Source organism: Erinaceus europaeus, chromosome 17, assembly GCF_950295315.1.
Source record: "Erinaceus europaeus chromosome 17, mEriEur2.1, whole genome shotgun sequence".
Lineage (NCBI taxonomy): Eukaryota > Metazoa > Chordata > Mammalia > Eulipotyphla > Erinaceidae > Erinaceus > Erinaceus europaeus.
Window position 1 is genome coordinate 4,875,521 of NC_080178.1, and position 136,644 is coordinate 5,012,164.

Sequence of the window (136,644 nt, forward strand, 5' to 3'; positions counted from 1 at the left end):
GTGTTTGTACAGTCAGACCTCAGGCCTGTCTGAGTCCTAATTTACTGCTCAGGAAAGAAGTGGCAAGAGGTCACCACACCCCAGGATGACAAGGCTAAAAAATGCCCTCTATGGTGGCCCAGGAGGTGACACAGGGGACTAAGGGTTAGACTTTCAAGCATGAGGTCCTGAGTTTCACCCCTGGCATTGCATGTGATGAGTGATTCTCTGGGTCTCTGTCTCCCCTCACTCTTCTCATTAATAAATAAAGCTTTATTTTATTTTTTATCTATAACATAGAGAAACAGCATAGCAGTAGCCATACGGGGTTGCACACAGGCAGTCCTGGGTCCCATCCCCAGCAGAAGCCAGAATTGAGCCATACACTGTTTGAAAAAAAAAAAAAATCCCAGGGGGTTGAGTGTTAGCACAGAGGGTTAAATGCAAAGCGCAAGGACCAGCGTAAGGATCCGGGTTTGAGCCCCCAGCTCGGCTCCCCATCTGCAGGGGGGTGGCTTCACAAGCGGTGAAGCAGGTCTGCAGGTGTCTATCTTTCTCTCCCCCTCTCTGTCTTCCCCTCCTCTCTCCATTTCTCTGTTACAACAACAACACCATCACTAACAACAACAATAATAACCACGACAACAATAAACAACCAGGGCAAGAAAAGGGAACAAAATAGCCTCCAGGAGCAGTGGATTTGTGGTCCAGGCACTGAGCCCCAGCAATAATCCTGGAAACAAATAAACAAACAAAAAGACTGATGCCTGAGGCACCAAAAGGCCCAGGTTCAATCCCCAGCACCACCAGATGCCAGAGTTGAGCAGAGTTCTGGTCTTTCTCTCTGTGTCTCTCCTATTAAATAAATTTAAAAATATGTATATTTAAGCCTTAAAGACAGGCTTTAGGGGGTCAAGTGGTGGGATTTCTGGCTGAGTGCTCACGGAAGGACCTGAATTCGAAGCCCCTTGCAGTGGGGAAGCTTCACAAGTGGTGAAACAGGTCTGCAGTTATCTTTCTATCACCCCCTCCTCCCCTCTATATTTCTCTTTGTCTTAGAAAGGAAGGAAGGAAGGAAGGTAGAAAGAAAGGAAGAGAGGAAGCGAGGAAGGAAGGAAGGAAGGAAGGAAGGAAGGAAGGAAGGAAGGAAGGGGAAGGAGTAGAATAAAAAAGGAAATAAGCTGTCCTGATTTCTGCACCCGGGCACGTCTCTGCGACCCCCTTTCCCCAGCTTTTTCCAGCCGCGCCTCCCCCCCACCGCCCCCTCGGGCCGGGGCTCAGAAGTGGCCGCACTGGCGGGTCCTGCGGGTCCCAGATGGACCCGGCCCCAGAGGGGTGCGGGGGGGCGCGGTCCGGGGGGTGCGGGGGTGGCGAGAAGAGCCGGTCAGGGCGAGACCCCGAGGTGCTCGGGGGTGCACGGGAGTGGGGGACCCCCGCCCCGCCGCGCGGACTACAAGTTCCAGGGTGCCGAGCGGCGCCGGGCGGGGGGGGGGGCGGTGTGTCCGCGCCTCCCCGCGGCTCGGGAGCAGGTCGCCGCCGGCTGGCACGCAGCGCCCCGAGTCGCCGAGCGGCGCCCTCCGAGCACCGCGGACAGAGTCCAAGTGGGCGGGGAGCCGCCGCGCCGCCTGCCCATGTCCCCGCAAGGCCGAGTCGCCGGCCGCCTGGCGCCCCTGCTCCGCGCCCCGCGCCCCCGGCCCGGCCCCCCGGCGCCCGCCCGGCCCCCCCGCGCCCCTCTGTGCGGCCCCCGCGCGCGGCCCCCGGCGGCGGCGGGGGCTTGGGGGGCGGCGGCGAAGGGGCGCGCGGACGGGGTGCGCACCTGGGCCCCCCTGGCCATGGCGGCGAAGGTGGACCTGAGCACTTGCACCGACTGGAAGGAGGCCAAATGTAAGTGTGAGCCGAGCGGGGGCGCCAGGGGCCCCGGCGGGGCTCCCCCCGGACCGACAGCACCGGGCCGGCAGCCACTGCCGCCGGAGCCCCTCGCAGCTACGCCCCCCGCCCCCCAGAAACGAATCCTCGCCCCGGACCAGGTCCAGTAGGGGGCCCGAGCGAGCAGGGTGGCCGCAGAGCACCCCGGAGGCCCCCCACCCCCACCCCAGGACTGACACCTGACGCTTGGGCAGGGGGGAAACTGAGGCCGGCCGAGCCCTGCGCGCAAGGTCACCGAGTGTGCGCTCGGGCTGCCTTCTTTCTGCAGGACGTGGCTTGTCGGTGGTGGCATGGGCAGAGGGGACAGTCCTGGGGCCGGCGGCCCACCTGAGGGGCTCAGAGTGTGTCCACTCCCCCCACCCAAACAGGACAGGCTGAGCCCCCCCCCGGGGCCGGCCTCCGGGTCACATGACCGCTGGCCTCTTGCCCTCAGCGCTGGCCTCTGGCCACTGTGTTTCTGTCCCGCGCTTGGGGACACTGGGCAGGGGGGCGGAGGAGAGATGGGGCGCGGTGTCCAGTAATGGCAGTGAGCCCCGCCCCGAGCCCAGGGCTCAGGAGCATGAGCTGGGTACGCGGGCGGCCAGGCCTGGGCCGCAAAGGAAAGGGACCCGGCCAGCTGCCCCTGCCCTTCGGGGCGGCTCGGGGATGCATTGTGACGCTGCGGCCGGGCCGGCTCCGCTTTCAAAAGCGCAGCGAAGGCGGCTCATTGGCTGGGCCGGAAGGGGGCGCCGGGCGGGCGGCCAATAGGGCGGCGCGCCGGGCCTGGGGGCGGGGCCTCTAGGGCGGGGGCGGGGCTTCCCAGGATCCGCACTTGGCGGGGTGAGCACGTGGTGACCCTGTTGCGCCCTGGGCAGGGAGTGGGAGCTGCGGGACGCCGTCCCTGCCTCTCCTCCACAGCACGGTGGTTCTGCATGAGACGTTCACACCGGAGGCTCAGGGAGGGTCCCAGGTTCAGTCACTAGCACCACCAACAGCTGAACGAACAACAAAATACAAATAAATAAAGCCAGTAACCCCAAGGTGATTGGAAGGAGTGCGGGGGCCACTCACTGGTGGGTGCCAGCCCCACCCCCTGACCCCCTTCCATGTTAAGGCTGTTGTCTGCTTGGAACTGGGGGTTCCCTGCATTCACCCAATGAAATATTATAAACGTCCATTTAATATGAGACGGATGATCAAAGATCAGAGCGTTGAGCCGATATTTGGTATCTGCGGCGCCAGGGAGTGAACCCGGGGCCTCATGCCTGGGTGTCATACAGTTATGGGGGCTGGAGGGGGGGCAGGAAGGCCGACGCTTGCTTCCCCCATTCCCAAAGTTCGTCACGCATTTTTCCCAACAAAGAATTGAAAAGAGGGCATTATTATTCAGGTAAATTAAACTTTTACTGAAAACAAAACATGTTAGGGAAAGACAGAGAGAGAGAGAGGGCAAAGGAGAAAGAAAAGGGGGCTTACATACTGATGGTCACATGGTAGTCCAGGGAAAAAGCCAAACCGCCCTCAATTTCTGCGTTTTAAACTGAAAACTCACCTTACACCTTCCAAGCCACACCTATAACCAACCACTCCCATCCCTGGGTGGTGCCTCTTCTCCCAGGATTCCAGCCACACTTGCAACCACTCCCACTTCTGGGTGGTGCCCCTCGGGGTGACTTCTCCCTCAGTACACTCCCCACAGGGCTACCTGCCCAGGCTGGTTGGCTGGAAGGGGGTGGGTGCCGCACTGGATTCAAGCACAGGCATGAAGTATCTTAGCACTGCATCTGCCAGAATCAGGCTCTGTTTTTCTGTCTCTCTCCACTGTCATTACTAAATACATTTTAAAAAAAAATCAATGGAAGAGATTATTTGTGAGGCCAGGGCCCCTTGCATGCAAGTCCTGTGTTCAACCCACTGAGCCACCTTTCCAGTCCTGCTAGTCAGTGTTTTTGTGTGTGTGTGTGTGTGTGTGTGTGTGTGTGTGTGTGTGTTTAGATTTTATTTCTTTATTTGTGAGAAAGGAGAGAGAGAAAGAACCAGACATCACTCTGGTACATGTTCTGCCAGGAATTGAACTCAGGACCTCAAGCAAAAGAGTCCAGTGCTTTATTTACTGCACCGCCTCTCAGACCACTGTTTTTTCTCTTTTTTCCTTTCTGTCACCTCCAGGGCTTGACCTCTCCAGGCTGACTTTTTTTTTTTTTTATGAGAGAGATACAGGAAAAATGATAGAGAGAGAGAGAGAGAAAGAGAGACCAGAGCACTGTTGAGATCTGGCTTATAGTGGTGTGGAAGTTTGAACGTGGAACTTCAGAGCTCCCTTGAAAGTCTATTTTATTTTATTTTATTTTATTTTATTTTTTTATCATTGAATAGAGGCAGAGAGAAATTGAGAGAAGAGGGGATGATTAAGAGGGAGAGAGACAGAGAGACACCTGCAGTCCTGCTTCACCACTCATGAAGCTTTCCCCCTGCAGGTGGGGTCCAGGGGCTTGAACTTGGGTCTTTGAGCCCTGTAATGTGAGCGCTTAAGCAGGTGCGCCACCACCTGGCCCCTTCCAGGCTGACCTTTAATTTAGTTGTTTAATTTTTGAGAGAGAGAGAAACTGAAAGGGAAGGAAAGATAGAAAGGGAGAGAGAAAGAAATGCCTGCAGCCTTGCTTCACTGCTTGTGAAGCTTCCTCCCTGTAGCTGGGGGCCGGAGGCTTGACCCTGGGTCCTTGCACGTAGTAATGCGTGTGCTCTGCCAGGTATGCTGCCATCTGCCCCCCAGGCTGGCTTTTAAAAAATGTTTGTTAAATTATGAGAGAGAGAAAACCAGAGCATCACCCTGGCATATGTGATACCAGAGATTGAACTCAGGACCTCGTGCTGGAGAGTTCAATGCTTTATCCACCATGCCATCTCCTGAGCCAGAGTATTTATTTATTTATTTAACCAGAGCACTGCTCAGCTCTGGCTTATGGTAATGCTAGGGATTGAACCTGGGACTTTGGAGCTTCAGGCATGAAAGTCATTTTGCATAGCCACTGTGTTTTTCAAAGACAAAAGAGGCGGAGACAGAGGCTGGGCTGTGGCGCACTGGGTTAAGTGCACATAGTACGAAGCACAAGGATCCAGGTTTGAGCCCCCAGCTTCCCACCTACAGGAGAGTCATCTCACAAGTGATAAAGCAGGTCTGCAGGTGTCTGTCTTTCTCTCTCCCTCTTTTTTTTTTTTTTTTTTTAAACCAGAGCAATGCTTAGCTCTGGCTTATGGTGGTGCGGTGATTGAACCTGGGACTTCAGAGCCTCAGGCATGTGAGTCTCTTTTGCATAACCATTGCGCTATCTATCCCCTCTCTCTCCCCCTCTTCTCATCTTCCTCATTCCTTTCAATTTCTCTCTATACTGTTCAAAATAAAAATAAAATAATAATAATAATAATAATAATAATAATAATGGCCTCCAGGAGTGGATTCATAGTGCAGGCACCAAACCCCAGCAATAACTCTGGGGGCAGAAATAAAAATAAAGGCAGAGAGAGAGAGGGAGAGAGAGAGAGAATAGTACCCCGAAGCTCCTTCCAATGCGGTAGGGGCTGGACTTGAACCTGGGTTGTGGTTTGTCAGGGTGGGTACTGACAGAAGGCCTCTGGGTTGTGATAGCTACGTTGGGTATCAAAATACCCCCACACCTAGTGACCTCAAACAGCAGGTGTTGGCTTGGGAGATAGCACAGTGTCACACAACACACGTGTGTGCCCGAGGCTCTGACGGCACAGGTCCCTGGCACAGCCAGGAGCCGGGTTAATTGCTCGGCCACCCCAATGCCCTTTATCAGAAGTTACTGGAGAAAGTTCTGCTGTCAGGCCAGATGGGCATGAGGGGACTTCAGGTCGGGGTCTTAGGTGTACCCAGGAGTTGTGTCAGCCCACGCACTGGTGCTATCAGACACGAGCACCTTGGCCCTCGGTTTCCTCACCTGGTGAATGGTCCGAGAGTAGTAGACTCGAAGGCTGTGCAGGCTCACATCAGAAGCCATTCAGACCTACGAGGGCAGGTTCACCCCCCTGCACCAGCTTTAGTCAGAGTTGAGCAGTCCTTTACACCCTCTCTTTTAATATTTTTATTTTATCTTTTTTTTATTATTGGATAGAGACAGAGAGAAATTGAGAGGGGAGAGGGAGATAGAGAGAAGGAAAGAGATAAAGAGACACCTGCAGACTTGCTCCACCCCTCGCGAAGTTCCTCCCCTCCAAAGGTGGGGACTGGGGGACTTGACCTGGGTCCTTGCTTATGATCTAACATGTGAGCTCTAGAGGGCGCTCCACTGCCTCCCCCCCACCCCCCAATTTCCTTTAATCACGCACCTGGGGATGAACTGAGGATCTCTACTTGAAGACAGAGAGGGGGAGAGACCCTGCAGCCCTGCTCCACCATCCATGGAGCGAGCGCCCTTGGTGTTGTCTGTGGTGCTGCCCAGGTTGCTGGTGATCAAGCCCGAGGCTTTACGACAACACCGGGCCCCTAGAATCTTGTGTCCCCTGTGGTTTCGAGAGTCCAGACCCTGGGTGCTCCTGCAGCCTGGCCTTGGCTGGCTCTGGCTGGCCGCCTGGGGGTCTCGTGCAAAGTGGGGGGTTTCTGAGATTTGACTTTGAACCCAGATGGTGGCCTTGCTCTTCCGGTCTGTCCTTTGGGGAACCCACCTCGGCCGGTCCCAGTGTCCCTGGGTGGGCACAGGGATCCCTCAGCTTGGGCAACAGGCCCTGGGGGCAGTGGGCACAGGTGATCAATGTGCCCAGAGCCTGAACTTCCTTGGAAGAGTGCCTTCTCCTGCCATAAAGACACTTCCTAAAACACATCATTGGGTTTCCAGCCGCCTGCACTTTATGGTTCTGGCGCGGGAGCTGCCGAGAGCCACGTCCCAGGTCAGGCCCCGCCATCAAAATTGACTGCCAACACCACTTTCCAACACCCATCTCTTGAGCCAGAACCCTCGCCACCCCATGGAGACTGGCGGAGGAGTTTGAGGGGTGTATCTTTCCTGTGGAGAATGAAACTCAATTGTACTTTAAGTCTGCATCTGGGGAGTCGGGCGGTAGCGCAGCGGGATAAGCTAAGCGCAGGTGGCGCAAAGCGCAAGGACCGGCGTAAGGATCCCGGTTCGTGCCCCCGGCTCCCCACCTGCAGGGGAGTCGCTTCACAGGCGGTGAAGCGGGTCTGCAGGTGTCTGTCTTTCTCTGCTCCTCTCTGTCTTCCCCTCCTCTCTCCATTTCTCTCTGTCCTATCCAACAACAAAGACAGACAACAATAAAGCAACAAGGGCAACAAAAAGGAAAAAATAATAAGTTAAAAAAATCTGCATCTGGCCTTTCTGCAGAAAGAGGTGTGGCAGGTATGCAGTGCCAGGGGCTTCTGGAAGATTCTCTGGCTTAGGGAGGCAGTGAGGACTGCACCCTAGTGACGTGTGAGGCTGAGAGTGACCGATGGCTCTCGTTCCCAAAGTGCTGTTGCTTGGTCCTTAAGAAGCCAGGACCCAGCAGGAGGTGGCCATCAAGGCCAGCCAGGCCAGCAGCCTTGCTCTGTGGGTACAGACACCACGTTCCTCATGCCGACCTCGCCAGGAGACCCGCTTGGAGACCCGGGACTGTCTTTGGGGCTTTGCTGGCTTGGGGTGTGTGGGCAGGTCTCTGAGGCCAGGACAGCTAGGTGGACTCATCTGCAGATGGTTTTCTGTGAGGGTCCTTGGACTCACTCCATATTACCCTGGCCAGAAGCACGCAGGGTCCCGACCTGTGTCCTGGTGGGGACATTCAGGCTCAGGTCCAGAGGGGGCAACAGTGTTTGGTTATGCTAAGGCCTTCCAGGGGGAGTGACATCTGGCTCAAAGTTAACAGATGACAAAGATGGGGGCCTAACTTCTGGTTATTGCCAGGCTACGTGTCTTTACCTTCTTTTTTTTTCTCCTCCAGGGTTATTGCTGGGCTCGGTGCCTGCACCATGAATCCACCGCTCCTGGAGGCCATTTTTTCCCCCTTTTTGTTGCCCTAGTTGTTGCAGCCTCGTTGCGGTTATTATTGCCATTGTTGACGTTGCTTTGTTGTTGGATAGAACAGAGAGAAATGGAGAGAGGAGGGGAAGACAGAGAGGGGGGGAGAGAAAGATAGACACCTGCAGACTTGCTTCACCGCCCGTGAAGCGACTCCCCTGCAGGTGGGGAGCCAGGGGCTCGAACTGGGATCTTTACGCCGGTCCCTGCGCTTTGCGCCACGTGCGCTTAACCCACTGCGCCACCGCCCGACCCCCTTTTCTAAAATATTTATTTTATTTATTTATTCCCTTTTGTTGCCCTTGTTGTTTTATTGTTGTAGTTATTATTGTTGTTGTCGTTGTTGGATAGGACAGAGAGAAATGGAGAGAGGAGGGGAAGACAGAGAGGGGGAGAGAAAGACAGACACCTGCAGACCTGCTTCACCGCCTGTGAAGCGACTCCCCTGCAGGTGGGGAGCCGGGGTTCGAACCGGGATCCTTATGCCGGTCCTTGTGCTTTGCGCCACCTGCGCTTAACCCGCTGCACTACAGCCCAACTCCCACTACATGCCTTTAATCCCAGACAGAGACAGGGACGGAGAGATACAGAGAGAGGAGACAGAGAGACAGAGAGAGGAGACAGAGAGACAGAGAGAGGAGACAGAGAGACAGAGAGAGGAGACAGAGACAGAGAGAGGAGACAGAGAGACAGCAGCATCACCTCGCCGTGTGTGGTGCTCCCAGGTGGTGCGCAGGGTTCAAATCCAGGGCCTCTCACTTGTGTCTCTGACTGCAAGGCCTATTCTTGTTTGTTTATGGTCTTAAGTGGCGGCTTCATTGATCCTGAATAGCTTTTCTTGGGGCCTGGTAGTAGCACACCTGGTTAAATGCACATGTTACATTGTGCAAGACCCCGGGTTCAAGCCCCCAGTCTCCACCTGCAGGGAAAGATTTGTAAGTGGTTGAAGCAGGTCTGTCTCTCTGCCTCTCTCCCTCTCTATCTCCCCATTCCTCTCGATTTCTGGCTGTCTCTATCCTATAAATAAATAAAGATGAAAAACTCTACACTTAAAAAAAAAAGCTGGGAGCTGGGCAGTGGCGCAGCGGGTTAAGCGCATGTGGCGCAAAGCGCAAGGACCTGTGTTAAGGACCCTGGTTCGAGCTCCCAGATCCCCACCTGTGGGGGGGGGTCGCTTCCCAGGCGGTGAAGCAGGTCTGCAGGTGTCTGTCTGTCTCCATTTCTCTCTGTTCTATCTAACAATGAGGACAACATCAATAATAACAACAATAACTACAACAACAATAAAAAACAAGGGTAAGAAAAGGGACAATAAATAAATTAATTAAAAAAAAGCTTTTCGAGCTAGAGAGACAGAGAGGGACAGTACAGCACCCAAGCTTCCCCAGTGCAGTGGGGGCAGGACTCGAACCCAGGTCACAAGCATGACAGAGCAGGCATACTATCCAGGAGAGCTAGCTTGTTGGTTATTTATTTATTCATTGCTTCAGGTTATTGCTGGGGTTTGGTGCCTGCACTATGAACCCAGTTTCTGGAGGCCATTTTCCCCATTTTTGTTGCCCTTGTTGTTGTCGTTACTGTTATTGTTGTCATTGCTGTTGTTACTGTTGGATAGGACAGAAAGAAGTGGAGAGAGGAGGGGGAGATGGGGGAGGGGAGAGAAAGATAGACACCTGCAGACCTGCTTCACTGCCTGTGAAGTGACCCCTCTGCAGGTGGGGAGCCGGGGCCTCGAACCGGGATCCTTGTGCCAGTCCTTGCACTTCACACCATGTGCACTTAATCCAGTGTGCTACCGTCCAGCTCCCCAGTCTTTCACTTATTTATTTAAAAAATCTTTTTGTGGGAGTCGGGTGGTAAGGCAACGGGTTAAGTGCAGGTGGCACAAAGTGCAAGGACTGGCGCAAGGATCCTGATTTGAACCCCCGGCTCCCCACCTGCAGGGGGGTCGCTTCACAGGTGGTGAAGCAGGTCTGCAGATGTCTATCTTTCTCTCCCCCTCTCTGTCTTCCCCTCCTCTCTCCATTTCTCTCTGTCCTATCCAACAACGACGACATCAATAACAACAACAGTAATAACTACAACAATATAACAAGGGCAACAAAAGGGAATAAATAAATAAATATTTTAAAAAAAAACCTTTTTGATTATTTTCTAAGAGGCAAAGACTAGAGCATTGCTCAGCTCTGGAAACTGGGAGCTCAGGCACGAAGTCCTGGGCTCTTAAAGTGAGCTGCATCCCCCCTCCCCCGCCCCCACCCCTCCCTGTCAGGCAGAACCAGTGCTTAACAAGCCTTGTGCCCCCACCCCTGAGTCCCGGGGCCCTCCTCTCCCTTCTCCCTCACATGGTCACATGGCCCCACTATGCGAGGCCTGGCAGCCTGGGTCTCTCCCGCTGCGCCTCCGGCTTTGTCTGCTTGTTGGGGTGCTATACCCCAGCACCACGTGGAGGCTGGCTTGAGCTGTGGTTGAAGCAGTTGTGTGTGGGGGTTGGTGCAGCGACTACACGGGACTGAACCGGCTTGCTCGGGCCAAGTACTCCTGGGGGGCATGGGGGGAGGGCTTTATTGCCCCAGAGTTCCTGCCTCTGGAGGAGCTATTTCCCTCCTCCCGAGGCTGGTGGGGGCACCCCTCCACTTGGGGGTGGGGGGTGGAGTAAGGAATGGGCTGGGCACCCAGGGAGCCTCGGGCCAGCAGGGGGAGCCCTCGAGCTGTGAGCCTGCACCGTCCTCCAGGAGAGCCCTGGGTGGTGGTGGTGGTGGGTGCCCCATGCCCCTCTGCCTGGTGCCACCCAGTCAAGGGCCAAGGCCAGAGGGGGACTTGGCTACTCACACACCGGCTTGTGACCACATGTGGCCTCCAGCGTCTCTGACCCCTCCCCCCACCCCACTTCTTCATCTGAAAACGGGGATGATGCCAGCCCTGCCCTTCACTGGGCACCCCGGCTGGGCATATGGCCTTGCTGCCTCCAGACCAATGACCTCAAGGCCAGAGGTGACCAAGGAGGTGACTGGGTTATGGCGTGACCTGAGCGTGGGGGAGTGGGCCGGACATTTTTCCGGAAGGAGAGAGACCAGGGTGTGAGGCATGGTCTCAGAGTGGCCGAGCTGGGCTGGGGGTGCCTCAGTTTACTTTCCAAGACAGCCATCCTGGGGCCTCCCTTGGGTGGTGTCCAGCCCTGTGGCCCTGCAGGGCTGCTCTGTGTCCGTGGAGAAGGGTGGGGAGGAGCAGGGAGAGGGGTGGGGAGGCGTGGGGAGGCTCTGGATGCTGACCTGGCGTCCCCCCCCAAAACCCCCAGCCTTCCTGAAGGGCCTGAGTGACAAGCAGCGGGAGGACCACTACTTCTGCCGGGACTTCGTCAGGCTCAAGAAGATCCCCACGTGGAAGGAGGCCGCTAAAGGTAGGCGTTGGGGGCTCTGGGGTGGCCACGGGCAGGGGGAGGGAGGGTGATGCTGCCAGCTGCCGGCCTTGGCCACACGCTACCTCCTTACAGAGGCAGGGGGCTCCCCGGCCACAGCACACAGTAGGTGCTTAGCCCCTGTGGGTGGACCACAGTTAGTGAGGGGATGGGACTACCGCACACACCAGGCCTAGTGATGGTGTTGGTGTCTTTTCCGTGGGATGTGCACAGCAGGTGTTTCACTGGTGACATCTGGGGAGCTCACACACAGACATGATGGGCAGTTGCTCAATCAACAGCTTCCCCACCGCACACGTAGGGGCTTAGCTAGTGAGAGGCACCACGCCAGCAGACGCTTAGTCAGTGTGGACTGGGGACCCCCCCCGCACATGCACAGTGGGTGTTTAAGTAGCGGGGAAGGGGTCCGATGCACACAGTAGGGGCTTAATGTAGGCTGGAGCTACAGATTCAGCAGGTGCTTCATCTGTACATGCCGGGGGTGCCGTAGCACACAGTAGGTGCTGTATCTGCATGGACTGAGGTTCTGCAGCACACAGTAGGGGCTCAACCAATGGGAGAGTCATGCACACAACAGGTGCTTCATTCACATGGGCTGGGGGGGTGAGCACACAGTAGGGGCTCCTATCGTGTGGGCCTTCGTTACCAGGCACCCCTCCCTGCCAGGGTTGGGGAAGGCGGATGGCGGGAATGCCCTGTGACCGTACCCCGGCCCCCCACTTCCAGGGGTGACCAAGGTGGAGGAGCCCAAGTACAAGAAGGACAAGCAGCTCAATGAGAAGCTATCCCTGTTCCGGGGAGACATCACCAGGCTGGAGGTGGACGCCATCGTCAACGCGGGTGAGTGAGGCAGACAGCCGTGCCGGGAGCCAGGGGACACTGGGGGGGCCAGATGGAGCCCCCCCACACATGGTGATTGTCCCACTAAGGTCTGGCCAGTCACTGGCTGGTGGGTGGGTGGGGGTGCCGCTGGCACCTTTCTTGCCGAGGGGCTGAATGGCCCAGTTTTGGGGAGCCCTTGGGCAGAGGCATCTGCTGCTGGTGTTGTCTCTGTCGCCACCTGCCATGCTGAGGGCCACAGCTTCTGCCCCCTCCCTCCCTGCCTCCCTGCCTCAGTTTACCTCTTGACCTGCATTTCTGGGGTCTCCTTTCCTTCCTAGACTGAGTCTCACCCCATCTCACCGGGGCCCCCATCCCAGGACCCCCAGGTCTTCGCCTTGGGGGACGACCTCAAGCCTGGCCGTCCCGGCTTGTGGTGGGGGTCCCGTTCCAGGGGATGCTCAGGCTGGGTCCTTAGGGCCTGGGCCCTGCACGCCGCCCACCAGGGGGCAGCAGAGATCGTGGCTGCAGGTGCCCCAGTGCCTAAATCAGTGTGTTTATTAGCGGAATAAAAGCTGAGGCGCCCGGGGCAGTTCGGGGTGGTATAAATCTGCTCTCGAGACCCGTATGTGTTTGATTCCCGTGCAGAAGAGAACCCGGCCCCATCCAACTCCATTTGACTTGTTGACGATCGTTAGTCGTGAAGAATTGCTTCTGGGGGTGGAGGGACAGGGGAGCCGCCATTGCAGGGGATGAAGGAGCTGTGGTCTGGGAGTGCCGGAGCCAGGGGCCTGTTTGGGCAGGGTGGGGGGGCTGAGGCTGGAGTGTCTGGGTGTTGGGGGGGTTTCTCTGTGTCTCTCATTAGATGTGGGTGGGATGGGTAGGCGCTGTCACTGCCAAGGGCCTGGCCCCTGAGGCAGGAAGAGAAGGTGGGGAGCACGCAGGGGAATGGGGGTCCCCAGAGGGTGCCCCCAGGTCCTCATGACCTGTAGATTTGGGGGGTCTCCAGTCTACCCATCATGCCCCTCTGCCTCTCCTGGGGCTGGTGGGGCCCCCTGAAGGGGGCAGGTGCCCCCCCTGCCTCCTACACCCCTCTCTTCTCCTCACTCGCTCAGGTTTGTGGAGACTCTGGCACCTGGCAGGGCTGGCTTTCACTGCCACCGCCTCTCTGGGGTGTGCTGTGCTTTCTGTGGTGTCTGGAGTGGAGGGAGCATGTCTGCCCGGTGGGGGGCAGGGTTTAAGATCACAGGGTGCCCCCACTCTGCCTGCAGAGGCCCCCCGCCATTCGTGCTGGCTTTGGGGGTGCAGAGTATCAATCTTAATGAACAGCCAACACCCTCCTCCCCCGCAGGCCCTGAGCTGAAGTGGGAGATTCTCAGGGGCCTGATCAGGGCCCCAGAAAGCTTGGGTCTCTTTGCAGCTGGGATGTGACCCTGATGAGGTCAAGTTCACGCCCCGGAGGCTTCCAGCCGCCCCAGAGAACCCTCCGTTCTAGCTCTCTGTGGGGTCACCGCTGACACCCCCACCCCCAGGGGTGGGGATACTGAGCCCTAGGCCCCCTCACACGTCCCCGTGAGCCCCCAGGCCCCAGGCACTAGAGCCAGGGCATCTGGTGGATGAAGAATGTGACAATGCGCCCCCCGGAAGCCAGGCCTCAGTGGTGCCAGGCCTCTCGCCGCTGGGACCAATTACTTCTGCCAGGAGGTGGCGGCCCGGGCGGGAGCAGAACCGTGTTTCCCGGCCCCCAGCCGTCCTCCCGGAGCTGTTTAAGCCGCTTATTTATTTAAAGTTGGCTGTGGAGGAGCACTGTACTCTCCTGAGCCTGGCTTTGATTTGTGGATCCTCCCTCTGCCCGTCCCCCAGCCGCCGCCTGGGCCCCTCCCTTGTGGGGCTCAGAGATGTAATTTAGAGAGTCCGTGATGGACTCGCAGGCAGGGGGGCCCAGGGATGCTGGCTGCCTTGTGGGAAGTGATCTGACGCTAAACCGTCGTGGTAAATCGCTTTATCTGTCACTTCAGATTTCAGTGTGTTTGCCGAGGCTCTCGGCAGCCGGTGCCCATGGCTCCTCTCTTCCGTGGCGGCAGGGAGGCGGCGGGCAGGAGCTAGGTGGTCCTTCGTGGTCCAGTGACCTGGGAAGGGGGCCGGCGAGTGTTGGGGTCCACCGCTCCCCGGTAGACCCACCACTCAGCCACGCTGCCAGGCGACTCAGTGGAAATTGAAGTCGCCTGTGGCCATCCTGTCAGACACCAACAGGCACTGGGAGAGGTCTGTGCCACCCACTATGCAGTTTGTGAGCCAGCATGGGTGGGGACTGACAGCAGAGCATCCCAGACACTGCAGGCCTCCCGATGGGGGTGGAGGCAATCTGGAAGTCTGCCTGGAGGAGATAGCATTTGCACTAAGAGAGGAGGGACAGTGCTGATAGGAAGGGGTGAGGCAGGCTTGCTTTCTCCCCCTGGGTGTGGGGTGCAGGGCAGAGCGGCTGGTGGGGAGGCCAGTCAGGAGGACTGAGGCCTCCTCTCCCCAATTTGGAAAGCCCAGAGCACCCCCAGACTTACCGCAAGGTCGGGGAGTGGTTCCATGACTTCATGAATTGTGGATCCTTGCTGAATCACGGAGGTTCCCGAGGGCTGCGGGCTGGCCAGGCAGCTGGGGCCAGGGGCCAGACTCCAGCCCCCCACCCCTCATCTCCCGAGGGCCATCTGGCTCCTTCCTGCCCTGCTGGGGGCACCAATGAGGACCCATCCTGGGCTCCGTGTTTGCTGAGTGAATGAGAGATCCTGTGACGGGAGGAACAGCTTGAACCCCCGGGTCCCCTCTTCCTCCTCCAGCCAGAACCTCACGTGCCCCTGTGGCTGGCCCTGGATGTCAGAGGAGGTGGGGACAGGGTGTTTGTGGGGTCCTGGTTCTGTGTGAGACCCCAGACCCTCAGGCTTGACAGCCTTGTGCATTGGGGATACTTCTGAGTGGCCTCCCTGACTTAATATTGAAATTCTGTAACCTCAGCAAGAGAGAGAGAGAGGGAAAGAGAGAGAGAGAGAGAGAGAGAGGGAGAGAGGGAGAGAGAGAGACACCAAGGTACCACTCCACCATCCATGGAGCTTCCACTGCAGGGTTTAAATTCAGGGCAGGTGCTTTTTTTTTTTTTTTTGCCTCCAGGGTTACCGCTGGGGCTCGGTGCCTGCACCATGAAGCCACTGCTCCTAAAGGCCATTTCCCCCTTTTGTTGCCCTTGTTGTTGTAGCCTTGTTGTGGTTATTATTGTTATTGTTGATGTCGTTTGCTGCTGGATAGGACAGGGAGAAATGGAGAGAGGAGGGGAAGACAGAGAAGGGGAGAGAAAGACAGACACCTGCAGACCTGCTTCGCCGCCTGTGAAGTGACTCCCCTGCAGGTGGGGAGCCGGGGCTCGAACCTGGATCCTTACGCCGGTCCTTGTGCTTTGCACCACGTGCACTTAACCCACTGCGCTACCGCCCGATCCCAGGCAGGTGCTTTTACTGGGCCTGCCATCTGCAGTCTTGATCAGGAAGACAGGAGAGTCTAAGCAGCCCAGAGAGGGACAGCAGTGGGCTCAGGGTCTCACACAGCAGGGAAGGGGCTGGGACTGGGCTCCCCATTCACTGACAATCACCCCATGTTCCCCCACTCCACCCCACAAGAACCTGGGGCCCTGCCCTTCCTCTGGGGCAGGCAGCACTGTTTGGGGGTGCTCTGTCTGCTGGCTCTGGGGTCCTCTTGCTCAGGGCTGGCCCATCTCCAGTTTGGGGTGACCCCTGTAGGAGCTAAAGGGATCCCAAGCTTCCACATATCAGCCTGTGAGTGTTGGGTTGGGGTGTACCTCCCGGGAGCAATATGAGGAAAAAGACAGAGGCCAGGAGATAGCTCACCCACTAGAGTGCACACCTTGCCCTGTATGAGGTCCTGGGTTCAAGCCCCTGCACTGCGTGGAAGCATCATGCTGGGTAGTGAGTGGAGGGGGGAGCGCCTTGGGGAGGTGGGGCCATGCCGTGATGTCTCTCCTCTCTCTCTCTCTAATTTTGTTATTGGATAGAGACAGAGAGCAACAGAGGGATGAGGGAGACAGAGAGAGACAGACACCTGCAGCCCTGCTTCACCACTCATGAAGCTTTTCCCCTACAGGTGGGGTCTCTCTAACAAATAGACTGAACAGACTGGGCCAGGGCGGCCGCTGAACTGGGCTGGTACTCTCACCCACTCCCAGGGGGAGAGACAGGGTCTGAGCAGTCCTGCCCTTCTCACAGGGCCAGCTGGCATGCGGGAAGCTCAGAGTTGGTGGGCACCAGGCAGGAAAGGGTTGACTGTTATTGTCAGCCACTAAACTAAGCCCAGAAGGCAGGGAGGCTCTCTGTGCAGTGAGTGTGTATGTGTGTGTGTGTGTGTGTGTGTATGTGTGTGTATGTGAGAGTGTGTGAGTGTGAGTGGGGGGGCAGGAGCGGGGAGGGGGCACAGGAAGCCCCCCTTCCTAGAGGCACCAGACAGGGAAGAGGACAGTGGTTTCTGCCCACACTGGGGTGTCAGGTGACACCTCCCATGAGGACTTGAGAATGGGTGGGGGGAAGGTCTAGGGGCACAGAACTGGGATGACAGTGGGCATGGGGCCAGCTGGCAGAGGTGGGGCAAGAGGGTGGCACAGTCAGCAGGCCTCAGGCCCCTGGCAACGTGTGCCCCCCTCTACCCCACCTGGGCTTTGTAATTGCCATCAAAATGGGAGCCAAACTGTGGTGGCAGCAGGTGGAAGGTGTGGCGACAGGGCAGCTGCCAGCTGTCCCCGCTGTTCTGTCACCGCTGGACTGTGGCTGTGTCTCTCTCGGGAATATCCTCAAAGGCCACAGCGCTCTGGACAACACGGAGCCTGGGGCATCACAACGCTGAGTGCTAACTGCTATACGCTCACGGCGGCTACCCTGGGTCACCTTTGTGACTCAGAGGGGCCTGTGGGGAGCTGTCCCCTGGGGTCACTCTAGAGACAAGGCATGGTCACTGCTCCCCAAGGCCTCAGGTGTCCTAGGTGGGGTTGCAGGTGAGGGGGCTGCAGACCTTTCTCCCATGCCCACCTTGACTTTGAACCTTGACCTTGAATTTGCCTCAGCCTCCTCTCCCTGAAGCCCTGTGGGTACTTGACTCAGTCACCCCCTCACCCTAAACTGGGGCAGATAGGACAGGATAGGCTGGGGTTCCAGTGCCCCCAGGGCTGCTCCTGAGTCTTGTGGCCTCAGTTTCCCTGTAAATAAGAGCTACGAGAGCCACCACAACACTGCTCCACCACCCTTGGAAGACTCCTAGTACTGTTGTCCATGGTGCTCTCTTATGGTGCCAGGGCTCAAACCCAGGGCCTCCCACACAGGAAGATCCTGTGTGAGCAACTGTGCCCCCTTCCCACATGTGCTGCCCTGTGGTGACTGGAGACTTGAGCCTGGGTCCTTACACACAGTAAAGTGTGATATCTTTGTCTCTCTCTGTCTCTCTCTCTATATATATATATACTCTCAGGACCTACCCTCTAATCCCTTATTTTATTTTTTAATTTATTATTGAATAGAGACAGAGAGAAATTGAGAGGGAGGGGAGATAGAGAGGGAAAAAGACAGAGAGACACCTGCAGCTCTGCTTCACCATTCATGAAGCTTCCCCCCTGCAGGTGGGAACCAGAGGCTTGACCCCAGTACCTTGCGCGCTATAACATGCATTTAACCAGGTAGGCCACCACCTGGTCCCCTTCTAGTCCTATTTTTGGTGCTGGGGAGTGAGCTCGGTCTCATGCATGTTCAGTACCACTGAGCAATGTCCCAGGTCTATTTTTTTATAAAGATTTTATTTATTTATGAGAAAGATAGGAGGAGAGAGAAAGAAATACACATCACACTGGTACATGTGCTGCCAGGGATCAAACTCGGCACCTCATGCTTGAGAGGCCAAAGCTTTACCACTGCGCCACCTCTCGGACCACTCTAAAGATTTTTTTATATTTTATTTATTTTTCCCTTTTGTTGCCCTTGTTGTTTTATTGTTGTTGTGGTTATTATTGTTGCTGTTATTGATGTTGTCGTTGTTGGATAGGACAGACTGAAATGGAGAGAGGAGGGGGAGACAGAGAGGGGAAGAGAAAGACAGACACCTGCAGACCTGCTTCACTGCAGGTGGGGAGCCGGGGGCTCAAACTGGCATTCTTATGCTGGTCCTTGCGCTTTGTGCCACGTGCGCTTAACCCGCTGCGTTACCACCCCAGGTCCAGTTTTTTTATGAGAGAGAGAGAGAGAGTGAGAGAGAGAGAGAGAGAGAGAGAGAGAGGTGCCACAGCACAACTTCACCATCCAGGGAGCTAGTGCCATGCATGGTGCTCCCATGTGGTTCCAGGGCTCGAACCGTGGCATGTGAAGGCTCTCTCCTGGCCCTGAGATCTGCCTTCTTCTGCCAGGTGGTCCCAACAGGCCTGGCCCACAGGGGTAAAATTTCCTCTCCTAGTGTAGACGGCCCAACATGTGATTTAGAACCAAGCCTAGGCTTTGCCAGTGCGAAATGCCAAATCTGAGTGGACCCAGGGGAGCTGGGGGGTTTTTATATTTCAGTGGGGACATCTGGGAGCCCCAAATCTCCTCCTCCCTGCCCTGGGACCTGGCCCTCCTCCTCCTGAGCGAGACCTGGAGGGATCTGCCCCCAGAGAAGGCTGTGTCTCTCCACCAGGCTCTGTTATTATTATTTATTTATTTTTCCCTTTTGTTGCCCTTGTTGTTTTATTGTTGTAGTTGATGTTGTAGTTGATGGATAGGACAGAGAGAAATGGAGAGAAGAGGGGAAGACAGAGAGGGGGAGAGAAAGATAGAAACACCTGCAGACCTGCTTCACCGCCTGTGAAGCGACTCCCCTGCAGGTGGGGAGCTGGGGGCTTGAACCAGGATCCTTAACACTTTGCGCCACATGCACTTAACCTCCTGTGTTTAACCCACTGCTCTACTGCCTGACTCCCATCTCCACCGGGCTCTTAATATACAAAGAGCTCCCGCAAATCAATGAGAAGAATGTAGGGGTGTGTGTGTGGGGGGGGTTAACAGGCCACTCCAGCAGGAGGAAGACGGATTGGCTGAGCATGGGGAGAGGCTAACTGAAATCAGAAGCATTCTTTACCCCAGAGGCAGGTGCTGGGAGAAGCCAGAAGTGTGTGTGTGGGGGCTATTCCACACCGCCCCTCCCCCAAGCATCTCCTATCCAGTGGGTGCAAAGTAGGAGCTGGGGGCTGCTTGCTTTGTGCCAGGGTTTGAGAGAGCTCTGCTCTGCTCATAGCAGCCTCAGCAGGGCCTCACTCACTAGTGGCCAAGATCGGGGTCCCCCTCCTTGCCTCTGGCCCTCACCTGCCTGGGGTCCAGCTGTGAGGCTACACCCAGCTCCCTGTCCCTGGTGGCCTTTCCTTCCAGACTCCCCAGTCAGATCTCCTCAGGAGGCCTCACAGCACTGGGGGGGGGCATGGGAGGACCCGGGGGGCACCCGGCCTGGCCCTTTGTAGGTGGGCGCCCTTGCAGGGAGTCACCCCTGACTGTGGCTTGAGGAAGGCAGCTGGGCACCCTGGGTTCCACCTGCCAGCACCCCTAGGAGCTGACTCTGGGGATAGCCTCAGGGTGGGGCTTGCCCCTTGAACCCCCACCCCAGCTGCCCACCCCCACCCCACAGTGAATCCATTTGCCAGGCCCAACCCGAGAGAAAGCTAATCAAAGGCCCCTTTTCCCAGCTCAGATGCCCCGCTGGCTTCTGGGAGCTTCTGAAAGTAGGTGGGAGGTGGTATCAGAGAGGGCACCGGGTCACCCCCACCCTCAGGCTCTGTAATCGGCTTAATCCCCCCCAAAGCTGCTGAGAATCAAACAGCCCAGATGCTGAGGAGGCAGATGGCTGGGAGAGGGGGGCCTGGTGAACCTGGAGCCCAGATCACAAGCGTCCCTGTCCCTAGGCGCCTGCCAGTGGAACGCTGCCCCCCCACTGAGAAATTTTGGGGGACCCTGATTGCAGGGTCTTCCGCAGCGGTTCAGGGCATTGTGCCTTGTGTGTGTATGGTGGGGGGGGCCCTGTGGCAGGGACTGGCATGCAGCAGAAGCTCAGTGAAGTGGGCTTCCGCCCTCTCCCAGTGCCTCCCCAACTCCAGTGTGCACCCCCCCCCCCACCCCGCCAACCTCTGTGCTCTTGAGAGCTTGTCTGCCTTGCAGACAGACCCAGCTCAGCCAACCACAAGTGTCCACCCCACATTAGCCAGCCGACTCGGATTCCTCCGGGCAGGGGGCTGGGGACCCCCCCACTGCCATGCCCCCACCTAGCAGGTGCTTGAGAAAGAGGTGTGAACCATGGGGGTGGGTACCGAGAAAAGGCCCAGGCTTGTTTCTGAGTCACACTGGGCCGCCTGCACTGTGGGAGAGGACGCTTTACCCCTGGGGCCCAGGATCAGGAGAGAACCCTCACCACACCTGGGGTCTTGGGTTCGAGTCCTGGCACTACATAGAACCACCAGCTTCCTGGATAGTGAAGCTGTGCTGTGGTCTCTCTCTCTCTCTCTCTTTTTTTTTTTTTTTTTGGTTTTGTTTTGTTTTTTGCCTCCAGGGTCATTGCTGGGGCTCGGTGTTTGCAGGACCAATCCACAGCTCCTGGGGGCTACTTTTTTCCCTCCTTTTGTTGCCCTTGTTGTTTTATTGTTGTAGTTATTATTGTTGTTGTTATTGATGTCATTGTTGTTGGATAGGACAGAGAGAAATGGAGAGAGGAGGGGAAGACAGAGAGCGGGAGAGAAAGACAGACACCTGCAGACCTGCTTCACCGCCTCTGAAGCGACGCCCCTGCAGGTGGGGAGCCGGGGGCTCGAACCAGGATTCTATGCCGGTCCTTGTGCTTTGTGCCACCTTCACCTAACCCACTGCACTACCACCCTACTCCCCCCCACGAATGAAAAAGTTGGACCTTGGACACTGTATGCATGAGACCCAGTTCATTCCTCAGCACCAAAAAATAGGATTAGAGGGTTGGTCGTGGGGGCTGAGAGAGAGAAAGAGAGAAAGAGGGAGAGATAGCACACACTTTACCATGTGTAAGGACCCAGGTTCAAGTCCCCGTCACTGCAGGGGCCGGAGAGATAGCACACACTTTACCATGTGTAAGGACCCAGGTTCAAGTCCCCGTCACTGCAGGGGCCGGAGAGATAGCACACACTTTACCATGTGTAAGGACCCAGGTTCAAGTCCCCGTCACTGCAGGGGCCGGAGAGATAGCACACACTTTACCATGTGTAAGGACCCAGGTTCAAGTCCCCGTCACTGCAGGGGCCGGAGAGATACCACACACTTTACCATGTGTAAGGACCCAGGTTCAAGTTCCCCGTCACTACAGGGGCCGGACCTCCTGGGGACGGACACAGTTACTCACATAGGTCTTCCTGGATGGGAGGCCCTGGGTTTGACCCCCAGACAGGCAGTTTCTGCTGCCACATTTCCTGCAAGGCTTCTGCCTGCTGAGGTGCCTGCATGTTTTTGTTTGGTTTTTTTTTGCGGGGGGGGTGCCGCACCCCCAGATGTGGACAGAGGGGGTTCTTAGAGCCTAGCCAAGCTCTCACCCCAGGGAAGAGTCCAGCCATCTGCTGCCACTCTTGCTGCCATTCTTGACCTCCCAACTTGTACCCCATTTCTCCTCTGCAGAGCTGGGGGGCAGCATTTAGGCCCTGTGCACAGGTGGTGGGGAGGACCTGAGGAGGGGGCAGTGACACTGAGCCTCATCTCAGAAACGGAAATAAAAGATGATAAGAAACTGCCAGGGAATTCAGGGTGGCGGTAAATCACTTAACACCTGGGCCGGGTGGTTGGAGCAGCCTCCGCAGCTTTCATAAGTGGGGCTCCCTGTGCGTGGGGGGCAGCCAGGGCTGGGCTCCAGGCAGGCTTGGCGGCAGGCAGCGCAAGGAAGATTTCACTCCCCTGTGAATCTTGGAGGGCTCTCAGCCGGGCCTGAGTCCTCCCCGAAGATGGGGGTGAGGTAGGGTGCGGAAGGAGAGGCTGCGAGGGGGTGCTGCTGAGAGGACAGGGGTGCTGAGGGGGTCACAGAAGCATCTGTGGAGGAGGCAGCTCAGGTCCCCCCACACACTCACAACCCACCTCTGGGTCTGTCTCCCTGGGAGGCAAGTACTTAGCAGGATGCCAAGTACTTAGCAAAGGGCTAGGGTGTGGGGCTGTGGTTTGGTCCCTTCTCCAGAGACATCTCCTGGGAAGCGGTGATGGGGGGCAGGGGCGGGGGGGGGCAGGCAGCTGGGAGCTTCTGGAACCCTAGTGGTGAACGGGGAAGACCAGGGCCCGGGTCTCAGGGGGCAGCAGCTGTCTGTTCTTTCTCCCCGTTGAACTTTGGGCCTTTTTGGGTTTTGCCTGCTGGGCCTCAGGCCTGTGGGCTCCTTGCTTCTGGTGGACTTTGTTTCCTTCCTCCACTCTTAATTTTGGGGTGGAGGAGAGACAGAGAGACGCAAGGAGGGAGAGATACTACCCCCACACTGCTCCACTATTTATGGAGGGAGGCGCCAGGCATGGTCCTCCCTGTGGTGTCCAGGGAACCCAAACTGGGTCCTTGTACACTGAAAGGACCCGCCCTCCCCTCCTGTCTCCCTCCCTCCCCACGGCCTAGGAACAGCTCACCCACTCGCGTCGTGATGGTTCCTATTTTATGCGTAATGAGCAGAAATGGCTCTCTTCGCCGGACAGTCACCCCCCTCAGCCCCCGTCACCCCTACCCCACTTTGGGGCTGTGCTGTCCCAGAGAAGGTCTGAAAGTGGCCACCTGGTGAGGGGGGTCTCCAGGGCAGGGTGGGGATAGAAGCGAGGCAAGATACCCCCCCCCCCCCAGTCTCCAGGCTTATCTGCAGCTCCACATGGCGTAATCCGCACTCCTTGTAATTCCTTCCCATCCCTGGGTCACCACCCCACCCAGAGTCGGCAGCTGAGAGGACTGTAAAAGTTAAATCTATTTATTTCAAGAAAGGACGAGGCAAAGTGGACTTGGAGATCTCGTATGAGAACAGACAAACGGAAAATAGACCAAAGAGTTCATCACATTCATCTGGACACTGAGGTCTCAAGGCACCTGCAGGCAGGGGGCCAGGGTGGGGGGTGGGGGGGCTGCAGCACACTTTGGTTTCTGTGGTCGTGGTGGTGATGTGGGTCTGGGGGGGGTACTCGGCCTCCCAGAGACCCCGGTCTGGTGGTGAGGCTGGGGAGGTGGGCAGCTGTGGCTGTGGCATGAACGGCCCCAACTCTCTGAGATTGCTCTGCCCTTGAGAGGGGGAGTGGTAGAGACAGGAGTGTGTGGCTGAGGGGGACCCCCACATGACCAAAGGGGTGCTGGTCACAGGGCCGGAGGTAGGGGGCAGACAGAGTATCCCCCCTCCAGAATCAGGCTGAGAACCCCCCTCCCCCTCCCTCCCTGGTTCCCATCTCAGATATCTAGGGGATAGGGTCTACGGACGCAGGGGCAGGGGGGCATTCCAGAAAGTTCAGTGATACCAAATTTGATACGAAGGACCTTTTAACATCCGTGACAAGAGTAGCTGTTGAAGGCTTGTACTTTGCAGTGCTGCTGTTGGGGGTCGGTCTAGTCTACTAGAGCTCCTCGTTCACATCTGCCTCCCACTGAGCCCCAACACCTCTGCTTACTGCTCCCCACTCCTCTCTCGGCTTCTGGGTAGGGGGGCTGTTGGCAGAGCTGAGTGGGCTAGGAAGTCTAGGCTGGTGTTGGGGGTGTGTGTGTCTTCTTACGGGGTACCCAGAACCCGTGGGAACCTGGGGGAGGGGTATAGCCAGGGGGGAAGGGGGTGGCCTGAGCCCTCCTGGACCCCCGGCTCTAGGGGATGGGCCTGTGCCAGAGCTCCCTGCTTCTCTTGCCGCCCTCCAGAGGGGAAACTGAGTCAGCTGGCTGGCGCTGGAGCTGGCTGAATGGTTGGATGTCCCCCACAGCTGGTGGCTGGGGGGTGTAGGGGACAAGAGTGAGATGCTGGGGGTGGGGGGCTGCCCACAGGCCCCCTCCTTGTGCCTGGCTGCGGGCAGGGCCAGAGAGTGACAGGAAGGCCAGCTCTAAAACATACATCCTGAGCCTGCGGGTTGAACCCAGGCCCGAGGAGAAGAGGTGATGGACAGAGTGACCCTGTGTGCCGACACTGCTGGGACCCAGTGGCCCCGGGTCCTGGCTTCTTGTCTGAGTGCTCCCCCCCCCGCCCATATCTAGAGGTTTAGGGACAGGGACAGCTAAGATCTTGCTGCCAGGCCCCTCCAGGCCCGGCCTTGGGGCTCCAGGTGTTGGGGGGGGGGTGAGACATGGGGAAGACAGAGGCCAGGCACTGAGGCGGCTCTGAAGCCAGGGCAGCCCCTCACAGTCACTCCGCCCTGGGCAGGTGAGGGGCCTTTTCCTTTCAGGAAACAGAGCTTCCTTAGAAAGCTGGGGTTCCCAGTCAGAAGGGCTGCCCTCCAATATCTCCTGGGTAGGGGGCAGAAACTGGCAGAAAAGGAGGGATTTGCCCAAGGTGGACCTGGCCCTAGCCATTGAAGATGATGATGGGGTTTCAGGGGAAAAAGACACCCCTTGATTTTAAGAATGCAGAGGTGGGGGGGGGCAGAATCGGAACCCAAGGAGCGTCTTCTGGAATGTTTTCAGAGCTGGAATGTTTTCAGAGCTGCAGAGCATTTCAAGATAAAGATAAATGGTAAACACTAAACACACACACACACACACACACACACACACACACACACACACACACACACACACACACACACACACACACACACACACCAGCATCGCTGAGAAGCGCCCCGGACAGCCCAAGACTTGGCTGGAGTGAGCGGAGGGTGACTAGGAAGGACCAGGGCAGAGACCTCAGGCAGGAGGGAGGGGCCGCCCTGCCCACCTGTCCAGTCTCACCCCCGCTGTGTGATGGGACCCAGTGGCCTTGACCTGAGTTCTCAGGGGGTCGCGCCTCGGATGCTCTTCACTTACTGGCCAGATCTCTTCTGCCCCGAGATCTTCCCTTTTCTGCTGGCCTCTTTCCCACCCCCGCATCCAACCCCCAGCAGATGGAAGCAGGAGAGTCTCTAAGTGACAGCCCCCCCCCCACTGGGTCTCCAGCACCCCCCCCTCCCAGAGGCCTGAGCACTGGACAGAGGTGGAAAAAAAAAGATTGCTTTCCGCCTGGATAGTACTTAAGAGCTCAGTCCTCCTAGGCTCCTCCAGCCTCCCCCCGGCCCCCCAGGCCTAGGGGGAGCCTTTGCTTTGCCACCCTGGGGAAATCAGGTCCCTACAATGTAGAAAGAAACAAACCAGGGCCGGGTGGTGGCGCACCTGGTTGAGCACACGTTACAGTGTGCAAGGACCCGGGTTCGAGCCCCCGGTCCCCACCTGCAGGGGGAGAGCTTCACCAGTGGTCAAGCAGGGCTGCAGGTGTCTCTCTCTCTCTCTGTCTCCCCTTTCCCTCCCAATTTCTGGCTGTCTCTATCCAATAAATAAATATAGATAATAAAAAAAAAGTTAAAAAGGGAAAGAAACAGGCCTTTTTTTCTGAAGAGGGAAGCCGGTCCTCCCTGGCCCCTCCCTGTCTGGTTGGGGCCCCACCTGCACGAGGGGTTGTGGGGGACTCTGTCTCCACTCACTACCACACCCTGTCCAGCGCCAGGGTCCGCAGCCCACCTCCTGCACCCGCTCCAGCACCCTGGTATGTGCACCGAGGCGAGAAGGCCCTCGGTGGCATCCCTGGGGACACACTGCCCCGCACCCCAGCCCCCTTCCCACCCGTCCCCTCCCCAGCCCCGGCACTGCGCCCTGCCTGCTGCGTCCAATTTTTCTTCTTGTATTTTTCATAAGCACGAGGCTCAGGAGTCTCGTCCTCCTCCCTGGTGCTTTCAGCTGGGAGCAGATTTCTGGAGTGGGCTGGCTCTGCCAGGGAGGGCATCCTCCCCTGCGCCACGCTCCGAGGGGGTGGGGGCTCCTGTGCATATGGCCTGCCCCTCCCCCAGGCCCTAATCGACCCTTCTCTCATCCTCACTGCCTGCTTCTCCCTCTTCCTGGACCAACTGGAACCTTCTAGAATCAGCACCCTGCCCCCCCAACACACACACACACACACACACACACACACACACACACACTGGGCCTCAGAGCACCCAGATTTTTCTATGTGAAGTTAGACCCTGCCTCAGCTCAGCAAAAGGAAAACTGAGGCTGGGGGTTCGCTATGCACACTGGGCCCCACTGGCCTGAGCCCCATCTCTTACTCTTTGAGGGGGTCGCTAGGGCTCCCAATACCCCCCAACCAACCCCCAGAGAGAGAAAGGGGAGGCCTGGGGAGGGAGGAAAGGAGCAGACCCTTCTCCTGCCAGGGCCACCGTGCCCCTAACCCCACATCCCGGCCCAGGGCCCCCGGTAGGGAGGATGGAGGCCTCGGGAAGAAGGCAGGAGGGAAGGGGGAGGCCAAGGAGCTTTCGATGCACAGCATGTCTTCAGAATTGAGTATGACTAATTAATAGATTTTATTCTTAGTAATCTCTTAAGCATTCCATACGTCGGGCCCCACGCCTGAGCGCCTGAGCGGAGCTTACAAGAGGCATCATTCGCAAAATGCAAATGACACTCCTGGCCTGCACTCCCCTGCCTTGCCTCCCTTCTCTTTTTTCCTTTCCTCTTTTATTTTTAAGGAGAAATTTAAAGGACAATTGCCATCTAATAGAAACAGAGATTCCAGTGACTACATCTCATGACCACGAAGGGCAGACCACTTAACCAAAGAGGAGTCGTGGGCTTTCTGAGGGGCTTAAACTTTGCACCTGCCTTCCACGCCACAGAAACCACTGCACCTTGTGAGCGTGAGGCTGGGTGGTTCCGGCTCTCTCTGGAGGAACATTCTAGACAGTCTGGCGGTGGGCCCTGGGCTCTTCCGTATCATCTGGGGGTCATCGGGTGCTTCTAGGGGTGAAGGGGGTTCAGATGACCACAGACAGCCTCTCCTTGTTGTGTTCTGTGTCCCACTCAGAAGAGTCAAGCTGGGAGGCACCAGGGCTCGAGTCCACAGCTATGCCATGAGGGAATGGACTTTTGGGGGGACTCGCTCTCTGAAAATTCTCTGGGCTTCCGTCAGGGCACTGGGGCAGAAAAAGCGGGGGGACTGTACTCTCTGGGGATTTTATTTTTTACATGGGGGCTGGGGGCTCAGTAGGTAGCACCCTGTTGCAAAAACTTGGAGCCAGAGGCCTGTACTCGCCCCCATGTCTCCCCTTCCCAGGTAGGCGTGGACCTCTGGGTTTTGTGGTTCGCTGTGACAAGGTCGTGGGACCTGCTGGCTCTGGGCCTGTGGCTGTCGCAGCACGGGGTTACCTGCTGGTCTCCAGATGCTCCCGTCCCCTGGACTGGCTCAGGGAAAGGTGGACACAGCGTATTGGCAGCAGGGACCTGGGGGCCAGTGGCTGGGGACCGGGGCAGAAACAGGAGCCAGGTGGAGGGAGGGGACCTTGCTTCAGAGACAGCCGCCACCCTGGACTCCTGTCCCCTGCCCGCCTCCTCTGTGGCCTCTCCTGCCTGGTGGTGTGTGTGTGTGTGTGTGTGTGTGTGTGTGTGTGTATGTATGTGTGTGACCTGCCCAGAGTGTCTGGGGTGCTGGGGTCAAAGGAGTGCAACCTTTGTCTGGAGGAGAAATTAAGGCTTGGGAATGCTCTCTCTGGATCTCATTGTCTGTGAGCCGTTTCAAGTGGAGAAAAGGGAAAAAGAGGCCTGGTTTCCAGCACAGTGAGGCCGCGCCCCTGGCCTCTTCTGGGGCAGGGAGCCAGGCTCCCCGGTGGTCTTGGGGGGGCTCATTCCCACCAGCTCACAAAGCCTCGTGCCCAAGTCTCTCCACCCTCGCTGGGCCGCGGCAGGGACCGGTGGCCTCTTTTCAGGCCCCGTGGCCGGTGGCCTGTGACTGTCATCTTGGCCCTGCTTCCTGCTGGAGGCCTTTTGAAAAAAATGCCACCTCTGGGCACTGCCCCCTTCTCATCCTCCCTGCCCTTGGGGACAAGGGACGAGGTGACAGATGGTGACCCCAGCCACCCATGCTGGGGGTGGTGGGGGAGCCGGGCACTGCAGACCCCTCCCTCCTCTCCAGAGTTCCTGCCATTATTCCCAAACCCTTCTCATCTCGTGGTTCACCACCCTGCGCCAGCAGGTGACAGATGACAGCCACGCAGACTGCGGAGGGAGGAGACACAACCTGCCGGCATCTGGCGTTTTCAGAGCCCCCCTTTCAGGGGTGGGCTTTTTTTCTGAGAAGCCTCATGGCTTTTTTTTTTTTTTTCCTGGGCTTTGTTTGAGCGGCCATGGAAACCATTAGATCTAATCAGCTGACACATTAAAAAAAAAAAGAAAAAGAAAAGCTGTTCCTCATGCCAAACACCTGCAGCTCAGAGAAGGTGGTCAGAGAGCATGGGGGGTAGAGGCAGCTGGGGAAGTTGGGGGGCTGTATCTGTGTGGGGAGGGGGAGGCAGGTGAGGACACTTGGTGGCAGAAACCCTGCCTCTTTTTTTTTCCTCTCTCTCTCTTTTTTAAACCCGGCACCAAGGACAGAACCTAGGGCCTCCCACAAGCATGGCATGTGCCCAGTGCTGAACCTCGACCTCCCCAGCTCAGGGAAGTAGTTGGTCCTCTGTAACAGAGATACCCACAGCCCTGGCCAACCTGAGATGGGACAGCACCTCCTGGCCGCCCACTCCCCTCCTCTCCCCTTTTCTCCACCATCCATCCTAGAACAGCTGTGAGGACACCTCTAGGAATCAGATAAACCCCCATCCCACCCCCCACCCCAACACACTGTGTCTACTTACTCAGCGACTTCTAGGGGAGAAATCAGCGTTCCTCGGGACTCTACTGACTCGCACAAACTGATTCCCGGTGCCCGCCAGGACCCCGTGCGGGGTTCTGTCTGCACACTTGTACTTAGAGACAAAGCCCAGGGACAGACAGACAGGCAGGTAGCAGATGGACAGAAGCACCTCGGCGTGGCTGGAAGAGCCAAAGCTTCCGCGGGGCTTCGACGGAGGATGGTGCATGGAGCCGAGGAGGAGTTGGCAGGGTTCAGCGTGGAGAGGGCCCGGGGTGGGGGAGGGGAAGAAAATTGTTTTTTTGTTTGTTTGTTTTTTAATTGACTACAGAGTTGTTCCAGAGATGTGCTGGCAGGTGGTGCTGTCTGCTAGTCTGTGAGGGAAACGGGGTGGAAGGGACCAGGACAGACATCTCAGGGCAAGCTCTCTGCAGCCAGAGAGCTCTGGGAGGAGGCCTGGGACCCAGCCTTCCAGCGGGTTCTAGCAGAGTGAGAGCTGGGAGCTGTGTGGGGCCTCCACCAGACGCCACTTCTCCCGGGGGTGATCACGAGGCCCTGGTTCAGTAAGTATCTTTCCAGTCCAGGGGTGTGTGGGCAAAAACAAAAACAAAAAACCCTAATCCAAACCCAACCCTTCCTACAATTTAACCATCAGACCGTCGGCGTCACGGCTTCCACTGCGTCCGGTCACCCTCCTGCCTTTTCCTTCTTTAAAAAAAAAAACAAAAAACGTTGTTGACGTTGTCTGTTTTCCACTCTTGTGTTCTACAGAACTGACCCTCCCCGAACTTGGCTTCCGACTGGGGAGGGCTGCAGGCCAGCTGTCCTCTCCCAGACTCTGTGGGGTCAGCGGCAGCAGGCGGGCAGAGGGGGTGCCACGCCACTCGCAGCTACGCCAGGGGTGGGGGGCTCGGGGAGCCGGTGGCGAGGCGGGGGGCGTCAGGTGTAGGAGTAGTCGACGTCCGGGATGCCGGCGTCCCGGTAGCCCCGCGTGGTGCCGTAGCCGATGGCGTGGCTGCCCTTGCACAAGCTGCTGCCGTTGGAGGAGGGGAAGATGGTGTGGACCACGTACTCCTCCTTGCTGTGGTGGTAAGGGTTGACGGGCAGCATCTGCAGCCCGGGGCCGCGGATCTCCAGGATGGAGTTATCCTTCTTGGTGCCCGATTCCATGTAGTCGTCCTTTTTCCTGCCGGCCCGGTTGTAGGCGCGCTCCCGGCTCAGCAGCTCGCCGGCACGGTGCACGTACCAGCAGATGGCCCCCAGCACCAGGAAGAGGAAGACCAGGGCCACGGCGCCCCCGATGATGCCCGCCAGGGGCAGGCCGGCCAGGGGGTCGACGTTCTGCTCCTGGTTGAGCGCGGTGGTGGGGCCGTAGCTGTCGGCCGTCTGGGCCTTGGCGCACACCGGCGTCTCGGTGGCGGCGGCATCCGGGTAGCCCGTTTCCATGGTGACCATGCAGATGACATAGGTGGACTTGGGCTCCAGCGCTGTGAGCAGGTACTCCGTCTTGTCGCCCTGCACCAGCGTCTCCGTGATGGAGCCTACGGCCGGGCTGTGGCCCAGGCGCAGCCAACTAAGACGGAACGAGGCTGCGGGCAGGGCGGCCTTCCACGTGATGCGGATGGAGTCGGCCGTCAGGGGCTTCACGTGGATGGCCAGGGTCTTGGCACCGCCGCCTCCACCGCCGCCACCGCCGCCCGTGGCCAGCGGGTAGTCCAGGCCGGAGTCGGGCAGCGGCAGGCCGGGCCTCCTGGCCTTGAGGGTGAAGAGGGAGCCCTGCGGGGTGGTGGCCGAGGCCTGGCTGCCGGCTGTGGTCTTGGGGGCGCCCCCGCCCCCGCCCCCTCCGGCTCCGGCTCCGGCGCCCGGCTCCAGGCACTCGTCCATCTCGCCGGTGATGTCCTTGATGGCCATGCCCCGCACCCTTTCGGGGCCCTGGCACATGAGGCCCCGCACGTTGACCTCGGCGGCCCGCGCCCTCACCCAGTCCCTCAGCCAGAGGAGGCCGCAGCCGCAGAACCAGGGGTTGTTCCGCAGCAGGAGCTGCGCCAGGCTGTCCAGGTCGTCGAAGAGGCCGCGGGGCAGCGTGGTCAGGTTGTTGTTGGACAGGTCCAGCCGCTCGAGCGCCCGCATGCGGGCCAGGGCATCGGCGGGCACGTGGCTGATGGCGTTGTCCTGCAGGAAGAGCCTCTGCAGCCGGGCGCTGGGCAGGCGCAGGGGGGGCGCGGCCAGCGAGTTGCGCACCAGCGACAGCTCCGTGAGGTTCTGCAGGCGGCTGAAGGTGTCGTCGGCGATGCGCTGGTTGGCCAGCAGGTTGCCGTCCAGCACCAGGCGCCGCAGGCTGCCCAGCCCGCGGAAGGCGTGCAGCGGGATGGTGGAGATGCGGTTGTCGTCCAGCCGCAGCTCCTCCAGCGTGTGGGGCAGCCCGGCCGGGACGCTGCTCAGGTGGTTACGGCTGAGGAAGAGCAGCCGGAGGCGGCGGCTGTCGGCGAAGGCGTCGTCCTCGATGCTCACGGTGGACACGGAGTTGTCGTCCAGGTGCAGCTTCTCCAGCAGGGGCAGGCGGGCCAGGGCGGCGCGGGCCAGGGTGCGCACGTTGTTGTCCTGAAGGTGCAGCTCCCGCAGCGAGCGCGGCAGGTTGGCGGGGAACTCGTCCAGCGCGTTCTGGTACAGGTACACGACCCGCACCCGCAGCTTGGTCTGCAGCGCCCGGGGGATGCCCGCGTTGCCGATGCGGTTGTTCTGCAGGAACAGGGTGGTGGCGTCGTCGGGAATGTCGGCGGGGATGGAGGTGAGGCCGCGGTCGTTGCAGTAGATGAAGCCGCGGTCGCAGCGGCACACGGCTGGGCAGGTGGTGCTGTCGATGGCCTCCGTCAGGAAGGCGATGAGGCCGTAGCACAGGAACAGCCAGTCCCGCAGGTCCAGGGCGGCCGCCGTCAGCACCACGGTGGCCGTGACAGTGGTGGTGGCGGCGGGCGCGGCCGAGGGGGCGGTGGTGGGGGGGTGCGCCCTGGCCATGGCGGATCACAGCTCACGGCCTCTACACCTGCGGGAAGCACAGGACGCGGAGGGAGGGGGTGAGCGGGGCGGGAGGCACCGAGGGGTCGAGGGGCAGAGGCCAAGCACATAGTACAAAGCACAAGGACACGGGTTCAAGCCCCTGGCTCCTCACCTGCAAGGGGGGGGTGCACTTCACAAGTGGTGAAGCCGGGCTGCAGGTGTCTCTCCCTCTCTCTCCTTCTCTGTCTCTCTTTCCCCTCTCAATTTCTCTCTGTCTCTATAAGTAAATAAAATAAAAAGTAAACATAAATATCTATACAGTAGATAAGACTATTTTTAAAAATTTTTAAAAATTGAGCTAGGCGTGCCCATGTCCAGTGGAGAAGCAATTACAGAAGCCAGACCTCCCACCATCTGCACCCCATAATGACCCTGGGTCCATATTCCCAGAGGGATAAAGAATAGGGAAGCTCAGGGAGTCGGGCGGTAGTGCAGCGGGTTAAGCACACGTGGCGCAAAGTGCAAGGACCGGTGTAAGGATCCCGGCTCCCCACCTGCAAGGAAGTCGCTTCACAGGCGGTGAAGCAGGTCTGCAGGTGTCTGTCTTTCTCTCCCCTCTGTCTTCCCCTTTTCTCTCTGTCCTATCCAACAACGACGACATCAATAACAACAGCAATAATAACTACAACAATGAAAAAACAAGGGCAACAAAAGGGAAAAACAAAAGAACAAACAAAAAAGAATAGGGAAGCTTTTAAGGGAGAGGATACGGAACTCAGGTAGTGGGAATTGTGTGGAAATGTACCCCTCTTATCCTATGGTCTTGTCTCTCTCTCTATATATATATTTTTATAAATAAATTTAAAAAAATAGGGCCAGGTAGTGGTGTCCCAGGTTAAGCACACATGGTACTAAGCGCAAGGAACCACACAAGCTCTGGGTTCAAGCCCCCAGCTCCCCACCTGCAGGGGGAACACTTCACAAGCAGTGAAGCAGGTCTGCAGGTGTCTGTCTTTCTCTTTCTCTCCCCCTTCTACCTCCCCCTCTTCTCTCCATTTCTCTCTGTCCTATCCAACAATGATGACATCAATAACAACAATATTAACTACAACAAGAAAACAACATAGGCCAACAAAAGGGAATAAATAAATATTTAAAAATATATAGCATCCAGGAGCGGTGGATTCACAGTGCTGGTACCGAGCTCCAACAGTAACCCTGGAGGCAAACTTTAATTACTTAAAAATAAATAAATAAGGGGGCTGGATGGTGGTGCACCTAGCAAGGCGTACGTGTTCCAGCATGCAAGGACTTGGGTTCGAGCTCCTGGTCCCCACCTGTTTCATGACAGGTGAAGCAGATCTGCAGGTGTCTTTCTCCTGTCCCCCCTTTTTTATCTCCCCTTTCCCTCTCAATTGCTCTGTTTCTGGCCAGAATAAACAGGTCTTCATTAAAAACAGTAAATCTCCTTGGAAGCAGAGATACCAGCTTTTAATTAAAGAATTATCTAGTTAGTAATGAGAGAGAGAGAGAGAGAGAGAGAGAAGCAGAGCATCACTCAGACACACGTGATGCCGGGGATCGAACTTGGGACTCTCACAAAGCTGGTCTCCCTGGCTCACCCTAAACGTGGCGGGTCTATATCATGGGATTGGGGGGGGCAGGCGGCGGCACATTTAAGCACACACATTATATCATGGGTTTAGGGCGAGGTTATTTTGTTGTTGTTTGCTTTTATTTATTCATTTATTTATTGCCTCCAGGGTTATTGCTAGGGCTCAGTATCTGCACTATGAACGTACTGCTCCTGTGGGCATTTTTCTGATTTTTTTTTTTTGATAGGACAGAGAGAAATTGAGAGGGGAGGAGAAGATAGGGAGAGAGAAGGATGGGGGATAGATAGTATAGTGCAAAGGGACTATACTGCAGGTGGGTGGGGAACTGGAGGCTTGAACCGGAATCCTTGTGTGGATCCTTAGGCTTCGCACTATATGCGCTTAACCCAATGGGCTACCTTCTAGGTCAGCCATAGGGTGAGTTTTATGGGTTTAGAGCCATTTTGGGGACCGCAGCCACACGGCCTGGCCTCTAGGGCCCAGTGCTTGAAGGGAGCCTGTTTCCACGAGACCCACTGGATCCAAACTTCAGGTGGGGGGTGGGGGTGGCAGGTGGCGCCAGAATCTGAGAAAAAGAAGCTGCCACTTTTGTCACTGGCAGGCGGTTGGAGCGAGGAGCTTCATTGTGTGGTGTTAACACGTGTCCTGTTTGTCACTCGTGCACTGCAGAGATGGGAGGGAAGGTGTCACTTGGGCGGCTGGTGTGTCTGCTGGGATCTCTGTCTCCATCACAGGTGCCCGCCTCCCACCAAGTGTGTGTGTGGGGGGTGGGGTGGGGAGGGAGTCCTCACCGTGTCCCTCCCCAAATCTCACAACTTTCAGCTCTCTTGAGAGAAATATATGTACTTGCGTCAAAAGACATGAGACAAACAGAAGCAGGAGGGTACGCTCTGATGACTGTCTACAAGGTGTAATTTCAGATTTCACAAATGGAAAAACTGCCACTCGGATCATCTGGCTTTGGAGACATGAAATGAGGTCAAGACCAGTGCTCTTCTAGCCTTGCCGAGGGGATCTGGTGGAGTGGATGGAGTCTGGGGTCCCGCGTCACAAGGTTTCTTGGCGGCCCCAGCCTGGAGGGGACCCTGATGTGCAGGACAGGATGGGGGTGCTGGCTGGATGAGTGGGTGATGCAGGGCTTTCTGCCCCGGCCGTGGAGGGGCTCTGTTTCTGCATGCACAGCCCGCTCCCTGTGTGGCCCTCTCTGCTCCCGGGCTGCTCCTCTCATCACCTTCCTCACCCTTCAGAGTATGTCTTGGGTGTTCGCTCCTCTGCCAGATGCCAGAAAGATCACTCCTCTGTTCCACCTATCCATCCATCCATCATCCATCCACCTGTCTATCCATCCATCCACCTGTCTATCCATACACCTACCTGTCCACCCATCCATCCATCTATCATCCATCCACCTGTCTAACCTTCCACATACCTACTTGTCCATCCATCCATTCATCTACCTGTCCATCCATCCACCTGTCCATCCATTCACCTGTCCATCCATCTGTCTGTCCATCCATCCATCAACCTGCCCATCTATCCACCCACCTGTCCATCCACTCATCCATCCATCCACCTGTCTATCCATCCACCTACCTGTCAATCCATTCATCCATCCATACATCCATCCATCCATCCATACATACATCCCATCCGTTCACCTGTCCATCCATTCATCCATCCGTCCATCCATCTATCCATCCATCTATCCATCTGTCCATCCATCCACCTACCTGTCCATCTATCCAGTCTGTCTATCCATCCATCACCCATCATCAATCTATATATTTTTCTTCTTCTTCTCCTCCTCCTACTTCTCCTCTTCCTCCTTCTTGCCTTTTGCTGCCCATCATTGTCGGACAGGACAGAGAGAAATGGAGAGAGGAGGGAGAGACAGAGAGAGGGAGAGAAAGACAGACACCTGCAGACCTGCTTCACCGCTTGTGAAGCGACTCCCCTGCAGGTGGGGAGCCAGGGGCTCGAACCTGGATCCTTACGCCGGTCCTTGCGCTTTGCACCAAGTGCGCTTAACCCACTGCGCTACTGCCTGGCCCCCAATCTATACATTTTTCCATTCAGATACTTATCTATACATCCACCTGTCTGTCCATCCATCCATCCATCCATCCATCCATCCATCCCAACAGCTCTTCTCTGTCGCTGGCCTCTCAGGAGTCAGCCCCTGCTCTGGGCGCTGAGGTTCCATTCTGGTGGACAGTGCCTCACACTGTCATAAAACTCACCTGGGGCTTCACAGTTTAAGTCATGTGACCTTGTCCCCAGGCACGGGACAAGCATCTTTCTTGCTCCCATCAGCAGACAAGAAAAGTGGAGCTCAGCGATGGGGTGCCTGGCGGGGGCTGGGAGGGAGATGGCTCTCCCGTAGAGTGCACCTTTCACCTCCAGGGGCACCATGAATAAGGGAGAGACTTTACCAGTGTTGGGGTGGTGCTGTGGTGTCTCTGCCTCTCTCTCTGCCTGTCTCACTCTCTCTCTGGAAAAAAAAAAAAAGAGCCCACTGGGAGTGATGGAATCACACAGGTATGAAGCCCCAGCGACAAAGACAAAAATAAAAACGAGAGGGAGTCGGGCGGTAGCGCAGCGGGCTAAGTGCAGGTGGCGCAAAGCGCAAGGACTGGGATAAGGATCCCGGTTTGAGCCCCCGGCTCCCCGCCTGCAGGGGAGTCGCTTCACAGGCGGTGAAGCAGGTCTGCAGGTGTCTGTCTTTCTCTCCCCCTCCTCTCTCTACAACCTGCTGTGCTACTGCCTGACTCCCCATAATAATGATTTTGAAAAAAGGAACAGAAATGCGACAAAGAAGCTGGTCAGTGCCCTAAGCCGTGCTCAGGCCATGGGCTCCTTCCTGGAAGCAGGTCAAAAAAGCCACCAAGCCAGACAAGAGAGGGCCCTTCTGGTCTCCACAGGCCATCCCCTTGTGCCCTTATGTCACACACAGCCCACCCCCCAGTTTTACAGCTCAGCAGATGGTCACCCAGATTCCCATCTCTGCTCCAGCTGCTGTGAGCAGACAGGCAGGGCCAGGGGAGCGAGAGAAGGGAGCTCAGTCTGCTCCAGGGCCTCCTGGCCTCCTTGCAGGTGTCACATCTGAGCCCGTGAGCACCTGTGCTGGGGTCCCCAGCCTCTGGCCGCGACTCACTCTCTTTCTCTGTCCCTCTGGTCTCCTCTTTCTTAGAAAATATTTTATTTATTTTATTTACTAGATAGAGACAGAGATAAATTGAGAGGAAGGGAGAGATACAGGAGAGAGAGAGAAAGAGACAGAGAGACACCTGCAGACCTGCTTCACCACTTGTGAAGCTTCCCCGTTGCAGGTGGGGACCAGAGGCTTGAACCTGGGTCCTTGCTCACTGTAATATGTGCACTTAACCAGGTGTACCACCACCAGGCCTCCCCCTCCACTTTTTTTTTTTTTTGAGTGACAGGGAGAAATTGAGAGGGAAGAGAGAGAGAGAAGGACACCTGCAAACCTGCTTTATCTGTTGAGAAGGGAGGGAGAGAGAGAGAGAAGGACACCTGCAAACCTGCTTTATCTGTTGAGAAGGGAGGGAGAGAGAGAGAGAAGGACACCTGCAAACCTGCTTTATCTGTTGAGAAGGGAGGGCAGATAGAAAGGGAGAGACCCGCACCCCTGCTTGTAAAGCTTTTGCAACTGCAGGTGGGGAATGGGCTCGAACCTGGGTCCTTGCACACTCAACCAACCAGGTCTGTCATCATCCAGCCCCCCTCTCTCCTGTTCTGCAGTTCCTGGAGCCTGGAACAAGGGGTGTGGGAGGCTCCTGGCATAGACATTCCAGGGCTGTGCCCTGAGCAGAGGTCAGACTGCTCGAGGCCAGTGCCAACATCCCCTCATGCCCACCCTGCTCCTGCCAAAGCCGTGGACCCCGGGCGCTGGCAGGAGGGTGCAGTTTTAAGCTGTGCCCTTCAGGAATGCAGTGGGGCGTGCGGCATGCGGGAGACTGGGACCAAGGCCTTTCGGGTCCCTGTCTGTGTCATCCATTGCAGCGAGTCCCCTTCCCCAAGGCTGCCCCTGCAGGTGCCCTGAGGCTCCAAAAAGCAGAGCCAGAGGGTGGGGGTGGAGACTCCCAGACAAAGCGATTCATGGTCAGGGAGGCTTTTTATTCCCTGTTGTGTGCCTGATGGCTCATACGCCATCGAATCAAGCCTGGTAATTGCCTGTCTTTTCCTGGGGTCACTTGGCTCCCGCAGAGTCCAGTGGGCTGTGGGCGCCATTCCACTGGCTACAGGGCCTATGGCAAGGGAAGCTGTGTGGGAGGTGGTCAGACCCCGCCTGGCTGAGGGGTCCTGGCTGGGGGTGTTAGCTTTCCCTAGGAACCATCAGCTCCCGACTTCACTGCCCAGGGATCTGGCCTCTGTGTAAATGACTTCTCCTCCCTCTGCTTCCCAGGGCCCCAGCTACTCCCCCATCCCCACCATCATTACCCCCCTGCCTCTGGCTAGACTGGGGGTCATGGGCCTGCAGTGACTGGGTCCCCCCTCCTCAGCTGTGCACCCTCAACCCTCACCCCTAAACTAGAGGGAGCATTGGACCCAGGCTCCTCGAGCGGGGGGCTCACAGCTCAGCACTTAATCTCTCCTCTTCCTGAAAATCCAGGATATAAGGCTGGGAGAGGGGCTCGCCCAGTAGAACACACTCTCCCCGGCACGAGGTCCTGGGTTCGAGTTCCCGGTTACCGCATGAGAGCACATGCGCAGGGAAGTTTCAGGAGTGGTGGAGCAGTGCTGTGGTGTCTCTCCTCTCTGTCTCTTTCTCTCTATATCTTAAAAAAAGAGGGGGGTCGGGTGGTGGTGTACCTGGTTGCGCGCACGTTATAACGTGCAAGGACCCAGGTTCAAGTCCCCGCTCCTCTCCTGCAGGGGGGAAGCCTCACAGGCGGCGAAGCAGGGCTACAGGTGTCTCTCATTCTTTCTCCCTCTCTATCTTCCCCTCCCCTCTCACTTTCTCTCTTTCCTATAAACAAACAAACAAAATTAAAGTTGGCAGGGGATAGATAGCACAGTGGTTATGCAAAGAGACTCTCATGCCTGAGACTCCAGTGTCCCAGGTTCAATTCCCTTCACCACCATGGGCCAGAGCTAAGAAGGGCTCTAGTAAAAAAAAAAAAAATTAATTAATTAAAAGAAGTCCACCAGGAGTGGAAGAATCATGCAAGGTGTGGTGCTCCAGTGATAACCCAGATAGCAAAATAAATAAATAGTAAAAGTGAAAATATAGATAGGGATCCAGGCAGTGGATCCTGGTTAAGCACTCGCATTACAGTGCACAAGGACCCATGTTCAAGCCCCTGGTCCCCACTGCAGGGGGAAAACTTCATGAGTGGTGAAGAAGGGCTGCAGGTGTCTCTCTCTGTCTCTCTCCTTCCTTCTCTCTATTTCTCTCTCCCCTCTCAATTTCTCTGTCTTTATCCAATAATAAAAATTTTAAAAAAAAATTAAAAATATTTAGAGAAAAATTCGACCAGGGAGGCTGGTAAAAACTGGCTTAGTGATACAGCGCATATGCAGGGACCTGGGTTCACGTCTGAGTTGCTGAATTAAAAAGACAAAAAGAGGGGGTCGGGCAGTGGCGCAGCGGTTGAGCGCACGTGGTGCAAAGCGCAAGGACCGGCTTGAGGATCGTGGTTTGAGCCCCCGGCTCCCCACCTGTAGGGGAGTCGCTTCACAAACGGTGAAGCAGGTCTGCAGGTGTCTGTCTTTCTCTCCCCCTCTGTCTTCCCCTCCTCTCTCCATTTCTCACTGTCCTATCCAACAACAACGACATCAATAACCACAACAATGTTAAACAACAAGGGCAACAAAAGGGGAAATAAATGAATATTTTAAAAAAAGACAAAAAGAGGGCATCAGGTGGTAGCGCAGCGGGTTAAGCGCAGGTGGCGCAAAGTGCAAGGACCGGCGTAAGGATCCCAGTTTGAGCCCCCGGCTCCCCACCTGCAGGGGAGTCACTTCACAGGCGGTGAAGCAGGTCCGCAGGTGTCTGTCTTTCTCTCCCCGTCTCTGTCTTCCCCTCCTCTCTCCATCTCTCTCTGTCCTATCCAGCAATGACGACGACAGCAATAATAACCACAACCACAACCACGATAAACAACAATGGCAACAAAAAGAAAAAATGGCCTCTAGGAGCAGTGGATTCAAGTGCAGGCACCAAGTCCCAGCGATAACCCTGGAGGCAAAAAACAAATAAAAAAACAAACAAAAAACCCAAAAAGAGAACTAGGAGGCAGCTGGAAGGGCACCTGCTCTGGCCTGGTCCAAGTGTGGCCCCGCTGCACTGGGGGGTGTCCCCTCTGTGAGTAAGGCTTGTTTTTTTTTTTCTTCCAAGTTCTAGGTCCGACAGATGCTGAGGGTGGGGCACTCCTGCCCAGGCAAGGGGGATGTGGAACAGGAGACTGGGTGCCATGCCCCTCCACCCCCCATCCGTCTGGGGTGCCACTGAGAGCGCGGGGGGGGGGGGGCCTCCTGCGAACACTAATTATTTTTCTAATTCCATGCCCTCATGCATTATGCACCAGCCGCTTTCCTGGCGGTAATTGCAGTCAGATATGCAAATCATCACCACGTGCATCTCAAGTTCACCCCTTTGTGGGTGGGCCGGGGGGGGGGAGGGCCCGAGACAGGCACCCCAAACTTCAGAGAATGCCTGCCGCTCGCAGAAAAGGAAGACTTTGGGAGTGTGTCTTCGGAGGTTAATTACATTGATAGCAGTGTTGGATATTAAACTATTCCGGGCCAGGAGGGGGTGTGAGATGAAAGGAGACACTTGTAATTTTGTTTCTCTCTCTGGCGCATTAGTTTAATAAGATGTTCTCTGAGCTTGATATTTCTGTCTGTCTGCGTGTTTTGTAGTAAGGCGGCCCTGACTGACTGAAGCTTAGTTCCTTTGGGGGAAGGAAAAAGGGGAGACACAGGGGAGTGTGGAGTGGCAGGAGAGGGACCCTTTATTCTGGGGCGTCCTGGCCAGCACAGTTGCAGAGCTAGTGGGTGGGCTCCCACTCAGGTCTGTGTCCCTCCCTCATCCCCCCCCAGCAGGGTGCTGCACCCATGGCAGCAGGCACAGGGCAACAGGGTGACCAGGAATGACTGGCTTGGGGATGAGTTCCGATAATCACTGGAGGCTGAGGGCTTTGTCGCCTTCCCACCCCAATGGGGGCCCTGGAGAGACCCCTCTCCCAATATTATGTGTTGACTGTCAGCCCCTCCCTCTTCATTCCTGCATATCAGGATACACTCCGTCTCTCTCAACTGTTCCAGATAGAGCCAGGCAGGCAGGGCATGCTTTGTGAACCTTGAATAAACGAATGAATGAATGAATGAGTGAATACTGGTGAAGAAATGAATGAGGGTGCACCTGGTTAAGCACACCTTACAGCATGTAAGGACTAGGGATCCAGCCACCCCCACCCCCGTCCCCACCTGCAGGGAGAAAGCTTTGCGAGTGGTGAAGCAGTGCTGCAGGTGTCTCTCTGTGTCTATCACTCCCTCCCCTCTCGAATTCTGGCTGTCTCTATCCAATAAATAAATAAAGATAATACAAAATGTAAAGAAATGAAAGAGTGAACGCACTCACACGCCAAAATGGAGGCCCTAGAAGCTCAGGCATGGACGGGGGAGGAATAAGGACCTAGTCACCCCAGGGTGTGGCCACCCACCACATAGCCCCCAGGTGTGGGACCAGGTGTGGGACCTGAAGGATGGGGGTGGGGTCGCGCACACGTGCTTGGCTTTGCTCTCATGCTCCGCCCCTCTCAGCTGCCTGGGGTAGGGTCACCACTGCTTTGGGGTGCTGGCTCTTCCCTGTCACTCCCACAGACCTGCCTGGGTGGGACCCAGCATCAGGCCAGAGAAACTCTCGGGGGCGGGGGGGTGTTCAGGTGGCGATGAGCCAATGGATTGAGCACACATATTATTGCCAAATGCAAGGACCCAGGTTCAAGCCCCAGGCCTTTCCCACGTGCACAGGGAAGCTTCACCAGCAGCGCTACAGTGCTGCAGGTGTCTATCTCCCTTCCCCTTCTCAATTTCTCTCTGTCCTATAAAATATAAGAAAAGATTTCGAAAGGAAGCGGGAGAGACCCGTCCAGCAGGTGCGCCCAGCTGCTCACAACTCTTTGAGAGGAGTGGCTTTGGGTGGATGGCAGTGGGCACAGTCCCCACCCACGCAGCGTCTCAAGGGAGCGGCAGACCTTTCCAGTTCTGAGGTGGGAGGCCAGCCCAGCCCCCCACCCCACCCCCAGGCTGGGTGCATCAACCCAGAGACAGGCGACCAGGGCCGGCCGGTTGGGGCGGGAGGCCCGGCTGGCGGCTGGCGCGCCCAGCTAATAAATAACCGCGAATGGCCGCTCTGCAGGGCATCCTTCACGCCGGGGCTAATAACACAGCTATTAATGCCCCCGCGGCTGGCGTGCGCCACTGCGCTGACAGATGTCCTCGGCCGCGCCGCCATCCATCAGCCCCTCTCCCTCCGCGAGCTGTCATTTTCCATCTGGGTAATGAGTTGGGGCTTCCCCGTCCTGCCCAGGGGGCTGGGGCTGGGGGCCCCACCCCAAGATCATGGTCTGGGGGGTGCAGAAGCCCCACTGATGCCCTGGCACTCCAAGATCACGGCCCTGGGGAGCAGAAGCCCTCATCCACAAGGATGCCCAGTCCCCAGGACCCCAGACCCAGGTAGCAGGAGGCCCCATTGACCTCTTGGCACCCCGATATCATGGTCCTGGGAAGCAGGAGGCCCCGCCCACGAGGACCCCACCAGACCCAGGAAACCCCACTAGCCCCCTCGCCCCTCAGGAGGCCACGCCCATCACCTCGCCCCCAGACCCAGAGAGCAGGAGGCCCCAACCACGAGGACCCCAGCCCCCAGGTCCCCACTCCAAGGCCCCACTGTCCTCTCCCCACCAAGACTCACAGCCTGGGGAGCAGGAGGACCCGCCCACAGCCCTGCCCCCAAAACCCAGGTGGGGGAGCAGGAGTGAAGTTCACCTGGGGCTGTGTGACCCGGGGCCCTCGCCAGCCCTCTCTGGGTCTCAGCTTGTTGCTCGCTCTCAGTAGCTGAAGCTGGACAGAACCCGCGGGGAGAGGGCCTGGGGGGACCTCTTTGGAGCACCCCCACCCTGGGGTTCCCTGGCCAGCACAGGGACCAGGGCCCACTAGATGCAGAGGCCCCCAAAGGCTGAACGGGATGGGGGGGCGTCTTAACAATGAAATGACCCCTCTGCCCGCTGGCTGGGCAGTGGGTGTGGGGGTGCACAAGCCTCAGACGTGCAGCACATGGGGAGCCCCGGCCCCCCTCGGCACTGCTCTTACCTCTTCTGGAGCTTGTGGGGTCTGGACTGGAGGCTGGGGGGTCACAGACCACTGCCCTCTTCCCTGGGGGCAGGACAGAGACCCTGGCGTTTTCTCTTCGGGGTTCCTGGAGTTCAGAGCATTTCAGGCACCTGCTGCGAGCTGCTTCCCCCCAAAACAGTGAGGAGCTCGTGGCCAAAGGGTGTCCTGCGCCCCGAATCTGTGGGCAGGCCCTACAGCCCCATGGCCATCGCCGGCAGGGTGGACGCTCACTGGCCCTGGCTCTAGCCCCCCCCTTTGTCTGCTGACCGGCGCCTCCTGTGAAAGGCCTCTGCGAGGCTTCCTCACTTTTCTTTACCAAGTTTTTTTTTTTTTAATCCCTTTAAGTCACTCGGCAGAACGGGTTCTGGTGCAGAGAGCACTGTTGCGTGACGGGGCGGAGAGGGAGCCGCTCTCGAGAGAACGGGGGTTCCTGCCACTCAGGCTGAGTCTGGGGGGGCGGTGGGGGTCCATCACCCCAGCTGAGGTGCTGGTGAGCCTGCCACGCACCGCTGAGCTGTCAGGCCCCACGTGCCCCCCCCTCGGGGCAGATTTGGGGGGCTGGGGGTGGGGGGCACTGTCCTGCTCTGCTGCTCCTGCTGGCCCAGGCCTTCCTGCTTCTGGGAAGACGGGGAGCTGGAGGGGCTTATTCCTGCTTCACCCTCAGATCCTGTGTGTCCAGTGAGGGGTCCTTCTTCTCACCACCTGCCAAACACATGGGAAGTGAAGGCCTGGTGGTGAGGGGCCTGGGCTGGCCCCCCTATTTACTCCCCCCCACTCTGCCGTGAGCCTTTCCCCCCCCACAAATACCACCCTCCTAGGACTGTTCTTTGGGCAGCCAGCTCCCCGCAGGCCCTGCACAGCGAGAGAGAGAAGAGGTGTGGAGCCCAGAGCTGGCCTGGCTTCCTCGCACCAGCTTCTCACTGCATGTCATGTCACTCAGAGGCTCCATGGCCCCCAGCCTCTCACCCCGTGGGAACTCTACTCACCAAGGACCAAGGTCTCAGGTCTGGGGGAGCCTGGGCTGCCTCCTGCCGTGGCCCCACACCCCCACCTGCCCTCTGCAGGGGTGTGAGGCTCCCCCTCCATGGAGACTTGGGGGCTGGGCCAGCTGTTCCTGGGAGCCAGCCCCCCCCCATGTCCACCTCTCCTTAGAGCAGCCCCCCACCCCAGTGCTGCATCTCCTCCCCCTGCGGGAGTCCAGCTTTGGAAAAGGGCTTTTATTGCACATCTGAGACCACTAGCTCGCTTGCCAGCCGCCAGCCAACCAGCCAGGGTCTGCATCCAGCTGGGAGTTGGGGGGCTGGTCTGAGAGCTGGAGGGGAAGGGGAGCTTTTATGAGCCAGAGCCCAGCCCCGGGCGCCCAGCCCAGCAGGCCGAGGGCAGTGGGGATGTCGGAATAAGGGGGTTCGAGGCCAGCCCCCCAGGAGGTCAGAGGCCTAGTGCCAGCAGGCTCCATGTGCCCTGAGTGAAGGCCCAGGTCCTGGTATACGGCGGGGAAGGGGAAGCAGGCAGGTGGGGTACACTCTTCCCTACCAGAAGGGGTAGGTGTGGGGGGGGGGCGGGTTTGGAGAGGAGGAAAGATAAAAGTCTCCCCTGCCCTGGGAGGGGTGGGCATAGGCTCCCGAGTTGCTTCTGCTATTACACCCATGTGATTTCATCCAATTATAAATTGTAATTTCTCTATGAAAGCGAGAGATGGAAAGAATCCAATGAGGTCATCTGCCTCCCTGGCCGAGGCGAGGAAATTGTTTTATTGGGGGGGGGAAGGACTAGGAGCACCCTCCCCCGAGGCTCCAGCCAGCGTGGCTTCTAGTTCAGGAGAGAAACCATGAATCCAGGAAGGCAGTGGCCTTCCACAGACTTGCCACGCTCAGGATCAAGGCCTGGGGCTGCCTCCTCGAGATCTGTGCCATCTTCCTCCTGCAAACGTTTACCTCCAACCTCACCTTTCCTGCCAGGAAAGCTTGCACAACCTCACCCAGGCAGACTTTTCCACAGCATGGGGAGCTTCCCTCAGTGCCAAGGGCGCTTCCATGTGGTGCCAGGGCTTGAACCTGGGCCACACACATATGGCAAGATGGGTGCCCTCCTCATTGAGGAGCCATCTCCATCCCTCTGTTTCCTAGTTCAGAAAACCCGGGAAGGGCCAGTGCAGCAGCAAAGCACTGGACTTGCATGCCTGATGTCTCAGGTTCAGTCCTCAGCACTCGTATATGCCCAAGCTGAGTGATGCTGAGCAAATTGGGGTTTTTTTTCCCACCTTTCTTTTTAACTTTTTTCCTTTTAATTGTTATTGCAGTCCAGGAAGTGGTGCAGGGGTTAGAGCTTTGGACTGAAAAGCAGGGGGCCCCGGGTTCGATCTGGTTCTCTTTCTTTCCTCTCATGCTAATAAATCTTTTTCTTTCTTTTTTTTAAAGGTTTTATTTATTTTTTATAAAGATATAACTAGATATAAGAGAAAGAACTAGATATCACTCTGGTACATGTGCTGCTGGGAATTGAACTCAGGACCTCATGTTTGAGAGTCCAGTGCCTTAGCCACTGCGCCACCTCCCGGACCACGCTAATAAATCTTTTTCTTTTTTTTCTTTCTTCTCCTCCTTTTCTTGCCACCAGGTCTATTGCTGGGGCTCAGTGCCTGCATGACGCATCCACCACTCTCGGTGGCCATTTTTACCTTTTTTTTTTTCTTTCTATTTTTCAGTGTTTTTTTTTTTTTTTTTTTTTTTTTTTGACAGGGCAGAGAAATTGAGAGGGGTGGGAAGATAGAGAGGAGAGAGAAAGACACCTGCCGACCTACTTCACCCTCATCAAGTGTACCCCCTGCAGGTAGGGAGCAGGGCTCAAACCCAGGTCTTTGGTGACATACTAATACTATACTGGCATACTATCCCCCACTAGTAAATCTTTAGTGTAAAATAAAGAGTATGAAAGAGGAAGGAAGGAAGGAAGGGGTCCAGGCAAGGCTTCACTCTGAGCACCCTGCATCTGCCTCCCTCACCCCCACTCCTCCACCCCCTTCTCTGTGCTTCTGCTAAGTCCCCTGGGAGCCTCAAGGGTCACCAGATACTCCCAACCCCACTGAGGACTCCGTGTAGCCAGAGTTCAGCCTGACTTGGGGGGCTGGGGAACACGGGCTGGAAGTGGAGTCCGAGACAGGACTCCAAGGCTGTGACGCGCCCTGTGATCAGCCCAGTCCCGCCGGCCAAGGACAGATGTGTCTGTGGGGTCCCGAGCATCAGGAGTCTCCCTGCTTTGGTCCCTGGCTTCTCTGGCCATCTCCAGCCCCTGCCCCCCACAGGCCGGTCTGGTCTCTGTGAGCTGTACTGAGTTGCCGTTCTGGGGTGGGGGTGGGGTCGGCGTGGGAACTCCTGGGGACTGTGTACTAAGAAGGGGGGGTGGCGTGCCCCCACACTCTGAACTTCCTGAGCTACTGACACGCCATCACCAGAGACGGGCACCTCCTCAGCCTGCTGTGCCGTCTTCCTGAGCCTCCTCAGCCTGCTGTGCCGTCTTCCTGAGCCTGGGGACAGCCCCGTGCAGCGGCAGGGCGGCCAGGACTGCCTCCGCTAGGTACAGGGACAGGGACATGTGTCCACGGGTGATCAAGGCCTCCTGTCCCCGGCGTGAAGCACTGTGAGCAAACGCGGTGGCCTTGGCCCACTGCTGGGGGCGTCTCTGCAGGCTTCTCCTGACTCCCACCCCCAGTTACCAGCCAGCTGGCCACCATTCATCTCTCCAGCAGGGCATCGGACCCTGGCTTCTCCACTGGCTGCTGCTTCTCTTCCTTCCACTTATCCATCTGTCCATCCCTCCCTCCCTCCTTCCTGTCCATCCATCCATCCATCCATCCGTCCATCCGTCCATCCATCCATCCCTCCCTCCTTCCTGTCTATCCATCCATCCATCCATCCGTCCATCTGTCCATCCCTCCCTCCCTCCTGTCTATCCTTCCATCCATACATCCATCCCTCCCTCCTTCCTGTCTATCCTTCCATCCATCCATCCATCCACCCCTCCTTCTGTCCATCCATTCCTTCACCTATCCAATTAACCCATCTGTCCCACTATTCATCCATCCATCCATCCATCCATCCATCCATCCACCCAATTCCTCTATCCATCTGTCCACGTAATTCACTTATCCATCCATGCATCCATCCATCTGTCCATCCATCCATCCAATTCCTCCATCCACCCACTCCTGCATCCACCTGTCCTTTCTCCCTCTGATTCGCACTGATTCTAGCCACACCCTGGCACTGGTGGAAACACTGACAGCACCACAGTCCCTCAGTGCAGTGGGGAGCCCTCACATTCACAGAGAACCCCGATATGAGACACACAGCATGATGGGAGCAGAAAGCCCCAACCTGCCCAGCCTGGGGGAATTCGGGGTGGCTCCCAGGGAAGGTGAGCTGCTCCCTTCTGGGAGGGTGAACTGGACTAGGGCTGAGGCAGTGGAGGCAAGGTGTCCCCAAGGCTCTGAACTGTGGTGGGCGGGAAAGGGAGCCAGGATGTGGCCTGGGGTCCTGGGAGGGAGCGGGGGAGGGTGCCCAGCAGGGCAAAGCCTGAGCCAGCGCCTTTAGGAAGATCACTCTTGGGGCTGGGAGCCAGCTCAGCGGACAGAGCACACGAGGGAGGTCTAGGCTTCCATCGGTCATACCGTAACACCGGCACCAGGAGCAGCTCCGGGGTGGTGGGTGGTGGGTGGTGTCTCTCCTCTCTCTGTTTCTCCCTCCTCCTCTCCCTCCCTCTCTAAGTATGCAGAATACAGTGAGCAAGGAGATCACCTGGCATGCCGACAGATATTCAAGGCCATTGTTTCACTCCGTGGCACTTCATAGAAAATAATAATACAAGGGGCCGGGGTAGCGCAGCAGGTTAAGCGCACATGGCGCAAAGTGCAAGGACTGGCGTAAGGATCCCGGTTCGAGCCCCCCGGCTCCCCACCTGCAGGGGGGGGGCGCTTCACAGGCTGTGAAACAGGTCTGCAAGTGTCTGTCTTTCTCTCCCCCTCTGTCTTCTCCTCCTCTTTCCATTTCTCTCTGTCCTATCCAACAACAGCGACAACAACAATAATAACAACAACAGTGATAAACAACAAGGGCAACAGAAGGGGAAAGGTAGCCTCCAGGAGCAGTGGATTTGTAGTGCATGTACCGAGCCCCAGCAATAATCCTAGAGGCAAAAGAATAATTATAGTAATGATAATAATAATAATACAAGGTAAGGTCACTCTGGCCACACTTGGGGGAGGGGAGCCAGTGAGAGGCTGGGTAGTGACCCCAGGAGTGGGGCTGGGTCCCCAGGGGTGAGGGCAGGTAGTCAGGCCACTCCTGCCCAATCTCATCCACTGTGCCCCTTGCCTGGCACTGAGAAGGGGCGGAGGTGTGAGAGGCAGGCTGGTGGTGCCAGCCCTCCTAGGCTAAACCTCCGCTCTGTTAATTAAGCCATTTCCCGATGCTCTGGGCTGGCAGGCAGGTGAGGTGCAGGAGGAACGCCCCCACACACACACACACTCCCACCCTTAACGGGTGTGGGAAGCCAGAGGCCGAGGTCCAGTCCCTCCCGGCCGCCTGGTTCTGAGTGTCCTCACACGGGGTCCCTGACCAGGTCCCATGAAGTCCGCAGACTCCAGCACTTTTGAAAAGTCCACTAGAGGGGAATCGGGTGGTAGCGCAGTGGGTTAAGCGCACATGACGCGGAACTCGAGGACCGGTATAAGGATCCCGGTTCAAGCCCCCAGCTCCCCACCTGCATGGGGGGTCACTTCACAGGCAGTGAAGCAGGTCTGCAGGTGTCTGTCTTTCCCTCTCCCTCTCTGTCTCCCCCTCCTCTCTCCATTTCTCTTTGTCCTATCTGGCAACAACATCAATAACAATAATAATAACCACAACAATGATAAAAACAAGGGCAACAAAAAAGGAAAATAAATAAATTAATAAAATAGTTAAATAAATATATAAAAGAAATAAATAAAAGAAAAGTCCACTAGAAAAAGAGAGAGGGGGCCCGGGGGTGGTACACCTGGTAAGTGCACACACAGCAAAGCACAAGGACCTGGGTTCAAGCCCCCAGTTGCCACCCACAAAGAGAAACTTCCTGAACAAGAAAGCAGGGCTGCCAGTCTCTCTTTCTTCCCTTTCAGTTTCTCTCTGTCTATCCAAAATAAAATCTGAAACTTTTAAAAATTATATTTATTTATTTTCCCTTTTGTTGCCCTTGTTTTTATTGTTACCATTTTGATTGATGTCGTTGTTGTTGGATAGGACAGAGAGAAATGGAGAGAGGAGGGGAAGACAGAGAGGGGGAGAGAAAGACAGACACCTGCAGACCTGCTTCACCGCCTGTGAAGCGACTCCCCTGCAGGTGGGGAGCCAGGGCTCGAACCGGGATCCTTGTGCCGGTCCTTGCGCTTTGCACGTAACTGCTGCGCTACCGCCCGACTCCCAATCTAAAATATTTTTTTTAAGTGTGTGTGGGGGAGAACCAGAGCAGAACATCTCTCTGGCACATGTGATGCTGGGGATTGAACTCGGAACCTCATGTTCCCCAGTCTGGCACTCTAGCCCCTGTGCCACCTCACAAATCAGCGGTTTATTTTATTCATTTGCTTCATTTTTAAGATTTATCGGCTGCATCAGGGCCTGCTCCCAGCCCAACTTTTTTCATTCTTATTTCAGGTAGAGAGAGACAGAGATAGAGAGACAGAGACACCACAGCATCGGAGCTTCCCCCAAGTGGCGACACCCCTATGTCGTCTCAGGCTCCAACCCCAGGCTGTGCACGTGGCAGGACACATGGCCGACCGGGAGAGTTACTGTCAGGCCGTCTTTGTTCATTTTTATCATTTCCATTGCCATCAAGGTTATGGCTGGGGCTGGGCTGTATTCACTTTGGGGGGGGGTCAGTGGGGGCTTCTCTGACTCCACTTCTCTGGGGGCTTATGCTTCCGTCATACTGCCCACGTCCCCCTAACCCTGCCCTCCACTCCTTCAAAGCCTGCTGCCCCAGAGCTTCTAGGTATGACTTATTTATTTTTACCAGAGCAACTGCTTAGCTCTGGCTGATGGTAGCTGGGGGGGGGGGGGAAGCTTGAACATGGGACTTTGAAGCCTCAGGCATAGAAGTCTCTTTGAATAACCACTATGCTGTCTACTCTGCCCGGTATGACTTTCTCTCTCTTTTTATGAATATTTATTTATTACCTTTTGTTGCCCTTGTTGTTTTACTGTAGTTATTATTGATGTCGTCATTGTTGGATAGGACAGAGAGAAATGGAGAGAGGAGGGGAAGACAGAGAGGGGGAGAGAAAGACAGACACCTGCAGACCTGCTTCACCGCCTGTGAAGCGACTCCCCTGCAGGTGGAGAGCCGGGGGCTCGAACCAGGATCCTTGCACTTTGTACTACTCTGTTTTCTTATTTTTCAGATTCTATTATTAGTGACTTAATAATGATCGATACGATTGTGGTATAAGAGGGGTACTCGCTTACTTTAAAGAGGGGCACTTCACTAGCTACACGCAGTGCTAGGGATCAAACCTGGGGCCTCAGGCTTGCAAAGCGTGCGCCCTAACCACTAGGCAACCTCCTCTCCGGAGTGGTGGTGTGAAACCACGCTTAGCTGGTGTGTCCAGCAGACCCGCGCCCACCCCTGGGGTCACAGTGGCAGCCCCCCAGCATCTCAGGCGCCTTACAGTCACACCCCTTTCTCGGCCACCCCCAAACTGGAACTGAGCCACAAGCCCAGAGTCCGGGGGCAGGTGCCCACCCCCCTCCCTCCTCCCTGCCCCAGCAAAAGCCAAGAGTTTTTCACCCTCATGTGTTGGAAATCCACACCCCCAGCCCCCCACTTTCCCGTAAACACGTTCCTGGCTGGGCCGGCGGAGGGCTCTGCTAATATTTACAGCGCAGCCCAGCAAGCTATTAGCTTCCTTTTCTGGCTGTTAATTGAAAGAGGAGAAGAGGGTTGTAACACTTCAGAAGGACTTAAGGCACTGCCTGGAGACCAGCTGCATCGGGGAGAGACAGAGGAAGACAGGGGCGGGGAGGGGGGTTAAACAGGGTGGTGGCAGCCCTGCTGCCTCTCCACAGAGGTCTCTGTCTTTATCTGGAGCTGCTTCTGGGAGAGGAGGAGGAAGGAGGAGGAGAAAGAGGAGGGGAAGAAGGAGGAGGGAGAGGAGGGGAGCTGTGGTGTCTCTCTATCTGAATGGCAAAGGCAAGCCAGGAGTAGCAATACCCTCCCCACACACATGCACATCACACAAGAAAGGTTTTCGTACCAGTCATTCAGCCCTGACAAACGCCCCCCCTCCTCCAGGAAGTCTTCCCTGATCCTCCCTGGCCTTAACTTCTGGGATTCTCCTGGCACCCGCCCCCCTTTACCTAGGGACCAGTGGGGGCCAAACACTGACCAAGGAGGGACATGGTCTGTCAGGGAGGCGAGAGGTGCCCTGGCCCTAGTTTTCGGGCCCAGAGGAGGAAGACAGGTGACTTGAGGATGCACAGGTGGGGTGGGCCAGGCAGAGCTGCCTAGAGAGAGGCCACTGGGCAAGAGATGGGGCGAGGGTGGACACACCCAGGCTCCCTTCCCGAGACAACACCTGGCTGAAAGCTTGGAATCAAACCACACGCAGGGCCTGGCACAGGTGCCCCTCCGCTCAGCCCCACATTCCATGGGAGCCCCGCCCGCCCACCTCGCCTCCCCCTGCTTCTCCTCCAGGCCTCATGCAGGCACAACCGCTCTACATCGCGGCCGGGCAGTAGCGCAGCGGGTTAAGCACACATGGCATGAGGCACACGGACTGGCACTAGGACCCCCGTTCAAGCCGCAGCTCCCCACCTGCAGGGGGGGGTCACTTCACAGGCGGTGAAGCAGGTCTGCAGGTGTCTATCTTTCTCTCCCCCTCTCTGTCTTCCCCTCCTCTCTCCATTTCTCTCTGTCCTATCCAACAACAGCTATAACAACAACAACAGGGAGTCCGGGGATAGTGTAGCAGGTTAAGCACATATGGCTCAAAGCTCAAGGACTGGAGTAATGATCCTGGTTCGAACCCCGGGCTCCTCACCTGCAGGGGAGGCGCTTCACAGGCGCTGAAGCAGGTCTGCAGGTGTCTGTCTTTCTCTCCCTCTCTGTCTTCCCCTCCTCTCTCCATTTTTATCTGTTCTACCCAACAACGACAACAACAATAATAATTACAACAATTAAAAAAAGGGCAACAAAAGGGAATGAATAAATAAATAAATAAATAAATAAAAATAAAATAACAACAACAGCAGTAACAAAATGGGAAAAATGGCCTCCAGGAACAGTGGGTTCGTAGTGCAGGCACCGAGCCCCAGCGATAACTCTGGAGGCAAAAAAAAAAAAAAAAAGCACCTCTACCCCACCCTCCATGGGGCTTCCTGGGTGCTGTGCATGGTGCTCAAAGAATAGAGACCCCACAGGCCAGACCCACCTCCATGGGGCTCCCTGGGTGCTGTCCCTGGAGCTGAGAGAGGAGAAACTCCATGGGACACCCTGGGTGCTGTCCATGGGGCTTCCTGGGTGCTGTGCATGGTGCTGAGAGAGAAGAGGTGCCATGGTGCTCTCTGGGTGCTGTCCATGGTGCTGAGAGCAGAGAACAGGACAGTCCCCACCTCCATGGGGCTCCCTGAGTGCTGTCCATGGTGCTGAGAGAGACTCCACCGGGCTCCCTGGGTGCTGTCCATGGTGCTGAGAGAGGAGAGAACTGGCCAGCCCCACCTCCATGGGCTTCCTGGGTGCTGTGCATGGTGCTGCCATGTGGTGTCTGGGATGGAGCCCAGGGCCTCATACACAGTAAGAAGGGCACTCTACCCCCGGTGCCACCTCCCAGCCCCACAGAAATTCATCACCATTTCCATTTTCCACTTGTTCACACAGGTCATCAGACCCGCCCAAGGCCAACAGGGCTCCCCCATCTCCCCAAACCAAACTCCAGTCCCCTGCCTGTCTGAACTCGGCTGAGATGGGCTGCAAGTGGGGCTCCCTGCCGGGTTAACGGGTACAGGAGCAAGTTCAAGGCTCTGAGAAGGTCTGTTGCAGAGACCAACTTAATCAGGTCTGCTCCAGCTGTTCTCTCTAATGTCCAAGGATTCGTGCGCTCTGCCTCCTCCTCTCGCTCCTGCATGGTTCCATCACTTCAGGCAGACTCTCTCCCCACCACCTTTTTTTAAAAAATTTATTTCAGATAGAGGTGGCGCAAAGCACAAGAACCAGCATAAGGATCCCGGTTCGAACCCCGGCTCCCCACCTGCAGGGGAGTCACTTCACAGGTGGTGAAGCAGGTCTGCAGGTGTCTGTCTTTCTCTCCTCCTCTCTGTCTTCCCCTCCTCTCTCCATTTCTCTCTGTCCTATCCAACAACGACAACAACAATAATAACTACAACAATAAAACAACAAGGGCAACAAAAGGGAATAAATAAATAAAATAAATATTTTAAAAAATTATTAAAAAATTTATTTCAGATAGAGATAGAGGAGGAGAGAGAGACCACAGCACAGCTCCACCACCCACAGCTCTTCCCCTAGTGCAGTGCATGGTGCTCCCATGTGGTACCAGGGCTCAAACCCCATCCTTGTGCAGGACAATGTGCACACTCCTGGTCTCGTGTTCTTGTCTGTTATGGGAGCCAGGCGGTAGCACAGCTGGTTAAGCGCAGGTGGTGCAAAGTGGAAGGACTGGCGTAAGGATCCCGGTTCAAGCCCCCGGCTCCCCACCTGCAGGGGGGTCACTTCACAAGCAGTGAAGCAGGTCTGCAGGTGTCTGTCTTTCTCTCCCCCTCTCTGTCTTCCCCTCCTCTCTCCATTTCTCTCTGTCCTATCCAACAACGACGACATCAATAACAACAACAATAACTACAACAATAAGACAACAAAGGTGGGCAGGGGTAGACAGCATAATGGTTATGCAAACACACTCTCATGCCTGAGGCTCCAAAGTCCCAGGTTCAAATCACCACTGCAAGCCAGAGGTGAGCAGTGCTCTGGTAAACAACAACAACAACAACAAAAAAGGGCAACAAAAGGGAACAAATAAATAAATATAAAAAAGAAATACCATTTAAAAATAAATAAATGTCTGTTATTTCATTTAGAGAGAGAGACCAGAACTTCAGCCTCGCCAATGCATTGCTGGGGCTTGAACCCGCACCTCACGCTGGCAAGTCCTGTGCTCTGCCTGCATAGCACCCTCCGCAGCCTCCGACGGGCTCTCCCCTCCCAGCACTGAGCCCCGTGCCAGGCCCACTGGGGCTCTAGGATGTGGTGGGAGAGGGTCCTGTCTCTGCGCTGGGCCCACAGCCGGCCCTGCCCCCCAAACCCAGCACCTTTCCCCCCCCTCCCAGCCCTGTGGCTCTATCTTTAACATTCCCGTCACATCCCCAGCCCTGCCCGGAATACTAATTCTCCTACGATGAAACCATCCGTGTTTAATTTTTCCTGAGAGCCCTGAGAAACAGGGATGTCTCAATGGGTGGAAGTCAGAGTCCTGGTGATGTTTCCAGAGTTGCTCTGGGGAGACACTGGGGGTGGGGCAGGGCTACTGCAGCTCGGGAGGGAGCCCCCCTCAATCAAGCCTGAGGGAGCCAGGGTACCCTGCCTCTGGCCACTGTGTGCAAATCAGCTTCCTGCTCTGCTCCTGCATCCTGGGGTCTCCCCAGATGGGGGGCTGAGGTCCCCAGAGGACAGAGGGGCTGTGGGGGGGCAGGTAGTCCCCCTCACCCTGAGTTTGTGTTGGGTTGATGGACTATGTCAGAGGGGGTACCTCTCTGGCCCTTGAGTGCTGGGCCTCAGTGCTGTCCTGCTCAAGGCTCTGGGTTGGGGTGCTGCATGGGGGCGGGGAGGGGGAGACAGCTGCCTCAGGACCTCAGGAAGGAAGGATGGGCTGTGTGGAGTCAGAGGGCCCCCCAGGGGACCCAGCAGGTGCAGGACCTGTGTTTGGTTAGACAGCACAGGAGGTGGAGAGTAAGGCCTGGGGCTCACACTGGCACCCCAGTTAGCTCATGCTAACCCCTAAGGAAGTGCTCACAGTGCAGCCTCCACCCCTTGCCTTCCCCACCTGGGGACCTCTCCACAGCCCACCCGCCACCAGTGCCCACCCAGCCCCTCTCCTCTGGAGCCCAGGACCTGGAACGCCCATGTTGTGTGGTGCCCCCTGCCCCCCGCCCAGCACCCTCATTTAACATCCTGATGTCCCCAGAGGGAAGGGAGCAATTAGAACGGCGGGAAACATGACAGAACACGAAGCACAAGGAAATCAGCCACGTGAATTATGAAACAAGCATCTCCTGAAAGGACGGGCAGGCGGGCAGGCGGGCGGGAGAGCTGGCGGGTCCTGGGGCGCCCCAGCCCCTTCACTGGGCCCTGCCCCTCCTCCCCTTGCTCCTCCATTCTCTCCTTCCTCCCCTCTCCTCCATCTCTCTCCTGTCTCCCCCTCCCTCCTCCTCTATCCTGATTCCTCCTCTCTCTCCTCTTTCTCTTCTATTCCCTTCCCTTCCCCCTCCTCCTTCCTTTATCCTGGCTCCTCCTTACCCTCCCTTCTCCCCCCCTCCTCCCTCCAGCACTGGGTCCCTTAGAGCTTAGATCCTGCGGTCCACCTAGGGCTCCCCTGCTCCCCACCCTCTCTCTGTCACTCGTCCCTTGCAGGGGAGGGCCAAGGGGGTCTGTCAATGCTTCCAGGGGCCCCCACCAGAGACAAACCCCAAATGACTTGGTGGAGAGCCCCACCACCACCACCTGCATGCCCCCTCTGGGTCTGGGGACGCCTCTGCCTCAGAATGGGGCCCCTGGGCAACCAGGGACAAGACCAGGTGCCCCCCAGCCACCTGTGGGCACAGAGCAGGCAGCAGCGCTGGTGTTGTGGCCACCACCACCCCCCTTGGCCACAGGGGCCGCAGCGACTGGGGAGGAGACAGTGGGGTCAAGTGCTGGGTGACTGCCCAGCCCTGCCCTGCCTGGCTCGCTGCCTCGTGGCTGCCCTACCCCCAGGGATCCATCACTGCTGTCCGGCTAGGCTGCGGGGGGCTGCTCTCTGAGGTGCATGGGGCTGGACACCCCCAACCTCCCACCTCTGCACAGAGGAAGACAGATGGGTGGCCGTGGCTTTGCAGACCCAGGTCTCTTCCAGAAGCTTCTGGGCTCGGGATGGCAGGGCCTTTTGGGCCCCAGTCCCAGGTACGGGCAGGGAGAGAGTCACCATTGCACCGTCTGTCACTGGGGCGACTTATTTCTTGCTCCAAAAGAAGCTTCTTCCCCGGGGCCAGGCGGTAGCGCAGCGGGTTAAGCACACATGGCGCAAAGCCCGAGGACCGGTGTAAGGATCCCAGTTTGGCGCCACCCCGACCCCCGGCCACCGACTCCCCACCTGCAGGGAGGTCACTTCCCAGGCAGTGAAGCAGGTCTGCAGGTGTCTGTCTTTCTCTCCCCCTCTTCCCCTTCTTTCTTGATTTCTCTCTGTCCTATCCAACAACAGCTATAACAACAATAACAAAATGGGGAAAATGGCCTCCAGGAGCAGTGGATTCGTGGTGCAGGCACTGAGCCCCAGTGATAACCCTGGAGGCAAAAAAAAAAAAAGAAGAAGTACTGTCCCCCCACGTCCAGAGCGGTGCTGAGCCCCCCACGCCCACTCCAGGGCCCAGGGAAAATCTGAAACCCAGGCGAGTCCACTGGGTCAGGGAGGCAGACTGTGGAGGGTGCTGGGGACGGGGTGTGGAGGGGCAGGAGGGAGCTCGGGCGTTCCATGAACCCCCATGAGTGGCGGGGAGCCCAGCTGTTTCTAATGGGGTAGAGTCAACCTTGTGTGCTGGTGAGCTGGGGAGAGACACCCCAAGAGGGGAGACACAGCCCAGGCCGTAATGCTGCCAGGGATGGCGTCAGAGACAGAGCCAGGCCTCCCCCATGTCTGAGGAGCCACCTCCCAGGCCCAGTACTGCCCCTCCAGCCTTGCCCCCCCACCCATGCTCCCCTCCCCTACAGGTACCTGTCTGGCCCCCACCCTAAGAGACAAGGAGACAGGGCCTTTCATCTCCTCACTCCAGGAGTCCAGAGTACCCCAGTGCCTCTGCTTTATTTTTGCTGAGTGTTCCCTCTCTCTCTCTCTCTCTCTCTCTCTCTCTCTCTCTCTCACTCTCTCTCTTTTGCCTCCAGGGTTATCGCTGGGGCTTGGTGCCTGCCTCTACAAATCCACTGCTCCTGGGGGCCATTTTTCTCATTGTGTTGTCATTATTGTTGTTGGATAGGACAGAGAGAAATGGAGAGAGGAGGGGAAGACAGAGAGGGGGAGAGAAAGACAGACACCTACAGACCTGCTTCACCGCCTGTGAAGCGACTCCCCTGCAGGTGGGGAGCTAGAGGTTCGAACCCGGGATCCTTGCAACGGTCCTTGTGCTTCGCACCACGTGTGCTTAACCTATTGCGCTACTGCCAGCTGAGTACTTCCTGAGTTAACAGGTTCCCCAGACCCCAGGGTGAGGAGGAGGAGGAGGGGCAGGTAGCCACCAGGCTGGGCTGGGTGACAGGGACTGAGCTCTCTGCAGTCACCAACCAGCTCTCACTCCCCCCCATGCCCACCCCCCAACCACCGGCCACCCACAACCAGGCTGGTCCCAACTGTGCCCCTTTGCACATCATCTGTCACCTTGGGCACTGGGGGCCCAGGCCTGCCTACTCACAGCCAGGGGTGCCTTGTAGGCTTGCCACACTGGTTGCTGGGAAAAGTCTGCTGAACACTGGGGGGGGTGACCTAGAACTTGTCCCCCTACTCCCAGCCCTACTCAGCCACCACCCCCTTCCCACTGAGCTCCAGTCGGGAGCCCCAGGGAAGCATCCTGAGAGGGAGGACAGGGTGGAAAGACACCACAGCAAGGCTTCCCTGTCCGGGGAGCTAGCCCACCTCCCAGCCTGGAGCTGGAGCTGGGGATCCAAGCCAGGGCCTCACACCAGTAAGACTCGCACCCTTTCCACTAAGCCACCTCCTGCCAGGCCTCACGCCCTCCCCTTCATTCCTTTTGTACCGCTACAGGGGCGCTGTAACCATCCATCACACCCTTGAACAGACTGAGGCTCCCAGAAGTGCCTTGGAAGCCAGGCTTAGCCCACCTGTCTGGGGAGAGGCAGGGCTGTGATTTGAACCCCTGATCTTTCTGACACCAGACCTCTCCCTCCCCCACAACCCATCTGTCAACCCAGCCAGGCCTCAGGGTTCCGGCTGAGGACATGGAGGGCCCCCCCCCTTGCTTTTGCCAGCTGGGGAAGAGCCCCAGGTCTGTATCTGCCTGACTGGCCCCTGGTCCCAGGGACAGCCTCCTGGAGACAGGGACCAGGCTGTCCCTGCACAGCTCTGGTGGCGGGCTGGTGGGGGGACCTTGTGGCGGTGGCAGGGGATAGGCCTGGAAGATATATGAGCTGGGTTCAGATTTAATTTGGGTGGACATTCCTGGGCTGCCCCAGACCAACGGGCCGCATCCCGCTGGTTCCCGCCTGCCAGCTCTGCGGTCACCTGGCTGTGTGTCAGCTCCTCCTCCCCCGGAAGACAGCCCCTCCCTCCCCCCCCCCCCCCGAGAAATCAGCACTAGATTTGATTTGGGGCTGGAGCATCGGGCACCGAGCCTTGTTTGCACTTGAGCTCAATTGAGACTGAACAGGTGTCAGCACAAGCTTGTCCCACAGGGCCCAGGACAGCGCTGCTGTGAGTCTGGCCAGGGTCCGGGGGGGGGGGGCTGGGCACCCAGCTGTCCACTCAGGCCCAGCAACTGCCCTCTGTCCCCCATACCCCTGGTGCCCACTGGACTTGGATCCCAGGGCCCCATGCAAGCAGCTGAGCCTCTTGGAACATCTGTTTGCCCCTCTGTGAAATGGAGCTATCTCGATTAGTCTTTGCAGTACCTCACTTTGTGTGTGAGGGGGGCACATGGCTGCAAGGGGGTGTGGCATGGGTTGTGGGGGGGGGCTTTGACTCTCCAGGAACCCTCTGGTCTTGTCCCCATGGATTTGGGGGTGTAGCTTCAGCCCATATGCTTGCAAAAGGAATAATAGTAATAACAACAACAATAATCATGTCGGGCAGTGGAGACAGAATAATGGTCATGCAAACAGACTCTCATGCTTGAGGCTCCCAGGTCCAGGTTCAATCCCCAGAGCTGAGCACTGCTGGGGGGGGGGGGGGAGTCGCTCATGCAGGGCAGGGGTCAAGGCCAAGCTGTGGTGACATAACTAACGGAAGGAAGGAAGGAAGGAACTGCCCAAGGCTTTACAGGGTCAACACAGGCCACCCAGGTCTGGCTTCTCAGCCCCCACTGCTCCGTGTAACCTCCTCAACCTCAACCCCAGGTCAGGGTTACAGAGAGGAGGGGAGCTGGGCCAGCTCAAGTGGACAGGGCACTGGGGAGGGGGAGCCCATGCTCATACATGCTCATACATGCTCACACATGCTCACACATGCTCACACCTGCTCACACCTGCTCACACCTGCTCACACCTGCTCACACCCGCTCACACCTGCTCACACATGCTCATACATGCTCATACATGCCTCTCTCCCTCCTCCTCTTTCTCACTGCCCTGGCAGGAATCCAGGCCCAGAAATAGCCATGTCACCTTCGGAGGCCTAGTCCCTGTCACCTCTCAGGGCCCGCCCAGGGAGGAGGGAGGAGGGAGGAGGAAGGAGGGAGTGAGTAGCTGCCTGCCTAGGGACCAGTACAGTCCTCTCTTCCTCTGCAGCTGCACCTCACTCCCAAACCAACTCTGGTCTCCATCCCCTTAGCCCAGCCTCCAACTGGTCCCAACCACCTTGCCTACAGGGGGATCCCTGCCCCCCCCCAGCCTGGCTGCTTTGGGCTGCATCCCTCTAACTTCTCCACAGCTCCTTGCCCCTGCTGCAGGCACCCCTAGGACACGAAGCCCCTTCAAAGATAGCTCCTGGAACCGCAGACTCCTTGGAAGCCCCTCTTAGAACAAATGACATTCGTGGCGGGGGGATTCTGTCCCCATGACACCCCGCTTACCCTAACGTCCCCCTTCGCTGACCTCTGCTCCAGTGTCACCTCCTCAGAGGGGCCTCCGTCCCTGCCAGCACCGAGCCCCCTGAAGCGGTGTCCCCAAGGACAGGACTACCAGAGAGGCTGACAGCCAGGGGCCCTCAGGCCCACAGCCTCACCAGACAGGTCACCCTGGGGGAAGCCCATTGGACTCAGGGTCTCCCCCCAACTGCCCACACAGACAGCCCCCACCCCCTGGGCCGGGCCACAATAACCAGATTAGCCTAAACGGTCTGCAGTGCTTCCTGTGGTAATCGGATTGAGGCTGCTGCATCTAATCTCCTGATCCCCTGATTCCCGCCCTCCTCAGGAGCTGGGGTGGGGGCTCCCTGGAGGTAGGGTCCTCTGGGCCAGGACTCCTACCCCTGCAGCCTAGCGAGTTTGAGGAAAGAGGCGCACACAGGTTGAAGACACGGTGATCAGTGTGGAAGACCCTCCCATCAGTCTTGGGGGGACTGGGGGGGGTGATGGCCAGTAAGAGTAGTAATGGTGGGAGCCAGAAGCCTGAAGCCAGGACCCCAGGGCTTTAAAAACCAAGAGGTGGCAGCTCTGGAAGGGGGGAGTAGCACTGGGCTGACAGGCACAAGGTCCCGAGTTTGATCCCCAGCTCCACACATGCCTCTGCCCTTTCTCTTTCAACAAGTAAAATGTCTTAAATTCAAAAAATAACTCAGGGAGTCAAGTGGTAGCGCAGTGGGTTAAGCGCACATTGTGGAAGTGCAAGGACCGGCATAAGGATCCTGGTTGGAGCCCCCGGCTCCCCACCTGCAGGGGAGTCGCTTCACAGGCGGTAAAGCAGGTCTGCAGGTGTCTGTCTTTTGCTCCCCCTCTCTGTCTTCCCCTCCTCTCTCCATTTCTCTCTGCCCTATCCAACAATGACGACATCTGTAACAACAACAATAAAGCAAGAGCAACAAACAGGGATAAATAAATATTTTAAAATATTAAAAATAAAACTCAAGACACTAAAGTTCAAAATGGAGAAGGGGATTAGCTGGGGTGTGTGTGATTGTGATTCCCCAGGAAGGGTGGGGTATGTCCTCAGGGGTGGCCGCGTCCACTTCAGGCAGTCCGAGCTCCGAAGACCCCTGTTGGGAAGATAGTCTACAGTTGTCTTTCTCTCCCCCTCTGTCTTCCCCTCCTCTCTCCATTTCTCTCTGTCCTATCCAACAACAACGACATCAATAATAACAACAGTAACTACAACAGTAAAAAAAAAAAAAGAGCAACAAAAGGGAATGAATAAATAAATAAATAATTTTTTTTAAAGCTCAGGAATTGAACCCCAGAGTGATAGGGTGCCCAAGTGATTTGGGGTGTCCCTGAATTTCTGATTGCCAGTCCCACCAGTAACTTTAATTTCCTTGAAGCAAGTCTCTCCCTAACTCTGCCTTCTAGCTATTAAACAAGGCTTCCCCCTCCATCACCACCCCCCAACAGCTGTCCCTGGCTCTGCTCTGTTCTGGTGCAGGGGACATCTCCGCAGAAATGGGACTTTGAAGGATGTGTAGGCACATTCTGGAGGTGGAAAAGATAGGGGGGGTATAGACAGCATAATGGTGAAGCAAAGAAACTTTCATTCTTGATGCTCCAAAGTCCCAGGTTCAATCCCCCACACCTCCATAAGCCAGAGCTGAGCAGTGCTCTGGTTAAAAAAAAAAAATTGAGGGGACTTCCCTGCAGCCTCACCTCCTGCTAGAGAGGAAAAGGAACGTGACAAAGTGGCAGGGATTCGGCATTGGAGAAGCCTTTCCTTCCTCTGTGCCTCAGCTCCCCCCATAAAGGACCCTTGCAGGAGGGCGGTAGTGCAGCGGGTTAAGTGCACATGGTGCAAAGAGCAAGGTTCGAGCCCCTGGCTCCCCACCTGCAGGGGAGTCGCTTGGCAAGTGGTGAAGCAGGTCTGCAGGTGTCTGTCTTTCTCTCCCTCCCTCTGTCTTCCCCTCCTCGCTCCATTTCTCTCTGTCCTATCCGACAACAACAACAGCTATGACAACAATAACAACTACAACAAGCACAACAACAAGGGCAACAAAACGGGAAAAATGGCCTCCAGGAGCAGTGGATTCGTAGTGCTGGCATCGAGCCCCAGCAATAACCCTGGAGGCAAAAAAAAAAAAGGACCCTTGCTCTGACCAGCTTGTCTAACTGTGCCGACGTTCTAGACGGTTCTTCCTTGGCTGGGCGGGGGAGAAGGTACTCCCTCTGGGCTGATAGGCCACCCAGCTGTCTCCCCTCACACCGGGACCCCACCCCAGGGAGTCAGGACCCCATCCCCCTCCATCCATGCTCAGCCAGCCCTCTGCAGCTCAGGCCCCGCAAGGGATCCGCAAGGGATCCGGGCTGTGGACCCTCCATCCCACAAACCGGCTGGAGCTTCTGCTGGTCTGGTCTGCAGGGAGCAGTGTTTACGTTGCGTGGCTCAGCGTTCACTCCAGCAGCGTGTCTGGGAGGCGAGAGCCCACACACGCACGCACACACACAAACACGCACGCTCACACCAGCTGACGCGCCAGACCACACAGGAGCCTGCCCAGCGCAGATGTGCCCTGCCTGGCACTGGGCTGCATGCCTGCTGGGGGCTGAGCATGGAGCTGGGTACAGGGGATGGCATGGGGGCTGGGCATGGAGGCTGGTTATGGAGTCTAAGGCTGGGCCTGGAGGCTGGATATAATAGGGACTGGGCATGGTGGGAGCTGGGCATAGGGGTTGGGCTGAAGGGCTGGGCATGTGTGACTGGGCACGGGGCTCTGGGCACAGCATGAAGTTACGGTACTGCTGTGCGGTTCATAAGTTTGCATCTTGTATGTGACCTCAGGGAGTCCAGCCCCAGACTCCCCACTTCCTTCCACCCATCTTACAGATACGACTCTGAGGCCCTGGAAAGCAGAGGCAGCCAGCCCATGCAGGGGTTGAGGAGACAGCACAGTAGTTCCAAAAAAAGCCTCCCATGCCCGAGGCTGTGGGGTCCCAAATTCAGTCCCCAACTCCACCATTAGCCAGAGCTGAGCAGGACTCTAGTCTTTCTCTTACTTTCTGAATCTTACATAAATAAATGATTTTTTAAAAATATTTTAATTAATTTATTATTGGATAGAGAAAGAGAGAAATTGAGAGGGGAGGGGGAGATACGGAGAGACAGACACCTGCAGCCCTGCTTCACCACTCATGAAGCTTTCCCCTTGCAGGTGGGGACCAGGGACTTGAACCTGGGTCCTCGTGCACTGTAATGTGAGCACTTAACCAGGTGTGCCACCACCCGGCCCCAATTTTTTTTTAATATTTATTTATTCCCTTTTGTTGCCCTTGTTATTATTGCTGACATTGTTGTTGGATAGGACAGAGAAATGGCGGGGGGGAGGCAGAGAGGTGGAGAGAAAGACAGACACCTACATACCTGCTTCACTGCCTGTGAAGCGACTCCCCTGCAGGTGGGGAGCGGGGGGCTCAAACCGGGATCCTTATGCCGGTCCTTGCGCTTTGTGCCATGTGTGCTTAACCTGTTACGCAAATATGCCTGACTCCTTTAAAAAAAAAAGCTTTTTTTTTTTTAAAGCAGCAGCAGCCAGTATCCAGTTGGGGTGGTGAGAAGTAGCTCACCAAATAGAGTCCAAGCCTTACCAGGCACTAGGTCCTTGGTTTGAGCCCTGGCACCACATGGGAGCTCTACAGATAGCACTGAGGAAGCTCCATTGATAAGAGAGGGGTGCTGAGGGCTTTCTCCTCCTTCTGTGTCTCTCCCTCCCTCTTTCTCTCCAAACAAAAAACAGTGGCCAGTGGACCCCTGGACCACACATGGGGTGAAGCTGTAGAGGTGCAAGGGAGAAGTAAACCCCCAAACTCTTCGTTGCCCAATTCCTCAGAACCCTCGAAGGGGTGGGGGGGTTGCTCGTCTGAGCCCACTGGGTGGCCCTGGAGAAAGGTCGGCACACCCAGGGCCACAGGGCATGCCTGCTGCAGCCGGGTGGTTCCGAGCTGGGGCTGGGCATGGGCTCCTGTCCACACAAGGTGCTGCAGGTACCTTCTCTGTCTATCAGGTCTCTGTGGCTGATTTAATTATTATTTAAAAGCTGGATCCTCCTGGCCAAGAGGTGGCGGCACAGGGGTAGAGGGCAGGACTTGCAAACTGGAGGTCCTGAGTTCAGTCTCCGGCATTTCAAGTGCCAGTCATGCCCTGGGCTTGCTCCTTCCTTCCTTCCTTCCTTCCTTCCATCCTTCCTTCCTTCCTGTTTTGCTTTTCTTCCCCCAGAGCCCTGCTCAGCTCTGGTTTATGGTGGTGCAGGGGATTGAACCTGGGACTTTGGAGTGTAGACATGAAACCATTATGCTGTCTCCTCTGCACAGACCATGCTCTGGGTCGGTCTCTCTCTCCCTCTCCCTCTCTCTCCCTCCTCCCTCTCTCTCTCTTTTTTACAAATTAATTTCTTTTCTTTCAAGAGCCCCCATATGAGCTCCCAGAATTCTGACTCTCCAAGGGATCCAAAGCGACCCTCCCAGACAATCCCCCATCCACTGCTCACCCTGCTGCTCTTCCCGGATCTGACCCACAGGCATCAGGGAGCAAGGGGGGTGCAGCACCCCAGCCCTGCCTCCCGCCCTGCTGCCCCTCCATTCAGCAGCTGGTGGGGGCCGCAGTCATGGTGTGCATGGAGGAGGAGGATTCAGTGCTCCCGGCTCTGTCAGCAGTACGTGTTTTGCCATCAACCCACAGGCAGCACAGCCCAGGAGCGGGGGTGGGGGGGGGGCTCCTCACCCCTCTCAGCCCCTGCCCACAACCTGGCTTGAGGGTCTCCCAAAGATCTGTGACAGCCCCAGTGATCTTAGATTCCACAGGGGGGCCCGGACTGGGCTCAAACTCAGAATCCTGGGTAGGCAGAGTCCCACGATGCAGCAGCTAAGCTATCTCCCCGACTGCAAGATTTTTTTTTTCATGCTTGTTGGTTCTTGTTTTGCTGAGATGTAGTTATTTTAGGAGCCAGGGAGATCTGAGCGGCTCTTGGGCATATGTGCTGCTGGGGATTGAACCCAGGGCCTCAGGCAGGCAAGTCTTGAGTTTGTTTGTTTTTTAATATTTATTTACTCCCTTTTTGTTGCCCTTGTTTTATTGTTGTAGTTATTATTGTTGTCATTGTTGTTGGATAGGACAGAGAGAAATGGAGAGAGGTGGGGAAGACGGAGAGGGGGAGAGAAAGACAGACACCTGCAGACCTGCTTCACCGCCTGTGAAGCGACTCCCCTGCAGGTGGGAAGCCGGGGGCTCGAACTGGGATCCTTATGACGGTCCTTGCGTTTTGCATCACGTGCACTTAACACTGAGCCCCCTTCCCGGGCTACGGGGTCTTTCTGAAGGAGCTCTGGGTCAGGGAGATAGACAGACTTTGGGCTGTGGCTGAAAGGTGCCTTAGAGTGGGGGAAGTCAGGAACCCCACCCAGGGCCTCAGTGCAAGTGGAGTGACTTGAGGACGGACTAAGCCACTTCTCAGGAGCAGTGAACGCAGCCACACACTCCAGTTTAGCCAGCCTTGCAGGTCTGACCCCCAGGCACCCCTTTTCCCCACAAGATCCCAGATAGGACCCCCCTCCCACTCCCTCAACCCAGGTCTGACTCCTTCCTCCTCTCCCCCGCCCAAAACAAAAGAGGGGGGAAGCTATTATTGTTCACGCCTCATCTCCCGCCAAAGTTATTAAATTTCTTTCCATGAACAAATAAATCCATTTTTATTGCAGCGGGAGGAGCCATCTGTGGCTTTACCTTCTTGATTTTTCAAAGTCCTGTTAAAGCGGTCCCAGTGTGCCCAGAGTTAGTTATGGGGTTTCCTTCCTTTGCCTCTGCAGGGCAGGCGGAGCCTGGATCATGCATGACCTGCGGCAGGCTCTTCCCCTGGGAGCAGGTGGAGGTGGGGAGGAACCCCCCCAGGTCTCCTATTTATCTGCTTTTAGTCTTCCAAAGCTTCCAGCTCATACCTCCCGGAGGCCCAGTCCTGCTGTGGCTTCACTAGTAGCCTACTTTTCACAGAAGAAACTCCAGCCCCCCTTCCCCCCAAAAGGCTGGAAGGCTGGGTGGGGTGGCATACCCAGACTCTGGGGGGTGGGGTGGGCGGAGGCGAGCTGGGAGCGGGTGCACCCCCGAGCGTCGGGGTTAGGGGTGTGTGGGGTGTGTAGGGGTGTGTGTGGGGGGGGTTGTTGCTCAGGTCTTGGGTTTGAGCAGCACTACACCATCACCAGAAATCTTCTCGAGGCCATGCCTGGAGTGTGGGGAGACCCCTCTCACCTGCCTCCCTACCCCTGCTTCCTTGGCCTTGTTGACCCTCTGCTCCAGCCCTGGGCCCCCCTGCAGGGCTGACAGCTGACAGTGGGGTGTCAGCTGGGTTTGTGGCTCCAGGTTAGACGCCCACCATGGGGGGGTGTCCCTCACATCCTAGAGCCTGCCTTCCCTCCCTCTAGACCCTTCCTGGCCCACCAGCCACCCCTGGGGATCACATCACCTCTGCTCTCCAGGATAATATTGGGGGGTTGCTGTCAGCACCTAGGGCCCCTCCAGTCAGAGAGAGGGGGAGCCCCCCTGCAGACAAAGCCTATGGGGACAGCCACTGCAGGGCATGAGCGTGTGAAAAGTCAGGGGGGCTGCCGAGGTGGGGTGCAGTGGTTCAGAGCCCATCACCTGGGGCCCCCTTGCCCACCTGCCCTCAACTGGAAGACAGACAGACAGATGAAGAGACTCTCACAAGCGGGAGGGTCCTGGTAGCTCTTGGCCTCCTCTGCCTCCCACCTCGGTGGGCTTGTCAATCAAATGGGGGAGGGGCAGCCCTGCCAGTCAAGGCTAGAAGCTTCTTCAGGCAGGAAACAGAGGTGCCAGACAGACAGCTGTCACCCCCACATCACTGGCCGGGTCTCCCTCATTCCTTGCTGCCACCCAAGGAGGGAGGTCACTGCAGGGATCCCCACTTTTCAGAGGTGCCTGGGAAAGCCTGAGGCAGGGACCTAGCCAGCCTGTCCTCCACCTGGCTGGTGCGGGGGGAGGTGAGGGGAGGAGGGGAGACAGCACCCAGCCTGAGAGGTGTTCTGGCCTGAACAGCTGGTGGCGAGGAAACCCTTGCCACTCCCACCCATCCCCTCAGCACCGCTGCCAGCTCCCCCCATCTTATTTCCCACCGCTTATTTCCATCTTGATGCGACTTTCTTAATTTTACCTCCACTCCGCACGACTCCCCATTTGAGAATCATTTCCGAGTTATTTATCTGTGAGGCAATTTGTTAAATGACCCCCAAGACTCGGTGCTCTTCCGCTCCGAGCCTTTACCGTGAGGCTGTTGGAAATTAAATTAGTTGCTGGGTCCCAGCACTCGATCCCCTCTCGTAAAAAAGGAGGGGCTGTCGGGCAGGAAATGGGGTGCTCGGCTCCTCCCAGGGGTCCCCCGGGTGCTTGCTTTGGGGGGGTGGGGGTGTGCAGGAGAAGGAGACAGTCTCTCGGTGACCATAGGGAAAGCAAACAGCTCTGAGCAGCAACCTCCGGTGTCTAAGCTGGGCTGCGCCTCCCTGGGACCCCCCAACCTGCCGGGGTGAGGACCCTAGGCTGCTGTGCAGGAGTTGGGGGGGTAAGGACTCTATCTGTGCTGTCAAGTGCTCAGGGCCAGCAGCCAGTCTGGCTTGGGGTGAGGCCAGTCCACCCCTCCCTCCACCACCCCACCACCCCGTTTCTGCTAGCCAAGGCCGTCTGTCAGCGGCCGGGGGCATGGTTTCCAGGCTGGAAGGCACAGGTAGAATCTATATGCCATTTTCACATCGGCAGCTGCGTCCGCCCGATAATGGATTCCCCCCCCCCCCCCCCTGCTCACCGCTCCCTGGGGCTCTGCCGTCGCAGGGAGGCGGCCAAGTGTCCTTCCTCAGATGCCCAGGAGCCATGCCTCCCCCCCCACTGGCCCCCTCCTCCATCCACAGCCCCCTCCTCCATCCACAGCCTGAGAGCTCACTCACGGGGCAGGGGTGCCTGGGACCCAGGCAGGAGGAAGCCCTGTTGCAGTGGGCTGATGAAAAGGCGGCCCAGAGGGATGGGATCACACAGCAAAATAACAGCGCGCCCTGAGGCACTCAGCCCCTCCACAAGTGGCCCAGGACCAGGGTCACTGAGTCACTGCGTCCTTGTTGCGTCCCTGTCCTCTGGGGGTGGGGGCAGGGTGCTGGAGGGAGGGCCTGACTCCCATCAGCGTGTCCATGAGGACCCTGTCACCAGACTTGGGGCCCAGCCCTGCTGTAAAAGGGGGGCGTCGCTTGGGGTCCCTGTTGGGGTGCAGTGGGTCTGAGTGGTCTGAAATCTACAAGGGAATGCTGTGAGAGAAAGAGAGGTACACCAGGGGCCACCTGGCTAAGTGCTCGTACTATAGTGTGCAAGGACCCAGGTTCAAGCTCCTGGTCGCCACTTGCAGGGGGAAGCTTCACAAGTAATGGTGCAGGGCTGCAGGTGTCTCTCTGTCTCTCCTGTCTCCTTCTTCCCTCACAATTTCTCTCTGTCTCTATCCAATAATATATATTAGACGGGGGGGGGGGGGGATACCAGAGCCCTGCTCAGCTCTGGCTGATGGTGCTGGAACCTGGGAACTCAGAGCCTCAGGCATGAATGTCTTCTGCAGAGCCGCTCTGCCGCTAGCCCTTTATTCTTTATTTTTTGGGAGGTGGAGAGACCCCAAGGCACCACTCCCATGTGGTGTCAGGGCTCAAACCCAGGACCTCAGGCACAGGAAGGCGTGCGCTTCACCACTAAGCCATCTCCCAGCCTGAGAGACCGACTTAGCTCCTCTCTGTAGCCACCACGACACACTCAGAGACCACCTTCTCTGGGAAGCCCTCTCTCCATTTGCCCAGCCCCGGGCTCTGCTCCCGCTCCCTCCCACAGCCAGGGACGGCAGGCTTCCCTTTTCCTATTTCTTTTTTTCAAAGATTTGTCTACAAACGACAGACAGAACCAGAGCACTTCTCTGGCATACGGTGGTGCTGGGGTCGAACCCAGGGCCTCATGCCTGCAAGTCCTGTGCTGCACCCCTGAGCTGCCTCCCAAGATCGTCTTTTCTTTCTTGATTTTTTTCCCCAAAATTACTTCATTTATTTTTGAGAGAGAGAGAGAGAGAGAGAGAGAGACCAGGATGCAGCTCAGCGTTGGCATAAGGTGGTGCCTGGGGTTGAACCTGCAGCCTCTGGGGCATCGGGCATGAAAGTCCTATGTTTAATGCCACATCTCACTGTGCCACCTCCCGGCTCTGCTGTCTGTTGGGACCCCGCTGCTGGGGCCTCAGCCAGTGCTGACAGGGTGGTGGTGGGGGGCAAGGAGAGGAGAGGAGGTGATGCGTTCTTTCTTGCTTGTAGCCCCCAGAGCCCAGTCACCCCTGGACACAGCACAGCCTCTCTCCGAGCCTCTCCCGCCCCAGCTCTCGGCCTCTCTCGGCCTCTCTCGGCCCCCTTGTCATGCCTCACGCCCCCTCACTCCTCACTGTCACTGCCGTGTCCACCCACTCCCTGACTTAAATGCACTGGGGGCGGGGGTGGGGCAGGACCTGTCTGCTCAGTGGCCACGCGTCCTCCCTCCAGCATGGCACACTGGAGATGGAGCGCCCAGTGAGTGAGTAAATGAACAGATGGGTGGATGGATGGGGTGAATGGGAAAGTGGATATATGTGAATGAACAGCTGAATGAGTGGATGAGTGAGTGAATGAACAGATGAGTGGACAAATGGCTGAATTAATGAAGTAATGGACAGAGAAAGGAGGGAGGGAACAGGTGGATAAGTAAGAGCTTTGTGAATAGCCACACTCCTGGCCATGGCCGCTAAATGCCCAAGAGGGCTGCCAGCCTTCTCTGGGCAGGGGGTGCCACCCCTGACTGCCTGCTGGGGGGTGAGGGCAGGGGAGGGTACCCCCCCAACTCACACACACACACACACACACACACACACACACACCTGGTGTCTGTAGGAATCAAGAGGCAGGAGAGTCCTGGCACTGGAAATAGTCCCCCCCCAGCCCAGGAGGACCACCGCCCTCCCAGGGACCGGGGCTGCCCCTGCCCACATTGGGGCCTACTGCCTTTCTGTCCCCAAAGCAGGGACGAGCAGTTTGGGATATTGAAAATATCCCCCTTCACTGACGTTTTAGTGATGTGAGCCCAGCCTGCATCTGTCCTCAGAAGATGCAGAGAGAAAAGAGGGAGAGAGCCAGGGGCAGAGAGAGAGGGGGGGGGGGCGCTGGGAGAGGGACCTGAGATGGAAGGGAGGTGCCACTGTTCAAAGCCGGGACCCAGGACGCAGTGTTTTTTAGGGTTTTTTTTGTTCGCCTCCAGGGTTATTGCTGGGGCTCAGTGCCTGCACCGTGAATCCACTGCTCCTGGAGGCCATCCCCCCCACCCCCGTTTTGTTGCCCTTGTTGCTTTAGCCTTGTTGTGGTCATCACCATTGGATAGGACAGAGAGAAATTGAGAGAGGAGGAGAAACAGAGAGGGGGAGGGGAAGAGAAAGAGACACCTGCAGACTTGCTTCACCGTCTGTGAAGCGACTCCCCTGTAGGTGGGGAGCCAGGGGCTCGAACCGGGATCCTTCCCCCCCAACCCTGCGCTTTGCGCCATGTGTGCATAACCCGCCTGCGACTCCCACCCAGGATGCATTGAAGCAGCTGCTCCCTCCCCGGCCGCCTGACAAGCAGAGCACTGTCACTTGGATTCATTGTCACCTCTTAGTCTATCACCGCTTCCTTTGCAAACCTCTCTCACTCCACTCGCCCGCCGCCCGCCAGGCAGGGCCCGGCCTGGCCCCCCGCCCTCAGCCACTCTCTCTGGGCCGCCAGGAAGTGGGGCTTTGTCTGTGCTAATTGCATTGTTAGACCGAAGGTGCTGGTGTGCTGCTGTCTAATTTGGGGCCTTTATTAAACATGATGGCTGGCTGACAGCCGGGGAGGGGGGCGGCAGCCCAAGGGGGCGGGGCGGGCTGCAGCACACGCTGAGCCTAGCTGTGCTCCCCACCCCAGTGGCTGCCTGCACCCCCACTTCTCAACCCCCCCCCTCCAGCCACACACATCCCACCTCCTGGAGAGCGTGGAAGAGGGAAGAGGAGGCTGCCCCTCCTCAGGCCTCACTGGAGTCTCCCCACCTCTTCCTCCTTGGGGCTTCCTGGGTGTCTGGGAACATACAGCTGGATTCTTGGCGACATCTGCATTCTCTGGGTGTCCTGCACCCCTAACTCCTGTGACCATAAGCAAACCTATGGGGAATACACTAGAAGTACTCTCATGAATGAATGAATGAATGAATGAATGAATGATACATGGAGTGAGGAGACAGCTCAGCATGTCAGAGTATAGAATTTGCAGGCCTGAGGCCCCACGTTCAACCCCCAGCACCACCTCATGCCAGAATTGAACAATGCTCTGGTCTCTTTCACTCTGTCTCATATAAATAAATACACCTTAGGGAAAAAAAAGAAAAGGAAAGAAAGGAAGGAAGAAAGAAAAGAAAAGAAAATGGCTGCAATGTCCAGCCAGAGGATGGAGCACAGAGAAAGATGCCCTGTCTGGGGAAGTCTGGGAAGGCTTCATGGAAGGAGGAGATATTTGAACAAAATCTCCTCTATGTCATTTTTTTTTTGACAAGGTCTCAGGGGCATGAACAAGGCGGCACGTTTGGGAAAGCAGCAGGGCAACTGGGGAGAAGACAGAGACGGAGGTGTGTCAGTCAAGTGTGACAGCCTCATGGGCTCTCAGAGGTGAACCTGGGGGACTTGGCAGCAGCGCACTGGGCAGAGAGCACCCGCTGTTACCATGTGCAAGGACCCGCCTTAAGTCCCCCATCCCCCTGCAGGGGAAGAGCTATATCAGCCAGAAAGCAGTGCTGCAGGGGCAGGGGGGTGGTGGTGGTGCACCTGGCTGAGCGCATATGTTACCATGTGCAAGGCTCTGGGTTCAAGCCCCCTAGTCCCTACCTGCAGAGGGAAAGCTTCATGAGTGGTGAAGCAGTGCTGCAGGTCTCTCTCTGTCTCTCTCCCTCTCTACTGTTCCCTTCTCTTAATGTCTGGCTGTCTCTACCCAATAAATAGACAATAAAATTTTTATTATTTTTTTTAAAGCAGTGGTATAGGTGTCTCTCTCTCTCTCTCTCTCTCTCTCGTAGCAATTTCTCTCTGTCCTGTCTGAATAAACAGATAAAGCTGGCAGCTGGAGAGGCGGCTCAGTGTGGGATGCAGGGCTAGCTGTGTGGGGGGTCATAAGGTCCATCCCTGGTAAGATTCTTTTTTTTTTTTTTTTTTTTTTTTACCAGAGCACTACTCAGCTCTGGCTTATGGTGGTGCGAGGGATTGAACCTGGAACTAGATGAAGCCTCAGGCATGAGAGTCTGTTTGCATAACCATTATGCTATCTTCCCCCGCCCAGATTTTTTTTTTTTTAAAAAAAAGAAAGTTGGAGTTGGAGCGACCAGGCGACGGCGCACCAGGTTAAGTGTACACATTACAGTTCACAAGGACCCAGGTTCAAGCTCCTGGTCCCCACCTGCAGGAGGAAAGCTTCAGAGTGGTGACACAGGGCTGCAAGTGTCTCTCTGTCTCTCTCCCTATTACCCCACCCGTCTCAGTTTTTCTCTGTGTCTATCCAATTATAAATAAGTAAAAATTTAAAAAAAGAAAAGAAAGTTGGAGTTTGGGTTTCCTCTGACAAGTCCTCCCCCCCAGTTCTCCCAGGCTGCTAACTTGGGCCCCCAGGGAGGCAGGTGAAGACCCCTGCCCACAGATAACCCACCGCCCCCCGTGGCTCCGGGAGGCTGGGCGCGGGTCCGAGCCCCCCAGCTGGGGGCAAGGAGGAGGCGACGCGCGGACGCGGGCGGACGCGGGCGACTCGCGCGCATCCATCTGCCCTGACAGGCAGCAATTACGCCGCGTGATCGCCAGATTACTCCAAATGCATTTATTACAGGGGTTAGGAGCGGGGGACTTATTTACTGGCAAATCCATACTCATTACAAGACTCAGCCTAGCCGAGACTGAAAACAGCTCAACTGAAACAAATAATTACCAAAGTCCTTCCAGCCAGCGGCTCTCAGGTGGTTGGGGCTGCGGGAAAGGGGGGACGACCGTCAGGCCTCTCCCACCCAGAGGGAGGGGGAAATGCACCTGGCGGCCTGGTGCGCATGCTCGCCCGGGGTCATGAATATGCAAATATACTGTGGGTTAGACCCGCCCACCCCGGGGGCGCCACCCACTCCCGAGTCACGCCCCCCATCAAGGTGGGGGCGTCCGGGGTGGGGGGGCCTGCGAGGCTCAAATGGTCGTGCATTTTCTACATGGAAAGATAGGCTGAAGGGCAGAGCACAAGTCGAATGGATGGATGGATGGATGGATGGATGGATGGATGGATGGATGGATGGATGGATGGATGGATGGATGGATGGATGGATGGATGGATGGATGGATGGATGGATGGATGGATGGATATGTGACCCATGAATGAATGAGTGAGTGAGTGAGTGAGTGAGTGAGTAAATGAATGAATGAATAAATATGTGACCCAGAAAGGCCCTGTCCAGGCTGGGTTGGGGTCTTCTCCAGCTACCTGCTTGCTGGCACACACAATTCTGGCCTTGAGATGCCCAGGCTGTCATCCTGGTATATAATGGGGGGGGGGGTGCAAGCAGTGTAGACTGGAACCCAGGACCCCAGGGCCTTCTTCACCCGCCTGGGTTTCTTTCTGAGGTTTTGTTTTTGTTTCCCTCTGAACACCACTCAGCTGTGGCATAGAGTGGTACCAGGGAATATGGAACGGGAGCCCTCTCAGGTTTGCAAGTCCTGTGCTCTGATGCAACACTGTTCCCTACGCCCACCCCTCTGGGGCCCACTGGGGGGGGGGGGGGGCCTGGGACTCCTGGAGCTAAATCAACCGCAGCTTTGCAGGGACAGCCTGGCGGGATGAAGGAACTGAGGCCGAGGGCGGTGGCCGAGATCGGTGCTCGCGTGGGGAGCTGTCAGGCTGGCTGATATGTGGGCTCGGCCTCTCTGCCCGCTGGGCAGATGCTGGCATCGCCACCCGCGCCTTAGATATTCATTCACTTGACAGAACACTAATTAAACAAAGTAAGGTGCATTATTACTTGATTAAATTTTTTATTGGCAGTTTAATTGGTCTGTTAGTTGCCCCCTTGGGACTTGTTCGCCCGCTGTTAACCCCCTTCCCCCGTCTCGCCGTGTGGGAGGGGCTCCCCAGCCTAGCGAGCACCGAGCAGGAGCACCGAGCACCGTGGCCGCCCAGAGCACCTGCTAGAACCCCGCGCCTCAGGGTCCCAGCCCCGCTTTGCCCCGCCCACTCCTGGCTCCTCCTATTGGGCCAGGGCCAGGGTGGCAGCCAACTGTACCCCACCTGCAGGGGTCCCTGCTAGGCCTGGCGTGGCCAGGTGCCCTACCCCTCTATGGACCCGAGCCTCAGTTTCCCTCACTGCGATACTGCAGGGCTGGCCCCCATACATCCTTACTCCTCAGCCTCACTGCTCCCCAATATTTGAAGACAGTATTGTCGGCAGACAGAAGCCCTCACAGTCCTGTCATGAAGGGCCTGGGACTGTCCCCTGGGAACAAGTCAGCTCAGTTCTTGGTCCAGCCTCCCATTGTGGGGGTGCCTTCTCCCACCAACACCCCCACAAGAAGGCAGGCAGCTGCTTCCACTGCACCCCTCTTTTCTGTCTGGAGTTGGGGGGTGGTCTTATGCTAATGTGTGACTTCCCAACTTTGAGTCACTTTTTTCACTCAGAGAAAAAGAGATGGAGAGAGACTACAGCACAGGAGCTTCCCCCAAGGACATAGCTCCCCCCATGTGCCAGGGTTGAAAACTGGGCAGGGGGAGTCCGCCCGTAGCACAACGGGTTAAGCCAAGTAGTGCAAAGCACAAGGACCGGCCAGCCTAAGGATCCTGGTTCGAGCCCCTCCCACACCCCCACCCCCACTCCCACCCCCTGCTCCCCACCTGCAGGGGAGTCGCTTCACAGGCGGTGAAGCAGGTCTGCAGGTGTCTGTCTTTCTCTCCCCCTCTCTGTCTTCCCCTCCTCTCTCCATTTCTCTCTGTCCTATCCAACAACAAACAACATCAACAATGGCAATAATAATAACCACAACGAGGCTACAACAACAAGGGCAACAAAAGGGGGAAAAATGGCCTCCAGGAGCGGTGGATTCATGGTGCAGGCACCGAGCCCAGCAATAACCCTGGAGGAAAAAAAAAAAAACTATTCTAATAAAATAAAAATTAAAAGAAAACTGGGTAGAATCCATGAGGAGGCAGATGCCCTGCCCAGTGAGATTTCTCTCTCTGGGTCTGCTGGAGCGCTCCTGGCCCAGATGCCTCCTATCTCCCTGATGAGGGCTGGAACCTGTCCCTTTCCGACACAACACTCAACCCCCTGCCCCCCCAATCTGTCTGGGGGATGAGGGAATCACAGGAAAGAAGGGTCCAGGCGAGGTGACAGAGGACATATGGCCAAACAGGAGGCAGCAGTCACCCGCCTTATCTGGGGACAGCTCGCCAATTACAGGGCTGCCCCCTCCCCGGGCTTCTGCTGCCCCTTCAAGGGCCTGTCCCATCCCTCACCCCCCCACCCCCGCAACTGTCCCTGCCCTGAGGTGACAACCCTGGCCCAGGTCACCCTGCTCAGATGCCCCCCAGGCAGCCCCCAAACAAGAGAGTGAAAAGGGAGGGGCACGGCACTGAGAGACGCAGCTACTCAGACGGTTGGCACATGGCAGGAAAATGCTGGTGGCGGGTTTGCTCCTCACAAGGCCAGGTACTGGGGGGAGGGTCCCACGGGGGGGCAGGGCCATAGCTGGGGTGTGTGTGTGCACCTGGTTTTAGGGGTAGGACCCCACACCAAGGACACAGCCCCATGCCTCCATTTTTACATCTGCAAACTGGGGGTGCCGACTCTACCAGGGAAGGGGAGCAGCTGGCCGGACAGAGGTGGGGTTCCTGCCACCCAGGGCCACTAGGCACCGAGCATCCAGACGGGACCTCAGAAGCCCTGGTAGGGACAGCTGGTGTGGTGTAGACTGGCCTGCTGGGGGAGTCAAGGAAGGCTTCCTGGGGGAAGTAGCACTAGGGCATCCGGCAAAAGGCAGGTCAGGGGGATCAGGGTGGGCAGGAACAGGCAGAGACCAGCCCCAGGCCTGAGGCCTGAAGTTGGGGGGGGGGCTATGGACGTAAATTATAAGAGTCTGGGGTGGGGGGCAGGAGGCAGACAGACAGACTGCACCAGGTGCCCTGCCTCGTATCACAGAACCCCAGGACCAGTCCAACACCCCCCAAAACCCCATCTCAGCAGTCCCCATGCAGGTAGCACCCCTGGGGGCCCCCCTCCCCTCCCAACTGCCCAACAGCTTCTCCCAGACAGCTTGCCTGCTGCCCCTCCCCCCAGGCTCGCCCCCCCCCCCCATCCCTCTGGGCCCCTGAGATGGGGGCTGGGAGGCTGGGATGCGGGTGAGCTGGCAGCTGGCACCCGGCTGTCACTTACAGATGGAGACCCCCGCTCCGGCTCCCCATCCGTCTGTCCACCCGCTCCAGAGCCTCCTGTTCCCGCAGCTACTCCCCCTCCTCCCTGTCCTCCTCCCCACAGACAGCTCAGTGGGGCTGTGGGTGTGAAATTCCACCAGGGGTTGGGGGGGGGCCTCTTCCTTTGGGCACTGAAGCAGGTGGGGGAGGAGGCAGGAAGTGGGGGAGTGTGGGAGGGATGAGATCTAAGTCCCATCAGCAAACAGGCTGTGACCTCAGTGTCCCGCCTCCGTTTTGGGGGTTCAGAGGAGCCCCGCTTCTGTAGACAGGAGGCCTGAGGCCCTGAACCCCTGAAGAGCAAGTCAAGGTGGCCTTGGGGTGATGGGGGGTTGCGGCAGGAGCCAGGCCTGGTGCTGAGAACCTAGCCCCCACCCCACACACACACAGGGTGCCCAGTGTAGAGGGGTAAACCAAGGCAGGGCAGAAAGCAGGGGGCACCCCGATGCCCGTCAACCACCCTCTGTGGGTGTCCCCTCCCTGCCAGGCCCTGAGGACAGACATGGGACAGGAGCCTGGGAAGGACACGGGAGATGCTGGCCAGCTCCCCTACAGGAGCCCTGAGCAGAAGTAGGGGACCCCAAGCTGTGCCCCCCCAGCCAGGCCCCTGTAGTTCTGCAAATGAAGGGCAGCTCCACTCCCCCAGGGCTCGCAGCCTCCAGCTGGTGTTTAAAGAGGTGTCTCTGAGTGTGACAGCGGCAACCGAACGTTTTGTTCCCATCCTCTCTCCTCCCACCCCCACAGCATCCCCCCCAAGGTAAAACAGAGCCGGCTGCCCCTCCCCCACACCTGCCCTGGCCCCGCCGGGCTGGGCTTTGTGCCAGCTGGGTACCACCAAGGCCCAGCACTGCTCTGAGGGCAGGCCAGTTGCTATATTGAGGATCACCTCCTGGATCAGGCTGGAGGCAGGAGCAGGGAAGGCTTCCTGGAGGAGGTGATCTTAGCACAGAAAAGGCAGGGATGGGGTGGGGAATGGCCTCCTCAATCTTTTGGAGCAACTCTGCTCAGAAGAGGAATAGAAGAGGACGGTGACTGGGAGAAGGGTGGAGGCTGGGAAGGGGGTCTGGACTGGAGACACTAAGATGTCTCTCCCAGCAGACTGGGAAGAGTCACTGGGGGAGAGTGGCCTGTGGGTGACAGAGGCAGCTGGCAGGCAGACAGGGGTTGCCAGGGGGGGGGGGCGGGGAAGGGGGGGCACCAGGGTGGTAGCCCCGGAAGGTGGCTCAGTGGATAAGGCTCTCAAGTGTGTAGTCCTGAGTTCGATCCCTGGCATCGAAGGTGCCCGAGTGCCACTCTGCTTCCCTCTCGTTAATAAATACAGCTTTGGGGGTCGGGCGGTAGCACAGCGGGTTAAGCACATGTGGCGCAAAGCACAACAACAGGCGTAAGGATCCCGGTTCAAGCCCCACCTGCAGGGGAGTCGCTTCACAGGCGGTGAAGCAGGTCTGCAGGTGTCTATCTTTCTCTCCCCCTCTCTGTCTTCCCCTCCTCTCTCCATTTCTCTCTCATCAATAACAACAATAATAACTACAACAACAATAAAAATCAACAAGGGCAACAAAAGGGAAAATAAATATTAAAAAAATAAAAAACAAAAACAAAAATAAAATAAATACAGCTTTAAAAGATTGGAAGCACGGGGGCCAGGCTGTGGTGTACTGCATTAAGCACACAAGGATAAGGATCCCGGTTCGAGCCCCCGGCTCCCCACCTGCAAGGGGGTCACCTCACAAGTGGTAAAGCAGGTCTGCAGGTGTCTCTCTGTCTCTCTCCCTCTCTATCCTCTCCTCTCCTTTCAATTTCTCTCTGTCCTATCCACAAAAAAAATTTTTTTAATGGCCACAGGAGCAGTGGATTCATAGTGCTGGCACTGAGCCCCAGCGATAACCCTGGAGGCAAAAAAAAAAAAAAGATTGGAAGCTATCACCCATTTGAAGGACCAGGGAGCCAGGGCTCTGACAGGTTCCAGAACAGGTGGCTTGTGCTGGGGGGGGGGGGGGGGGTACTAGCGGGCAGGGCGGAACTCTGAGCAGAGGGGTTGATTGAGGGTTCCCAGGGAAGCTTCTGGACCCACACCTCAATCTCTCCTGGGAGGCTGGCTGCCTCTGCCTCTGCCTCCCCAGGCGCCCCCATCCCAGGCTTCCTGCCACCTCTGCCCCTGTCCCCCTTCTTGAGCCCATCCACATATATGCTAAACATCTGGGGTGTCAGGCCACCCTGCCTCTCCCACCTGCGTTCCTGGGCCTCCCTCCAGCGGGGAGGTTGAAGGGAGTGGGATCACAGACCCATCCCAGCCTCGGGCACCCCAGGACCTCACCCCCAGGTCTGGCCCCTCACCTGACCTAACCCTGACTGACCACAGAGGGGAGAACAAGGCCTCCCCACCACCTCCTGCAAGCAAGCACCCCTGAGCCGTGACGGTCCCATTTGCCGAGCCAACCTGGTTAATCTGCTTCATTAAAGACACTAATTAATTGGCTTAATTAAAAGGGTCACCTGCAAGCCAGCAGCGCTGCCTCCTGATGTGGGGCAAGTCTGTGTGGAGGCAGCCCCAGGGCCTCCCCCCTGGCCCCGGTGACCGCTGATCCTCTCCTGGGCCCGCCAGCCCTGCACCCCACTTCCTAGGCTCCCCGAGCTGGAGCTGACAGGGCTGCATACCAGAGGCCCATTGGGCTGCGGCCCCAAGCCTGGAATGTTCTCAGCTGTAATCAGAGTGAGCGCAGGCAGGTTGCTGGCAGATAAATGCTAACAGGGTGGGAGGAAGAAAGGGAAGGAAGGAGGGAGGCAGAGCCTGGCAGGCTTGGGGGGGGGGGGGTTGCAGGCACTGTACCCTGGACCCCCTGTTCTCAAGGTCATGAAACCAAACTGCAGCGGAGGCTGTGGCCCGCAGCTCTGCCTCCTAGAGTCCTCCCAGGCGGCCTGGAGCCTCCACTGCAGACCCTTGGGGGGGGCCTGGCTCTATGTATGTGCTGGATCGATTAGTCATGCCTGCCTGGCGCAGCAGGGGCAGAGGAGGCCAGCTGATCCCACCTGCAGAGACCAAGTTCAAATCTTCCCTCCCCAAACAGTCTTCACTTGAGCTTCACTTGAAGCTTCACTTGAAGCTTCAGTTTTCACTTGAGCTTACCACCCAGCAAGACTTGGGACTGGGCTGGGGAGACAGCATAGTGGTTCTGCAAAAGATTTGCATGCCTGAGGCTCTGAGGTCTCAGGTTCAATCCCCAGCACCAGCATAAGCCAGAGCTGAGCAGTGCTATGGTGTCTCTCTCTCTCTAAAAGGCTTAAGGCTGAGGTTCCCTGGTTTAAAACTGAGAACCCCAGAAGGACAATAGCTCAGTGGGTAGAGTGCAGGGCTTGCACACCTAAGGCTTCCGGTTCGATCCCTGGCACTGCAGCTACCAGAGTGATGCTCTGGATTCTCTCTCTCTGTGTGTGTCTTTCTCTCTCTCTCTCTCTCATAAGCTTATCTCTGCACATTGTCTATGAAAGGAATACAGTAATGGTTCGGGAAGTGGCACTTGGCTACGGTACTGGGTTTTCAGGCATGAGGCTCAGGGTTCGATCCTCGGTAGCACATGTGCCAGAGTGATGCTCTTTCCCCCTCGCCTCCTATCTCTTTCATTAATAAATCAACTTTGAAAGAAGGAATAAAATAAACTTAAAAGGAAGAAAACAGAGACCTCTCCAAAGCTTTCTCACTAAGGAGACAAAGTGAGGCATCCTGGTGTGGGGTTCTCACTCCTCAGCTGCCTGGGATAGTGGGGGGCAGCCTCCAATCCGAGCCTGGACAATGTAAATACCTGACACCAAGCCTGGGAACACTCATTCCCTGCCTCTTGGCACTCCCAGAGAGGAAAGACAAGTCCTTGGGGAAGGGTAGGAATAGGGATGGGGATGGGGATCTCCCAGATCCACTAGGACCCCAGAAGCCCCCAGGCTAGAATTCTGGGGGCAGAGGGGATACAGCCTGGGGGTGGGGCCAGAAGTCACACATTCTTGTATCAGCTCCGTGTGCAAAAGGGCTGGGGAGCCCAGGCCCCCTCCCAGCCCCAGCACTCCCAGCCCCCTCCCAGCCCCCTCCCAGCCCTCTTCCCGCTTCTCTGGGCCCCAGCCCTCCCCAGCTGGCTCCCACACTGAAATCTCTGGCTGTCAGGCCCAGCCGGATTTAGTCACCCCGCAAACAGCTGTTACCCGGCTCTCCACCACCCACCCAAACCGGAGTGGGGTTCCTGAGAGGAGGCCCCAGTGTGGAACGATGAGATTCCACAGCTCAGGGCCCCGTGAGGGAGGGGCCACACCGCCTGAGTCCCCACCCCCCACCCAGACACATAGCTCCCATCACAGCATCCCCACTCCCAGTTACAGATTGGGGAACCTGAGGCACAGATGGGGAATTAGGGCACAGCCAGGGTGCCAGGGGCTGCACACAGAGGGTGTCCACACCAGGCACCCCTTGGGAACTGAAGTCGGGGTGCAGGGGGAAAGACACAGAACCTCCACAGACGGAGGTCCTGGGGGCTGCTTATGTCGGGGTGTCAGGTCCCCTGGTGGGAAACAGGGGTGTCAGCTCCCAGCTACCCCCAGCCCCCGGCTGGTGTGAGATCCGTAGAGAGGTAGCTCCCCCCCATGCCATCCCCCTGCAGGGTGGCTGCGCCCCTGGCCCGCGGGAAGAGCAGCTAATCAGCCTCATCATCTCCCGGCACTCAGGGTGAATATTAATCGCTTTAATTATGTCTTCTTCCCAGCCAGGCCCCGAGCCAGCCCCAGGCCAGACAGCTCCAGGGCCCCAGGGTGGGGGATCTGGGTTTGGGTGGGTGTTGGGGGGGTGCAGGGAGGACCCCCAGTGTGGTCCTGCAGTGGGGCACTCTGCAGACAGGGTGTCACTGGTGAGCCCCCATGGATGGGGGTCAGGGAGGGTTCACAGCCCATCTCACAGAGAGGGAAACTGAGGCAGCTCAAGGTTAAGGTGGAAATCTCCCCACCAGGAGCCGCCTAACACCTACTTTAAATCATCAAGTCTGACTCCCCCCAACCCAGGTCAACACAGCCATTTTGGGGTGGGGGCTGTCACAGTCTTCAAGGCTGTGGGGCCTGAGTCAGCCCCTCCCCATCTCTGTGCCTCAGTTTCCTTCCCTGTACAATGGTGAGGGGAAGGCACAACCCCCCATGCTTCCATCTCTTCCCCTTCACTACAATCCAGCCCCTCCTTTGACCTCAGTGACCCCCCCCAAAGTGCAATCACCGTCCCACTGGCCCCCCCAGGGATGCCCAAGGGGGGTGGACACAGCAGCCTGTGCACTCCACACCAGCATCCCAGTCTGACTCTAAACCAAGGTGACAGCCACCACCATCCCCCCAAGCCACAGAGAAGCCTCTGCCCCCCAAGATGGCCAATTGGGTGCTTGGCAGGGATGTAGGACTCCAAGTGGGGGCCCAGCATCCTCCAGAGTTCTGAGAAATAAGGGGAGGTGCAAGCGTCTATTCCCACTGAACCCCTAACTTCCTTCCTCACCCCGAAAATGGGACAATAACTCCTGACAGGTGGGGACCAGAGGCGGCTTGAGGAGCCAGTGAACACGTCCCACCAAAGGCCCTACAGACACCAAGAAGTTCTAGAATGTTCTCAGTCCTGAGTCAGGCCAGGGCCTGGCCCGTCCATGACCCTGCAGGTCAGGGTTCCCCACCAGCCACACCCGTCCTAGGGTGCAGGCATCCCCCCTCCCGCCCTCCCCCCCACCTCGATAGACAGGAGCCTCTGTCCTGCTGACCCAGGGCAGGGCAGGGCGGACATAAAGGCCGGGCTCTGTGTGCGACTCGGAGGGCCAGCTGCCCGCGAAGCCTGACCACAATGGGGCCTTTGAGCGCTGGCAGGCAGGAGGGGAGGGGCTCTCACAGACCCTGTGTCTGTGCCCACAGCTGCTGTGGGGGCAGGGCTAGACCCCTGTCGCACCCCCCCCCCCCATGACCCAGGCAGCCTCCCTATGGGAACCACCATCCCAGGCCCAATTTAACAACCCCCCTCCCCAAGCCCCATCCTCCAGCCCGGACTCCTTGGGAGTTTCCACCTCAGGCCTGGGGCTCTGCCTTCCTGCTCTCTTCCCTCCTGGCCTCAATTTCCCCATCTGTAAAATGGGCAGCTATGAGGACCCAGGGAGACCCTCAGTGCAGCTCCCCACTTCCCTGGCTCAGCCCTGGATTTGGGATCACCCTGGCCAGGTGACATCTGCATCAGAGTGAAGGAAGCTGCCTCCAAACTCAAGGATCTGGGCCGGGGAGACAGCTCAGTGGTTCTGCAAAAAGCCATTCATGGGGTGCTGGGTGGAGTAACATTATACCTGTTACAACGTGCAAGGACCCAGGTTCAAGCCCCCAGTCTCCACCTGCAGGGGAAGCTTCACAAGCGCTGAAACAGCGCCGCAGGAGTTCTCTTCATCCTGCCTTTCAAGTTATCTGTCTCTGCCCAATAAATAAATAAAATAAAATAATTTTTTAGTGGTTGGGGAAGTGGCGCAGTGGATAAAAGCACTGGATTCTCAACCCTGAGGCCCTGAGTTTGGTGCCAGCAGCACATGTACCAGAGTGATGTCTGGTTCTTTCTCTTTCTTCACCTGTCTTTCTCATGAATGAATAAGTAAATTCTTTAAAAAAAATAATAAAGTAGGCGGGCCAGGCGGTGGCACACCTGGCTGAGCACTCACACGACAGTGCGCAAGGCCCCGGGTTCGAGCCCCAGGTCCCCACCTGCAAGGGGAAGCTTCATGAGCAGTGCAGCAGGGCTGCAGGAGTCTCTCTGTCTCTCTCCCTCTCTATCTCCCCTCCCTCACAATTTCTCTCTGTCTCTACCCAATAAAATAAAAAGATTAAAATAAACAATAGACTCTTTAAAAAGTAACATAAAATAATCTTTTAAAAAGTCTCCCATGCCTGAGGTAGTGAAGATCTCAGGTTCAACCCCCTGCAGGACCCTCAGCCAGAGCTGAGCAGTGTTCTGGGAAAACAAACAGACAAAACAAAAGCAAACAAAATAACTCAACAGTCTGCCCAGCTTAACCCAGACTGGACGCCAGGGTTGCACAGCACCCTCCTCCTGGGGTCTGGGAAGCAGTTGGGGGGGTGGAGAAGGCAGGTAGAGGTGAGCAGGTATGTAAACTGTGTAAACTGTGGCCCCTGACACCATCCTTTGTCCAAGGTGATGGGGACATGGCTGGTCAGTCCAAGAGGGCTTCATGGAGGATGCAAATTTTTTTTAAAAATATATTTATTTAGTTATTTATTATTGGATAGAGACAGAGAGATGGGAGTCGGGCAGTAGCGCAGAGGGTTAAGTGCAGGTGGCGCAAAGCACAAGGACCAGAGTAAGGATCCCGGTTCAAGCTCCCGGCTCCCCACCTGCAGGGGAGTTGCTTCACAGGCGGTGAAGCAGGTCTGCAGGTGTCTGTCTTTCTCTCCCCCTCTCTGTCTTTCCCTCTTCTCTCCATTTCTCTCTGTCCTATCCAGCAACGACAACATCAATAACAACAACAATAATAACTACAACAATAAAACAAGGGCAACAAAAGGGAATAAATTTAAAAGCGAGAGAGAGAGATACCTGCAGCCCTGCTTCACCACTCATGAAGCTTTCTCCCTGCAGGTGGGGACCTGGGGCTTGAACCATGCACTGTAATGAGTGCGCTTAACCAGGTACACCACCACTTGGCCCCGAGGAGGCAGATTTCACCCAACCTAGGGAGTGAAGCTGGCCTCCCAGACATAAGCAAGAGACATGAGCCAGGGCTGGTGGGGGTGTGATAGAGCCAGGACTGGGGAGGCCTGAAATGGCAGTTTGGCAGGGGACGGGGGGCGGGACAAGCAGGGGTATTTTCAGGAACTTGGGAGCCATGGATGGTCTCAGAGTCAGGGAAGCCAGAGGGGTGATTCAGTGTGAGTTCTCTAAACACCTGGCAGCCTCTCTGCTAGCAGGGCCAGGAGCAGGGCCAGACTTCCGTCTGGAAGGTTCCTCCCATTAAGGAAACAGGTTTGGAGAGAGCTGAGTCGGGGGGGGGGGGGGCCTGGCATGGGGAGGATGGTGGGCTGGCCAAGGGGGCAGAACTGACAGGGTGGACCCCAGGAAGCGTAAGAGGGAACAAAGCCTGTTCAAGCCCCCGGCTCCCCACCTGCAGGGGAGTCGCTTCACAGGCAGTGAAGCAGGTCTGCAGGTGTCTGTCTTTCTCTCCCCCTCTCTGCTTCCCCTCCTCTCTCCACTTCTCCACTTCTCTCCACTTCTGTCCTAGCTAACAACAATGACATCAATAACAACAACAATAATAAATACAACAACAATAAAAAAAACAACAAGGGCAACAAAAGGGAAAATAAATAAATATATTAAAAATAAAAAAAAGAGGGAACAAAGCTCGGGGCCTGGAGATCTCAGGGAGATCCGCCATCTTTGTGCCTCAGTTTCCCCTCTGCAAGTTTTTAGAAAGATCTCAGACAAGGCTGGGAGCCTCGTGAGGCAAAGGGGTGGTGGTGGGGGACCCCAGTGGAGTTGCCTGGGGCCTCAAAGGACGCACAAAGGGGCTCTCTCCCACCCCCTTGGGCCGCCCTCTCCACCTGTTTCCTCAGCAAGAGAGACCAGGGTTCAAGTCCCACCCCTGACACTTAGAAGCCACATGACTGGTGCCGTCTTTGTCTCAGTTTCCAGGAGGTTACAGGGCACACGGGGTGGGGGGTTGTGAGGGCCTGTTCTGGAATCCCACCCCCAGCACGCAAAGAACAGTGGGGGGGGGGGCTGGCTCCGCCACTCCTGTTAGCTGAACCCCCTGCCTGGGGTCCCCAGCGTCCCCACTGCACAGATGTGGGGTCCCCCAGTCACATCCCCCCGGCTCCCCTTCCCCTTTCCAGCTCAGACGAACCCCCCACTTTCAGAGCTGGATCTGGGGCTCCAGGTCAGGCCTGGACAGCACTGAGGAGAACCGTGGCCTCTGAGCCCCCCTCCCCGCCCAGGCAAAGCAAGGCCGCCTCCTGTCACCCCCACGGATTCTGCACCCCCTGAACTGGGGCGAAGGGGTGCCTCCATTCCCGCTGCTGCCCCAGATGGGAGCCGCCAAGTGAATGCTGGTGCCCCCCTCCCCTTCCACAAATGAACTATCAGCCTGGGGCAGGGGAGCCGTTGCGGGCAACTATGAAAAAGCTTTTAATAGGATTCCAGGAGCAGAGGCCACACTGGGCCTAATGGAGGCTGTGTCCCCAGTGACCGCAGCCTGTCCCAGCCAGGCCCCCACCACCCCTGGCCCCTGCACCCCCAGAACCCCTCCTGGAAAAGGCTGCTGCCCACACGTCCCTCAGCTGTCTGTGGCCTCTGCTGTTTGTCTGTCTGCCCCCACTTGTGACACGAAGTCCCAGATGGGCAGCACACAGTGAGGAAACCGGAGGAAACGGAGGAGCAGTGACCTGGGGGTGAGGGGATGCTGAGGACCACAGAGGGGACAGCATGGGTCCCAGCCCAGCGCTGACATGAAGGGGTTCCGCGCCGTCCTTGCGACTCAGTTTCTCCTGCTGGAAACTGTCTAGATTGTGTGTAAAGGAAGCTGACCTGCCGGGAGTGGCCCTGGACAGCCTGGCCACCTCACCTGAGTCACACAGGCTCACAGGGGACTGTCACCTGGTCCCCCACTGTCTCTGTATGCCACCTGGGGGTAAGGGGGTAAGGTGTCTCCCCCCTCCTGCCACCACTCACGCCCTGGCCAGGGGGACCCGGGTGTCGCCACACCCTCTGCCTGGGCCTGAGCATTCTCTGCTATGCGGCGTGGGGGTGGGGGTGGGGTCTGCCACCCACACAGAGTCCAGTGTCACAGAGCAGGGCCAGGGCTCCAGCAAACCCAGCTGCCCAGCAGCAGGGGTGGGATTCAAACTCAAGTCTGAGCCCCACAGAGCTTTGGAGCTGGCCTGGCCCCCTCTCTGTGCCTGGGTCACCCCAACCCTCCTCAGAGTCCAGTCTGGGGGTGAAGGGGGTGTCAGGACCCAGCTTAGTACTACTGAGCCCTTGGCAGTGAGATCTCACCCCATGGCCAAGGATTGGGGAAATTGAGGCACGGAGCACTCCACCCATCTCTCTGGGGTGGGGGCACTCTGCGCGAAGATGGTTTGGTTTCTCATTCCTTTGCACCCAGTCCTGGGCAGCAGGGGGGTTAGGATGGGGTGCTGACTGGGGGAGGGGAAGCTGATCTCACCTCTCGCGGTGAGTGATGACTCAGAACGTGGGGCGTGGGGTCCATTCATCTCCCAGGCCGGCTCTGTGAAGCGTGGGGATAGGGGGCGGCAGGCTGGATACACACCGCGCACAGCCATCTCCTGAGAGGTCATAACTCCCCCACAGCCTGTTCTAGGCATGGCCCACTGTGGCAGCTTCTGTGAGAAAGTGGGTCCCCCTCACTGAACTCCCCACTCAGGGCGGGTGACCCCCGTCAGCCCATCAATCTTCACCCTGGGCTTTGTTGTTGTTGAAGGATTTTCTTTCTTTTTTTTTAGTATTTTATTTATCAATGAGAGGGATAGGAAGAGAGAGAAAAAGAACCAGACATCACTCTGGTACATGTGCTGCCGGGGACTGAACTCAGGACCTCATGCTTGAGAGTCTGATGCTTTATCCACTGTGCCACCTCCCAGACCACTTGAAGGCTTTTCTTTATTATGATTACCATTATTTTTTAAATATTTATTTTCTTTTTGTTGCCTTTGTTTTTTTGTTGTAGTTATTATTGTTGTTGTTATTGATGTCGTCATTATTTTTATTTTTACCGAGCACAGCTCAGCTCTGACTTATGGTGGTGCAGGGGGATTGAACCTGAGACTTTGGATCCCCAGGCATGCAAGGCTGTTTGCATGACCATATGCACCTCCACCTCCCTAAGGATTATTGTTGTTGTTGTTATTACTATTATTATTATTATTACCTCCAGGGTTATTGCTAGGGCTTGATGCCCTCACTACAAATCCACTGCTCCTGGAGGCTACTTTTTCCCTTTTGTTGCCTTTGTTATTATTATTGTTGTATTGTTGGATAGGACAGAGAGAAATGGAGAGAGGAAGGGAAGACAGAGAGGGGGAGAGAAAGACAGACACCTGCAGACCTACCTTCACCGCTTGTGAAGTGACCTCCCTGCAGGTGGGGAGCCGGGGGCTCAAACTGGGCTCCATATGCCGGTCCTTGTGCTTTGCACTATGTGCACTTAACCCACCGCCCGGTCCCCTATTTTTTTGCTAATGAGAGGGAGAGCCATTGCTCATATATGGCGGCCTGGGATTGAACCTGGAGCCTCAGACATGAGATCCCTATGCTCTGACGTGGAGCCATTTCCTAGCCCCGTTTATCCATTTATTCACTCATTTATTTTTTGGAGAGTCAGAGACGAGAGACACCACGGCACTGATCTATCAGCGATGATGCTCCCGTGTGGTGCTGCGGCTTGAACCCAGGGCCTTGAGTGGGGTAGGACGTGTGCTGGTGAACGAATCCCTGCGCTTCCACCCTGGGCTTTAGCTATGTGGGTGCCCACGGCCAATGTCCTACCCCTGGGAGCACCCTTCAATAGCGAGGTCACCCCAAGAGAACTGGAGAGAAGGTCCCCTCTGGGGTGGCGTGTTCAGCAGACTCCACCCTCAGGGGTCCCAGCCTACGAACTCAGTCACGGTGTCCATGAGGGGACCCCCCAGCAGGGCCTGGGCTGTACCCCAAATCAGACAGACACCTCCTCTGTGCTCAGCCACCCCCGGGGGCCTGTGATCCCTCACCCTGCCCCCCCAGCCCCTCACCCCCAGTCTCAGATCCAGCTAGGAGTGACAGGAGTCCCCCCACGCACACAGCCCCCTGAAATCTGGGTACCCACCCTTGTTGTATTAGGAGAGCATTTCCCGAGTGGCTGGGTGGGGACTGGCTCGGGGACCCTGGCCAGGAGCTATCTGCCTCTGTAGCTAGGCTTTCTCTCCTCACTCTCTGCTTTCTCTCTCTCTCTCTCTCTCTCTCTTTTACAGTTTGCTAAATCTGCTGTGATCTGGTGCCAGCGATTAATGCAGGCAGGAGGGAAATGGGAAGTTAAAAAAATAAATAAATAAGGCAGCCACAGAGCCGTTCTCTCCAGCAGTGCTGGTGGGGTGACCCCCGTTTTCTTCCCCTGGGTAACCGAAGGAAGGACAAAGCTGACTCCCCCCCACCCCCGCCCCAGCTACACGCCCAGCTGGCTCTGCCGCTGGAGGCCCGGGCCCCACACTCTGCCTGGGAGGCAGTGTCCCCTAGTGGTTAGTGAGCCCCATACAGCTGGTGACTCCAGTGGAGCAACCCCTCCCAGCTGGGGACTCTCAGAGCAGGAGGGGTGGCTCCAGCTGCCGCCAAGAGCACACTCAGTCCCTCTGCTGGCTCTGTGCGCAAGGCACCCCCTTCGCCAGCCCCGAGCGGCCCCCTCATTGCCCCCGTCCCCCGGCCTCGTGGGGGGGGTCCTCCCTGTGTACAGAGCCCAGGGCTCCCTACTTCACCTGGAGCCCACCCCCCGGCTGTCTGCCTGGGAGAGCAGGCCTGGGCTGCCTGTCCCTCTGCCCCTGGAAGCCAGCACTGTGCCTGGCCTGTGGCTGAGGCTGACACCCACCTCGTAAATGGATGGGGAGGGGGACAAGGCAATTCGATGGATGGATGTATAAATTAATGGATGTATAAATGGATAGATGGAAGGATGGATGGATAAATTAATGGATGGATGGATGGATGGATGGATGGATGGATGGATGGATGGACTGAGGAGTGGATGGACACATGGGTGGATGGACAAATTAATGCAAGAACAGATGAATGGATTAGTGACTGGATGAAAGAAAGGAAGAATGAAGAATGGATTGAGAGAGGCCAGGCGGTTGGCACGCCTGATTAAGTGCACACGTTATTGTGCTCAAAGACCCAGGTTCAAACCCCTGGTCCCCACCTGCAGGGGGAAAGTTTCACAAGTGGTGAAGCAGGGCTGCAGGTGACCCTCTGTCTCTCTCTCTCCCTATCTCCTTCTCCCCTCTCAATTTCTGTCTCCAATAATAAATGAATAAAAATATTTTTAATTTTTTAAGTATTCTATTTATTATTGGGTAGAGACAAAGAGACATTGAGAGGAGACGGGGAGGGAAAGAGAGAGACAGAGAGACACCTGCAGCCCTGCTTCACCACTCATGAAGCTTCCCCCTGCAGGTGGGGACCGGAGGCTTGAACCCGGGTCCTTACACACTATAACATGTGTGCTCAACCAGGTGCACCACCACCTGGCCCCTAAAAATATTTAAAAAAACAAAACTAGGGAGTTGGGCAGAGTAGCACAGCGGGTTAAGCACAGGTGGCGCAAAGTGCAAGGACCAGCGTAAGGATCCCTGCTCGAGCCCCCCCCCCCACCTGCAGGGAAGTCACTTCACAGGCAGTGAAACGAGTCTGCAGGTGTCTATCTTTCTCTCCCCCTCTGTCTTCCCCTCCTCTCTCCATTTCTCTCTGTCCTATCCAGCAACGATGATATCAATAACAATAATAACTACAACAATAAAACAATAAGGGCAACAAAAGGGAATAAATAAATAAATATATTTTTTAAAAGAATGGATATATGGAAATGAATTGATGCATGGATGGGTGACTAGATAAAGAGATGAGAGAATTGATGGACAGATCAATGAACTGATGAATGAATCAACAGATAGGCGGATGGACAGATGGACAGGCACATAGGTAGATGAATGGATGGGTGGGTAGGTGGATGAGTGGGTAGATGGATGGGTGGGTGGATGATATGAGTGGAGGGATGGGTAAATGAGTGAGTGAGTAGGTAGATTAATGAATGGGTGGGTGGGTGGGCGGATGAGTGAGTACACAGGCAGAGGGGAGCCGGGGTTTCAGGCAGGGTGCCTTGAAGTGATGGCATTAATCCTACCACTACACCTGCCCCGTAGTGGGGGGGCAGCATGCCAGGTTACCCCCAGTTTCAGCCCCCAGGACTGCAGTGCAAACAGCTCCCCCAGATGTGTGGAGGCCCCCAGCCCCTGACACTACCTGCATGGCTGACGCCTGGGAGTGGCTGGGCCCTGGGGCTCTGAGCTGCGTAAACAGGCCTCCACCCGCCGGCCCGAGCTGGCACCCCTGGGACCCTTAGCTCCAGCTGCCCCGGGGATATGGCTGGCAGGGGAGGAAGGGGGAGCATAGCAGGGGTACCTTCGGATCCCCTCTCCACCTTGCTTCCTCTAGCTGCCAGTGGCACCTCTCTTCCCCCAACCCTCTAGGGTGGCAGCCCCATGGGGGAGGGCAGAATGCACCTGGGCTGGGCAGCCCCCCCCCACATGCACATGCACAGTCACACACGTGCTCACACCCCAGCCTAGGAGGGATCCGAGGCTGACTAGCACCCCTCAGCCCTGAGGTTCCTGGACATTGTCCCCACCCCTTGGGGAGTGGAGCTGGCCCCCTGCAAGGCCTGGGCTGTGGTGGCCAATCCAGACTGGGGCCCTGAGTCCCCAGACATAGACTCTGCACCTCACCTCAGGGAATGCCGGTACCCCCACTTTCCAAACAAGGTTTTCTGGGCCCAAGAGAACGCTGTTGCTTGGCTGAGGCCCACAGACCACCAGAGGGGGCCAGCCTGGGATCCGGGTGACAGCCCAGGATCCCCAAGACACAATCAACAGGGGTGCCCAGGCCCTGCTCTGAGCTCAGGCCCCATTCTCAGCCCGGACTCCTGGGCAGCCTGGCCCTCTGGGGAGATAGTGTCCACTCTGGAGGCCACACCCCTGCAGGGCAGTGCACCTCCACCTGCTGAGCTCCCAGACAGGAGACAAACTATCCCGGAGCCTAGGGCCTGCCCCACCCAGCTCCCTGGACCTTGGGATATGGGGGACCCTGAGGGCCGCCAACTACTTCCAGGCCCACCTCAGTCCTTGACACCCTGTTTTAGACTCAGCAGCAAGTGCCTGCACCCTGCGCCTGGCTGCTCCCTGCACTCGGGGTACACCAGTGGAAGTATCACCATTCAGGCAAGAAAGTGGGGTTCCCATAGGTGGCAGGCTCGGGAATGCAGTGGGCAGCACAGGCTAGCCACCCAGCCTTGGTATCCAGGAGCCAAGTCTTGCCAACCCTTCGCCCAGAGCCCTGGGGATGGGGTGAGGGTGCTCCTCCCCACGCCTCCTAGGAAACCAGCAGCTGGATCCCCAAGTGCCTTGGAGGGGCCCTCAAGGGAAGCATGAGTCAGTAAGGGGGGGTGGGGAGCACTGGTGGCCAGGATCTGTTGGGGGGATCTGACCCTCCAACCTCATGCGGAGGACTGAGCCCAGAGCCGTCTTTGGCTGACCTGCCCTGCTCTAGGGGCCCCACCAGGCCAGGAGCGGGTCACCATACCCTATTTTATAAACCAGCCTCATCCCCCCAAAGTCAGTCGGGAGGTGGGTAACCCTGTGTGGTAAACAAGAGAATGGCTCAGAGGGGTCCCTCAGGGGATCGCTCCCCAATGGGGGGAAGGCACTCCAGACTTGGGGGTGCTGAGTCTAACTTGAACCCGGTGCCGCTGTGGTGCTGTATGGCTGGGTGTGACATCAAAAGTTGGGGTACACACACAATACCCTCACCCTGCCCCCGCCAGGAACATGCCCCGTCAGCCCTCATGTCTCCTGCCCACATGCCCACTCTCAGCAAGCAGGTGCCAGTCCCTGGGCCCTGCCTGCCACCCTCCCCAGCTCCTGGGGTCCCCTCGCTGCCTGTCCAGCTGGGCAACATCCCTCCCAGCAAGGGCCTGGCAGCTCTGGCGCTGTTTCCATTTGCAGCATCCGAGGGAGCCCTGAAGGCTCGCCCTGGGAGCGAGGGGGCACCAGCTGGCAGGTGACCCTGGCAGGAGCGAGGGGCCCCTGCTCGGCTGCACCCCACCCAGGGCTCTGGGCAGAAGGGGTCATGCCCGCCAGTGCCTCCAAGCCGGTCGCCTCCCTGCAGCTCCCAGGCCCAGGGAGGGGGCCAGGGGCCTCTGACCTCAGCATCCAGCCAGACTTCTGCTGGGGCCCAGGAACCCCGAGACCCCCCAGAGAACAAGCGGCCTGGGGCTGCTCCCCGCTCCCCGCCTGCAACTTTCTCCTCCTCGGGGAGCTCTGAGCCGCCGGGCCCCGCAGCTGGCAACCGCCTCCCAGGCTCTCGCCCCGGCCTCAGTCCCGCGGGGAGCAGCGAGGGGCGAGGGGTGGGGGGTGAGGGGCCCGCGCCCCCCTCCAGCCCCGCAGCCTTGTCTGGGGGGGGGGGGGTCCGGGGAGATCCAGGCTCAGGGCTGGGCGGCCAGCGCGCGGGGAGGGGAGCCGGGGCCGCCTGCCCCCCTGCAAGTCGTTTTAAAAATAAACCCTCGCTCCGCCCGTGACTCACTGGCTGGTGGGGACGGGAGCGCGGCGCCCCGGCGGCCGCCTGTGCGCGCCCCCAAACCCGCGGCGCCCCGGGCCGGGCCGAGCCCTCGCCTGTCCAGCCCCGCCGCTCCTGGGGGCGCAGCCCACGCTCGCACCCCGGTTCCTCGGGCCGGGCCCCCCCGCCCTCATCTCATCAGCACGGACTCGGGAGAGTGGAGCCCGCGCGCCCCGCGCCTCCCCGCGCGCCCCGCGCCTCCCCGCGGCGGGGTCCGAGCCCCGGCTGTGCGCTCGGGGGGGGGGGGGCGCCCCCAGACACGAGCCGCACGGCCCGCGACACAGACGGGCCGGGCGGCCCCGCGCCGCCACCCCCCGCACCCCCGGCACCCCGTCTTACCTGCGCAGGCGGGTCTCCTCGGGAAACTTTGAGGCGGCGGCCGGAGCCCGGGGGCGATTCCGGGGCGCGGGCGCCGGGGCGGGGGGCGCGCGGGGGGGCTCCGGGGCGGCGGGCGCGGGGCGGGGGGTGCGGCGCATGGGCCCGGCGGGGCGAACGGGGCGGGCGGCGGGCGCGGGGCGCGGGTTTGCGGCCGCCTCTCCCCGGCGGCAGCGGCGGGGCCGTGCGTGCAGCGCGGGGCGGGGAGGAGGCGGGGAGGACCGGGAGGAGGAGCGCGGGCGGCGGGCGGGCGCGGGGCGCGGGGGCGCTGCGCACTGGCCGGCGGGACCGGCGCGGGAGGCCGCGGGGGACTCGGCCTGCGCCCCCCTCCGCCGCCCGCGGCGCAGAACTGGGGGATCCCCCCAGCCCCAAGGGGGTCGGGCGAGGAGGGAGGCGCCCAGAGCCGGCCTCCAGCAGGGGGGGGCATTAGGGGGTTCTCGCTCGCGAGGCGCCTCCCTCCCACCCTCCCTGCCTCTCTGCACCCAGCCATTCATCCATCCCTCCATCCCCACCCTCCTTCATTCATTCACCCTCTGCTGCCTAGTGTTCATTCACCCACAGGGGAGGTGGCCCCTTCCTGCCGGGTTCCCTTCCTCACTCGGACCCCTGGCCTCTGCCAGCCCTGGCTGCACCCCCCTCCCCATAAAGGGGGTGCCCGCCTCGGACCCCAGGCCCGCCCTGCCCCTCCCCAGTCTGCTGTGACCTTGACCAAATTGCCGCCTGACTCAGTGAACTCCGTGGGAAAATAGGGCCACTAGACTGTGCCCCAGAGTGAGCCGGGGGACAGGCCGGGAGGTGCCAGGGGCAGGTGGGGGGCGCCCCCTGTGTGGGGTCTGGGTCACCTCCACTCTCTGGACCTGCCAGGTCAGACAGTGCCACTTAGCTCAGTCCTGCTGGAGGGTCGAGGCCAAGACCCCCACAATGGGGCTAGCCCCCCATCCTGAGGCTCCCACCCCCCAGTCCTGAGTGCAGGCCTGTGTCAGTCCCTCCAGGCCCAGCATCAAGGCCTGGCCACGCCACCCCTCCTCTGTGCTGTCCTCCCAGAGTTGCACCCCATCAAAGGTTGGCCCCTCTCTCCCCAACTTCCCTCCTTTCAACTCTCTCCCCCCCCCTCGCTACTCAATTCACCAAACAGCTATTTCTTCCTCCTGATTTTTTATTTATTGCCCAAACAGCGTTCTAGCAACAATAAAGGAAAGCAAATCACCCCATGGTACCACCTCCCCGTGGTGCCTCAGCCCCATCGCCGCCTCAGCTCCCCTCTCCCTCCCAGGCACCAGGGCAGCTGACACAGAACTCCAGCTCCCCCTGCCCCCCCAGACCCCCAAGTCCATCTGGGGGGCATCCCTTCCGTCCCTGCTGTCCCCGTGCCTGGCCCCACTGGCTCAGAGCAGCCCTGTGTCCTGGGAACAGCTTGGGGAACACTGACAGAGCTCTCCAGCTTTGGGGTGACGTGCCGGAGAACCCTGTCCTGGCACAGCCAGAGAGGGAGGAGCAGTGGGGAAGGTCTCTAAACAGCCGGATCCAGCAGGATTTTTTTGTAGTTGTTTATTTGTTTAATCAAAGCCCTGCTCAGCTCTGGCTGTTGGTGGCACTGGGGATTGAACCTGGGACCTCAGAGGCCCAGGCAGGGGAGTCTTCTGCCAGCTCCCTTGCTGAAATGAATGTCCTTACCAGGGCACAGGAGCCAGGCACTCTGAGACTCTCAGGAATGGCTTCCTTGGGGTCAGGTTGGGGCGGGGGCGTCCTGAGTTAGGACATGTGCAAGGGCAGGAGAACGTTCTGGAAAAAGGCTTGCACTCATCCCAGCTTGCTCCCGAGTTGTCCAGGCGTTGGGGGTGGGGGTTGGCTGAAGCTAGGGGCAGGTGTTGGGGGGCAGGGGGAGCATGATGGCAGATTCAGTGAGTTGATATCACCAGGCCAGAAATGGAGCACAGGGGAGTCGGGCCGTAGCACAGCGGTTAAGCGCAGGCGGTGCGAAGCACAAGGACCAGCATAAGGGTCCTGGTTTGAGCCCCCCACCTGCAGGGGAGTCGCTTCACAAGCGGTGAAGCAGGTCTGCAGGTGTCTGTCTTTCTTTCCCCCTTTGTCTCCCCCTCTTCTCTCCATTTGTCTCTGTCCTATCTAACAGTGATGACATCAATAACAATAATAACTACGACAACAATAAAGAGGTCAGGGGTCAGCACCAGCCCCGTAGGAAAAAGTCAAGTGCAGCTGTAAGGATGTGACCTTGGACACAGAGACCCTGACCCCATGGGTTCCCACTTCAGTGCCAGCCCCCACCTGGAGGCCTCCCCCCCTGGCTCTCTGGCCCCCAGACCTCAGCATACCTGGATCTGGGGACACCCGTAGGGACCCTCCCTTCACCCAGAGGGTCACAGCCACTGCACACCTGGCCAGTGGTTCCCACAAGGGCGCCTGGCGTGATTCCCTAAGTCCCAGGTGTGTGGCCCTGGGAGGGGTCCCTGGCCTGGCACGCCTGTCCTGGCTACAGAGCCCCCTCTCCCAAGAGGAGACCCCCCCCTTGCTGGCCAGGCTGCCTCCTGCTCCCCTCCCACCCTCCTCACTTTCACTCAGCCCAGTTTGTGACCACAAACTTGTGTGAGCTGTGTGACGCCCTTTCTCACCCTCCGGTGACACTGGAGCATGTTGAATAGGGTGTGGCAGGCAGTGTGGACCTAGAAGGGAGGGTGAGTGAGGCTGCAGCCCACGAGCCTATGTCCAGTGGAGCCTCTGGCCAGCGGCTCCCCCTCTGAGGACAGGCTCATCCTCCTGGGGGGCCCTCCCCCACTCCAGGACACCAGGCCGCTTGTGACCCCTGCAAGGAAACAGCCACAAAGTCTGTGGCTCCTGCTAAGGTGGTTCTGGGAGATGGGACAGTGGCCTGGGGGTCTGGGGGGCATGCAGGACCCCAGAAAGATGCCAGAGAGAGTCCACTGGGCCTAGGCAGGGGGCACCTCTGCCCACACTTGTCCCCATGTACCCTCTTCTCTGTGGAAGCCTCGTGTCCCCTCGAATGACATCGCCTCTGCCATCCCCATCTCCTCCATGTCTTTCTGCAGTATGTGAGCCCCTTCTCACCTCTCCATTTCCTGTTACATTCAGCCCCTGTTTAGGGAGAGAGAGAGACAGAGAGAGAGACAGAGAGACAGAGAGAGCTGGAGAGAAAATCTGACAGACAGACCGACCAGAACACCACTTTAGTGCCTGCAGTGGAGCGGCAGGCAGGGACGTGGTGGAAGTGGAGGGGAGGTTGCACAGCCCCCAGATACTGGGGGTCAGAAGGTGGGGTCCCCCCTGATGCCAAAGGAGGGAGAGGATGGGGGAGGGGGATAAAAGAAGCTGGAGCCAGAGACCCTTGGTGCCTACCTCCAGGGGCACCCCCCACGTGAGCACTGGGGTCCTAGCCCCCCCCACCTCCCCTCTCCCCCAGCAGAGCAGGCCCTGCCCTGGGGAACCTGGCAGGCCCTGGGCCCTCCCCTGGTGGGAGGAGCCTGAAAGTGGGGTGTCCTTTGGGGTGATCCCCCTCTCCCAGACCGAATGGTTGCTAGGAGCTGCCCCCCACCCACGCTGGACTGGGTGGGACGGGGGAGCCCCCACCTGTGGGCACAGGTGCTGGGGGCCTGGTAGATCTGAGCTGCTGCTCTGGGTGCTGGGGGATGGGGAGGGGAGGGGAGGGGCGCCAAGGGGGAGGGGTTGCCGAGCAACCGCCACGCTGAGGCGCAGCCGGGGAGGGAGAAACGAGCAGAAAGGCTGGGCCTTTTAGGGGCTGAGGCATCGCCTAGCATACCAATGGCCGCCTCCAGCCTCCGGCCTTCCCCCCTCCTCCCCTCCCTCCTCCCCACTCCCCCCTGGGTTGGAGTTCCAGCTGGAAGGGTGGGGGGTAACCTGAGGCCTGCAGGGCTGGAACCAGGCATTTCAAGGAGGGGAGCCTAGGATCCCCTCAAGCCAGCCCCCAGGGCCTGGAAGGGCAGGAACTAAGGACCCCCCTCCACCTCTCCCCCAAAGGAGCACTACTTTGGGACCCTGAGTGAAGCGACCTCTTTCTGACCCAGAGGCCTGACCCGAGCAGCCACCCCCCACACACACACACACATTCCTCTGTCTTGAGTCCCGGATGACCTCAGGCTGCCTGGAGGAGGCGGCGTGGCCACTGTGTGCGGCATCTTCCCTGTTGTCTGATTGGAAGTCCCTAGTGGGCCAGTGGAGGAGGCCCCTCCCCTGTCGGGGGCGGGGATGGGAGGAGGATCTATTGGCCCCCCCCAAACAGCCTCCGGTTCCTAGAGGTGAGGATTCCCCTCTTTCTTCTGGGGCCTTGGTGGGGGAGGGCTAGGCGGGGTCGGGCACCCCAGGGAGGAGCTTCTAGGTGTCCTTTCTGAGCTCCTGGGGAGAGCTTCCTCTCAGCTGCAGGGGGAGGGCCAGTGGAAGTGGGGCTCAGGAAGGGGACCAGACAACCATTGAGCCGGCCCCCCAAGACCCTCTGACTGGCCCGAAGGTCCAGCTAAGCCATCTGAGGCCACGCCCCAGCCCTGACCCCAGGTGCACCCCCCCAATCCACTCGGAGGGGTCCCCCATTCTGCTTCTCAGCCCTTCCATCTGCCAGAGCCCCGCCTATGTCACACTTAAAAAAAAAATTACTTATTTATTCCCTTTTGTTGCCCTTGTTTTATTGTTGTAGTTATTATTGTTGTCGTTGTCATTTTGTTGCCATTGTCGTTGGAGAGGACAGAGAGAAATGGAGGGAGGAGGGGAAGACAGAAAGGGGGAGAGAAAGACAGACACCTGCAGACCTGCTTCACTGCTTGTGAAGCAAACCCCATGCAGGTGGGGAGCCGGGGGCTTGAACTGGGATCCTTATGCCGGCCCTTGTGATTTGCACCACGTGAGTTTAAATTGCCATGTTGCCTATCCTCACTCTATGACGACACACCCCCAGACATTGCTACCACCCCTGCGGAAGGAAGGGGGTGCCCAGGGACTCCAGGCCACATGGGCCTCTGTGGACTCCCAAGGAAATGAGTAGGCTGATTAAAGGAATGGGGCAGGGGGCGCTCCAGCCGGGTAGCCATCCCAGGAGGCTTCTGGGAGGAGGTGGCATTTTCTTTGAGACCTGAAGGATGAGAGGAACCAGAAGAGCATACCAGGCAGAGGGAGGGGAGGTACAAAGGGCCTGGGGTATTCAGGGCCAGCTCTGTCACTGGAGGGAGAGGACAGAGGCCAGGAGTGGGGGGGACCTAGGGGGTGGGTCGCAGCCTGCTCGAGGGGGGTGTGTGGCTTGGCTTCGGGAGTGCGGTGGGCAGCCATTTGAGAGTTTTAAGCAAGGAAGTGACATGATCTAATTTATATTTTAAAGCGAGCCTCTGAACAACCACTTTGGAGAGCAATTTGGCACTAACTAGTCAAGTTGGAAAATGTGTGTGTGTGTGTGTGTGTGTGTGTGTGTGTGTCGCAGCCCTGGGCCACTCCCCGCAGGGGAGCCCGCACTCCTGGGCCTGGGGTGTGCAGGGCGACCTCAGTGTGTCTGTGGGAGTCAGAACTGGGCACCTCAGTCAGACAGAGCGATGGGTGCATGGGGGACAGGCCCCCCCTTTAGACTTTTATTATTTTGTACAGCATTAGAGCCTCATGCGTGTGTGGCTTTCTGCCCCCAAGCCAACTCTCATTCCCTTCACTTTAGAGAGAGGGTGAGACAGGGCGGCACTGCTCCGGTATGCGTAGAGCTTACCCTGGGGTTTTAGACTCCCATGTGGTGACAGAGTTCGGATCCAGGGCCGAGTGCCCGGTAAGGCATATGCTCTACCTGGTGAGCCTTCTCCCAGGCCTACCCTTGAAATATTATATGGCAGAGAACAAGCAGCCAAGCCAGTTTGAGGGAGCTCCCAGGCACCTGTAGACCAGAGATTTGCTTTATTTAAAACTGGGGCCCACAAGCCAAGTGGTGCTTGTTGAGGGGCCTGAAAGGCAGGCTGGGTGGGGGCTGTGGGGGTGGCTCTGACTCTGCTGACGCTGCTGTACGTGTTGGAGGCAGTGGAGAGTCTGGAGACCATGGCGTGCGTGTGTGAGTGTGTGTGTGTGTGTGTGTGTGTGTACTTGTTTTTGGGGTGCCAATTCAGAGGAGAGACAGGCCTGCTGGGGGTGTGTAGATGGGAGGGCAGTGGCCTTCCCCAGGAAGCTAGAGGTGGCCCCTCTGTGACCCTCCTGCCTGGGATCTGTGAGCTCTACCCCAGACACCCCACTTGCTAGCCTCCCCCACCCCCAAGCTGAACCCCCAGCACTTGCCTGTTTTCTGCTTGGTAACCTCTGGTCATCACCTTTCCAGAAGCAAACTGGAGCCTAGAGCTTGCTGGGAATAGCCGGAGCCCCTCAGCATGCTGGGTAGACACCCCAGAATCTGCTAGGGGTGGGTGGGCCTGTGCAATTGGGGCAGAGCTATGTCTGGGACCCCCCCCAACCCTGGGCAGCGGGCCAGGATCTGCACCCCAATGGAGGCCTCTCTCTCCCCACGCCCCCTCCAGGGCTGCCTTGGCCCCCAGCCCCCCTGGATCCTGCCCGCCTGGAGCCAGAGCCCGGCTGGCTGGGGCCCAAGCCATCTCCTCCTAATTGGGTTTGGGGAGACTAGTGCGTGCTTATGCTAATGTGGAGGGGCAGGGCGCCTGGGGGAGGGAGGCCCCAGCAGCATGCATGCTCTGGGGGGGGGGAGCTGCTCCCCAGGGCATGAGCAGCTGCCAGTGTCCCCTGCCTCAGACTGCCTGACTCAAATGTGCTCCTACCCCACTGGTCCGCTGTGTGACCCGGGGCACTCACTCAGCTTCTCTGTGCCCCCCCCCCCCCCCCCCGCCTCCTGGGAAGGCGGGAGCGGTTCTGTCATTGAGGCTTTTGGGGGAGGGTTGGCAGCTGAGCCCAGCACCCAGTTCTTCTTCTAGCGTTTGCCCTTCTTCCGTAGCCAGTCAACAGTGTCAGGTTGAGCCTGATGTAAAGTTTCGAGACCTCCTTTGAATCTGGAGAGGTGGCAGTCGTTGCACCCAGTAAGCAGAGGCCTCACTTTTCCTTGGCATCTCGCCTTTGTGGTCCATCTCAGGACGATGATCCTGAACTTTATTTATTTTGCCTCCAGGGTTATCACTGGGGCTCAGTGCTGGCACTATAATTCCACCGCTCCTGGTGGCCTTTTTTTTTTTTCCTTTTTCTTTTGTTTCCTTTCTATCTGATAGGGCTGAGAGAAATTGAGAGGGGAATGAGGGATAGGGAGAGAAACCTGAAAGCCTGCTTCCACTCACGAAGCATCTCTCCCTGCAGGTGGGGAGCAGGGAGGTGAACCTGGGTCCTTGTGCATGGGAATACATGCGCTTAACCTTGTGAGCCACCACCCACCATCCAGCCTCCAAGATCCTGAACTTATAACCAGACACCAGTACATGGAAGGAATGGTGTGTGTGTGTAGGGTGGTAGTGATGGGGGGGGGGGGCTTGGAGAATGGGTGTGGACAGGCCACTGGGACTAGAGGGTCTGGAGGGACATCTGTCCGGGAGGTGGGGTCTCCCCAAGGACCCCAGGCCAGGTGGGGGGGGGCTGCTGGAGCCTATGCCAGGTGATCTGCTTGGGTCTTTGAAGGGTCCACAAGATTGTTGGCAGAGGGAGGCCTGGGAGGGGGGGATTGGGTGACCCCAGAGCTGGGGGCATGAGTGCTCAGGTCTCAGGGAGCCCAGAGGTGGGTGGGGGACAGGCGTGAAGGGGGGGCATGTGGGGTTCAGGGAGGTGGAGGAAGGGGGTCCTGGGGAACAGACTTGACTGAGCAGATGCCACTGTTGCCTCGAGGTCACTGACCATCCCCCCCAGTGATCCCCGCCCCCCCCACTTTTCTTTCATTCTGTGTCCAGAGAGAGGGGAGAGAGAAAGACACCCCAGAGACGTTGCTGCCCCCTCCCCCACTGTCTACGGTGCTCCCAGGTACTCATCCCCAAGGGAGACACTGAGCCCCCAGAGGGGGAGCAGACAGGCCTCTGTGAACACAGGCTGCTGGCTTCCCCTCCCAGCTCCAGGGCAGGGCTGCTGGCTTTGGGTCTTGGCTTCCCCGTCTGTAAACAGGCCAGGCGGGCATATATGCATACACATGAAGATGGTAGGGTCCCCGAACCCCCAGCCTGGAAAACATCACTGCAGTGGCCACCTGCCTGGGGAGGAATGGGAGTCATTGACCTTCGCCTGGGGAAGGGACAGTGGCCTTGGCCTGGGAGAGACAGTGACCTTGGCCTGGGGGGGCAGTGACCTTGGCCTGGGGGGCAGTGGCCTTGGCCTAGGGGGCAGTGGCTTTGCCTGGGGGTCAGTGGCCTTGGCCTGGGGGAGACAGTGACCTTGGCCTGGGGGGGCAGTGACCTTGGCCTGGGGGGCAGTGGCCTTGGCTTGAGGGGCAGTGACATTGCCTGGGGGAACAGTGGCCTTTCCTGAGGGGGCAGTGACCTTGGCCTGGGGGAGTCAGTGGCCTTGCCTGGGGGGCAGTGGCCTTGGCCTGGGGGAACAGTGGCCTTGCCTGGGGAACAGTGGTCTTGCCTGGGGGTCAGTGCCACAGCTGGGCTGCCAGAGCTGCTCTGAAGCTGCACATTTCATGTCCGAGATTGGGTTTGATCTGTGGGGTGTTTCTGATCTCTAAACAGCTCGTCCTCCTGGAACACGCCGCCCACCGGGCCTATGGGGAGGGGGGGCCACCAGGCTGCTTCCCAGAATCAAAGTTTGCCCATCCTCTGAACCCCAGGCAGCATGGGGGACCCCGGTATGAGGCAAGAACTCGGTCTGCAGCCCCACATAGGTGGTAGGCGCCGTGCCAGGCTCCCAGAGGGCTGAGATATGGGGTGGGCTGTCTAGCAGAGGCTGTGATGGGGGCTGAGGCACCGCTGGAACCTTCAAGCTACCCCCTGCCTCGGGACCTTTGCACAAACCACGCTGGGTGGGTGCCCCTGTGCACCAGCTCCCACCCACTCGACCTCCTTTTCTCTCCCCTCTGCCAACATAGCATCCTGAAGCGGGCTGAGGGCTTGACACCTGCACAGCTAGCCGGGCACTCCGCCCACTGAGCTATCTTTCTATCCTGGTAACTTAAAAAATGTTTTATTTATTTTAGAGAGAGAGAGACAGAGAGACCAGAGCCCTGCTCCGCTCTGGCTGATGGTGGTGCTAGGGACTGAACCTGGGACCTCGGAGCCTCAGGCAGGAGAGTCTTTTGCAGAACCATCCTGCTGTCTCCCCAGCCCCCTGGTATTTTAAAAAAATATTTACTTATTCCCTTTTGTTGCCCTTGTTTTATGTTGTAGTTATTGTTGTTGTTATTGATGTCGTTGTTGTTGGACAGGACAGAGAGAAATGGAGAGAGGAGGGGAAGACAGAGAGGGGGAGAGAAAGACACCTGCAGACCTGCTTCACCGCCTGTGAAGCGACTCCCCTGCAGGTGGGGAGCCAGCCGGGGGCTCGAACCGGGATCCTTACGCTGATCCTTGTGCTTTGTGCCATGTGCGCTTAACCCGCTGTGCTACTGCCTGACTCCCTAATGATTTTAATAGAAGGAGGGATGGGAAGAGGGAGAGGGAGAAAGAGAGAGAGAGATAGCTGCAGCACTGCTCCACCACTTGTAACCCCCCCTGCAGGTGGGGGCCCGAGGCTTGAACCCCTCAACCATGCTGGCCTGGGCACTGTACTGGGTGCACTACAGCCTCCCTCTGACCTTTCTAGCACCACTCATCTCGGCCGTCGGCGGTGCTGCTAGGGATTGCTTGCTTTTTTTTTAAATTTAATTTTATCTCTTTTATTGCCACTGGGGTTATCACTGGGAGCTCCGTGCCCACACGACAAATCCACCACTCCTGGCAGCCATTTTTTCCCTTCTTTTCTATCAGGACAGAGGATTTGAGAGAGGAAGGGGAGACAGAGGAGGAGAGAGAGGGACTTACAGACCTCCTTCACTGCTTATGAAGCTTTCCCTTCTGCTGGTGGGGAGCAGGGGAGGGGTGGGGGGCTCGAACTCGGTCCCTTCTACATGGTAATGTGTGTGTCCAACCAGATGCGTCACTGTCAGGCCCCCATTGCTGGGGATTGAACCTGGGTCCTCTCACATGGAGTCCTGCTCTGTCACATCTCCCCAGGGGCCCCTTGGTGTTTCTGGCTCAAGCCCATTCAAGATCTGTCTCCGGCAGTGAGCTCTACACCACCCACACCCACACCCACACCCTATACCTCAGTGATGACACTGAGCCAAGGCCTGGGGTCTGCCTCAAAGTCACCTGGGTGTCCTTGCAGGCCTGCCCTGCTCAGCACTTTCCCCAGGTGACTGGGTGTCCTCCCTGCAGCCGGGGCCCCAGCCCAGCTGGAGGAGTCAGTCCCAGGAGGGAGGAGCCCAGCAGCTCCCAGTGTCTGTCTCCCCCTCCCCTGCCGCCCCTGCAGAGTCGCTGGCCCGCGTCCTGCCGGTGTCCAGGTGGGGGCTGTGGTTCCGGTCCTGTACATTTGTTTGTTGTTTGCCCTGGAGGACTTCTGCATTTGATTCTGCTGCCCCTGGGTTGGCTTTTATTTTATTTTATTTTATTTTTGCCTCCAAGGTTATTGCTGGGGCTCAGTGCCTGCACCATGAATCCACTGCACCTGGAGGCCATTTTCCCCCCCTTTTTGTTGCCCTTGTTGTTGTAGCCTTGTTGTGGTTATTGTTGTTGTTGATGTCGTTCGTTGTTGGATAGGACAGAGAGAAATGGAGAGGGGAGGGGAAGACAGAGAGGGGGAGAAAGACAGACACACACACAAAGAAAGAAAGAAAGAAAGAAAGAAAGAAAGAAAGAAAGAAAGAAAGAAAGAAAGAAAGAAAGAAAGACACACACAGACCTGCTTCACCGCCTGTGAAGCTCCTGCAGGTGGGGGAGCCGGGGGCTCGAACCAGGATCCTTAAGCCGATCCTTGCGCTTTGTGCCACGTGCGCTTAACCCGCTGCGCTACCGCCCGACCCCCTTTTTCCATTCTCTTTAACCCACCCCCTTGACATGTCAGAGAGAGAGACCAGAGCACCACTCTGGCACATGCAGCACCAGGGATCAAACCTGGAACCTCAGGAGTGCAAGTCCAGTGCTCTACCAGTTGAACTATGCACCGGGACCCAGGTTTAAGCCCGAGCTCCCCACCTGCAGGGGGGAAGCTTCAGTAGCGGTGAAGCAGGTCTGCAGGTGTCTTTCTCTCCCCCTTGCTATCTCCCCCTCCTCTCTCCATTTCTCTCTGTCCTGGCCAATAAAAAATAAAGAAAAATAAAGAAAAAGAAAAAAAAAAGGCCACCAGGAGCAGCGGATTTGTAGTGCCGGCCGGCCGTGAGCCCCATCGATAACCCTGGAGGGGAAAATAATTAAAAGGCTGGTGTGTTGATTTAATGAGAGAGACCAAAGCAGAGCTCATTCTGATGTAGTCGAACCCAAGGCCTCTCCATACAGGTCTTGCCCTCTACCCTCTATCCACCTCCTCAGCTGCTTTTTTTTTTCTTTCTGTCAGTGTGCGTGTGAGGGAGGGAGGGACGGCCAGAGCGCTTCGCTGCTGTGCTGTTGGCTTCTGCCTCCGTGTTCATGCCAGGGACTGAACCCAGGGTCGCCCCCCACACACACACACACACACACAGACTTGGACTCTGGCCGCCTCCTGGGGCCCTGGGGGCAGGTTACTGGGAAGCTGGGAGTCACTCAGACCTGCTCTGTGGGATTCTCCCAGAGTCTCCACTCTCATCTGTAAAATGGGGTGGGGACCAAGGGCTTGTCTGCTGGTGTGTGTGGCAAGGCACCCCTATTTCTGTGACCCTCCTGTGCTCCCCCCATCCTTCCCGCTGCCTGGCCCAGCCTAGCCAGCAGGGACGAAATCAAAGAAGTGTGTCCAGGTGGCTAAGTCCCTCCCCCGCCAGCACCCTCAGGTCAGTGGAGACACTGGGTGTGGCACCGAGCCTACAGCCCCACCAGAGTCACCCACTGATGTCCTCAGCCGTGAACACACACACACACACACACACACACACACACGGGTCTGCACAGGGTGTGTGTGTGTGGGTGGGTGCTGCTGGGGGGGCTGGGGGGTGAGAGGGTGGTCAGCACGGCCCCTCCCACTCCCTGGGCACACCCCCCACCAGCCGCTTGACTGGGAGCCCCTTGGGGCTTGATGCTGAAGCCCAGAGGTGAGGCCTGAGGCCATGAGGCAGGCCTGGCTGGTTTCAGGGTGCAAGAGACCAGGGAGGCCCTGTGACCAGTCCCCATTTTCAGACTGGGCTCTAGACTCGAATCCTCTCCCGATGCCCTAGACCTTCGTGACCTCAGCCTGGTTTTCGTTGTCCATAGCTGGGGAAACTGAGGCAGCTACCTTCGTGCCTTTGTTGTAACGAGAGACACGATGCCCCAAGCTCTGGGTCTGTACCCCGAAATGGGGCTCCCATGTGTTAGGCCTTTGAGGGGTCCCAACCCCCCCCTCCCTTTCCCCTCCCTTTCCCCTCCCCCCGAATCCCTGGCCTGGCCTGCTACCACCACCCCATGCCCCACCCTGGCTCTGGGGGCACCCAGCCAGCCTCCCCGCTCCATCTTAATTAGCTGCTTGTATTAATCTTGCAAGTAACGTGGCAACTCGAAGCCCTGGGTCTTCGGGCTGTGGAATTAATTATTCCCTAGCGGAGGCTGTCAGCTCAGGGAGGCCTCCGGCACCACTTAGCTGTGCCCTGGCTCTGCCTGGGGCTTCCTCTGCTCACCATCCCCTGCACCCCCAAATACACAAGTGCTCACCCTTTGGGCAGTGAAGGAGCCCCAAGGCAGGGACTGCGTCACCCTCATTCTCTGGGGCAGAGGCAAAGTGGGGGGTGGGGCCTTCTGGGGGGCCAGGGCTTCTGCCTCTCCACATCCCACTTGGAGGGCTGCTTCCAGGGAGCCTGCCCCCCATAAACCACAGACCCCAGATGCTTATTGGGGGAGGAACTTCCGGCCCCTCCGCCAGTCCCTCCCTGACTCACCATCTCTCTCTCTCTCTCTCTCTTTCTCTCTTGCAGCCAACAGCTCCCTGCTTGGAGGGGGTGGTGGTAAGTGACCTCTTCTGTGGTCTGGGGGAGGGAGGGTAGGATGGGGAGTTTGGGGTCACCCTTTCATGGCCTCCTCTGTGCCTGTGTCCACCCCTCTACAGCCACCGTACCCCCACAATCGCTTCCTCCCACTGCAGGGGGACCAGGCACCCTCCCTCACCTCCCTGGGGGGGCCATGCGGACACATGAGGCTTGGCCTGGGGGGAGGTGGGGGGCTCACAGGCAGAATGGGGAGCACCCGGGTGTGACCCTGAACCCATAGGCCCTCAGTGGACCCTGCACCCTCCAGCCCCCCAGCCTCAGCCTCCCCCTGCTCAGCCCCAGAGCCTGGCCACCAGGGACTCCTAAAGTCAGGAGTCATGGGACACCGCAAGAAGTCCGTGTCTGATTACTCCTGTGGACAGTCCCAGGTTTGGGGGGACACGAGGTCAGAGGTCAGCATGGGCTCCAGTCAGGCCAAGGTCAACAGGTAGCCTGGAAGGGGAGGTTGTCCCTACACTCCAGCTCTGCCTCGCTGCCAGGCCCTCCTGCACCCCCACTCCCCCGCACCTCATCCTGGTCCCAGCTGGCAGGCCCAGGCTTGTCTGTGCCGGATGATGGGTGAGCCTGGGGCCAGGGGTTAATGCTCCGTCGGATAAATCCCTGGGGCCGTGTTTACAGGCGACAGTGGCGGCAGTGGCGGGCCCCCGCCAGGCTTTAAAAGGGAGAAAAAATAAAAGGGGCGAGAAGGTCGAGAATAAATAAAAGCTAAGAGCTGCGGGTGTGCAGCCAGGCTGCAGTGGTGGGCCTGGCCGAGACGCCTCCCCCCTAGCCCCCTTCTCTGCCAGCCCTGTCCTGTCCCCATGGAGGTCACAGCCGCCCATGGGTACCAGGTGCTGGGGGGGGGGGGGGGCTCTGTGCAGCCCCAGGGCCTCGCTGGTTCCACACTGGCTGTACTAGGCCCACAGTCCGCTGTTTGGCGTATCCGTTCGTCACCTAAAGACTGAGCACCCTGGTGGGCCAGCCTGGAACTGGCCACATGGGCCTTGAACCCCGGTCCTCACGCCTGGGAAAGAGTGTGCCCTCCCAGTGAGCTGTCTCCCTTTTCTTGGCATCTTTTTTTAAAATATTTATTTATTTATTTATCCCCTTCTGTTGCCCCCCTTGTTGTTTTCTATTGTTGTAGTTATTTTTGTTGTGGTTATTGCTATCGTCGTCGTTGGAGAGGACAGAGAGACACGGAGAGAGGAGGGGAAGACAGAGGGGGAGAGAAAGACAGACACCTGCAAACCTGCTTCACCGCCTGGGAAGCGACCCCCCTGCAGGTGGGGAGCCGGGGGCTGGAACTGGGATCCTTACGCCGGTCCTTGTGCTTTGTGCCACCTGCGCTTAACCCGCTGCGCTCCTGCCCGACTCCCTTCTTAGGATCTTTTAAAAATACCCATTTAGTTATTTGATGAGAGAGAGAGAGAGAGAGAGAAATTGAGAAGGAGATAGAGAGGAAGAGAGACAAGGCCGGGTGGTGCTCAAAGACCTGGGTTCAAGTCCCCGCTCCCAGCCTGCAGGGAGAAAGCTTTGCAAGTGGTGAAGCAGAGCTGCAGGTATCTCTCTGTCTCTCTCCTTCCCTATCTCCCCCCTCGTTTCCCAGCTGTCTCTATCCAATAAATAGATAGAGAAGTAAAAATTATTTTTAAAAAAGAGAGGTGGGGGAAACACCTGCAGCCCTGCTTCACTGCTTGTGAAGTGTCTCCATGCAAGTGGGGAGCGGAGTCTTGAACCTGGGTCCCTGTGCTCTGTAACATGTGCACTCAACCAGGTGCACCACCGCCCGGCCCCATAGCCTTAATTTTTAAGGCCTATTTTAATGAGAATTATAGAACGAGGGAGAGAACCAGTGCAGCACTAGGGCTTATGGGAGGGAACTGGGAACCTCTTGCCTGCAAACCCAGAGCACTACAGCTGAGCTTTCAAATCCCAGGTCAGACCATCACACCTCTTACCAGAACCCTGCCAGAGCACTCACCTTGCTCAGAGCCGAGCTCAGGGGCCCCAGCCACCCCTCAGGCTCTCCCCCACATTGCCTGCCCAGCCCCACTCCTGCTCCACCATGTGGGCTCCCTGCAGCTGCTGGAGTGGGCCAGTGCACGCCAGCCCCAGGGCCTTTGCACAGGCCTTCCTTGTGAAGCCCCGCCCTGGCCCCGCCCCACCCACCAGGCCCCGCCCACCACCCTAGCAGCTCAGAACCTGACTTGGTGGTGATGCTCTGTCCCTTGTCTCCTCTCTGGGAACCTTCCAGAGGGCCTGGTACCTGGAGCAGGTACCCAGTGGGCCGGGAGAAAGGATGAGAGGCGCCCAGGCGGCCCGTCAGCAGCTCAGGGTGGGGAGGCACAGCGGAGCCCTGCTTCCTGTGGCTCTGGGGTGAACATGCTGGCAGCCAGCCGGTCATGCTGCAGAGATGAGAGCCGGCCGGGAGGGCAGGAAGTGGCCGAGTCCAGCCTTTTAGCGCCTGAGAGATTTACGAGCCCGTGTGGAGGAGACTGTCACTCCGCCCATGTGACTGGAACCAGAGGAGGTGGCAGGCGCGAGGTGGAGGCGGGGGTGAGGGTGCACCTGGTGCTGGGGGGCAACACGGAGGCCGACCTCAGGCCGGGGTGCCCCCCATGCAACCTTTGCCACCCCCATCTTCCTGGGCCTGTGGGGGAACTGGGTCCCCACCTGAGACAAGCTCCGCTCCTCCCAGGCCTCCCAGATTCCTCCGGAGGCCCCCCCCCCAGCTGCCACCACCATCACATAAGCCCCACCACCCACCAGCCACACTGTTACCCGCTCCCCCCGTGGCTCTGTTTGCAGCCACCCCAATCGGCCGGGTGGTGGAGCACCTGGCAGAGCGCACGTGTTACAGTGCTCAAAGACCCAGGTTCAAGCCCCTCGTCCCCATCTGCAGGGGGAAAGCTTCACAAGTGGTGAAACGGGGCTGCAGGGGTCTCTCTCCCTCCTTATTTATTTATTTACTTATTTATTAATGAGGAAGATAGGAGGAGAGAGAAAGAACCAGACATCACTCTGGTACATGTGCTGCCAGGGATTGAACTCAGTACCTCATGCATGAGAGTCCATCTCCTAGACCACTCTCTCCCTCTTTATCTCCCTTGCCCTCTCGATTTCTGGTTATCTCCATCCAGTAAATAAAGATAATATAATAAAAAAAAATTAAAAAGTCACCCAAAGCTGGGAAGACAGCAAAAGACTGGTTCTGCAAAAGACTCTCCTACCTGAAGCTCTGAGGTCCCAGGTTCAATCCCCAGCACCACTACAGAGCCCTGCTCAGCCTTCTCTCTCTTTATATCTCTCTGTATGTGTCTCTCTCTGTATCTCATTAAAATAAAAAATAATAAATTTTAAATAAAAATAAATAAGTAAATATGAAAAATAAAGTCACCCCAGCCAGATGGGATGGTAGCCTGTGTGGGGGGGGCTGCCTGTGGGGGTGTCGGTGCAAGACCCCCCAGCTTCCACTGCCTGCATGTGGGGCTCCTGATGGAAGGAACCTGCAGCTTTGGGGAGCTGGGGAGGACGTCTGCTGGCACCCCCAAACTCAGTGCTGCTTCCCTGGAGCATGGGGACCTGAAAAGCAAAACCCAGAGGGTTCAGGACTCTTGGGGCTGCTTGACTCTTGAGCCCGGAGCTCAGGAGTGCAGAGGGGAGGGCATTTGACTTAGGCCTTGAAGGTTGAATAGTGTAACGTGAATTCGACGGGTTGGAGGGCCACCCTGGTCCCCAGCCCGCCCACCTGGTTCCCGGAGCCTTTTACTGGCTTGAAGGTGGTGGTGGTGCTGGGGATAATTGTTGAGCTACTCCGCTCTTGTCAGCTAGGAAGGGAGGCGGCCGATCGGTGGGCAATCTCCAGGCCCCAGCGCGTCTGCCCTGTTTATTAGGACTGAAATGTTTACTCGGTGATAAGGAGACGGCTTCCTCGCGGAGATTTGTGCGGGCTTTTTCAATTACCCCTCATCTCTCTCTCTGCCACTTTTGCACTAAAGGGGTAATAAATGTATCGGAGCCTTTCAATTATTCATCTAAATCATGACTGCTCCCGCCATGGCTGGGCTGGAGTGACAGATTAATTCAGGGCTGCCTTCCCCGCCAGCTGCCCCGCCCGCCGGGCTGGAGGGGCTGAAGGTGCAGGTGCGTGTATGTGTGTGGGGGGGGGGCAGGATGGAGCCCGTGTCCCCACACACCCTTTGCACTGTTGAGAACCTGCTCACACACCAGGTGCCCACGCCTCTGTGCCCACATCTCCAGCCCTCTCTGCCACGAGCCTTTGCACATGCCACTCTGCTCCCAGGAGCTCCTCTGTGCCCCCTCCATAGCCTTTCCTCCCAGGCTCCCTGTTAAGGGACCTCAGGTGCCCAGGAGCACAAACCCCAGGCCAGGGGGTAGGGCGAGCGGCTCCTCTTACCTCTCTCCCTCCCGCCTCCGTCTCTGACTGATTGACTAGTGTTTGACCGGCCGGGGCCTAGAGCTGCGCATGCTGACACCACTCCCAGGATACACTGTCAAGTCAGGACACAGAGACACAGAGACTGAGGAGGGAGAGATCCCACAGCACCCAAGCTGCCTCCAGTGCTGTGCCAGGGCTCGAACCCAGGACACCTACATGGCAAGACAGGCACCCCTCCCCCGTGAGCCATTCCTCTTCCCTCCAGTTTATCGTTATTGCCTTACTATTATCTTTATTTACTTATTGGATAGAGACAGCCAGAAATTGAGGCGGAAGGGGAAGACAGAAAGGGAGACAGACACCTGCAGCCCTGCTTCACCACTTGCAAAGTTTTCCCCCTGCAGGTGGGGGCCGGGGGCTCGAACCCGGGTCCTTGTGCATTGCAACATGTGCGCTCAACCAGGTGCACCGCCACCCAGCCCCCATCATCTTTTTTTAAAGATTTGTTTTCTTTTACTTATTTCTTTTTTGAATACTTATTTTTTATTTATTTATTTTTTTAAGGATCCTTGATATATATATATTTTTTTTTTTAATTTTTTTTTTTTTTGAATACTTATTTTTATGGCACAGGACAGAAAGAAATGGAGAGAGGGAAAGGGAGATAGGAAGAGACAGACATGTGCAGACCTGATTTACTACTCGTGAAGCTTTCCCTCTGCAGATGAGGACCAGGGCCTTGAGCCTGGATCCTTGGCATTATAGCCGGTGTAGTCAACCAGCTGTGCCGTTGCCCTGGCCCCTAAAAAAAAAAAAAAAAAAAAAAAAAAAAAGCTTTCATTTTTAGATAGACACAGACAGATCACAACACCAAAGCTTCCTGCACTGCAGAGGGGCGGGACTTGAATCTGGACCACATGTGACCAAGCAAGTGAGCTATTTCACTGGCCCTGAGAAAAACCTTGTTTTCATTTTTTTTTTAAGTAAACAGCCTTTGGAATTATTTTATTTATTCATTTTTGTATCTATAGAGAGACTTGAAAGGGGAGAGGGCAATAGAGAGACCTGCAGCCCTGCTTCACTGCTTGTGAAGCTTTCCCCCTGCAGGTAGGGACGAGGGGCTTGAACCCTGGTCCTTGTGCACGGTAGTGTGTGTGCTTAACCAGGTACGCCAACACCTGGCCCCTCTTTTTGCCCTTTTTCCCAGAGCACTGCTCAGCTCTGGCTTATGGTGGTACTGGGGATTGAACCTGGAACCTTTGGTACCTCAAGTATGAGAGACTCTTTGCAGAACCATTACGCTGTCTCCCCAGCCCACGAGTGCCTTTTTGTACAATGAGTGCTCTTTCCTGCCCAAGAAAGTTTTGCATAACCATTCTATGCCCTCGGCCATTTTTTATTCACTCATTTTAAATGAAAGAATAGAGATAAATAAAAAAATATATATATACAGAGCAAGAGAGAGACACCAGAGCAATGCAAGACAGGTTTTTTTTTTTTTTTGATTATCTTTATTTATTTATTGGATAAAGGCAGTTGGAAATTGAGAGGAAGGGGGGAGATAGAGAGAGAGAGAGCTGCAGCCCTGCTTCACTACTCACAAAGCTTTCCCCCTGCAGGTGGGGGTGTGGGGGTGCACCTTCATCCACCCCCGCAAGACATTTCTTTCTGAGAAGCCAGAGCTTCACTCCGGTGCACACCAGAGACGGAGCTGGAGCCTCAGGCCTGTGCCCCCCCACTGAGCTGTGCCCCCCCCCACTCACCTCCCCCCCCCCAGCTTGCTATGTTTTTATTGGGAGGCAGCTCTCTCTCCAGCAGGGATGAGGCCTGGGCTACCACCTCCCTGTCTATTTTCTCTTTCTTTCTTTCTTTTTTTTTGCTCAGCTCTGGCTTATGGTGGTGCAGGGGATTGAACCTGGGACTTTGGAGCCTCAGGCATGAGAGTCTCTTTGCAGAGCCATTAGTATTATCATTATTACTATCATCATCATCATCGTCCCCGCCCGCCTGTCTCTATCATCTCTGCCTGGTGCTGATTCTCTCACTTGAGTCTCTGGCTATCTCCTCTCTCTGTCCCTCCTTCCCTCCCTCCATCCTCCTGGGGACCAGCCTTGACCTCCATCACCCAAGGCTGCTGACCTGTGATTGCTGGGGGGTTGGGGGGTGTCTGCCCCGCTGTTCCCCTCTGTCCTGCTGGAAGACCCCCCACCCACTGGGCCGGGCTCAGAGCCAGCAGATGACCCAGGACCCCTGGGTGGCACTGTGCCAGGCTCTGGGTGAGTGGGTGCCAGGCAGGTTGCCAGCCTCTCCTGTCACTCAGGGCTCAGCTCTGTCATGTCCCAGAGCCAGTGCCCCTGTCCCCCCCATGCCTCTCCCCTGAGGCTGGGTGGGGCCTGGTGGTGGGCACTGGGGGTGGGGCTGGACAGTCACCCCAAATGGAAGCTGCGGGGCACCCCTGCCTCACTGGGGGTCGAGGACCTTTGTGTGTGTGGCTTAATACTGACTTACACATATGAGGGGCAGGGCTGTAACTGCACACCGCCCCCACCCCCAGGGTTCTGTGTCCCCCTCCCCTCCGCTGTAACCTATAGCAGTTCTCCAAGGTCACAGATATGGGCTGACTAGCATTTCTAGAACTATCTGTCTGTATTTATATATTTTTTACCCATTTTCCCTATGGTCTTGCCTTCTCTTCCTTTCTTTTCTTTTTTTTTAAATATTTATTTATTCCCTTTTGTTGCCCTTGTTTTTTATTGTAGTTATTATTGTTGTTGTCGTTGGATAGGACAGAGAGAAATGGAGAGAGGAGGAGAAGACAGAGAGGGGAGAGAAAGACACCTGCAGACCTGCTTCACTGCCTGTGAAGTCTCCCCTGCAGGTGGGGAGCCGGGGGCTCGAACCGGGATCCTTTCGCTGGTCGGTCCATGTGCTTTGTGCCACCTGCGCTTAACCCGCTGCACTACCGCCCGACTCCCCTTCTCTTCCTTTCTTTATTTTTTTTTCCCCCTTTTGTTGCCCTTGTTGTAGCTTCGTTGTGGTTATTATTATTGCCCTTGTTGACGCAATTCGTTGTTGGATAGGACAGAGAGAAATGGAGAGAGGAGGGGAAGACAGAGAGGGGGAGAGAAAGACAGACACCTGCAGACCTGCTTCACCGCCTGTGAAGCGACTCCCCTGCAGGTGGGGAGGTGGGGGCTCGAACCGGGATCCTTACGGATCCTTACGCCGGTCCCTGCGCTTTGCGCCACGTGCGCTTAACCCACTGCGCCACCGCCCGACCTCCCTTCTCTTCCTTTCTAAGTCACACCCTCACCTGTTACCACTTCCAAATGTCCTTCCTTTTTTTAAAAAATTTTTTAAATATTTATTTATTTATTCCCTTTTGTTGTTCTTGTTGTTTTATTGTTGTAGTTATTGTTGATGTCGTCTTTGTTGGATAGGACAGAGAGAAATGGAGAGAGGAGGGGAAGACAGAAAGGGGGGGACAAAGACAGACACCTGCAGACCTGCTTCACCGCCTGTGAAGCGACTCCCCTGCAGGTGGGGAGCCGGGGCCTCAAACCGGGATCCTTACGCTGGTCCTTGCGCTTTGCGCCACGTGCGCTTAACCCGCTGCGCTACCGCCTGACTCCCTATGTTCTTCCTTTTTTCTCTTCTCTCTCTGGATCCGGATGGAGTTGGGCTTCAAGGCCCTCTGGTCATCTTCCCTACCTTCCCGCCACCCCGGTGTGGAGCAGAATTCTTTTGGGGTGAGCGTCTTGTTTCAGACTCATGGGAGCCGCAGGGGCTCACGTGTGCCTGCTGCTCCCAGATGCTCAGACCTGCGTGAGGGGCCCAGTGCACCTGGGTCAGCTTCACATCAGAGACACAGTTCTGACGCCCCCCCCCCCCCACACACACACAGTGGGCTCCCAGAGGGGCTGCTCCACCCCCCACAGAGCAGAGCCAAGGGCTGGGTTTTCCAGGGTTTGTTGACTGAATGTGTGACCAGCAATCTTTTTTGGGGAATTCTTTTTGGGGAGACCAGGCCATGTGTGGGTCCTGGGCCTGGTTGTTGAACAGAGGCCAGAATGAGGGGCCCAGGGAAGATCTGAGGTCCTGGAGTGGGTGGTTTCTGTGGGACTCCGGGCCTGGGGTGCAGCAGCTGCCAGCCCCTGACTCAGTTTCCCCATCCGCCTCACCTGTGCAGCTGGTGGCACCCCGGGTAGCAGGGCAACATGTGGGGACCCCTGGGGTTTCAGCCCCCGCCCTTAGCTGCACCCAGGCCCTCCTGGGGGGTTGCCTCATAGGCCAGGTCCCCCCCCCCTCACCTGTAAATCAGGATGGCCGTGTAGGAAAGCCCAGGACACTCAGTACTCAGTACTCGTTATCAGTAAGGATGGGGAAACTGAGGCACGGACCTCACCTCGGCTGGGGGGGAGGAGCAGGGGAGCCATGCCAGTCCCAGGAACTCCTGTCAAGAGAGCTGCACCCTGCCCTGCTCTGGGCCCCCCTGAGAGTGAGCAAGGCTGAGTCTCTGTTCCTGTGGGGGCTCCCTCCTCCCCTCCCCTCCCACCACTCCCAGCCCAGGGAGGCCCAGTGGCCTGCCCAAAGCCCCCAGCACTGAGACTTCTGGGAAGAGAAACCCCCCAGAAGTGGGTGCAGGGAGCCAGACCCGAAGGCCAGTGGAGGGGCCCCGGGGACAGGCTGGGTGGGGGTCAGGGTCCCCTGCCCAGAACAGGAGCATAGTGCCCCCCCCCACACACACACAGTCCCCCGCCTCCTCCGTGTCCTGGTAAATAATTAATTAGCCCAGGCCCGCGTGTTTGTTTAGCGTGAGGAGTGCTCCCCACTGAGAGGCATTTATTGCTGAATAAATTTAAATATCTAATCTCCCTTCATGAATATTACAGCACCCCAAAGAGGGCCAACAGTCCCCCTGACCTCGCCCGGAAAGAGACTGGAGACCCAGAGTCTGGCGGAGGCCGTGCTGGATGGGCACCGCCAGCTCCCAGGGGCTCCACGGGGCCTGGAGGTGGGGTGGCCTCTTGCCAAAGCTGTGGGTGGGTGAGTAGGACCCACAGTGTGTGTGTGTGGGGGGCAGGCAGAGAGGGGGAAGTGGGCCCTCATGCCTGGGCTCCCAGCCTTCCTGCTATATGGCCCTTGGCCAGTCTCTCAGCCTCTGGGCCCTCACTGCAAACAGCGGAGAGAGGCGCTTGGGGTGGGGGTGGGAAGGCAGCTTCTGGTGGACACAGACTGGGCCCCCTACCCCCTCCCAAACCAGGGCAGGGGAGACAGCATAATGATTTCTTTTTTTTTTTTAATATTTATTTCCTTTTGTTGCCCTTGTTTTATTGTTGTAGTCATTGATGTCGTTGTTGGATAGGACAAAGAGAAATGGAGAGAGGAGGGGAAGACAGAGAGGGGGAGAGAAAGACACACCTGCAGACCTGCTTCACAACCTGTGAAGTGACTCCCCTGTAGGTGGGGAGCCGGGGGCTCGAACCGGGATCCTCTTAGCGGTCCTTGTGCTTCGTGCCACTTGCTGCGCTACCGCCCGACTCCCAGCATAATGGTTCTGCAAACACACTCTCATGCCTGAGGCTCTGACATCCTCGGTTCAACCCCCAGCATCACCATAAGCCAGGAAAATAATAATAATAATAATAGAAGGGGCCTCCCAGCCCCGGTGGGCTGCACCCCCAGGAGAGACCCCGATTATCTGCTGATGGGCCATGAGATGGAGGTTTGAGGTTCAGGTGTGGCTGGGAGGCCCAGGGAGGGGACCGGGGGTGAACCAGGGTCACCCCACAGCAGGCAGCCCCAAGAGGCCCTCTGGTTCCACGGCTGAGGGCAGCGGGAGTGGGGTGCCCCCTCCCCGGCACCCAGAGGTGGGGCAGTTCTAGGACTGAGGATGGGGAGTGGGGAGGGGGCCCTCTCAGAAGCCACGGTCTCCCCCTGGTCACACATCTGTCCACCTGCCTGCCGGGTGACCGTGGGCGGGTCCCTCACCCCAACACATTGCCCTCCAGGCACGGGGTCCCCCAGGCTGGAGCCCCATTCTGTGCACCCGACACCACTGCTCTGGGCGCCCTTTTCAGCCCCTCCCAAGCGCCCCCCCACCCCCCAGTCACCGGGTGCTGCTGGGTTAATTGGGCCCCGGGAGACAGGGGAAGGGGGCGGGGCAGCTGGCGTCCCTGGGCCCCGGGAGGCGGCGGCGGGGTGGGGATGCGATGGGGACGCGGGCGGTTTGCAAGTGTGGGGCAGCTGTTCCTGTGCGCTGGGGTGCACCCCACGAAGTGGGGAGGGGGCATGTGAGCTGCGCTGCACCGTGGGAACTGGGAGACCCCCCCCCCCCCCCCCCGGTGGCTCAGGCTCCGGGGTCAGCGGCAGGCCCCCCCACCCCCGCCGCCGGGCTTGTTTACCGGGCCCGGGTCCCCCGAGTCGCGCGGCGGGGCCCCGATCACCCCGGATGCGCTAACGAGGCGGCTCGTTAAGAGCGGGCTGCGCGCCCCGAGACACCTGCGGCCCCGGTCTCCGGGGCAGAAAGCGGGTCGGAGTTTGCGGGGCCGCAGCCCAGCGCCCCCTACCGGCCGGCCACGCCCCCACGGCTCCCCCCTTCCCCAGTGGACGGCTGCATCCACCGGGCCGCCGGGCCCCTGCTCACCGACGAGTGCCGGACCCTGCAGAGCTGCGACACCGGCCGGGCCAAGATCACCGGCGGCTACCGGCTGCCGGCCAAGTGTGAGTCCCCCACCCGGGCCCCGCGGGCGCGGGAGGGGCGCCCCGTGTGACGGCAGCCAGGGGTGCGAGCGGGTCGCCCCGTAGAAATGGCTCAGCCCTCACGCGCCTCCTCGGGGGGCACTTCGCCCCCCAGGAAGGGGAGGTGCCGGAGGCTGGGAGGGGACAGAGACCTGAAGGGCTGGGGGGCAGCGCCGGGGCGCCCCCACTGTGTCCCCCGGCCGGGTCCATGGGGGGGTTCTCCGCAACTTGGGGGGAGAGGGCTGTTTCCGGCCCCTCCCGGGCCGTCGGCCAGGGGTCGCGGGGGCCCTGACGGCGTCTCTCCGCAGATGTCATCCACACGGTGGGCCCCATCGTGCACGGCCAGCCGAGCGCCAGCCAGGCCGCCGAGCTCCGCAGCTGCTACCTGAGCAGCCTGGACCTGCTGCTGGAGCACCGGCTCCGCTCGGCGGTGAGGGCGGGACTGCGGGGCGGGGCTGCGGGGCGGGGCTGCGGCGGGGCGGGCGGGGCCAGACCCGCCCTGTTGAAACCCTCTCCTCCCGCCCCAGGCCTTTCCCTGCATCTCCACCGGCGTGTACGGTGAGTGGGCGGGACCCGGGGGGGGGGGCGGCGGCGGCGGCGGCGGCGGCGGCGGCGGCGGGGCCTCGTCCTGCGCGGATGGCGGCCGGCGGGGCGGGAGGCCGGAGCCCGGAGCCCACTCCCCACTCCCCCCAGGCTACCCGGGCGAGGCGGCGGCCGAGGTGGTGCTGGCCACGCTGCGCGAGTGGCTGGAGCAGCACAAGGACAAGGTGAGGCCGGGGTGCAGAGCGCCGGCCCGGGCGGGCAGCGGGCAGGGAGCGAGGTTCCACCTGCGCCCCAGGGGAAGGCGCCGCGGGCTGGACTGCGAGCTGGAGCAGGGGCGGGGCGGGGCGGGGCGGGGCGGGCGGGCCGGGCGGGGCTGAGCAGGCCGCCCGCCTGCAGGTGGACCGGCTCATCCTCTGCGTGTTTCTGGAGAAGGACGAGCGCATCTACCTGCAGCGGCTCCCGCACTACTTCCCCGTGGGTAGGTACCGGGGGGCGCGGGCACACCCGCCCGCCCGCCCGCCCCGCCCGCCCTCACTGTCCTCTGCCTTCCAGCCTGAGGGCCCGCCGCCACCCCGCCCTGGACCGGTAAGCCGGGCCTGGCCCGCTAACAAACGTGCTCCCACTAACAAACCCGCTGGCCCGCCGTGCGCACCCCCACGCTGGGAGGCAGCGGGATGGGGGCGCTTCCAGTTCCTGCCCTCTGACCTTACCCCTTTGCCCTCAGACACCCCTGGGCCCGCTGGACCTCGCTCACAGCTCTGAGGTGGCTGAAGCCCGGCCCCCCACCTTTCCTCGGCCCCCCACCTTTCCTCGGCCCCTCCGGCGGCTGCTAATAAAGGCGTCCTGACCGCAGCTCCTGGTGTCCGAGCCCTGCCTGGGGGCGTGGGGGGCGCGGGGGGCATGGGCAGGGTGAGGGCAGCGCTCCGGGGAGCCAGGCGGGCAGGCACGGGCCAGACGGCAGAGGTGGGCAGCACTTGACGTTTATTGAGGGTCTGCCCCCTAGGAGCTCACAGCCTGGGGGCCGAGACCCCTCCAGTGCTGGGGGGGGGGGCGGGCACTGAAGGCAGAGCAGAGACGACCCCGAGCAAGGGAGGCAAAGCAGGCGGGGCGCTGGGGTTTTTTTTTGCAGCTGCAGGGTCCCCCGGCACAGGCACAGGTAGGAAGCTCCCCACCCAGGCCGGCACCACCTGGGGGTGCAGCAGGGGGCCCCAGATCCTGAGCCGGGTCTCACCGCAGGCCTGATGGAGGCGGGAAGCCGGGGCGGGTGGGGAAGCAGCTGGAGGCCCTAGGAGTTGGCCCATTCCCGGAGCCCCTGGGCCAGCTTCCGAAGGGGGTGGGGGGCCGTCGTGGGAAAAAAGAACCCCAGGAACCAGGAGGGATAACCAGGAGGGATCCCCACGAGGCGGCGGGGCGGGGACAGCCAGCCACACAGCAGCCAGGAGCGGGCAGAGCAGGGACAGCACACGGTCACCACCAGCAACCCCTTTAATAAAACGAGGGTGTGACGGGGCGGGGACGTGACCATTTACAACCACGGGAGCCCTCTGCACGTGGAGGGCAGACGGCGGCGGGGCTGGCGCGGGGCGGGCGGGCGTGCGGCCTACTTGTAGAGGATGTCGTAGTGTCCGGGCCGGTAGAGCAGGTAGACCTTGGGCTCCGAGCCCTCGGGGAAGACGTGCGGGTTGGTGGTGCCGCCCTCGCCGCGGTCCATGTACTCCACCTGGATGGACACGCTGAGGGCCTGCGCCAGCGCGATGATGTGGATGTGGTCGCTCTCCTTGCACATGGGCTCCACCTCCTGTGGGAGCGGCGGCAGGGCAGGTCAGGGTCGCCCACCGCCCGCCGAGAGCCCCGGGACCCTCCCCCGGTGGGACGGGGCGGCACCTGCTGGCAGAACTCCTTGACAGTCCGCCCGCCCTCGATAAAGTGCTCGAAGAACTTGCTCTCCCGCTGCAGGTGGCCCGAGGTGAGCAGCCGCAGGTATACCACCAGGTAGTCCGAGGTGCTCTGGTCGTTGAAGGAGGCCAGCAGCTCGGCCACCGACGTCTGCTTCTCCACCTGCTCGATCAGGTCCATGAACTGTGGGGCGGGGTTGGCACCACGGTTGGGTCAGGGGCGCGGCCCGGCACTGGCTGAGGCGCCCTCCCCCAGGGTGTGTGCTCACCGTGTTGTGGAAGTCCTCGATGGTGAACTCGGTGAAGCCCTGGGATACCAGGTCCTCTTTGCTCTTGGCAGACACGGCCTTGAACCTGGGGGGGGGGGGGTGACGGGCGTGGGCTCGCCGGCCTGCGGAACGGGCCCCCACGGTGGCCAGACCCTCCCAGCCCACGGAGAGCACTGCACCCCGCCCGGCCCCAGGCCCATTCCTCACCGCTGCAGTTCCTTGCTGTCGTCCAACAGCGCCTCCAAGTGGGAGAATCCGAAGGCGCGATAGAAACAGTTCCCATCAGGCCTGGTCTTGCGGATGTGCGAGTACTTTTTGTGGAGGTCCTGCGGAAGGCACCCCGCACCCCACCCGATTCAGGCCACAGCGAGCCAGGAAGCCCCACCAGGTTCCCAGTCCCCCCAGCAGGTGGCAGCTGGGCTCCTTCCTCAGGTGCTGGGGGAGGCCTCTCAGAGCCCTCAGGCCAGGAGGGCTGGGGGTGAAAAGGTTGGGGGGGGTGCAGTGGGGGTGCACCTTACACCCTGGGGGAGGAAGTAGCGAAGTAGCCCCCCTTTCCCCTTTCCTGCCCACTCCCAGCTACTGCCCCTCCGGCACCTCTGTTCCCCCCACCCTCGGGGACTGGAACCTTCCCACACTGGGGGGGCTGCCCAGGACCCTCCCCTTCCAGCCCCACTTTCTGAGGACCCTGCTTCCTTGTGCTCAGAGCCCCTCCACAGCCTCCCACTGGCCTTCGGACAACAAGAATGGTTTCTCACTTTTACTAAAAGGGAGTCAGGCGGTAGCGCAGTGGGTTAAGTGCAGGTGGCGCAGAGCACAAGGACTGGTTTAAGGTTCCTGGTTTGAGCCCCTGGCTCCCCACCTGCAGGGGACTCGCTTCACAGGCAGTGAAGCAGGTCTGCAGGTGTCTGTCTTTCTCTCCCCCCCCCCCCCCCCGTCTTCCCCTCCTCTCTCCATTTCTCTCTGTCCTATCCAACAACAACATCAACAACAATAATAACTACAACAATAAAATAAGGGCAACAAAAAGGAATAAATGAAAAAAAAATATTAGAAAGATAGGAGGAGAGAAAGAACCAGACATCACTCTGGTACATGCGTTGCTGGGGACGAACTCAGGACCTCATGCTTAAGAGTCCAGTGCTTTATCCACTGCGCCACCTCCCGGGCCACACAAAAAATTTTAATCTTTTTATTTACTGGACAGCCAGAAATCGAGAGGAAAGGGAGTGATAGGAAGGGAGAGACAGACATATGCAGCCCTACCTCACCACTCACAAAGCTTTCCCCCTGCAGGTGGGACCAGGGGGTCAAACCCAGGTCCTTATGCACTGTAACATGTGCACCCAACGAGGTGTGCCACCACTGCGTCCCAATTCTCACTTAAAAAAAAGAAATTATTTATTCCCTTTTATTGCCCTTGTTTTATTGTTGTAGTTATTATTGGTGTTGTCGTCGTTGGATAGGACAGAAAGAAATGGAGAGAGGAGGGGAAGACAGGGGGAGAGAAAGACACCTGCAGACCTGCTTCACCACCTGCGAAGAGACGCCCCTGCAGGTGGGGAGCTGGGGGCTCGAACCTGGGGATCTTTAACCGGCTGCACTACCACCCAACTCCCCGGTTATCACTTTTTTTTTTTCTTTTCCTCCTCCAGGGTTATTGCTGGGCTTGGTGCCTGCACCATGAATCCACCGCTCCTGGAGGCCTTTTTTCCCCCTTTTTGTTGCCCTTGTTGACGCAATTCGTTGTTGGATAGGACAGAGAGAAATGGAGAGAGGAGGGGAAGACAGAGAAGGGGAGAGAAAGACAGACACCTGCAGACCTGCTTCACCACCCGTGAAGCGACCCCCCTGCAGGTGGGGAGCCGGGGGCTCGAACTGGGATCCTTACGCCGGTCCCTGCGCTTTGCACCACATGCGCTTAACCCACTGCGCCACCGCCCGACCCCCTGGTTGGTTCTCACTTTTAAGAAGGCTTTTGCTGCTCGTGATGCTGCCCCCCCAAGGCCACACCCACACCTCCCCAGGCTGAGTCACCTGCCAGAAGATGTTCCGTCCCCAGTACTGCAGGTGTCAGAGTGCTGCTCTGGTTCTCTCATTAGTGAATAAATCTCACTGACCGTTTCTGCTCCATGCCAGGCCTCTCCGCTAACTACAGCGCCTCCCCTCGCCCCCTACAGCTGGACTTTGCCCACCCACCACTTCCAGGCAGGTGGGTCCTCTTGGTTCCATCTCAGAAGACCCAGAGTACAGTGGCTTCTCACCAGACCTTGGGCTGTCACCCCCCCCCCCCCCCCCCCCGCCGCTGTCTCACCGCTAAGGAATCGCGGGCCTGTTAAACCAGCACTCAGGGTCCGGGAGGAGGCACAAACATGAAGTGCTAGACTCTCAAGCATGAAGTCCTGAGTTCGATCCCCAGCATCCCGTGTGCCCCAGTGTCCGGTGACTAACGCGCACTTTCACGGAGCCACTCAGCTGCCAGCAAGGCCTTTTCTGCACAGGCCTCTCAGCCGGCGCCGAGCCTCCCGCACTTGGAGAGGAAAAGGCTCCCTCTAACTCTCCTTTCCCAGCCAACCACCTCTGACCACACACCGCAGGGGCCTGGCCCAGTCTGGCTCCCCGCTACAGCCGTCCCCTTGCGCTGCCAGCAGCCCGGCCACGGCCCTCATCCCAAGGATCCTGGCAGCCAGGCTGAGGGTGCCCAACCTCAGCCCCCCCCAAGCCCCTACTTAGCCTCACAGCCCAGGTCAAGCAGGGGCTCCCCAGAGGAGGAGATCAGGGCCCTGCAGTGGGGGGTGAGCCTCAGTCTAGGTGGCTGATTCCAGTCTGCACCCTCAGAACCAGCAGCCAGGCCCAAAGCCACAGCTCACCAGGCAAGGCAGGGCACCTGCCTTGTCATGCATGTGACCAGGCTCAAGCCCCAGCACCACATGGGGGCAGGGGGCAAAACACCAGAGGAAGCTCCCCTCTTCCTCTCTAGCTGATGAAAAAAAAGGGGTGGGGGAACCGGGAGCAGACAAGTCACACATGCCGAGGCCCTGGCCAGGCTCAGCCGGGTGCAAGTCCGAAGCTGCCTCCCCGCCCCACCGCACCCACCTTGATCTTCTGCTGGTAGATGTTGTCGTCCTCTGCGTACTCTTTGTACAGGACCGACAGCTCCAGCCGCTCCGAGACCAGCGGGTTCTGCACAGCAATCTGCGGGCAGCAGAAGCCCGTCAGCCACCAGGCGTCAGGGGTGACCCACACCCCAGCCAGAGAGCCTCCGTGGGGGGAGCTGGGCCAGTGCCCCCCACCAAGGCACCCAGTACCTAGCACAGCTTGGAGAGGAGGGGCTTCCAAAGTGGAGGCAGCCTTAGGCCTAGCCCAGCCCTTGTCTCCTGAAAACAGGACCGCCGGCCACAGCCCTCACCTCTTGCTGGATTCGGTCCTGCTGAGCCATGATGGCTTCATCGTAGGCAAGACAGTTAACACCTGGAAGAAGGAAAAAGGGGTTGGCGGCGGGCCCTGGCTATCTCGGCACTGCACCCCCAGAGGACAGGGCCCTGGCCCCGGGCAGTAAATCCGCTCAAGTAGGATCTGGGCACTACAGGCCAGCTTCAGGACTCATGGCTGCGGCCTCAGGGAAAAACAAGGGCTAGTTCAGACCAATTCATTACAAGTTTGCTTGGGGGGGGGGGGTCTGAGGAGTGAGGGGTCTGGAAGTAGGAAAACTCCCCAACTTCCCCCAAATCCAACTCCTGGCTCCCCAGCCCCCTCCCACTTCCCGCCTTCCCAGAGGACAGTGACTGACGGTGTTGATTTGAGCTGCCCCAGCCCTCCACTGTGGTTTGAGCTACCATGAGGCAATTTCTCTGCATGCAAAGCTGGGGTCATGTCTATACACAGAAGGGAATGACTACACCTCAGCTGTGAGAGATGAAATTTCCTTTTTCCCTACAATTTGGATGAACCGGAAGGAGCCATGGTAAGTGAACAAAGTCAAGAGGAGGGTGAATGCCAATGATCTCATGGGGGGAGGGGGGAAGCAGGCAGTGTGATGCTCATGTAAAAAGACGGCAAGCCTGAGGGTCCTCTGTCCTGGGTACAATTGCCATCAGCAGCGCAGAGCAGTGCTCTGACGAATAAAGGAAAGAAAAACAGCTCTCACTCAGTGGTGGGACTTAAAGGCTAAATGTGGTGCAAGGACGAGGGGGGAGAGAAAGGAAGAGCCCCTGCCGTGGTGGAGGGAGAGGGCAGGACGGTGCAGGGTGTGGCTTGCGCACCTCCCAGGGCAGTAGTCAAAGTGTGCACCTTGCCAACAGCCTTGTCATCAGCAGTCTAAGAAAGTGAGCCCGAGAACAAGCTGGTGAGGTGGGGCCTGCTCTCCAGGCTGTGGGCTCAGGCTAGGAGAGTGGCTCGGGGTTCAGATGCACGCGCCCTACACCCGGCAGTGTCATCTGGACAAAGTCCCTTCCCCACTGGGGCCTTAGTCCTTTCATCTTTAAAATGGGGTGAGGGGTGCTTTAGGCGGCAAACCGAGTGTACACAAGTTACAGTGCGTAAGGATCTGGGTTCAAGCCCCTAGTCCCCACCTGCAGGGGGATGCGGTCTCCCTATTCCCTCCTTCCGTCTCAGTTCACCTTCGTCCCTATCCAGAATGAGATGAGATCAAGGCCAGGGAGACAGCATAATGGTCGTGCACAGAAAGACTTGTGCCTGAGGCTCCCGGGGCCGGTCCCTAGCACCCTTAAGAGTCAGAGCTGAGCACTGCTCTAGCCCCTCTGTAGATAGTAAAATAATAAATCGGGGGCCAGTCGGTGGCACACCCGGCTAAGTGCACAAGGACTCGCGCAAGGATACAGGTTCGAGCCCCCGCTCCCCACCTGCAGCGGAGACACTTCACAAGCAGTGAAGTAGGCCTGCACTGTCTCTCTTGCTCTCTCAATCTCTCTCTGCTGTTGAGTAAAAAAAGAAAGGAATGGCCACCAGGAGCGATGGATTCACAGTGGCGCCACGGAGCCCCAGCCAAGTGGAAGCAAGAATAAATAAATAAATAAATAAATAAACAAATAAATAAAATAAGGCGGCAAAATAAAGTAAGAGCAGTGATCGCCCCCAAGATAAACTCCAGCTCTAAGGCCCCCTTGAGCCCAGGCTGCCTGCTGGGGGGGGGGGGTCTCCTGGGAAAGAAATCTGAGAAGGGATGGGGGGAGGCAGGCTGAGGGCTTCCTGGGAGCCTGAGCTGAACTCCTTCGCGCTCTACCTTCCGGTTCGGTCCTGGATTTGCAGGGGGCCATTTTGCAGACGCCAAAGCCAAGGGCGCACAGGTGGATGAACGTGCTCAAGGTCACAGCTAGAGAAGACCAGGGGGTCACGTCCAAGTTTCTCTAAATACCAAGTGCGAGCTCTTCGCGGTTCCCCTCCCCCGCCCTCACTGCGGGGCTGTTGGGGACCCGGTGAGTGTGTGTGTGTGTGTGTGTGGGGGGGGGGGGGGTGGCCCTAGAGCCAGGTCGCCAGGCGGACCCGCCGGGGGTGGGGCTGTGCCCTGGGGCTTTTCTGAACCCACGCGACTCCCAGCAAGTCCCGCTGGGGGCCCGGGGGCCGCGGGAGGATGCGGTGAGAAGGGGGTGCGCGCCCAAGGGCTTCTACAGCCGCATCGCCGCAACACCCAGCGACCCCTCGGCCCCCGGGGCCCCGCTCGCGGTGCACCGGGAAAGGCGCCCCGTTCTGCAAGGCGCAGCTCCCCGGGAGCCCGAGAACAATGGCCCGCCGGCCGGCCGGGCGGAGAGGGAGAGGGAGAGGGGCTGCGAGGCCGGAAGGGGGGCTCGTTGGACCCGGAGCCCGAGCTCCCGGGACCCGCAGCCGCCCGCAGCCTGCGTCCCGGACGCGCGACCCTTTGAGCCCCGCAGGCGGCGTAACTCGACGCGCTCGGGAGGGCGGCGGCGTGCGGCCTAGGTCGGGGCCGGCCTGCAGCGCCGAGCGGCCGCCCCGGGAAACCGGAGTCCCGCGTCCCGCGGGGAGGGCGGGGCGGGGCGGGGCGGCGCGGCGCAGGCCCCGCCCCGGGAGCCCGAGGGGGAACGGCCGCCGGCCTGGGCCCGCCCCGGCGCCTGGCTCGCCCGCCCGCCCGCCCGCCCGCGGCCTGCCGGGTCGGCCGGGGGTCGCGGCGGCGGCCCCGTCCATTGTGAGGGGGAGGCGGCGCGGCGGCGGAGACAGGGCCCGGCGCGTCGCCCCCCGGCCGCCCGCGGCCCCGCTCTGGCCTCCGCCCGCTCTCCCGGGCCCGACGGCCGCCCCCCGCCCGCTACCTTCGGAGTCGCTGCCCAGCGGCTCCTGCTTCTGCTGCTGAGGCTCCTCCGCCGCCATCTTTAAACAGCGCCGCACCGCCGAGCACTTCCGGGTTAGGAGTCGTCCTCCTCCCGGAAGAGCTCCGCCTCCCGGAAGGGCCGCGCCTTAGCGACGCCCCTAGCAACCGCGGCCCGCGGGCGAGGGGCGGCCTCCGGGTGCCACCTCCGCGCCGCCATCCGGGGCCTCGCGTAGCCGGACCCGCGCTCCGGGCGTCTGAGGCGGGGGCCCAGGAGGGAAGCGGGCGGTCCGAGATCCGAGGGGCGACAGCTTAGCGGCGGGGACGGTCGCGGAGCCGCAGAGGGCTGCCCCGAGCCGGGTCCCGGACCCCGGGGAGGACTGGGCCGTGGCGCTCAGCATCAGTGCCTGGGCGAGTGCCCGACGGCGCGCCGGCGCCCTGGGCGCGTCCTGCCAGGTGCCGGGCTGTGGGCACCAGGGCCCTGAGCCGCGTGTGCCCCGTGCGCCAGCGGCCCGTGTGAGCCGCGGGCTGTGACAGTGCCTGGGCGCCCTGCGCTGCCGCGGGAGCGGGTGGCCGCGGGGCGGGACGGGGCGGCGCACAGTCACCCTTCTGCATAAGTCGCAGACCGCAGGCCCGCGGCGCCCACCGCCACCCTGCTCCGGTGTTTGGCTTCCGGGGATTCTGTCAGAGAGAGAGAGGGGGAGAGGGAGAGGGAGAGAGGGAGAGAGAGAGAGAGAGATGGAGGGGGGGAGAGAGGGAGAGGGGGGGGGAGAGAGAAAGAGGGAGGGAAAGAGAGGGAGAGACAAAGGGAGGGAGAGAAAGAGGGAGAGAGGGGGGGAGAGGGGGGGAGAGAGAAAGAGGGAGGGAAAGAGAGGGAGAGAGAAAGAGAGAGAGAGGGAGAGAGAAAGAGGGAGGGAGAGAAAGAGGGAGAGAGAGGGGGGGAGAGAGGGAGAGAGAAAGGGAGGGAGAGAGAGGGAGAGACAAAGGGAGGGAGAGAAAGAGGGAGGGAGAGAGAGGGGGGGAGAGAGGGAGAGAGAAAGGGAGGGAGAGAGAGAGGGAGGGAGAGAAAGAGGGGGGGAGAGAGAGAGGGAGGGAGGGAAAAAGGGAGAGAGAGAAAGAGGGAGGGAGACAGAGAGGGAGAGAGGAGCAGTCACCTGTCCTGCACAAGCTCCCGCGGGAGGTGTGAGGCCCTGGCACATTCTCAGCCCGATTCTTTACTTTGAAGCGGGGAGACATCACAGGAGCCCCGGCCACCCTTGGTGCTGTGTCACCCTTGGTGCTGTGTCACCCTTGGTGCTGTGTCACCCTTGGTGCTGTGTCACCCTTGGTGCTGTGTCACCCTTGGTGCTGTGTCACCCTTGGTGCTGTGTCACCCTTGGTGAGCCTCGGGGGGTCGAACCAGGTCCTCAGACATGGCAGGCGCGCACCCCACCTGCTGAACCACCTGTTAGCTATCTAGCGGGTCCTCGCTCAGCAGGAGAAAACCGTCAGGAAATGAAGCGTCGAGGCAGATGAAGATGGTGAAAGCAGAGCACGGGGCAGCGGTACACTGGGTGGGTTCGGTCCCCAGCAGCACGTCAGTGACGCTCTGGTTTTCTCGGGAGTAAAAATCACCAGTAACTTAGGATTTTTTTTAAAATTTATTATCTTTATTTACTGAACTGAGACAGCCAGAAATTGGGAGGGAAGACGGGGGAGAGAGGAAGTGAGACAGAGAGACACGTGCAACACTACTTCACCACTCATGAAGCTTCCCCCCTGCAGGTGGCGACTGGGGACTCGAACCCTTGCGCATTGTAACATGTGGGCTCAACCAGGTGTGCCACCACCAGGGCCCTAGGATTATTTTTTCCCTTTTTTTTTTTTTTTTTCAATTTTATTTTTGAGAGAGACGCAGAGAAAGAGAGAAACCCCAGAGCACTGCTCAGCTCTGGCTTACGGTGGTGCAGGGGCCTCAGGCATGAGAGTCTCTTTGCAGAACCATTATGCTATCTAGCCCCCGTCCATAAATTAGGATTAAAAAAAAGTATTTATTTATTCCCTTTTGTTGCCCTTGTTGTTTTATTGTTGATGTCGTTGTTGTTGGATAGGACAGAGAGAAATGGAGAGAGGAGGGGAAGACGGAGAGGGGGAGAGAAAGACAGACACCTGCAGACCTGCTTCACCGCCTGTGAAGCGACTCCCCTGCAGGTGGGGAGCCGGGGGCTCGAACCGGGATCCTTACACGGGTCCTTGTGCTTTGCGCCATCTGCACTTAACCTGCTGCACTACCACCCGACTCCCCAAATTAGGATTTTTTAAAGAGCTATTAGGCACGTCGCCCACAGGACATATTGAGGGGCTGGCGTGCCCTGGAGAGTGAAGGAGGCTTCCTCGTGGCCCGGGCTGAGCAGCAGCGGGCACACCACGGCCTGGCCGTGCAGACACCGCCGCCACCGGGGAGTTTGGGTCTCGGCCTGTTCATGGTGCCGTGGCCCTGCTGGTGGGCAGTGAGGGTTCTATGCAGCCCCATCTGCGGCCCTTCGGAATCTACTGGGGAGCAGCTACGGGCCGCTGCCCACGTGCCAGGAGTGACAGAGGATGTCTGACCCCACTGGGCAGCTCAGAACTGGTGACACACACCAGCCCCAGTGCCACAGGCCTGGCAGGACACTGGCCCTGGGTTCAGGCCGCAGGCGACATCCCCCAACTGTGTTCCCCACAGCCCTGCCGCCTAGCGGACCGTCTAGACCCCTCATCCGTGTCCGAGGGGGCAAACTGCGACGCCAGGGCTGTGCCATCTTCCACACGTCTGCGGGGTGGGGGTGTCAGGCATGGGCCCTGAGAAGCCCACCGTCCTCACACAAAGCCCAGGGGCTGCTGTTGCAGGGGCCACGTGCTACCTGTCCCGTTCCAGTGATGACGCCGCGGCCCCAAAGGACCTAGAGGGACGGGTGGCCGGAGACTGATTCACTGAGTTGGACAGAAGAGCAGAAGCGTTAGAAACTGTTAGTAGGGGCACGCGGGGGCACAGACGCTAGAGTGCACACTGCCAAGTGCAAGGATCGGGGTTCAGCGGTGAAGCAGTGCTGCAGGCGCCTCTCTTTCCCTTTTTAAAAATTTTTTAGAAATATTTATTTATTCCCTTTTGTTGCCCTTGTTGTTTTATTGTTGTAGTTATTGGTGTTATTGATGTTGGATAGGACAGAGAGAAATGGAGAGAGGAGGGGAAGACAAGAGAGGGGGAGAGGAAGACAGACACCTGCAGACCTGCTTCACCGCCTGTGAAGCGACTCCCCTGCAGGTGGGGAGCTGGGGGCTCGAACCGGGATCCTTACATACCGGTCCTTGGGCTTTGCACCACCAGCACTTAACCCACTGCGCTACTTCCCGACTCCCTTTTTAAAAAAAAAAAAAAATTTCTTTATTCTCTTTTGTTGCCCTTGTTTTACTGTTGTAGTTATTATTGTTTTTATTGGATAAGACAGAGAGAAATGGAGAGAGGAGGGGAAGACAGAGAGGGGGAGAGAAAGACAGACACCTGCAGACCTGCTTCACCGCCTGTGAAGCGACTCCCCTGCAGGTGGGGAGCCGGGGCTCGAACCTACCGCTGGTCCTTGCATTTTGCACCACCCACATGTGCTTAACCCTGCTGCACTAACGCCCGACTCCCATTTATTTTTTACCTCAGGGTTATTATTCTTTCTCCTTCTAACTCCCCCCTCCCTTGTGTCTGTTCTATCAAATAAAAAACAAAGGAAAAAATGGCCACCAGAAGTGGTGATCTGATGTGTAGACAAAGCTCCAGTGATAACCCTGGTGGCAACAAAAAATTAAAAAAGACCCAGGGTGGTCCGGGAGGTGGCGCAATGGATAAAGCGCCCCCGGCCCAGCTGCAGAGGCCCCGCCAGGCCCACAGCTGAGTGGTGCTAGAGTCAAGGAAGGGGGGAAAAAAGAACAGTGAGAGGAGAGTTTAAGACCTGTTGGTTTAGGGGGGTTATGTGTTTTTGCCCCCTGGTTGTCTCTGGGACTTCACTCGTTGGCACTGATTCTACAGATAGAGGCAGAGAGAGAGAGAGAGAGAGAGAGGCTGATATGACGGCACCGAGACTTCCTTCATTGTGGCTGGCAGAGGCCAGGCTGGAGGCTGGCAGTGCACCTGGCAAAAATAAATCATCCAAGTGAGCTGTTGCCTGGAGTTTAGTTTAAGTGGCCAGGAGGTGGCACGGTGGATAAAGGTTTGGTCTCTGACGCACAAGGTCCCAAGTTCAACCCTCAGCATCGCCTGTGCCAGAGTGATCCTCTGGTTTCTTTGCCTGCTCTCTCTCTCATTAATAGAAACATAAAATAGAAAAAAGGAAAAAGAGGAGTCGGGCGTAGCGCAGCAGGTTAAGCGCAGGTGGCGCAAAGCACAAGGACCCGCATAAGGATCCCGGTTCAAGCCCCCGGCTCCCCACCTGCAAGAGAGTCGCTTCACAGGTGGTGAAGCAGGTCTGCGGGTGTCTCTCTTCGCCTCTATCTCCCCCTTCTCTCTCAATTTCTGTCTCTACCCAATAATACATAAAATAAAATAAAGAAAAAAGGGAAAAGAGAGAGACTGCCAGCGTGCGCAGTGGCACAGCAGATGAAACACCGAACTCTCCAACGGGAGGTCTTGAGTTCAGTCCCTGGCATCGCACATGCCAGTGATGCTCTGGCCCCTCTTCTCTCCCTTTTAAATGAGGGCTGGCAAACGACAGCTTGCTCGCTGGGTGGCATGCTGCTTCACCCTGTGCACGACCCAAGCGCGAGCCCAGCCCCCGATGGACGCTTCCGTGCCGTGGGGCTCTATCTAGATGTAAATGAAATAACTGAAAATGCAACAAACCCAGGCATGGATAGCAGCCTGGGCCAATACCGGGCTCAGCATGAGAGGAGGATGCACTGGTCAGTAGTAAGTGCAGAGGGCAGGGGCAACACCCAGTTGTAGAACAAAGCCTGGCAGGCTTGAAGCCCAAGTCCAGGTTCCATCCCCAGAACCACACCACGTGCTGGAGTGAAACATGGGGCCTGGTGGTCCGGGAGGTGGCGCAGTGGATAAAGCATTAGACTCTCAAGCAGGAGGTCCCAAGTTCAATCCCTGGCAGCATATGTACTAGAGTGATGTCTGGTTCTTCTGTCTTTCTCGTGAATAAATAAATCTTAAAAAAAAAAAAAAAAGAGTCGTCCAGTAGCGCTGCAGGCTAAGCGCACGTGGCGCGAAGCACAAGGACCGGCGTAAGGATCCAGGTTCAAGCCCCTGGCTCCCCACCTGCAGGGAAGTCACTTCACAGGCGGTGAAGCAGGTCTGCAGATATCTGTCTTTCTCTCCGCCTCTGTCTTCCCCTCCTCTCTCCATTTCTCTCTGTCCTATCCAACAACCAACAACAGCAATAACAATAATAACTATAACAATACAACAGGGGCAACAAAAGGGTATATATATATATATATATATACACACACACACATATATATATACATACACATATATATATTTCAACTTGATTTTATTTGATAAGATAGACATTGAAAGGGAAGGGGGTTAGAGAAATAGATACCTGTAACCCTGCTTCACTGCTCATGAAACTTCCCCCCAATGATGACGACATCAGTAACAACAACTACAACAAGAAAACAAGGGCAACATATGTACGTGTATATATATTTTATGAGAAAGATAGGAGAGAGAAAGAACCAGACATCACTCTAGCACATGTGCTGCCGGGGATCCAACTCGGGACCTCATGCTTTACCAGTGGGCCACCTCCCGGACCACGAATAAATAAATATTTATAAAAAAGGGAGTCGGGTGGGAGTGCAATGAGTTAAGCGCACGTGGTGGCGCAAAGCGCAAGGACCAGCATAAGGATCCCAGTTTGAGCCCCCGGCTCCCCATCTGCAGGGGAGTCGCTTCACAAGCAGGTGAAGTAGGTCTGCAGGTGTCTTTCTCTCCCCCTCCTCCATTTCTCTGTCCTATCCAACAACGACATCAATAACAATAACAGTACCTACAACAATAAAACAAAAGGGAATAGGGAGTAGGGCTGTAGCGCAGATGGTGCAAAGCACAAGGACCGGCATAAGGATCCCGGTTCGAACCCTGGCTCCCCACCTGCAGGGGAGTCACTTCACAGGCGGTGAAGCAGGTCTGCAGGTGTCTGTCTTTCTCTCCCCCTCTGTCTTCCCCTCCTCTCTCCATTTCTCTCTGTCCTATCCAACAACAACAATAATAACTACAACAATAAAACAAGGGCAACAAAAGGGAATAAATAAAATATTTTTTTAAAAAAGGGCATATTAAAAAAAAATAAAAACCACAGAACAATGGACCTAGAATTCTCTCATGAAAATAAATGGAAGTCGAGGGAGACAGGGTGATAATCATGCAGAACTTGAGCATCTGACTCAGAAGTCACAGGCTCAATCCACAGCCAGACAGCGCAGGGCTCTGGTGAAGACAGACGCCAGCTCCGCAGGCTCACAGCTCACCTGACAGCACGTCAGCTTCGCCATGCACACAACCAGGTTAGAGTGTGCACCCCACCGCACTGAAGGGACCTTTGGTGCCGTGGCATCTGCGCCCCTTGAAAACTGGTGTTGGGCTTAAGAGTGCGTGTGTGTGTGTGTATGTGCGCGTGTAATTTTTTTTTTTTTGCCAGAGCACACTATTCGGCTCTGGCTTATAGCTAATGCCAGGGATTGAACCTGGGACCTCAGAGACTCAGGCAGGAAAGAACCACTATGCCATCTTCCTGGCCAGGGACCTCACACTCGGAAATCCAAACTTATCACCACAATACACCACACTTCCTTCTTTTTTTTTTTTTTAATAAAAACAGAGAAATCAAGAGGGAAGTAAGAAGAGACAGGGACACCTGCAGCCCTGCTTCACTCCTCGTGAAGCTTTCACCCTGCAAGTGGGGACCAGGGGCTCGAACCTGGGTGCTTGCACTGTCATATGTGCAGGTAACCAGGTGTGCCACCACCTGGCTCAAGTCTTGCCTTTTCCGATAACCCAGCGCACGCACACATCCTATAAACTGACCCCCTTAAGAGGAGTAGCAAGCAACCAACAAGCGGTGTGTGTGCACCCACAAAGGGCACAGCTTCAGGGAAGGCTGTTTCCTCCAGCTGTAGAAGTGGCGCCAATGGGATGGACTCAGATTGAACTTGGCGGCAGGACGTCCCGACACGGGGACCCCCCCCTCCCCAAGAACCAGAAAGCGCTCGCTTATTCATTCCTGCAAGACCACTTCTAAGCTCTGGCTCAAGACGGTGCTGGGGATTGAACCCGGAACCTTTGGTGCCTCGAGAATGACTCTTTACGTGTCCACTACATTCTCTCCCTAGCCCAGCAAGCGTTTGTTTTTATTTATTTTGGTCACCTCTGGCCTTCGCCACGCTTGGTTGAGTTTTCCAGACAGAAAGACCAGAGAGAAACCACACCACCGTCAATGCAGCGGGGGCCGGACTTGAACCCGGCTGTGCCTAGGGCAAGCGCCTGGCTACCCAAGGAGCTATTCTGCCACCTGCCAGAAAGCCCCAGAGCAGGGAACCATGGGAAGCAGCACTCGGGCAGCAACAAAGGCTGAGGCAGACGCGGCCCGGGGGCACACCACCAACAGGCCCCCAACCAACACCATCCCCGGCCCAGGGGAGCGGGGAGAGGGAGGCAGGAGCCCAGGCGGAAGGCACCACCGTGCGTTTTGGAAGCAGTTGAAATAGACTTTATTGTTACAGGGGCCGCACGCGGCCTGGGCAGGACCTTATCAAGCGCCTGATGTGGTCCCAGGATGTCAGCACGGAGGTGGAGAGGTCATGATTGCAGAGGTCACTGTGACTAAGGTCATGATCCGGCGCGGACCAGGAATGCAGACATGATGGGGAGAGGCGACGGGGAGGGCCGGCCCTTCACTCCCGACGCTTGTAGTTCTCCAGGTGGGATAGCACCCAGCCCCCGGGCAGGAGGAAACACAGGAAGCAGGCGGTGAGCCCGATGGCCTTGTCCTACACAGCACAGGAGAGAAGGAGCCCGGTGAGGACGCCGAGCCGCCTGCAGCCCCCCTCGGCCAGCCGGGACCCACTCGGGCTCCACGGGAGCTTCCCCGACCACGAAGAGGAGATGAGGAAAAGAAGAACCTCAGCGTGTGTGTCTGTCTGTGTGTGTGTGCGCGTCTGTATCTCTGTGCGCGCGCGCGTGTATGTCTCTGTGTGCATCTGTATGTGCGTCTATATGCGCGCGTGTGTATGTCTGTGTGTGCATCTGTATGTCTGTGTGCGCGTCTATATGCGCGTGTGTATGTCTGTGTGTGCATCTGTATGTCTGTGTGCGCGTCTATATGCGCGTGTGTATGTCTGTGTGTGCACGCGCGTGCGTCTGTGTGTGTGCGCGCGTGTGTATGTCTGTGTGTGCACGCGCGTGCGTCTGTGTGTGTGCGCGCGTGTGTATGTCTGTCTGTGTGCGCGCGTGTGTATGTCTGTGTGTGCACGCGCGTGCGTCTGTGTGTGTGCGCGCGTGTGTATGTCTGTCTGTGTGCGCGCGTGTGTATGTCTGTCTGTGTGCGCGCGTGTGTATGTCTGTCTGTGTGCGCGCGTGTGTATGTCTGTCTGTGTGCGCGCGTGTGTATGTCTGTCTGTGTGCGCGCGTGTGTATGTCTGTCTGTGTGCGCGCGTGTGTATGTCTGTCTGTGTGCGCGCGTGTGTATGTCTGTCTGTGTGCGTGCGCGCCTGCAGGGTTATCGCTGGAGGTCAGTGACCGCACTACGAATCCACGACTCCTGTGACCACTTTTACCTATTTTTTTCGATAGGACAGAGAGAAATGGAGAGAGGAGGGGAAGACAGAAAGACAGACACCTGCAGACCTGCTTCACCGCCTGTGAAGAGACCCCCCGCGCAGGTGGGGAGCCGGGGTTCGAACCCGGGTCCTTGCGCTCAACCCGGTGCGTCCCCCGCCCCCGCCCCCGCCCCCCCCCCAGCGTTCACAGCTTTGGGCTCCTCAGGCTCAGCCGCCGGCCTGCCATCTGACCTTGGGGCTGGCGACAGGCGACTTGACAGGCCGTCAAGGCCACAGCACACCGCGGCCAGGCCCGAGCCCGCAATGTCGGCCCCTCCTGCTGGGGGCTCGGGGCACAGCTCGAGGCGGCACCGCGAGGAGGCGGCCGCAGGGCCGGACCCACCGAGCCGACCCCTCCGCCGCGGGCCGCCAGGCCCCCATCTCCCGCACCTCCCGCGCCCTCACTCACCATGATCCCCAGCTGCTCCCGCGGAGGCTTGGAATGCACCTGTGCACGCGGCACGGGCAGCCTCCGGGCCGCGCCCGTCAGGCCCCGGAGCAGCAGCGGCGCGAACACAGACATGACCCCGACGAGCAGCACGCAGGGCCGCCAATCCCACCCAAGGTCGGGGAGTCAAAATGGCGGGGCTGCCGGAAGTTCCGGAGCGGGGGCCGACGGGGGGGGGGGGAGGACCCGGAAGTATGCCGGAAATGACGGACACACGTCAGTTTCAGGCGCGTTCCACGAGACAGCCAATCGGTGCCGCCTTACGTCGACGTCATGAGTGACACCGGAGCCGCCCAATGGCATAAGCCAGAAGCCCGAGCGGCATTCCTGACCCCTCCCCCCATTCATTCCCTTGTTTTGGTCAGTCACCAGGCACCCGCCCCTCCAGGAAGCCTTTTTTTTGTTTTTAATCTTTAGTTATTGGATAGAAACAGCCAGAAATCTAGAGGGAAGGAGGAGATAAGACAGACAGACACCTGCAGCCCTGCTTCACTACTCGCAAAGCTTTCCCCCTGCAGTTGGGGGGGGCCGGGGGCTCGAACCCGGGTCCTTTTGCACTGTAACATCTCGCTCAACCAGGTGCGCCACCACCCGGCCCCAGGCTTTTTTTTTTTTTTTTAAACTATTTTAACTCAAATTAATTTTCCCTTTTGTTGCCCTTATTGTTGTAGTTATTAATGTTGTTATTGATGATGTCGTTGTTAGGATAGAGAGAAATGGAGCGAGGTGGGAGAGGGGTAGAGGAAGACACCTGCAGGCCTGCTTCACCGCTGGT

General features: G+C 58.0%; 4 protein-coding genes across 6 annotated transcripts; 1 reads left to right on the plus strand and 3 right to left on the minus strand.

The window, feature by feature from the left end:
* Positions 1 to 1,478: 1,478 nt before the first annotated feature.
* On the plus strand, positions 1,479 to 118,966 carry MACROD1 (mono-ADP ribosylhydrolase 1). Of its 3 annotated transcripts, XM_060176175.1 has the most exons (11): positions 1,495 to 1,863; positions 11,212 to 11,313; positions 12,058 to 12,171; positions 106,415 to 106,444; positions 117,471 to 117,587; positions 117,914 to 118,035; positions 118,133 to 118,163; positions 118,299 to 118,372; positions 118,545 to 118,626; positions 118,701 to 118,733; positions 118,873 to 118,966. In XM_060176175.1, exons 1-10 carry the CDS (start codon positions 1,611 to 1,613, stop codon positions 118,703 to 118,705), a joined length of 930 nt encoding a protein of 309 aa, XP_060032158.1. In that variant the 5' UTR covers positions 1,495 to 1,610; the 3' UTR covers positions 118,706 to 118,733; positions 118,873 to 118,966. The 3 variants fall into 3 exon arrangements, with proteins under 3 accessions (XP_060032157.1, XP_060032156.1, XP_060032158.1); XM_060176173.1 differs by lacking the exon at positions 118,701 to 118,733 and having other exon boundaries at positions 1,494 to 1,863; positions 118,873 to 118,945; XM_060176174.1 differs by lacking the exons at positions 106,415 to 106,444; positions 118,701 to 118,733 and having other exon boundaries at positions 1,479 to 1,863; positions 118,873 to 118,945.
* Positions 29,715 to 42,979, minus strand: FLRT1 (fibronectin leucine rich transmembrane protein 1). The gene is made up of 2 exons (XM_007518546.3): positions 42,955 to 42,979; positions 29,715 to 32,048 (listed from the first exon to the last, which is right to left on the minus strand). The coding sequence occupies exon 2, from the start codon at positions 32,018 to 32,020 to the stop codon at positions 29,945 to 29,947; it is 2,076 nt and encodes a 691-aa protein (XP_007518608.1). The 5' UTR covers positions 32,021 to 32,048; positions 42,955 to 42,979; the 3' UTR covers positions 29,715 to 29,944.
* A 649-nt stretch (positions 118,967 to 119,615) lies between the features above and the next one.
* Positions 119,616 to 126,708, minus strand: OTUB1 (OTU deubiquitinase, ubiquitin aldehyde binding 1). The gene is made up of 7 exons (XM_060176176.1): positions 126,591 to 126,708; positions 123,719 to 123,780; positions 123,406 to 123,504; positions 120,520 to 120,638; positions 120,313 to 120,397; positions 120,033 to 120,227; positions 119,616 to 119,946 (listed from the first exon to the last, which is right to left on the minus strand). The coding sequence occupies exons 1-7, from the start codon at positions 126,646 to 126,648 to the stop codon at positions 119,749 to 119,751; spliced, it is 816 nt and encodes a 271-aa protein (XP_060032159.1). The 5' UTR covers positions 126,649 to 126,708; the 3' UTR covers positions 119,616 to 119,748.
* Positions 126,709 to 134,290: 7,582 nt separating this feature from the next.
* LOC107522290 (cytochrome c oxidase subunit 8A, mitochondrial) lies at positions 134,291 to 136,022 on the minus strand. Its single transcript, XM_016186196.2, has 2 exons — positions 135,831 to 136,022; positions 134,291 to 134,593 (listed from the first exon to the last, which is right to left on the minus strand). Exons 1-2 carry the CDS (start codon positions 135,942 to 135,944, stop codon positions 134,498 to 134,500), a joined length of 210 nt encoding a protein of 69 aa, XP_016041682.1. The 5' UTR covers positions 135,945 to 136,022; the 3' UTR covers positions 134,291 to 134,497.
* Positions 136,023 to 136,644: the final 622 nt, after the last annotated feature.

Coding starts and splice junctions, on each gene's coding strand:
- MACROD1 (XM_060176173.1), top strand. CDS start 1,611: ATGTCCCCGCAAGGCCGAGTCGCCGGCCGCCTGGCGCCCCTGCTCCGC. Junction 12,172..106,414: donor GGACGCCATCGTCAACGCGG/GTGAGTGAGGCA, acceptor TCTCTCTTGCAG/CCAACAGCTCCCTGCTTGGA. Junction 118,373..118,544: donor TGGAGCAGCACAAGGACAAG/GTGAGGCCGGGG, acceptor GCCCGCCTGCAG/GTGGACCGGCTCATCCTCTG.
- FLRT1 (XM_007518546.3), bottom strand. CDS start 32,020: ATGGCCAGGGCGCACCCCCCCACCACCGCCCCCTCGGCCGCGCCCGCC.
- OTUB1 (XM_060176176.1), bottom strand. CDS start 126,648: ATGGCGGCGGAGGAGCCTCAGCAGCAGAAGCAGGAGCCGCTGGGCAGC. Junction 123,505..123,718: donor AGGACCGAATCCAGCAAGAG/GTGAGGGCTGTG, acceptor TGCTGCCCGCAG/ATTGCTGTGCAGAACCCGCT. Junction 119,947..120,032: donor TCAAGGAGTTCTGCCAGCAG/GTGCCGCCCCGT, acceptor CCGCTCCCACAG/GAGGTGGAGCCCATGTGCAA.
- LOC107522290 (XM_016186196.2), bottom strand. CDS start 135,944: ATGTCTGTGTTCGCGCCGCTGCTGCTCCGGGGCCTGACGGGCGCGGCC. Junction 134,594..135,830: donor GGGAGCAGCTGGGGATCATG/GTGAGTGAGGGC, acceptor TGTGCTGTGTAG/GACAAGGCCATCGGGCTCAC.